The sequence below is a fragment of the Balaenoptera physalus genome (assembly GCF_965194825.1).
Source record: "Balaenoptera physalus genome assembly, chromosome: 7".
Taxonomy (NCBI): Eukaryota; Metazoa; Chordata; class Mammalia; order Artiodactyla; family Balaenopteridae; genus Balaenoptera; species Balaenoptera physalus.
The window spans coordinates 12,437,881-12,582,059 of NC_138886.1; the positions used below are offsets into that span (position 1 = coordinate 12,437,881).

At 43.3% G+C, this 144,179-nt stretch overlaps 5 protein-coding genes, 1 long non-coding RNA gene and 2 pseudogenes across 13 annotated transcripts; 4 read left to right on the top strand and 4 right to left on the bottom strand.

Moving 5' to 3' along the window:
* Positions 1-14,646: 14,646 nt before the first annotated feature.
* Positions 14,647-83,166, top strand: LOC309663656 (olfactory receptor 1L3-like; annotated as a pseudogene). The gene is made up of 4 exons (XR_014268425.1): positions 14,647-16,903; positions 73,443-73,524; positions 76,636-76,708; positions 78,422-83,166. The product of XR_014268425.1 is annotated as an olfactory receptor 1L3-like (transcript).
* OR1B1 (olfactory receptor family 1 subfamily B member 1) lies at positions 17,155-18,760 on the top strand (the record flags this gene model as incomplete). The annotated part of the gene is given in 3 exon segments (XM_082469517.1): positions 17,155-17,198; positions 17,282-17,753; positions 17,756-18,760. Coding segments are annotated over 3 exon segments (690 nt in total). The 3' UTR covers positions 17,930-18,760.
* LOC309663664 (large ribosomal subunit protein eL34 pseudogene) lies at positions 22,087-22,777 on the bottom strand (annotated as a pseudogene). The gene has a single exon. The product of its transcript is annotated as a large ribosomal subunit protein eL34 pseudogene (transcript).
* LOC309663655 (olfactory receptor 1J2-like) lies at positions 24,046-29,267 on the top strand. The gene is given in 2 exon segments (XM_082467888.1): positions 24,046-28,221; positions 28,223-29,267. Coding segments are annotated over 2 exon segments (936 nt in total). The 5' UTR covers positions 24,046-27,493; the 3' UTR covers positions 28,431-29,267.
* Positions 34,727-58,429, bottom strand: LOC309664339 (uncharacterized protein). The gene is given in 4 exon segments (XM_082469518.1): positions 34,727-38,821; positions 41,468-41,531; positions 51,788-52,489; positions 52,492-58,429. Coding segments are annotated over 4 exon segments (2,076 nt in total). The 5' UTR covers positions 52,805-58,429; the 3' UTR covers positions 34,727-37,824.
* LOC309663654 (olfactory receptor 1J4-like) lies at positions 58,434-71,310 on the bottom strand. Of its 2 annotated transcripts, none has more exons than XM_082467887.1 (3): positions 67,696-71,310; positions 67,255-67,380; positions 58,434-62,962 (listed from the first exon to the last, which is right to left on the bottom strand). In XM_082467887.1, the coding sequence occupies exon 3, from the start codon at positions 62,947-62,949 to the stop codon at positions 62,008-62,010; it is 942 nt and encodes a 313-aa protein (XP_082324013.1). In that variant the 5' UTR covers positions 62,950-62,962; positions 67,255-67,380; positions 67,696-71,310; the 3' UTR covers positions 58,434-62,007. The 2 variants fall into 2 exon arrangements, with proteins under 2 accessions (XP_082324013.1, XP_082324012.1); XM_082467886.1 differs by having other exon boundaries at positions 58,434-62,965.
* A 21,396-nt stretch (positions 83,167-104,562) lies between the features above and the next one.
* On the bottom strand, positions 104,563-125,847 carry PTGS1 (prostaglandin-endoperoxide synthase 1). 5 transcript variants are annotated; one of them, XM_082467866.1, is made up of 12 exons: positions 125,732-125,847; positions 125,550-125,639; positions 125,045-125,110; positions 118,992-119,108; positions 118,419-118,559; positions 117,947-118,090; positions 116,424-116,605; positions 116,229-116,312; positions 114,234-114,480; positions 111,927-112,213; positions 107,155-107,302; positions 104,563-105,692 (listed from the first exon to the last, which is right to left on the bottom strand). In XM_082467866.1, the coding sequence occupies exons 1-12, from the start codon at positions 125,736-125,738 to the stop codon at positions 105,337-105,339; spliced, it is 1,869 nt and encodes a 622-aa protein (XP_082323992.1). In that variant the 5' UTR covers positions 125,739-125,847; the 3' UTR covers positions 104,563-105,336. The 5 variants fall into 5 exon arrangements, with proteins under 5 accessions (XP_082323992.1, XP_082323993.1, XP_082323994.1 ...); XM_082467867.1 differs by lacking the exon at positions 125,045-125,110; XM_082467868.1 differs by lacking the exon at positions 118,419-118,559.
* LOC309663669 lies at positions 119,116-128,290 on the top strand. The gene is made up of 2 exons (XR_014265394.1): positions 119,116-120,227; positions 127,264-128,290. It is a non-coding gene; the product is annotated as an uncharacterized lncRNA (long non-coding RNA).
* Positions 128,291-144,179: the final 15,889 nt, after the last annotated feature.

The following is a 144,179-nucleotide window of genomic DNA, read 5'->3' on the forward strand; positions in this document are numbered from 1 at the left end:
AATAAAATCACACATGCAGAGTGCTCTGTACTGTGTTTGGCATATAGCAAGGGCTCCAAAAATGTTACTTATTACTACTACTATTGCTACAACTACCAACATTGTTACATACCATTGCATACGGTGAAGACTGTTCGTTGATAACCTTGGAAGCAAAACTTTGACAAGTCAAGACACTTGACCATGTAAAAGAGTTAGTAACTTGGAGCACAGAAATATAAACTATGTCAGCTTGGATCGATACTCTGTAGCAGACGTAAGTAGACAACCCAAAGACACATCACAGAGAATGGATAAATACATTGTGGTGTATCTACACAAAAGGCTATTATATAGCAATGAAAAATAAATGAATAACAGCTATCACCAATAATATCAGTGAATCTAAGTAATACAGTATTGAGGCACAAAGTCAGGTCACCACAAATTACTTAAAATTTGTTACCTTTTTATAAATTTCGTGTCATCTCTAACTTAATATTCTTCTTGGAATACCAATAGCAGATACATATCAAATATAAATATATATTAACAAAGGAAAGAGAATGATTACCCCGAGATTCAGAAGGTTCGTTACCTTAGGAAAGGAGTGATGGGAAGAGGTGATGGAGAATGTTCACAGAAGTAGATATGAATTATAATCAAAGTTCTAGTTTCTGTGTTGAACAGTAAGTTAATGGTTGTTTCTAATCATATTCAAAGCCAAGGGAGCAAGCAAGAAGGTGATGCTCAGACCAACGAAGAAAATGTAGCATAAGCCAAGGATTATGATTAATCCAGTCCTGGGCTCCTGAGGCTGGAGGAATACAGGCGATTATGAATCCTCCACCTTTGTCTTTTACAGTCTTGCTGAAGATTTCTCCCTCCTATTCCAGAATCCTGTCTAAAATATTTTTCTGGCTCTAGATCTCTAGAATCAGCCCCCAAAGAAAGAGCTTCCATCAGAAACTCACTATAGAACTTACTAGAGTGAGACAGAGAAATAGGAACGGTAATTGGAAACATGGGCTATACCTGAGATTAGGGAAAAACAATTTAGGGAAACTTCTTGGCTCATTGGTTTCTTGTAGGTCTGACAGTCATAGTGCACATGTATTGTGACATCTTTCTTTTTTTCCATAAGGTTTTGGAAAATTGTTTTTTTTTTAAACATCTTTATTGGAGTATAATTGCTTTACAATGGTGTGTTAGTTTCTGCTTTATAACAAAGTGAATCAGTTATACATATACATATGTTCCCATATCTCTTCCCTCTTGCATCTCCCTCCCTCCCACCATCCCTACGCCACCCCTCTAGGTGGTCACAAACCACCGAGCTGATCTCCCTGTGCTATGCGGTTGCTTCCCACTAGCTATCTATTTTACATTTGGTAGTGTATATATGTCCATGCCACTCTCTCACCCTGTCATATCTTACCCCTCCACCTCCCCATATCCTCAAGTCCATTCTCTAGTAGGTCTGTGTCTTTATTCCCGTCTTGCCACTAGGTTCTTCATGACCTTTTTTTTCCCCCTTAGATTCCATATATATGTGTTAGCATATGGTATTTGTTTTTCTCTTTCTGACTTACTTGAGTCTGTATGACAGACTCTAACTCCATCCATCTCACTACAAATACCTCCATTTCATTTCTTTTTATGGCTGAGTAATATTCCATTGTATATATGTGCCACATCTTCTTTATCCATTCATCCGATGATGGACACTTAGGTTGCTTCCATGTCCTGGCTATTGTAAATAGAGCTGCAATGAACATTTTGGTACATGACTCTTTTTGAATTATGGTTTTCTCAGGGTATATGCCCAGTAGTGCAATTGCTGGGTCGTATGATAGTTCTATTTTTAGTTTTTGAAGGAACCTCCATACTGTTCTCCATAGTGGCTGTATCAATTTACATTCCCACCAACAGTGCAAGAGGGTTCCCTTTTCTCCACACCCTCTCCAGCATTTATTGTTTCTAGATTTTTTGATGATGGCCATTCTGACCGGTGTGAGATGATATCTCATTGTAGTTTTGATGTGCATTTCTCTAATGATTAATGATGTTGAGCATTCTTTCATGTGTCTGTTGGAAATCTGTATATCTTCTTTGGAGAAATGTCTCTTTAGGTCTTCTGCCCATTTTTGGATTGGGTTGCTTGTTTTTTTGTTATTGAGCTGCATGAGCTGCTTGTAAATCTTGGAGATTAATCCTTTGTCAGTTGCTTCATTTGCAAATATTTTCTCCCATTCTGAGGGATGTCTTTTGGTCTTGTTTATGGTTTCCTTTGCTGTGCAAAAGCTTTTAAGTTTCATTAGGTCCCATTTGTTTATTTGTGTTTTTATTTCCATTTCTCTAGGAGCTGGGTCAAAAAGGATCTTGCTGTGATTTATGTCATAGAGTGTTCTGCCTATGTTTTCCTCTAAGAGTTTGATAGTGTCTGGCCTTACACGTAGGTCTTTAATCCATTTTGAGTTTATTTTTGTGTATGGTGTCAGGGAGTGTTCTAATTTCATACTTTTACATGTACCTGTCCAGTTTTCCCAGCACCACTTATTGAAGAGGCTGTCTTTTCTCCACTGTATATGCTCGCCTCCTTTATCAAAGATAAGGTGACCATATGTGCATGGGTTTATCTCTGGGCTTTCTATCCTGTTCCATTGATCTATGTTTCTGTTTTTGTGCCAGTACCAAACTGTCTTGATTACCGTAGCTTTGTAATATAGTCTGAAGTCAGGGAGCCTGATTCCTCCAGCTCCATTTTTCGTTCTCAAGATTGTTTTGGCTATTCGGGGTCTTTTGTGTTTCCATACAAATTGTGAAATTTTTTGTTCTAGTTCTGTGAAAAATGCCAGTGGTAGTTTGATAGGGATTGCATTGAATCTGTAGATTGCTTTGGGTAGTAGAGTCATTTTCACAATGTTGATTCTTCCAATCCAAGAACATGGTATATCTCTCCATCTATTTGTATCATCTTTAATTTCTTTCATCAGTGTCTTATAATTTTCTGCATACAGGTCTTTTGTCTCCTTAGGTAGGTTTATTCCTAGATATTTTATTCTTTTTGTTGCAATGGTAAATGGGAGTGTTTTCTTAATTTCACTTTCAGATTTTTCATCATTAGTGTATAGGAATGCAAGAGATTTCTGTGCATTAATTTTGTATCCTGTTACTTTACCAAATTCATTGATTAGCTCTAGTAGTTTTCTGGTAGCATCTTTAGGATTCTCTATGTATAGTATCATGTCACCTGCAAACAGTGACAGCTTTACTTCTTCTTTTCTGATTTGGATTCCTTTTATTTCTTTTTCTTCTCTGATTGCTGTGGCTGAAACTTCCAAAACTCTGTTGAATAATAGTGGTGAGAGTGTGCAACCTTGTCTTGTTCCTGATCTTAGTGGAAATGGTTTCAGTTTTTCACCATTGAGGACAATGTTGGCTGTGGGTTTGTCATATATGGCCTTTATTATGTTGAGGAAAGTTCCCTCTATGTCTACTTTCTGCAGGGCTTTTATCATAAATGGGTGTTGAATTTTGTTGAAAGCTTTCTCTGCATTTATTGAGATGATCATATGGTTTTTCTCCTTCAATTTGTTAATATGATGTATCACGTTGATTGATTTGCGTATATTGAAGAATCCTTGCATTCCTGGAATAAACCCCACTTGATCATGGTGTATGATCCTTTTAATGTGCTGTTGGATTCTGTTTGCTAGTATTTTGTTGAGGATTTTTGCATCTATGTTCCTCAGTGATATTGGCCTGTAGTTTTCTTTCTTTGTGACATCTTTGTCTGGTTTTGGTATCAGGGTGATGGTGGCCTCGTAGAATGAGTTGGGGAGTGTTCCTCCCTCTGCGATATTTTGGAAGAGTTTGAGAAGGATAGGTGTTAGCTCTTCTCTAAATGTTTGATAGAATTCGCCTGTGAAGCCATCTGGTCCTGGGCTTTTGTTTGTTGGAAGATTTTTAATCACAGTTTCAATTTCAGTGCTTGTGATTGGTCTGTTTATATTTTCTATTTCTTCCTGGTTCAGTCTCGGCAGGTTGTGCATTTCTAAGAATCTGTCCATTTCTTCCAGGTTGTCCATTTTATTGGCATAGAGTTGCTTGTAGTAATCTCTCATGATCGTTTGTATTTCTGCAGTGTCAGTGGTTACTTCTCCTTTTTCATTTCTAATTCTATTGATTTGAGTCTTCTCCCTTTTTCTCTTGATGAGTCTGGCTAATGGTTTATCAATTTTGTTTATCTTCTCAAAGAACCAACTTTTAGTTTTATTGATCCTTGCTATTGTCTCCTTCATTTCTTTTTCATTTATTTCAGATCTGATCTTTATGATTTCTTTCCTTCTGCTAACTTTGGGGGTTTTTTGTTCTTCTTTCTCTAATTGCTTTAGGTGAAAGGTTAGGTTGTTTATTTGAGATGTTTCCTGTTTCTTGATGTAGGCTTGTATTGCTATAAACTTTTGGATTTTGGATATCTTTACTATCATTATTCTGAATTCTTTTTCAGGTAGACTGCCTATTTCCTCTTCATTTGTTAGGTCTGTTGGGTTTTTGCCTTGCTCCTTCATCTGCTGTGTGTTTTTCTGTCTTCTCATTTTGCTTCACTTACTGTGTTTGGGGTCTCCTTTTCGCAGGCTGCAGGTTCGTAGTTCCCATTGTTTTTGGTGTCTGTCCCCAGTGGCTAAGGTTGGTTCAGTGGGTTGTGTAGGCTTCCTGGTAGAGGAGACTAGTGCCTGTGTTCTGGTGGATGAGGCTGTGTCTTGTCTCTCTGGTGGGCAGGACCACAGTCCTGTGGTGTGTTTATGGGTGTCTGTGACCTTAATATGATTTTAGGCAGCCTCTCTGCTAATGGGTGTGGTTGTATTCCTGTCTTTTTTTTTTTTTAATTTTATTTATTTATTTATTTATGGCTGTGTTGGGTCTTCGTTTCTGTGCGAGGGCTTTCTCTAGTTGTGGCAAGCAGGGGCCACTCTTCACCGTGGTGTGCGGGCCTCTCATTATCGTGGGCTCTCTTGTTGCAGAGCACAGGCTCCAGAAGCGCAGGCTCAGTAATTGTGGCTCACAGGCCTAGTTGCTCCGTGGCATGTGGGATCTTCCCAGACCAGGGCTTGAACCCGTGTCCCCTGCATTGGCAGGCAGATTCTCAACCACTGTGCCACCAGGGAAGCCCGTATTCCTGTCTTGCTAGTTGTTTGGCATAGGGTGTCCAGCACTGTAGCTTGCTGGTCGTTGAGTGAAGCTGGGTCTTGATGTTGAGATGGAGATCTCTGAGAGATTTTCGCTGTTTGGTATTACGTGGAACTGGGAGGTCTCTTGTGGACCAGTGTCCTGAAGTTGGCTCTCCCACCTCAGAGGCACAGCCCTGATGCCTGGCCGGAGCACCAAGCGCCTTTCATCCACACGGCTCAGAATAAAAGGGAGAAAAAATAGAAAGAAAGAAAGGAAGAGGATAAAATAAAATAAAATAAAGCTATTATAATAAAAAATAAGAAAAAAATTATTAAGAAAAAATTTATTAAGAAAAACACTTTTTAAAATTTTTTATAATAAATTTATTAATTTTTTATAAGAAAAAATAAGAAAAAATTATTAAGAAAAAATTTATTAAGAAAAAAATTTTAATTTTTTAAAATAAAAAATATTAAAAAACTTATTAAGAAAAAATATTTTGAATTTTTAAAAATAGACAATAAGGAAAAAATTATTAAGAAAACACTTATTAAGAAAAAAAATTTTTTTAAGTAAAACAAACAAACAAACAAAAAAAAAACGGACGGACCGAACCTTAGGTCAAATGGTGAAAGCAAAGCTATACAGACAAAATCTCACCCAGAAGCATACACATATACACTCACAAAAAAAGGAAAAGGGGAAAAATTAATATATCCTGCTCCCAAAGTCCACCTCCTGAATTTGGGATGATTTGTTGTCTATTCAGGTATTCAACAGATGCAGGTACATCAAGTTGTTTGTGGAGCTTTAATCCGCTGCTTCTGAGGCTGCTGGAAGAAATTTCCCTTTCTCTTCTTTGTTCACACAGCTCCCAGGGTTCAGCTTTGGATTTGGACCCGCCTCTGCTTGTAGGTCGCCTGAGGGCGTCTGTTCCCCGCCCAGACAGGACGGGGTTAAAGGAGCAGCTGCTTCGGGGGCTCTGGCTCACTCAGGCCGCGGGGAGGGTGGGGTACAGAGGAGGCGGGGCGAGCCTGTGGCGGCAGAGGCCGGCGTGACGTTGCACCAGCCCGAGGCGCGCCGTGCGTTCTCCCGGGGAAGTTGTCCCGGGATCGCGGGAGCCTGGCCGTGGCTGGCTGCACTGGCTCCCGGGAGGGGCGGTGTGGAGAGTGACCTGTGCTCGCACACAGGCTTCTTGGTGGAGGCCGCAGCAGTCTTAGCGTCTCATGCCCGTCTCTGGGGTCCGCGCTGTTAGCCGCGGCTCGTGCCCGTCTCTGGAGCTCGTTTAGGCGGCGCTTTGAATCCCCTCTCCTTGCGCGCCGTGAAACAAAGAGGCAAGAAAAAGTCTCTTGCCTCTTCGGCAGCTGCAGACTTTTTCCCGGACTCCCTCCTGGCTAGCTGTGGTGCGCTAACCCCTTCAGGCTATGTTCACGCCGCCAACCCCAGTCCTCTCCCTGCAATCCGACCGAAGCCCAAGCCTCAGCTCCCAGCTCCCGCCCGCCCCGGCGGGGGAGCAGACGAGCCTCTCGGGCTGGTGAGTGCTGCTCGGCGCCAAGCCTCTGTGCGGGAATCTCTCCGCTTTGCCCTCCGCACCCCTGTGGCTGCGCTCTCCGCGGCTCCGAAGCTTCCCAGCTCCGCCACCAGCAGTCTCCGCCCGCGAAGGGCCTTCCTAGTGTGTGGAAACCTTTCCTCCTTCACAGCTCCCTCCCACTGGTGCAGGTCCCGTCTCTATTCTTTTGTCTCTGTTATTTCTTTTTTCTTTTGCCCTACCCAAGTACGTGGGGAGTTTCTTGCCTTTTGGGAGGTCTGACGTCTTCTGCCAGCGTTCAGAGGGTGTTCTGTAGGAGCAGTTCCACGTGTAGATGTATTTCTAATGTATCTGTGGGAAGGAAGGTGATCTCCGCGTCTTACTCTTCCGCCATCTTGCTGAGACACCGCGGAAAATTATTTTGAAGCTAAATCTCTGGTTCTCCCCGTTCTAAGGTAAATGTGACCTAATTTTGGATTGTCCATGATATAATGACTTGAATGTCCTGATGCTGAGTGTGTTATTGATTTAACTGTGGTGGATGTTATTTTGAGCTAGAAAGGTGTGCTTAGCCTTATGAAAGAATAAAGAAAATATAAGAAAATGCTCTTATATTTCAGTAGTTATCCTTGCCTTTACTGTTTATGTTTTTTTTTTTTGAAGTAGAAAAGGATAGCTTTGTTGCTTTGCCAGGCAAAGGGGGACACAGTAGGCTCCTGCCCTCGAGAAAAAAAGTGTTTATGTTTCTAATAGGAAATTTTCATAATGTAGATATAGAGACCAAGACAACGAAACACATATACGTAATAGTCAACTTTAACAAAACTTAACATTTGCCCTTTTTGTTTCAATTCTTATTTTGGAAAAATAAACTGCTACTGATACAATTAAAATCCAAACTACTTCTCTATCCTATTCTTTATCCTTCCTCCTTCCCCAAAGAAGGTACCCACTGTCCTAAATAAAGTAGTCATAATATATATTATATCTGCTTTACAAAAATAATACAGTATTTTCATGTCTTAAAATTTCATATCTGTCATACTTTTCTAACATCCTGAACTGGCAGTCTTCAGTTAACATGATGTCTTAAAGACTTAAGCTTATTGATGCATGGGGTTCTGCTTTCAACTACTGTGTAATATGAGTATATCACAAGTTAAAATATGTGTATATAGTTATGGTACAATATTTAAGTGAATAATCCATCCTCATTCACCAAGAATGCCATCTCAATTCTAAAAATTGTGAGTTTGCTTTGGGGCTGTCATTTTCTGTATTCCACAGGTCCATTTAGCCACATGTTAGGCCACAATGTGAGTCTCAAAAAGCTTCAGAGAACTAATCTCATAGAGATTTAATTATTTGGCCACAATGTTATTACATTAGAAATCAATAATGAAAAGATAGTTTAAGAAAACAAGTTTGGAAACGAAAATGCATCTAAAAACATTATTTAAGGCCTTAATGAACATTTGAGGAGGGTCCAGGTGCAATTCCCGCGAGTGCATGGAGAACAGTTTGAGAAGGTTGTAGTTCCAGAATTTGTTGGAATAAGATGTATGGGTTTTTCCTTGGGCTAACTGGATCCAAGGAGGGTGCATGAGCTGTGTCATCTTGAAAGGCATCCCACCCAAGAAGGCTTCTTGTTAAGGTGAGGCAATCTTAGAAGATGAAGTCTAGAGGCGTACAGTCAGATGCCAGTCCTGAAGGAGGGATCTAAAGGATCAGCCAGTGTCTGAATTAGTCTTATCTGGGAATCTGGGGAGAATGCAGCAATCATTACCTGTGGGTGCATTCTAGTAGGCTCATGTGTTGCTCCGAGAGAAAGATTCTGTATTTGCAATCTGTACCAATGGCACCACTCAGTGAGACCTTACCTTTCCTTTCCCTTTTTCTTTGACACTGCAATAGCCAGAGACAACTTAGAGGTAGGATGAATAACATGCTGCAGTAATGAAGTCAGCCACATCCCTCCTTCCCTAATACAGGTTTCTGAATAAGAGTATTCGTCTTGGGAAAGGAAGAAAAGTTTAAATTACTTGAGATGTAAAGTTTTGATATTCATTTGAATTGGGGTTTTTAGTACTTAATACAGATTTTTCAAAAGCAGTGATATGAAAAAAGTTGTTTCCTGTTTTGCTTCCACAAGGTTCAGTTTCTTCCAAAATCACTGTTTTAGCAGGGGATTTTTCTCCTTAAATCTTCACTACCTTTTGAGGTAGATACCATTATATTACTATTTGACAGATGAGAAAAAACATAACTTGTCTAATATCACATAGCTAATAAGTGGCAGAAATGGAGTTACATTCCATGTAAGTCTGACTCCAAAAGCTTTGCTGTTAACTTAAAGGCCTATTGCCCTTTAATAGAAAACCTGTTTCATTTATTTAACAAATATTTAGTATCTACTCACTAACTGCCAGGCTCTATGCTAGGTATAAAGAAGTCAATGATTAATATATATATATATGTGTATATATGTACATACGTGTGTATGGATATATACATCTGTGTGTGTATACATGTAAACATACATATTCAAGTGTCCTAACAGTCTACTTTGGGAGACAGGTAAAAACAGCAGTTACAAAGTGAATTGAAGAGTGAAAAGTTGTCTAGTGATAAACTGTGCAGGGATTCAATGAAAATTTGAAACAGAAATGAAACTTGACTGAGCCCTCAAGATGAGTAGCCTTTCACCAATTAGCTTGTGGGGTTGAATTTGGGCCCTGAGGTGATGAGATGACATTCCATGGAAGAGAGAATTGCCTACGTCAAAACGTTTTTATTTTTGGATAATTTAAAGGGATATAAAATTTGGGTTCAGTATTTTCTCTCAGTGCTTAGAAGATATTTTCTTATTTTCTAGAGTCTTTTGTTGCTGAGAAATCGTCTGTCAGAGAGCCTAATTATCTTTCCTTTGTTGGTAATCTTTCCTTTCTCTCTGGTTGATTTTAATCTTTTCTCTGTATTTGCTGTTTGTCAGCTTCCCTAACATAGTGTCTATGTATGGATTTTTAAAAATTTGTCTTGTTTGGGAGTTAGTGTGATTCTTCAATCTAAGGATTCATTTCTTTCATTTAGTCTGGAAAATTCTCTAGTCTATCTCTCCAATATTGCCTTTCCTCTGTTTTCTCAATATTCTTCTTCTTGGACTTATTGGATGTGTACTGGATCTCCTCATTTTTTTCTTCCACAAGTCCTAACTATTCTTTGCACATCTTGGTCACTTTGTACTGTCTTCAGGGTATTTTTCTCAGAACTAGCTTCTCTCTTCAGCCACTGTCTAACCCATCCATTGAGTTTTTAATTTGAATGTCAATATTTTAATTTTCTAGTCATTATTTTTAGGTCTTTTCCAAATTTGTCATATTTTATTTTATTTTATTTTTTATTTATTTGTTTTTTGTTAGTGTCTTTTTTAAGTACTATGTACAATGTTTATCCTTTCTTTTTTTTGGAATTTTGAATTTTATTTTATTAATTTTTTTATACAGCAGGTTCTTATTAATCATCCATTTTATACACATCAGTGTATACATGTCAATCCCAATCGCCCAATTCATCACACCCCCACCCCCACCCCCTGGGTCTTTCCCCCCTTGGTGTCCATACGTTTGTTCTCTACATCTGTGTCTCAATTTCTGCCCTGCAAACCGGTTCATCTGTACCATTTTTCTAGGTTCCACATATATGCGTTAATATACGATATTTGTTTTTCTCTTTCTGACTTACTTCACTCTGTATGACAGTCTCTAGATCCATCCACGTCTCTACAAATGACCCAATTTCGTTCCCTTTTATGGCTGAGTAATATTCCATTGTATATATGTACCACATATTCTTGATCCATTCATCTGTCAATGGGCATTTAGGTTGCTACCATGACCTGGCTATTGTAAATAGTACTGCAATGAACATTGGGGTGCATGTGTCTTTTTGAATTATGGTTTTCTTTGGGTATATGCCCAGTAGTGGTATTGCTGGGTCATATGGTAATTCTATTTTTAGTTTTTTAAGGAACCTCCATACTGTTCTCCATAGTGGCTGTATCAATTTACATTCCCACCAACAGTGCAAGAGGGTTCCCTTTTCTCCACACCCTCTCCAGCATTTGTTGTTTGTAGATTTCCTGATGATGCCCATTCTAACTGGTGTGAGGTGATACCTCATTGTAGTTTTGATTTGCATTTCTCTAATAATTAGTGATGTTGAGCAGCTTTTCACGTGCTTCTGGCCATCTGTATGTCTTTGGAGAAATGTCTATTTAGGTCTCTGCCCATTTTTGGATTGGGTTTTTTTTTTTTAATATTGAGCTGCATGAGCTGTTTATATATTTTGGAGATTAATCCTTTGTCCGTTGATTCGTTTGCAAATATTTTCTCCCATTCTGAGGGTTGTCTTTTCGTCTTGTTTATGGTTTCCTTTGCTGTGCAAAAGCTTTTAAGTTTCATTAGGTCCCATTTGTTTATTTTTGTTTTTATTTCCATTACTCTAGGAGATGGGTCAAAAAGGATCTTGCTGTGATTTATGTCATAGAGTGTTCTGCCTATGTTTTCCTCTAAGAGTTTGATAGTGTCTGGCCTTACACTTAGGTCTTTAATCCATTTTGAGTTTATTTTTGTGTATGGTGTTTGGGAGTGTTCTAATTTCATTCTTTTACCTGTAGCTGTCCAGTTTTCCCAGCACCACTTATTGAAGAGGCTGTCTTTTCTCCACTGTATATTCTTGCCTCCTTTATGAAAGATAAGGTGACCATATGTGTGTGGGTTTATCTCTAGGCTTTCTATCCTGTTCCATTGATCTATACTTCTGTTTTTGTGCCAGTACCATACTGTCTTGATTACTGTAGCTTTGTAGTATAGTCTGAAGTTAGGGAGCCTGATTCCTCCAGCTCCATTTTTCGTTCTCAAGATTGCTTTGGCTATTCAGGGTCTTTTGTGTCTCCATACAAATTTTAAGATTTTTTGTTCTAGTTCCGTAAAAAATTCCATTGGTAATTTGATAGGGATTGTATTGAATCTGCAGATTGCTTTGGGTAGTAGAGTCATTTTCACAATATTGATTCTTCCAATCCAAGAACATGGTATATCTCTCCATCTGTTGGTATCATCTTTAATTTCTTTCATCAGCGTCTTATAGTTTTGTGCATATAGGTCTTTTGTCTCCCTAGGTAGGTTTATTCCTAGGTATTTTATTCTTTTTGTTGCAATGGTAAATGGGAGAGTTTCCTTAATTTCGCTTTCAGATTTTTGATCATTAGTGTATAGGAATGCAAGAGATTTCTGTGCATTAATTTTGTATCCTGCAACTTTACCAAATTCATTGATTAGCTCTAGTAGTTTTCTGGTGGCATGTTTAGGATACTCTATGTATAGTATCATACCATCTGCAAACAGTGACAGTTTTACTTCTTCTTTTCCAATTTGTATTCCTTTTATTTCTTTTTCTTCTCTGATTGCTGTGGCTAGGACTTCCAAAACTCTGTTGAATCATAGTGGTGAGAGTGGACATCCTTGTCTTGTTTCTGATCTTACAGGAAATGCTTTCAGTTGTTCACCATTGAGAATGATGTTTGCTGTGGATTTGTTGTATATGGCCTTTATTATGTTGAGGTAGGTTCCCTCTATGCCCACTCTCTGGAGAGTTTTTATCATAAATCGGTGTTCAATTTTGTCAAAAGCTTTCTCTGCATCTATTGAGATGATCATATGGTGTTTATTCTTCAATTTGTTAATATGGTGTATCACATTGATTGATTTGCATATATTGAAGAATCCTTGCATCCCTGGCATAACTCCCACTTGATCATGGTGTATGATCCTTTTAATGTGTTGTTGGATTCTGTTTGCTAGTATTTTGTTGAGGATTTTTGCATCTATGTTCATCAATCATATTGGTCTATAACTTTCTTTTTTTGTAGTACCTTTTTCTGGTTTTAGTATCAGGGTGATGGTTGTCTCATAGAACGAGTTTGGGAGTGTTCCTTCCTCTGCAGTTTTTTGGAAGAGTTTGAGAAGGATGGGTGTTAGCTCTTCCTTAAATGTTTGATATAATTCACCTGTGAATCCATCTGGTCCAGGGCTTTTGTTTGTTGGAAGATTTTTAATCACAGTTTCAATTTCATTACTTGTGATTGGTCTGTTCATATTTTCTATTTCTTCCTGGTTCAGTCTTGGAAGGTTATACCTTTCTAAGAATTTGTCCATTTCTTCCAGGTTGTCCATTTTATTGACATAGAGTTGCTTGTAGTAATCTCTCATGATCGTTTGTATTTCTGCGATGTCTGTTGTAACTTCTCCTTTTTCATTTCTAATTGTATTGATTTGAGTCCTCTCCCTCTTTTTTTGATGAGTCTGGCTAACGGTTTATCACTTTTGTTTATCTTCTCAAAGAACCAGCTTTTAGTTTTATTGATCTTTGGTATTGTTTTCTTTGTTTCTATTTCATTTATTTCTGCTCTGATCTTTATGATTTCTTTCCTTCTGCTAACTTTGGGTTTTGTTTGTTCTTCTTTCTCTAGTTCCTTTAGGTGTAAGGTTAGACTGTTTATTTGCGATTTTTCTTATTTCTTGAGGTAGGCTTGTATAGCTATAAAATTCCCTCTTAGAAATGCTTTTGCTGCATTCCATAGGTTTTGGATCATCATTTTTTCATTGTCCTTTGTCTCTAGGTATTTTTTGATTTCCTGTTTGATTTCTTCAGTGATCTCTTGGTTATTTAGTAACGTATTGTTTGCCTCCATGTGTTTGTGTGTTTTACGTTTTTTTCCCTGTAATTCATTTCTAATCTCATAGCATGGTGGTCAGAAAAGATGCTTGATATGATTTCAATTTTCTTAAATTTACTGAGGCTTTATTTGTGACCCAAGATGTGATCTATACTGGAGAATGTTCCATGCCCACTTGAGAAGAAAGTGTAATCTGCTGTTTTTGGATGGAATGTCCCAGAAATATCAATTAAATCTATCTGGTCTATTATGTGATTTAAAGCTTGTGTTTCCTTATTAATTTTCTGTTTGGATGATCTGTCCATTGGTGTAAGTGAGGTGTTAAAGTCCCCCACTTTTACTGTGTTACTGTCGATTTCCTCTTTCATAGGTGTTAGCAGTTGCCTTATGTATTGAGGTGCTCCTATGTTGGGTGCATATATATTTATAATTGTTATATCTTCTTCTTGGATTGATCCCTTGATCATTATGTAGTGTCCTTCCTTGTCTCTTGTAACATTCTTTATTTTAAAGTCTATTTTATCTGATATGAGTATTGCTACTCCAGCTTTCTTTTGATTTCCATTTGCTTGGAATATCTTTTTCCATCCTCTCACTTTCAGTCTGTATGTGTCCCTCGGTCTGAAGTGAGTCTCTTGTAGCAGCATATATATGGGTCTTGTTTTTGTATCCATTCAGCAAGCCTGTGTCTTTTGGTTGGAGCATTTAATCCATTCACGTTTAAGGTAATTATCGATATGTTTGTTCCTATTACCATTTTCTTAATTGTTTTGGATTTGTTTTTGTAGGTCCTTTTTTTGTGTTGTGTTTCCCACTTAGAGAAGTTCCTTTAGCATTTGTTGTAGAGCTGGTTTGGTGGTGCCGAATTCTCTTAGCTTTTGCTTGTCTGTAACGCTTTTGATTTCTCCATCGAATCTGAATGAGATCCTTGCCGGGTAGAGTAATCTTGGTTGTAGGTTCTTCCCTTTCATCACTTTAAGTATATCATGCCACTCCCTTCTGGCTTGTAGAGTTTCTGCTGAGAAATCAGCTGTTAACCTTATGGGAGTTCCCTTGTATATTATTTGTCATTTTTCCCTTGCTGCTTTCAATAATTTTTCTTTGTCTTTAATTTTTGCCAATTTGATTACTATGTGTCTTGGCGTGTTTCTCCTTGGGTTTATCCTGTATGAGACTCTCTATGCTATGTGGACTTGGGTGGCTATTTCCTTTCCCATGTTAGGGAAATTTTCGACTATAATCTCTTCAAATATTTTCTTGGGTCCTTTCTCTCTCTCTTCTCCTTCTGGGACCCCTATAATGTGAACTTTGTTGTGTTTAATGTTGTCCCAGAGGTCTCTTAGGCTGTCTTCATTTCTTTTCATTCTTTTTTCTTTTTTCTGTTCCACAGCAGTGAATTCCACCATTCTGTCTTCCAGGTCACTTATCCGTTCTTCTGCCTCAGTTATTCTGCTATTGATTCCTTCTAGTGTAGTTTTCATTTCAGTTATCATATTGTTCATCTCTGTTTGTTTGTTCTTTAATTCTTCTAGGTCGCTGTTAAACATTTCTTGCATCTTCTCGATCTTTGCCTCCATCCTTTTTCCGAGGTCCTGGATCATCTTCACTATCATTATTCTGAATTCTTTTTCTGGAAGGTTGCCTATCTGCACTTCATTTAGTTGTTTTTCTGGGGTTTTATCTTGTTCCTTCATCTGGTACATAGCCCTCTGCTTTCATCTTGTCTATCTTTCTGTGAATGTGTTTTTTGTTCCACAGGCTGCAGGAATGTAGTTCTTGCTTCTGCTATCTTCTTGCTTCTGTAGTTCTTCTTGCTTCTGCTGTCTTCCCTCTGGTGGATGAGGCTATCTCCATATTTTATTTTTATAATATCTTGTTTCTTATAGTCTTTATTTACTCTTTTAGATGCAAAGTATTTTAAACATAACATAATTCCTAACAGATTTGTTAATTTATGATGTTTAGAGGGAGATAATCCTATTATTTGTTTATTGCTGATTGTCTTCATAATGAATTTTTTGTGTGTTTTTTGTAATTTTGAATTGTGAGCTCATCTTTTTGGTTGGTTTTTATTTGTGGGATTCCTGTACAGTGTGACATCTGCAATTCCTTGAGGAGAAGTTTTGTGTTTGCTTCTATAATATACCCCAAAGCTTTTACCAGTCTGAGAATGGTTTTTATGTTAGTCTGTCAGTTTGCAGGTTTTAGGATCATTTGTGTTTTGTACATCAACTTTATCCATTTCATGTGCTGTACAGACCCATAATGCAGTCCCGTGGAAGACATTTTCACCTCCATGTATTGCAGGTTGAGAGATATGAGTTTTCTTTAAACCATAGCCAGTGGTGTGTATATTCAGTCACTGAAAGTTTAATCTTTTGAATGTTCTGAATTTAGGCCTAAGCACCCATGTCCTATTCCCCATGGGGGGTTAATACTTTAGCCTCTGGCCTCCAAAGACTGGTACTATGCCACCTTCCCCCTACCTGTTACCACCACCATCTACATCATCATAGATAGTTTAGATATTAGTTTTTCATAATTCCACCTTGATTATCAACCCTTGCATTTCCCTAACATTCTTTTTCCTAATTGAAGTATAGTTGATTTACAATGTTGTGTTTTACACAACAAAATATTGAGTATAGTTCCCTATGCTCTATGGTAGGTCCTCATTTGTTACCTATTTTATCCCTAACATTCTTGAAAGCTCAGTTATGCATTTAAAAGGAGGATTATTATATTTTTTCTAAATTCCTATCTGTGTTGAATGGGAAAGTGTTATTTAGACCTCCTATCTCAGGAAGCTGAGGTTCTCAAAGTAGCACGTGAAGAGTGACAGGAACGTGAGAGCTTAGCATTTTCAGAAAACTAAGAAAAAACTGGCTAGTTTAAAAAATACTGGATAGGTGACTCAGCATGAGACTGGTTAGGTAGGTTAAGTACTAACAACAAAAGTTGCTTTCAAGTCAGTTCAAGCTATTTGGATTTTATTCTGAAGGTGCTGAGTCTTTAAATGGGGAAATACATGTTGGAAATTTTATTCTGGCATAAGTATAGTAGATCTATCAGGTCAGATAAGTAAGGAAGCTAGTAATTAGGCTATGAAATGAGAACTGGTCAGAGATGCTGAAGCTTAAATAGTGTTAGAGGACTGAGAGCAAAGGATGGATATAAGGGAAAAGAAGTCAAGGAGTGATTGAATATGGGGAGATAAAGGAGAGATTCCCCAAGTTTTCGGTTTTGTCAATCAAACGGATGAAAATGATGGTGCTGTTAACCAACAAAAACAAACAAAGAGGGAAAACAAATTATTTCATGACAACCGGAAGCAGTTTCACTACAAAAACCAGCTACTTATAAAGAGCCATTTCTTTATATGTTAGTATTAAATGATACATTATGTTTCTTACAGGTTCAGATGGAATAACTCATGAGGACCACAGTGGGATGAAGTGTGAATAGAAGATGAGGAGCTAGAGACAGTGAGTATAGGAATTTTTTCATGACGTTTGCCACCGGAAGAAGATAAACAGTGGTTAGATGAAAACAAAATATTAAATGAAGGGTTTATATCTGTACGAGGGGCTTTATCAGGGTATATGGATTACATAAAAGAACCCATTAAGGTGGATGGAAAGGAAGAAATTCATCACCGAATGGTAGTGCAGAGGGTCACAGATGGCCATATAGAGATCCAGAGCCATGAAAGAAATAACAGAAAGGAGAAAACGCTATGACAAATTCAGGAAGTGAAGTCATAGACTTAGAGGAAGGGCCGTAGTGCTCAGTGGAATTTAAGTCTTTAAGGAGCTTGAAGAAAATAAATAAACTAACTAGAATTGTTATGAGTCCTAACCTAGGACCCATGACTTGCTTTTTGATTCAAACTCTCTTTCAGGAGGCTCATTGTCACTCAACAAGGGCTGTGCCCCTAATGCTTCACATTCTCTCATCTTGTTGCTTCTTGGGTTCTCAAGAGCTAGAGTGTCCCCCAGTGTCCTCTTTCTCCTGTTCCTGGTTATTTACCTGACCACGATGATGGGAAACGTTACTCTTGTGCTGCTCATCTCCCAGGACCCCAGGCTCCACTCACCTATGTACTATCTGCTCCATGGTCTCTCCGTGATAGACATGGGGCTGTCCACAGTCACTCTGCCCCAGTTGCTGGCCCATCTGGTCACTCATGACCCAGCCATTCCTGCTGCCCGCTGCCTGGCCCAGTTCTTCTTCTTCTATGCATTTGGAGTTACAGACACCCTTGTTATTTCTGTCATGGCTCTGGATCACTACGTGGCCATCTGTGACCCTCTGCACTACCATTTGGTGATGAATCGCCAACTCTGTACTTCCAGCCTCCTTCCCAGAACTCTTGGCATCAGGACATGGTGGCTGCTGTAATGTACACGGCCATTACACCTTTGGCCCACCCTTTTGTGTACAGCATCCACAACAAGGGTGTCAAGAGCGCACTCCATAGGCTGCTTAGAGGAGGGAGGGTGGGCTCCTGATTATCCTGTCTAAAAACCATGTTGGTTAGATGAAGAAAGAAGTGGGCAGATTTGAGCAGGCCTGGTTTTGGAGTTGAGGGGGAGGGATGGCCTGGACTGTTTATGGAACTCCAGTTTTAGCTCTTTTTGATGTGGTGCTCTTACAGCTGTGACAGCTTTCTACTTTCATGCCACACGTGCTCAGGGTTTCCTCATCAGAAAGCCCCTAGAATCTTCCCTCTGGCCATTAATCTTCAGAGGATAGAAATGAGTCACTAGGCCTGGGTTGTTTGATTCCAGTTGAAGAAATATGGGAATACAATTGTGAAATTCTGAACTAAAGTGGAGACAGTGAAATTAATTATAATCACATTTAACTTGGTGAGCTGGCTTGTGGGGAGTGTATTGGTGTATTTGAGAAAGTTAGTGGAAGAGAACTTTAGGTAAATAGAGATGGCAATTTCCTACCTTTTTCATTAAGTGAGCAAATATATGCCCGGAAGTGAGTGTGAAATGGGGGCCATGATTCTGCTATTCCACATGTGAGCCCCTTTTTCCATGGACCTCCCATAGTGTGAGCATATTATTCTGATGCATGTGAATTCTATTTTATATATTTTCAGTTAATTTTAATTTACATTTTTTCAAGTAAAACATATGCAGAAAATGCAAGCTAAATACTTTGCTGCATAAAACAAGGAACAGTGAACTATTTCAACAATAGAGAAAACAATTTGGTTGTGCTTAGTTTTTGGGAACCTGGACATTGGCCTCTATTTTGTTATCTCTTCAGAGATATACAAAAATAATTAAAACATTTTTAATTGACATATAATTGACATATAATATATAAGTTTAAGGTGTACAACGTGTTGATTTGATACATTTTTATATTGCAATTTGATTATCAGCATAGCATTAGCTAACCCCTCTATCACATCATATAATCATCATTTATTTTTGGGGTGGGAACAATTAAGATCTGGTCTCTTAGAAAATTTGAAATTTATAATACAGTATTGTTGTCTATAATTACTCTGCTGTGCATTATATCCAAGACTTATTTATCTATTAGTTGTAGGTTTGTACCCTTAAACAACATCTCCCCAATTCCACCCCTGCCCCCAGTCCCTGTTAACCACCATTTTACTTTCTGCTTTTTTGAGTTTACCTTCTTTAGAGTCCACATATAAGTGGTATCATACATATCTTTCTCTGTCTGATTTATCTCATGTAGCATAATGCCTTCAAGTTTCATCCATGTTGTCGCAAATGGCAGGATTTCCTTCTTTCACATGGCTGAATAATATTCCATTGTATATATGTACCACATTTTCTCTATCTATTCATGCATTGATTGACACTTAGGTTGTTTCCATATCTTAGCTATTGTGAATAACGCTGTAATAAACATGGGAGTGCAGATATCTTTTGGGCATCCTATTTCTATTTCCTTTGGCTATATACCCAGAAGTGGGATTGTGGGATTACAAGGTAGTTGTATTTTTAATTTTTTGTTTTCTGTAGTGGCTATACCAATTTACATTTCCACCATCAGTGCCCAAGTGTTCCCTTTTCTCCACATCTTTGCCAAAGCTTGTCTTTTTGATGATAGCCATTCAAACATGTGTGCAGTGCTATTTCATTGTGGTTTTGGTTTGTATTTACCTGATGACTAGTGATGTTGAGCACCTTTTCATGTACTTGTTGGCCATTTGGATGTCTTATTTAAAAAGCATCTACTCAAATCTTCTGCTCATTTTTTAATCAGATTTTTTGGGTTTTGTTGTTATTGAATTGTGCCAGTTCTTTATATATTTTGGATATTAACCCCTTTCAGATATATGGTTTGCAAATATTTTCTCCCATTCCGTAGGTTGCCTTTCCATTGTCTCTTTTGCTGTGCTGAAGTTTTTTAGTTCAATGCAGTCACACTTGATTTTTGCTTTTGTTGTTTGTGCTTTTGGTGTCATATACAGAAAATCATTGCCCAGATCGATATGAAGGACCATCTTCCCTGTTTTCTTCTAGGAGTTTTATGGCATCAGGTCTTATGTTTAAGTCTTTAATCCATTTCAAGCTAATTTTTGTGAATAGTGTAAGATAGGGGTGCAGTTTTATTGTTCTATAAGTGTTTATTCAGTTTCCCCAGCACCATTTGTTGAAGAGTTATACTTTCCCCACTGAGTGTTCTTCATTCCCTGTCAAAAATTGATTGACAAAGATAAATGGGTTTTTTCTGGCCTCTCAATTATATTCCATTGACTGATATGTCTATCCTTTTGTACGTACCATATTCTTTTATTTTTAAGGTATTTTTCACAATGTCTTTTTTTTTTTTTTGGCCACGCTACGTGTCTTGTTTGGATCTTAGTTCCCTGACCAGGGATCAAACCTGGGCCCTCAGCAGTAAAAGTGCCTAGTCCTAACCACTGGACCACCAGAGAATTCCCAAGTACCATATTCTTTTGATTGCTGTAGTTTTGTAATACGTTTTGAAATAGAGACATGTGAGTCTTCTGACTTTGTTCTTCTGTTTTTCAAGATTGTTTTGGGTACTCATGGTTCCTTGCAAGTCCATATGAATATTAGGTTTGCTTTTTTCCATTTCTACAAAATAGTCCATTGAGATTTTGATCATTGAATCTATAGGCCAGTTTGTGAAGACTTGAATAAAGGTACATAACTCAGTGAGGGGTAGGTCAGTTTGCAGTGAAGGACAAGCATTGCAAGCCAGGAGACTTTGAATGCCAACAGAGCCACTTGGAGCAAAAAAATGGAAGAGGAAGAATCTCCAGGGGCAGTTCCTCCTTTGAAACACCAAAAAACTGGCAAACACCATTGGAATCAACCTCATCAGAACTCTAAAAGATAGGTAAAGGTTTACATCAACAAGAACATATCGCCAGGAGAAAAATCACTGAAACAGGTTAGAAGATCTTTGTGGAATTTTACATTTCCCAGCCCAACCCCTCGTTGGTCTTGGTCACAGCAGTCTGCATTCCCAAGAATTTCTCCAATATTCGTATAATCTCAGATTTTTCAATGTGGTGCTCTACCTCCTGCTGTTTATTTTATACTCAAAGACTTGTTTAAATCAAGTATTCTGAGGATGAGAGTTCTAAAATAGAGAAGCAAAAAGGCTAAATGAAATCCATCAGAAGGTTGCAATTGGATGAGGGCAGGAAATGAGTCTTTGGTGAGCAGAATGGAAACATAACAGCAGTCAGAGCTGTCCCATTGCTATATCATAAAGCCTCACACCATGCAATTAATTCAGCTGAGTTTAGATGTTTGAATTAATAACAAACACTCAATAATTATAAAAAGGATAGTTTAGGAGAGATGGCTTCTTGACATGCTGAAATGGGAATTGAGTTCCCCTTAAGGTTTTTTTCTTGCCTGTTGACGTCATGCAAGGCTACCATGTGCCCCAAAGGGTAGATCTTCCCTACAGACACAGTTATTTTCAAATGCTTTATGGTTTTTGCCTCAGTGAGATTGAGATACAAGGAAAGGGAAGGAGCAGACTCCTGCACTACAATCCCAATTGATAAAAGAAGGTAGAAGGGTTCAGCCCATTCTAATTAATACTTCATCTGAACAAAATTGGAGCCTCCTGGGGTTGGTAGAATCCCAGAGTGATTACATGTAAGTGAGGCTGCCTCATTGGGATGAGCTCTTCTATAGAAAAGCTTTTATGAAAAATGACAAAAAGGGAATCCCTAATTTTGTGGGAATGTGGAGAAGAAGGAACACAGCTCTCCCCAGATTTTCTAACTTGAGTGTGTGAAGTTAGATACAGAGAAAAGGTGAGACTAAGGTTACCCTGTACCCTAATAGTAACTAGATAGGGAATAGAAAATAAGAAATTGTAATCCTCTTGTAGAAAATAGTGTGATACTGGTACCAAAAATACCAAAGAATAGAGTGAGGTACAAATATTATAGTCAAAGAAAGCAATGAGATGGAGTAAATGTCCATTATGACATGGAAAGTTATGTTTTTGAGTGAAAATTTGAAGGCTTAGATGGAGAATATGGTCATGCAATCAGAGAGGGTATGGAGAGACATTTCAGTACCCAGGTGCAAGAAATGTGAGACAGAGGACCTAATTTATTTTGTGAGAACGTTGAAGATATATTCTTGAGACAGAAAAAGGGGTTCAGATTTATACATCTCAGATTCAACCTTTGTGGTTCATCAACACGGGGAACAGACTAGAAATAGAATTTAGATCAAGAAGGCATTATCGAGAGCATATTGCTCAAAGAAGCTTCATTTTTTAAATTTAGCTTTCTGATTCTGTGCTTGTGTTTTCAACACTTTCACAACGATTTTCTTCTCCTCAATGAGGAAAGCGCGCTTGATCCTGTCACAGACACATTTAACACACATGGAACCACTATAGGCCCGGCTAACATGTTTTTTCGTTTTACACAACCTCATAAGAACTTCAGGTCTCACAGCATGAACTCCTCGAAGTCGACCTGGGCACACGCCACGTGCAGATTTTGGTGCTTTCCCAGCTTTCTTGGTGTAAAAGTAAACAATTCTATTGCCAGGGGTTCTGGACAGCCTGGTTTTGTTAGAAGCTGTACTGTAGGACAGCCTACGATGGTATGTCAAACGCTGAACCATCCTGATAGATACCGTCCCTGGCAGAGCATATATTCTCTCTTTTAAAAGCATTTTGTCTTTAAGATGTCACCTCATGCATTATCCTGTCTCACACTTAACAAATGAAACTTACTTTCATCCATCTTATATCTTACTAGATGTATTGGCTCAGGACATAAAAACTTCAAAGGAGTCAAATGAAGGGAGAATCAGATATATTAAGAAAATGAATGACTTTTCAGACCAGATAACAAATCCATTTTGAGATCAGGGAGTTTCCAGTTCTTTGCTCTCAAAAAAAAAAAAAAAGAAAGAAAGAAATTGAAGGAAACCAAATCTACTTGGTACACCATTAAAAATAATTTTTGTTAGTATGTGACACTAATTTCTGTCATATTACTTGGACAGCATTTAGTCCTCTGGACTCTCACAGGACAGACACAGAAAGTCCTTAAGAAATCTAAACATCAATTAACAAAGGAAGCACTGCGCAGTGGTTAAAAGCCCAGACACTGGGTTAGAACCCTGGCTCTTTCATTTAATAGTTGTATGACCTTGAGGAAGTCACTTACCCTCTATGAGCCTAGCTTTTCTTATCTGTAAAATGGGGGAATATTAATAGCACGTTACTCATAAAGTTGTTATAAGGATTAAATGGTATTTCCTGGTCCTTGGCAAGTGTTCAGTAAATGCTGGCAATTATTCTGATCAATTTTTCACACTTGCTCTGCACAGAGTCAATAGATTTTTCTAGGAGGACAGTGTTTCTGCCAACCAGGTCTCTCTACTGTAAACCTGCTCCACTTTGTCATTGTCTTTAAAACGTGGATTCCAGAACTAAGCAAAGCTCTATGAGTCTGGTCTTTCATCACAGGGTAATCATAATGATCTGGTCTGGTCATCATTCATAGCCTTCTGGGGGGATATCAGAGTTAGCAGTCCACAAGCCAGCTGTGTCCATGGCTAGCCCAAGAATGCTTAAACTTCAAAATTCAGTTGTTGGGAGAAAAAGTGCAAATAATTAAGAGCTGCCTCATGTAAGACACTTTCACGTGCTTTATCTCATATAACCTGTACAGCAATCCTGACATACTTTTAGCCGCATCAATCATTTATTATCCTCATTTCACAGATGAGTAAACCAAGGCTTAGGGTGGTGAATTGATTTGCTCAGCATAACTCAGTGTTAAGGGGTCCGGCTAGACTTCACACTTGTGTCTGGACACCTTGAGTATTCATACATGTCAGGCTACACACCACACCGCTCTTTCACTACTTAGCTTCTGCCCCATGGAAATGGATTTTTTCATCACTCCTGGTCTATCTGTTTTCATATCCCAAATTAAAAGATGTCACCATGGAAGCACTCAAGAGAGTAAACATTAGACTTTTCAATGACAAAAATGTGGAAATTCATAATACACTATTGAACTACCCTGAATTGATTTCAATATGATATGATGAATGAGAGCTGCAAGTTGTAGCCACATTTACTGAGCACTAACTATAAACCAGGAATTGTTCTGAGAGATTTATATGTGTTTTTCATTTGGTGATCACAGCAAGTCTATGATATAGGTATTATTATCTCCATTTTATAGATGAGAAAATTGAAGCTCAGAGGGGTTCTGTGACATGCTCAAAGACACAGAGTTAGTAAGCAATAGAACGGATAATTGAATTCAGTTCCATCTGCCCTCAACGTCCATGCACTTAACATTGGGCTGTGCCATCCCTTAAGCGTCCCCTGACCATTCCGGTTCCTGCTTTCCTCTTTGTTTCTTCCCTTTCTGCTGTGCTGTCTTGTGCACTTGACCAGTGATAAATGTCTATCATATTTTTTTCTAGTTTAATCCTCATTACTGAACTTGAGAGTAGATATTACTGTTTCCATTTTCAGATCATGAAATTAAGGTCTGGAAGGTGAATTAACTTTCCCAGGGACACAGGGCATAGAGTTGGAGTCAGGTTGATCATAGATCCGTCTCACTCAGAAGCAATACTCTCTCTACCCCATTTCACCCATTTACACCTGTGTTTCTTTCTCTTGCTGCACTTGGGTCCCCTTTGTTAGTCTGTCATTGTAATTGAACTCTCCAAATTGAATCAGGTGTTCTTGAGTTATGGTTTAGGAAAAATGGGAAAGCCTGGGAAGGGACTGAGCTGTACTTGACTGTCAGCAGGCTATGGCCGCTACCTGAGGCAATGTCCCTATAGCTCCTGTGACAGCTGCTCAGAAGCTAGAGGGAGCCCCAGAGGTGGGGGGAGGGTGGGCTTTCTGGAACCTTGGAGTCCTTGTCTTCCTCTAGCTGGCAGAGATCATCCTGCCTGACCCACAGTGCAGCATGTCAGCTCCTTATGGGCGGAGGAGAATAATGTGGTGTGGGGCAAGGGGCTGGGAAGCCAAGAATGGGGAACTGCTAGAGAAGAGTCTTGCTATATATAAAGATGTAGATAAAGAAAAAGCAGGTGGTGTGCAGGAATGGGTCTTGTGTCAGGAATTGGAAGATTTGGGCTTTGGCCCCAGGTCTGCCATGAACACTTCCTCTGAGATCTTGTGAAAATCACTTCACTCTTGGGGGCCTCAGTTTCTTCATCTGGGAAATGGGAAGAATAATAGTTGCTTTCCATCCAGAGGCTTTGTTAAAAAAACAAACAAACAGAGGAAACTATGGGCATAAGAGTCCTTTAACAAGTCTTATGAAACTGTGAGAAGTTTTTTGTTTTAAATTTCTGTTGGAACTTGGGTTTCTATGTAGAATAGGTCCCCATAATTTCTGACAGTCTGATCTATATACTTTCCTGATAATAGAGTTTCCTCTCATTCTAAAGAGACCTAGGCACTTGGATAACATGACTTAGTCTATTCTCTGAGTTTCTCTGTTTGAACATTAATTTCCAGACGTGGAAAAAAAAAGTCTGGGTCAATTGTTAAACAAGACAAAGTAGACAACCATGTCCAGGGGCTGATTTTTGGATCATTCAAACCTAATTACCCACAATACCTCCCTAACTGATTGAGCTCTCTGGAATTCCATTCTATAGTTTCTTTTTTGACTCAGGAAAATTTCCCTGAGAGGGAACACTTTTGACTATGCAAATCATTCATTCTTTTTTCATGGCTCCATTTTAATTAGAGGAGGGGAGAGAGTCCACAAAGACACAGAAAGTCTGAGGATGGCATAGGGAAGAGACACACTGAAGGGAAAGAAAAAGACAAAGATGACTCGGGGAGTCAAAGACAAACTTCACAAAACACACAATATTGTGCAAAGGATCAAATTTGAGAAAGATGGTCCTCCTTCCAGAAATTACGGGGTGCCTGTGTAGGAATTGTCTTCGGTGGGGCCCTGAGCAGATACTCACCTTACTGTGGATCCCCGCTGGGCTGGAATGGGCTGGATTTGGCAATTCCATTGTCCCTCAGGCAGCACGTGCCATCCTGTTCTGACAGCAGCTCAGAGCGGTCCACTCAGGGAAGACAGAGGAAGTTTCCCAGCACAGAAGGAAGGGAGGCATCAGGGAAGGGCTGGAGGGGTAGAGCAGCCAGACTCCTGAGGTGTTTCTGCTTGTCAGGGGCAGGAAGGCACATCTGGGAAAGACACTGGGAAGTTTTTTATTACACGCTTCTGCATGAATCTCATATTAAAGAAAGATGATTAGCAGCCTTAATTCCACCTGTACCTTAATTCCCCCCCTTGCCATGGACAACACCATATCCACAGATTCTGGGTATTAGGACATGGACCTCTTTGGGGGTTATTATTTCTACTTATCACAACTAACTAGCATACATTTTGGTTTTTGGGGATGGTGACAGATGAAACAACTAACTAGTTGTGTTAAATGGCAAGACCACCCAATAGAGAGATGGAAACGTGGGATACAGCTAAAAATCTCACTTATTTTGGCATCGTTTGATAATAGTCCTTATTTTTTGTTATGGGGTGTAATTGTGTTGCATAAGGAGGAAAGGAAATGTATTAAAATTATATACTTTGTATATATAATTTAAGATGTTGCATCCTCACTTAACCTTCTGTGTGTTGACAGTAGAAAATAAACCATAAATAAATTTGCATGAAATATTTGCTGGGAGTCAGATTGGTCTTTGTTTTCTCAACACCACATGGGATCACAGGGAACCCACAACCACCAAAGGGGAAGGAGCCTAAATGACATCTATTGGAAATGTGTCTTTCCAGGAAAGTTGGAACAGAGAAGTCAGTGAGGCTGAAGATGGTGAGGGTAAGGAAGAAGAAATTGGAAAAGTAGACACACAGATTTCTTAGGGTCTTTAAGCCATATTAAGGTTGTTACACTTCATCTTAAGATCAATGGGAATCCTTTGAGAGTTTTTAAACAAGGGAAGTCATTTAGGTTTTAAAAAATAAATCGGTTTTTTTTTTTTTTAATTCTCTCTTTGACTGAAGTAGGGAGAATGGATTAACATAATCCAGAGTTCCTTAAGGACCCTCTCTGAATTGAAAAAAACCCCAAATGCATGTATATTGATGAGTGTTCTTTAATAAATGCAACTCTATTTTTTGCACCCTTTTATTTGAAAAGTCTGCCTCTCATCCGAAATTTAACAGTGGTTGTTGAGGTCAAATCTTCTAGAGATTGCTGTGCAATTGTTGATGATCTGGAATACTCACCACAGAGCATTCATGGGGCAGTAACACAGGTGAGTCATCATTTTCCATGCACTCATCCCAGTGCCACAGGTACACAAATGCTATTTTGCCACTGAACCAGGAAAAGGTGGTTCTCTTTAACAACCCCTCATTGATAATTTTTCTACTTCCCTTATTTGTGAACTTATAAGGAATATGTGAAAAGCAGGTTAAGTTTCCCACTTTTCAAAATAAAACATATATATTTTTATATGACTGCTAAAATGGATTATTTCAGAGACTGTAATATTCTCAGCCATCCTTCATCTCCAGCAAAGGGAAGTGGAGCATGAGGCCTGAGAACCAGAGCAGCGTGTCCGAGTTCCTCCTCCTGGGGTTCCCCATCCGGCCAGAGCAGCAGGGCGTGTTCTTTGCCCTGTTCCTGGGCGTGTACCTGACCACGGTGCTGGGGAACCTGCTAATCTTTCTGCTCATCAGGCTGGACTCTCGTCTCCACACCCCCATGTACTTCTTCCTCAAACACTTGGCCCTCACTGACGTCTCCTTTTCATCTGTCAGCATCCCTAAGATGCTGATGGACGCGCACACTGAGTACGAATCCATCCCCTATGCAGGGTGCATAGCACAGATGTATTTTTTCATATTTTTTACTGACCTGGACAGCTTCCTTATTACATCAGTGGCATATGACCACTATGTTGCTGTATGTCACCCCCTTCACTACACCACCATCATGAGGGAGCAGCTGTGTGCCTTCCTACTGGCTGTGTCCTGGATCCTCTCTGGCGCTAGCTCTCTTTCCCACACCCTCCTCCTGACCCAGTTATCCTTCTGTGCTAACACCGTCCCCCATTTCTTCTGTGACCTTAGTGCTCTACTCAAGTTGTCCTGCTCAGACATCTTCCTCAATGAGTTGGTCATGTTCACAGTAGGGGTGGTGGTCATTACTCTGCCTTTCGTATGTATCCTAGTATCTTATGGGTACATTGGGGCCACCATCCTGAGGGTCCCTTCAACCAAGGGGATCTGCAAAGCATTGTCCACGTGTGGCTCCCATCTCTGTAGTGTCTCTGTATTGTGGGTCAGTATTTGGGCAGTACCTCTTCTCGACGTTAAGCAATTTCATTGACAGGGGCATCACTGTGGCTCTCATGTACACGGTGGTCACACCCATGTTGAACCCCTTTATCTACAGCCTTAGGAACAGGGACATAAAAGGGGCCCTTGGGAAACTCTTCAGTCGAGCAACATTTTTCTCACAATGACACTCAACTTTCATTTAAATCAGAACCTCTTTTTGGTTCGTCTCTTGTATTTGATTTTCCATTTGAATATATCTCAAGATTTTAATATCTCCAAGCCCTAAGACAAATGGTGGCATGTTGGATGTGCTTGGTAAATGTTTGTTGACCAGAATTTCATTCCCTTATTAACAGTGCTCTCCTGGTATGGAGAAAAGGGAACCCTCCTACACTGTTGCTGGGAAGGTAAGTTGGTAAGTCACTATGGAAAACAGGATGGAGGTTCCTCAGAAAACTAAAAATAGAATTCCCATATGATCCAGCAATCCACTCTTGGGCATATATCCAGACAAAACTATAATTCAAAAAGATATATGCCCCCCTGTGTTCTTAAGCAGCACCACTCACAATAGCCAAGACATGGAAACAACCTAAGTGTCCATCGACAGATGAATGGATAAAGAAGATGTGGTACATATATACAATGGAATAGTACTCAGCCATAAAAAAGAATGAAATAATGCCATTTGCATCCATCTGACATACTAAGTGAAGTACGTCAGAAAGAAAAAGACAAATACCATATGATATCACTATATATGGAATCTCAAATATGGCACAAATGAACTTATTTATGAAAGAGAAACAGACTCACGGACATAGAGAACACACTTGTGGTTGCCAAGGGGGAGGGGAATGGGAGAGGCATGCAGTGGGAAGTTGGGGTTAGCATTCGTAAGCTATTATATATAGAATGGATAAACAATAAGGTCCTACTGTATAGCACAGAGAACTATATTCAGTATCCTATGATAAACCATAATGGAAAAGAATATTTTAAAAAGAATGTATATATATGTATATATGTTCTCTGCTTTGTTGTAGAGCAGAAATTAACACAACATTGTAAATCAACTATACTTCAATAAAAAATTAAAGAAAAACAGTGCTCACCTTCATAAATAACTTTTTTTTTTTTTAAAAGAAGCCATCCGTGCTTGACTTTTTTTTTTTTTTTTTTAATTATTATTTATTTATTTATTTATTTTTGGCTGTGTTGGGTCTTCGTTTCTGTGCGAGGGCTCTCTCCAGTTGTGGCAAGCGGGGGCCACTCTTCATCGCGGTGCGCGGGCCTCCCACTATCGCGGCCTCCCCCGTTGCGGAGCACAGGCTCCAGACGCGCAGGCTCAGCAGCCGTGGCTCACAGGCCCAGCTGTTCCGCAGCATGCGGGATCCTCCCAGACCAGGGCTCGAACCCGCGTCCCCTGCATCGGCAGGCAGACCCTCAACCACTGCGCCACCAGGGAAGCCCCCATAAATAACTTTTTAAAAAATATTTTCTAGTTTAGAAAGCTTATTATTTTTGAAAAACCTCAGCTATGGTTTTTTTTTAACATCTTTATTGGAGTATAATTTCTTTACAATGGTGTGTTAGTTTCTACTTTATAACAAAGTGAATCAGTTATACATATACATATGTTCCCATATCTCTTCCCTCTTGGGTCTCCCTCCCTCCCACCCTCCCTATCCCACCCCTCTAGGTGGTCACAAAGCACCGAGCTGATCTCCCTGTGCTATGCGGCTGTTCCCACTAGCTATCTATTTTACGTTTGGTAGTGTATATATGTCCATGCCACTCTCTGACTTTGTCACAGCTTACCCTTCCCCCTCCCCATATCGTCAAGTCCATTCTCTAGTAGGTCTGTGTCTTTATTCCCATCCTGTTCCTAGGTTCTTCATGACCTTTTTTTTTTTTCTTTCCTAGATTCCATATATATGTGTTAGCATACGGTATTTGTTTTTCTCTTTCTGAATTACTTCACTCTGTATGACAGACTCTAGGTCCATCCACCTCACTACAAATACCTCAATTTCATTTCTTTTTATGGCTGAGTAATATTCCATTGTATATATGTGCCAGATCCATTCATCTGTTGATGGACACTTAGGTTGCCACCATGTCCTGGCTATTGTAAATAGAGCTGCAATGAACATTTTGGTACATGACTCTTTTTGAATAATGGTTTTCTCAGGGTATATGCCCAGTAGTGGGATTGCTGGGTCGTATGGTAGTTCTATTTTTAGTTTTTTAAGGAACCTCCATCCTGTTCTCCATAGTGGCTGTATCAATTTACATTCCCACCAACAGTGCAAGAGGGTTCCCTTTTCTCCACACCCTCTCCAGCATTTATTGTTTCTAGATTTTTTGATGATGGCCATTCTGACCAGTGTGAGATGATATCTCATTGTAGTTTTGATTTGCATTTCTCTAATGATTAATGATGTTGAGCATTTTTACATGTGTATGTTGGCAATCTGTATATCTTCTTTGGAGAAATGTCTGTTTAGGTCCTCTGCTCATTTTTGGATTGGGTTGTTTGTTTTTTTGTTATTGAGCTGCATGAGCTGCTTGTAAATTTTGGAGATTAACCCTTTGTCAGTTGCTTCATTTGCAAATATTTTCTCCCATTCTGAGGGTTGTCTTTTGGTCTTGTTTATGGTTTCCTTTGCTGTGCAAAAGCTTTTAAGTTTCATTAGGTCCCATTTGTTTATTTGTGTTTTTATTTCCATTTCTCTAGGAGCTGGGTCAAAAAGGATCTTGCTGTGATTTATGTCATAGAGTGTTCTGCCTATGTTTTCCTCTAAGAGTTTGATAGTGTCTGGCCTTACACGTAGGTCTTTAATCCATTTTGAGTTTATTTTTGTGTATGGTGTTAGGGAGTGTTCTAATTTCATTCTTTTACATGTAGCTGTCCAGTTTTCCCAGCACCACTTATTGAAGAGGCTGTCTTTTCTCCACTGTATTTGCTTGCCTCCTTTATCAAAGATAAGGTGACCATATGTGCATGGGTTTATCTCTGGGCTTTCTATCCTGTTCCATTGATCTATGTTTCTGTTTTTGTGCCAGTACCAAACTGTCTTGATTACTGTAGCTTTGTAGTATAGTCTGAAGTCAGGGAGCCTGATTCCTCCAGCTCCATTTTTCGTTCTCAAGATTGCTTTGGCTATTCGGGGTCTTTTGTATTTCCATACAAATTGTGAAATATTTTGTTCTAGTTCTGTGAAAAATGCCAGTGGTAGTTTAATAGGAATTGCATTGAATCTGTAGATTGCTTTGGGTAGTAGGGTCATTTTCACAATGTTGATTCTTCCAATCCAAGAACATGGTATATCTCTCCATCTATTTGTATCGTCTTTAATTTCTTTCATCAGTGTCTTATAATTTTCTGCATACAGGTCTTTTGTCTCCTTAGGTAGGTTTATTCCTAGATATTTTATTGTTTTTGTTGCAGTGGTAAACGGGAGTGTTTTCTTAATTTCACTTTCAGATTTTTCATCATTAGTGTACAGGAATGCAAGAGATTTCTGTGCATTAATTTTGTATCCTGCTACTTTACCAAATTCATTGATTAGCTATAGTAGTTTTCTGGTGACATCTTTAGGATTCTCCATGTATAGTATCATGTCATCTGCAAATAGTGACAGCTTTACTTCTTCTTTTCCGATTTGGATTCCTTTTATTTCTTTTTCTTCTCTGATTGCTGTGGCTAAAACTTCCAAAACTCTGTTGAATAATAGTGGTGAGAGTGTGCAACCTTGTCTTGTTCCTGATCTTAGTGGAAATGGTTTCAGTTTTTCACCATTGAGGACGATGTTGACTGTGTGTTTGTCATATATGGCCTTTATTATGTTGAGGAAAGTTCCCTCTATGCCTACTTTCTGCAGGGCTTTTATCATAAATGGGTGTTGAATTTTGTCAAAAGCTTTCTCTGCATCTATTGAGATGATCATATGGTTTTTATTCTTCAATTTGTTAATATGGTGTATCACGTTGATTGGTTTGGGTATATTGAAGAATCCTTGCGTTCCTGGAATAAACCCCACTTGATCATGGTGTATGATCCTTTTAATGTGCTGTTGGATTCTGTTTGCTAGTATTTTGTTGAGGCTTTTTGCATCTATGTTCATCAGTGATATTGACCTGTAGTTTTCTTTCTTTGTGACATCTTTGTCTGGTTTTGGTATCAGGGTGATGGTGGCCTCGTAGAATGAGTTGGGGAGTGTTCCTCCGTCTGCGATATTTTGGAAGAGTTTGAGAAGGATAGGCGTTAGCTCTTCTCTAAATGTTTGATAGAATTCGCCTGTGAAGCCATCTGGTCCTGGGCTTTTGTTTGTTGGAAGATTTTTAATCATAGTTTCAATTTCAGTGCTTGTGATTGGTCTGTTCATATTTTCTATTTCTTTCTGGTTCAGTCTCGGAAGGTTGTACATTTCTAAGAATTTGTCCATTTCTTCCAGGTTGTCCATTTTATTGGCATATAGTTGGTTGTAGTAAGCTCTCATGATCCTTTGTATTTCTGCAGTGTCAGTGGTTACTTCTCCTTTTGCACTTCTAATTCTATTGATTTGAGTCTTCTCCCTTTTTTTCTTGATGAGCCTGGCTAATGGTTTATCAAGTTTGTTTATCTTCTCAAAGAACCAGCTTTTAGTTTTATTGATCTTTGCTATTGTTTCCTTCATTTCTTTTTCATTTATTTCAGATATGATCTTTATGATTTCTTTCCTTCTGCTAATTTTGGGGTTATTTTGTTCTTCTTTCTCTAATTGCTTTAGGTGTAAGGTTAGGTTGTTTATTTGAGGTGTTTCTTGTTTCTAAAGGTAGGATTGTATTGCTATAAACTTTCCTCTTAGAACTGATTTTGCTGCATCCCATAGGTTTTGGGTCATCGTGTTTTCATTGTCATTTGTTTCTAGGTATTTTTTGATTTCCTCTTTGATTTCTTCAGTGATCTCTTGGTTATTAAGTAGTGTATTGTTTAGCTTCCATGTGTTTGTATTTTTTACAGACTTTTTCCAGTAATTGACATCTAGTCTCATAGCGCTGTGGTCGGAAAAGATACTTGATACGATTTCAATTTTCTTAAATTTACCAAGGCTTGATTTGTGACCCAAGATATGATCTATCCTGGAGAATGTTTCATGAGCACTTGAGAAAAATGTGTATTCTGTTGTTTTTGGGTCGAATGTCCTATAAATATCAATTAAGTCCATCTTGTTTAATGTATCATTTAACGCTTGTGTTTCCTTATTTATTTTCATTTTGGATGATCTGTCCATTGGTGAAAGTGGAGTGTTAAAGTCCCCTACTCTGATTGTGTTACTGTCGATTTCCCCTTTTATGGCTGTTAGTATTTGCCTTATGTATTGAGGTGCTCCTATGTTGGGTGCATAAATATTTACAATTGATATATCTTCTGCTTGAATCGATCCCTTGATCATTATATAGTGTCCTTCTTTGTCTCTTGTAATAGTCTTTATTTTAAAGTCTATTTTGTCTGATATGAGAATTGCTACTCCAGCTTTCTTTTGATTTCCATTTGCATGGAATATCTTTTTCCATCCCGTCACTTTCAGTCTGTGTCCCTAGGTCTGAAGTGGGTCTCTTGTAGACAGCATATATACGGGTCTTGCTTTTGTATCCATTCAGCCAGTCTATTTCTTTTGGTTGGAGCATTTAATCCATTTACATTTAAGGTAATTATCTATATGTATGTTCCTATTACCATTGGGTTATGTAGTTATTTGTAGTGAGGTGGATGGACCTAGAGCCTGTTATACAGAGTGAAGTAAATCGGAAAGAGAAAAATATCATATGCTAACACACATATATGGAATAAAAAAAAAATGGTTCTGAAGAACCTAGGGGCAGGACCAGAATAAAGATGCAGACATAGAGAATGGACTTAAGGACACGGGGAGGGGGAAGGGTAAGCTGGGACGAAGTGAGAGAGTGGCATTGACATATATACACTACCAAATGTTAAATAGATAGCTAGTGGGAAACCGCTGCATAACACATGGAGATCAGCTCGGTGCTTTGTGACCACCTAGAGGGGTGGGATAGGGAGTGTGGGAGGGAGACGCAAGAGGGAGAGGATATGGGGATGTATGTATACATATAGCTGATTCACTTTGTTATACAGCAGAAACTAGCACAACAATATAAAGCAATTATACTCCAATAAAGATGTTAAAACAAATAAACAAACAGACCAAAATAAAAAAGATAGCAAGACTGTCAAAACTGATATATATATTTAATATAATTCCTCCCCAAATCCCTGCTCAAACTGATCTGTATATTCAATATAATTCCTGCCAAAAGCCCAGTTCAAACTGATCTATATATTCAATATAATTCCTGCCAAAATCCCAGCTGGCTTCTTTGCAGAAACTGACGAATTGATCTTACTCTACATATGGAAATTCAAGGAATCCAGACTAACAAAAACAATCTTGAAAAAGTAGAACAGCCAGGATTCACATGTTCTGATTTCGAAACTTAGTACAGAACTACAGTAATCAAGATAGTAGGATACAGGCATAAGATAGACATATAGATCATTGGAACAGAGCTGAGAACCCAGAAGTAATCCCTACAGTTACATCCAATTGAATTTTGGTAAGGTGTCAAGACAATTCAATGTGGAAAAGAAACATCTTCTTAACAAATGGTACTGGGAAAAGTGAATCTCTATATGCAAAAGAATGAAGTTGAGCTCCTTTTTCCCACATTGTACACAAAATTAACTCAAAATGGACTATAGACCTAAATGTAAGAACTAAACTATAAAACTCTTACAAAAAACATAGGACTAAACCTCTATGACCTTGAGTTTGGCAAAACCTTCTTAGATCTTACACAAGCACCAAAAAAAAAAAAAAAAAAAAAATTAGATTCCATCAAAATTAAAGCCTTTGCGTTTAAAGTAGTACTGTCAAGAAATGAAAAGTCAACCCAGAGAAACAGCCACATAGCACAGGGAGAGCAGCTCGGTGTTTTGTCACCACCTAGAGGGGTGGGATAGGGAGGGTGGGAGGAAGATGCAAGAGGGAGGGGATATGGGGATGTATGTATATGTATAGCTGATTCGCTTTGTTATAAAGCAGAAGCTAATACACATTGTAAAGCAATTATACTCCAATAAAGATGTTAAAAAAATAAAATAAAATAAAATTGGAAATGAGCCTAAATGGAAAATAATAAAAAAGTCAACCCACAGAATGGGAAAATATTTGCAAATTACATATTTGATAAAGGACTTGCTTCTAAAGTATATAAATAACTCTTACAACTTGTTAGAAAAAAATCCAATTTAAAAGTGAGCAAAGGATCTGAATAGACATTTCTCTGAAGATATACAGATGGCCAATAAGCACATGTAAATATGCTCAGTATCTTTAGAGAACTAAGAGTCAAAACTACAATGAGATACCACTTCATACCTACTAGGATGATGAAAACCAAAAAGGAAAACAATTTCAAGTGTTGGTGAGGATGTGGAGAAGTTGAAACCCTCTTATATACATGGTGGGAATGTAAAATGGTGTGGCTACTTTGGAAAACAGTCTGGCAGTTCCTCAAAAGTTAAATATAGAGTTACCATATGACCCCTCAAAATCTAATCTTAGGTATATATCCAATAGAAGTGAAAACAGGCCTCACAAAAATTTGTACACAAATGTTCTGAGCAGCATTATTCAGAATAGCCAAAAAATTTTTTTAAATCCAATGTCTATCAGCTGAAAACTGGATAAATAAAACAGAGCCTATCCATACAATGAAATACTATTTGGCAATGAAAAGGAATATAATACTGATGTATGCTACAGTTTTTTTATTTTAAAGATGGCAGTCCTCCCTAAGCTGCTTTGTATGTTCAATGACATCCCAAACAAAATAACAACAGTTTTGTTTTTGTCAAGCAGAATCTAAAATTTAAATGGAATTACAAAAGGAAAAAATAGTCAAGATAACATATTCAGTCATTTGATTTATGACAAAAACATTATTGCAGTTTAGTGGGGAAAGAATGTAATTTTCAGTGAATTCTTGTGTATCTATTGGATATCCATATGGAAAAAAATTAATCTGAATCCATGTCTTAAAACATACATTAAAAAGTGAACCCAGATGGACTTTAAATACATATATTAAAAAATATTAAAGATGAACCAAGAAAATTCAAAGACAAAATCTTAGAGTAATAACTTTAAGAACTTTGGACAAAGATTTCTTAAACAGGACACAAATAGAATTAACCCCATTGGAAAAATATGCATTACATTAAGATAGAACTTCTGTTCAACAAAAGATATTAATATAGAGAACAAGCAAGCTACATAATGAAAGAAAAAATTCTTCATACACATATCCAAAAAAGGACTCATAACTAGAATATTTAAAGAACTCCTGGAAATTAATTTATAAAAGCAGACTACCCAGTAAAACAGCAGCAAAGGACTGGGAACAGGTCCTTTGTAAGAGAGGATACCCAAATGATCAACAAGCATAGGCAAAGGTGATAAACTACAGGGCTTATCAGACAAATGCAAATTCAAACCATAACACAGTTCTTCTACAAACACGTAAGAATGTATACAGTGGAAAATATGGGTGGTATAAGTGTCGGCGAGGAAGTGGACCATGCTTTTTCATATATTACAGGGATGATTGGTACAAACACTTTAACTTTTTTGTATTATCTATTAAGGCTGAAAATATGCATTCATTGTGAACCCCAAACTCCATTCTTAGGTGTATAGACAAGTCCCAAACTGGAAACAATCCAAATGTCAATCAAAACTAGAATGGATGAATACATTAAGGCATATAGACCCATTTGAAAACGATAAAGCCTTGAGACAGAGTTAACCGTAATGATACTGAACAAAAAAAGTGGAACACAAAAAGAGTACTTACTGTATGCTTTATATAAGGACAAAAACATCCAAACTGGTAAATAGTGTTAAAGATCAGGATAATGGCAATAAAGTAATCTGGTTAAACACACTGTTTTAAAGTCATACATATCTGAGATTAAGTCTTAGGGCGGCTACTTACCTGACCTCTCTGGGCTTTACTTTGCTTCTCTGCAAATTTGGAAAATGTTAGCACCCTTATAAGAGGCTTGTGCTGAGGATTAAATAAATTGTACATTAAAATGCATAATTAATGCCAGCTGTGCTCGATACCATTGCATAGGTAAAGCAGTTTGGTAACTTCTTCTGAATTCCTCACACATGAAATAAATGAAGGTTGGTGGTGTTAAGAAAATTCATATGACTATGTGTTGATATCAGTACCAGACAGAGAAGTCTATTGAGGAAAAAGATGGAGATAGAAAACTAAAAGCTCAGGGAAGTAGGTTCAAAAGTCTCACGGGCTTGTGAACATCATAGGAGGGTGTGGAATTCCACTGCAGAAACATTAATACACGGAATTCAGAGAGCAGGTGGGGAAAAAAAAAAACATCAGGTGAAGAAAAAGATGAGAGGAAATGTAAAATGAGACTGAGAGAAAAATGGTGTCAGTGATAAGACTTGTCCAAGTTACAACTTTTAAAGGAGACATATTTCACAGCTCCATGAGTGTCCGTGAGAAGGAATGAATTATTGACACCAAGGTGGTGTCCTTGGTCCTGAAGATTTTCTGAAGAGCACATTTCATATCCTTATTCCTCAGGCTGTAGATGAAGGGGTTCAGCATGGGGGTGACCACCATGTACATCAAAGAAGCAATTATGTCCTTGTCTTTGGAGTTGCCTGATGAGGGGATATAGTAAACACCTGCAATTGTCCCATAATATAAAAACACTACAAACAGGTGAGAACCACATGTAGACAAGGCTTTGAAGATTCTCTTGAAGGAGGGGACCTTCAGGATGATGGCTGCCATGCTGATATAGGAGCCCAAAATACCACCCAATGGCAGGGTGAAGATAAATCCCCCTTCAGTGAGGATGAGCAACTCATTGAGGGAGGTATCAGAGCAGGAGGACTTGAGCACAGCAGCAAGATCACAAAAGAAGTGGGGGATGACAGTCCCTGCACAGAAGGACAACCGGTCCACGAGGAGGGTGTGCAACAGAGCTTGGGCACAAGAGGCGAACCAGCACCCAGCCACTAGGATGACACAAAGCTCATCCCTCATGATGGTGGTGTAGTGGAGGGGGTGGCACACGGCCACATACCTGTCATAGGACATCATTGCGAGAAGAAAGCTGTCAAGGCAACCAAAGAATATAAAGAAATACACCTGTGAAATGCACCCTGCGTATGTGATAGATTGGCATTGAGTCTGCATGTTCATCAACATCTTTGGGATGGTGACCGATGAAAAGGAGAGGTCAGAGAAGGCCAAGTGGCTGAGGAAGAAGTACATGGGGGTGTGGAGGCGAGAGTCCAGCCTGATGAGCAGGAGGATTAGCAGGTTCCCCAGCACCGTGGTCAGGTACACGCCCAGGAACAGGGCGAAGAACACGCCCTGCTGCTCGGGCCGGATGGGGAGCCCCAGGAGGAGGAACTCCAGGAGGAGGAACTCGGACACGCTGCTCTGGTTCTCAGGCCTCATGCTGTGCTTTTATATGCTGGGGATAAAGGAGGGTTAGGAATATCAGAAAGAACAGTACAGATACAGTTCATACTGCAAATTTTTAACTACCTTCCTATTAATTTCTCACACCTGTGGATGCACGCTTCTTTGCTCTATCCCAGTCTGGATCCAGGGAAACATCACATCCAAAAGTAGCCAACAAGACTTCATTGCACAGAGGCAAGAGGATGTTTACCCTTTCATTCAACCATTATTTATTGAACATTGACTCTGAACCCAGCCCTCTACTCAGGACTGAGAATGCAGCTGTGAATAAGAAAGGCAAGGTCCCTCTCTTCTATGGCTATATATATATATTTAAATATGAGTGCTTCTTTCTACTTATTTATTTATTTATTTTTGGTTGTGTTGGGTCTTCGTTTCTGTGCAAGGGCTTTCTCTAGTTGTGGCAAGCGGGGGCCACTCTTCATCGCGGTGCGCGGGCCTCTCACTATTGCGGCCTCTCTTGTTGCGGAGCACAGGCTCCAGACGCGCAGGCTCAGTAGTTGTGGCTCACGGGCCAAGCTGCTCTGCGGCATGTGGGATCTTCCCAGACCAGGGCTCGAACCCGTGTCCCCTGCATTAGCAGGCAGATTCTCAACCACTGCGCCACCAGGGAAGCCCAATGGCTATATTTTTTATAAGCATGCTGGGATAGTTCATGACAATGAAACGGAGCCAAACCATAATACTTCACTGTGGCAGAAATAGTAGATGAACCTCTGCAAACTGGTCTCAGTTGTTTCCAGTGCTGAGGTGGTGTTGTTGGAACCTTGTCACACTCCTCCTGGGAACCTGGCCGGGTGCCATTGACCTACAGCTGTGAACTCATCAGTACTCTAGAAATGGGTGGTCACTTAAAACCACTTGGTGCCAGAATAGTCCACAGACTATCTTTTATAATAATGATGAACATCTGAGGGACTATACTATGTGACCAGAACTATGCTGAGGGTTTTACATACATTTACTAATTAAATCCACACATTAGCCTTACATAACCAGATAAAATCTTCGTTGTTGTAGTAAGAATTAGTGTTCTTTTCCCATTTAAGCTGTTGGGAAATGGAAATATACATGATATAAATTTCACAGGCATACAGCAAGCTGTCAGAGAGGATACATAGATATTCACATATATACAAGGTGATATATGTATATATACACATACATAGATGGAATATATATAAACATACATGGAACATGGGATATATATGTGTGTGTGTGTGTATATCCCATATATGTATATAAGGTGATTGAACAATAGCCATATAGATATACATATACACATATACATGTATGTATTGCATGTGCATATAGAAATATATAAAAAGGAATATACATAGGAATATATATATATTATGTATATAAAATTGCCATTTTCTGTAGGTTAAAAATGATCAAACGTTGGTTACTTCATGGAGTTCAATATAATACTACTGTATGATCAGAAACCATGCCTTTAACATGGAACTCTCCCCTTTCATTGGTTATGAGTGCCAGACACTGTTATTTTAGGGCTGCAAGGAAACTGAAGTTGTCCAGAATTTTCTTAGTGCTCTGTCTAGATAATTCCTTTCATTCATATTTATATATTTTCCAATTGAGAAAACGTTCTCACATACATTAACTTCTATTCAAGCCAAAGATATTTATTGAGGGCCTGTAAGCTTCCATTTTATAGATATATAAACTGAGGCCAAAGAATTAAGTGACTTCCCAAGGTCTTACTGCCGTTTGGTGGGGCTTCTGCACTCTAACTTCACTCAGCTGGGTGCCTAGTGTTTTTTGCTGGGACATTAAGTGAAAGCAAAGGAGGACAAAACTCTGAGCAACTCAGTCACACTCAGGTATATGAAAATGATAGCAGATCCTTTATAGGAAACAGTCACTTGGGGCATTGTTTATCTCAGTTGATGTTACCCCAGAAGGAGGTCACATAAGGAAATATTTGAGGTCATGGGTGCAAATCAGAAGCATCAAACACACATACAAATCTCTTTCTCTCTCTCTCTCACACAAACACACACACACACTGCTGATCTGAGGATTCCTGTCACCTGTGGCGAGTCCCATTCTAGAAGGATAACCAGTATGTGGTTCAGTTCATAAATACTCATATATATCCAAGTCATAAATAACACACAAGGTAAGACATATACAATGCACAATAATGTATCACCCACCAATACACTCACAATGCACCACTGACACACAAGTATGACATACCTGGTAAAACGCACAACTCACATACCACATATACATAACTCATCACAATACATACACATCACCAAAAACACACAAGGCCATATACAATTCAAAAATCTCACAAGACACACACCAACAACACACATGCACACCTAGCCGCACACTCACTGCAACAAGCAGCACACACACTCCCTTAACTGAGCGGCGTGCTTGGGCCCCAAACCCTTCCAGGGTGAAGGCAGTCAGCGTGGGGCAGCTAAACCTATTCACCACCACCAGCCCGTACACGTGGTAACATACACACAGACAAAAGCAAACAGCACACATTCCTGCTCTCACACATGAGTGTGTCACCCACAAACACAGCTCGCACACATACTAGCGCACACTGCTGAGGGGAGGTTGAGCCCTGTCTGACCTTGGTTCTTTGGTGAGGTCCCAGTCCTGATGCTGACCACTCATCCTCTCAGCTGTGGCACCCGCTGGACAGGGGAAATGCCCCCATCGTAACAGCAGGAGGCGAATATTAAGATCACGGGCACAGGGCTTCCCTGGTGGCGCAGTGGTTGAGAATCTGCCTGCCAATGCAGGGGACACGGGTTCGAGCCCTGGTCTGGGAAGATCCCACATGCCGCGGAGCAACTGGGCCCGTGAGCCACAACTACTGAGCCTGCGCGTCTGGAGCCTGTGCTCCTCAACAAGAGAGGCTGCGACAGTGAGAGGCCCGCACACCGCGATGAAGAGTGGCCCCCGCTCGCCACAACTAGAGAAAGCCCTCACACAGAAACGAAGACCCAGCACAGCCATAAATAAATAAATAAAGTTTAGAAAAAAAAAAAAGATCACGGGCACAACTCAGGAGTCCCTAATCGCATGTTAGGAAGCTGATAACTTGATTTACATGTGCTAAAACAGGACCTGGATTGGGTCTAACTCAGGAAAAGAATCAGGCTCTGAGTCAGGTACATAGTACACAAACACACACAACTACCAAACAGCACGTACACAAGCATACACAATACACACAGACACACACACACTCATAACACAGAGATACTCATACACAGACCCACAAGCACACAAGCAGATCCATCGTCAAGTGCAGGTTTCTAGCTCTTTCTGACCTATGCTTGCTGTTGGTGAGTTCAGACACCTCTTCCAGACTGTCGCTCAAGTCCTCAGCTTCTCTTCGTAGTAAAGGAGGAGCCACCATGGATTAATTGGCCAATTTCTTACTGTCATTTTGGGAACAGTGTGTCCAGGAGCCAGAGGGGACTGGAGTCACAGGGGACAGTGTCTCTAATGCCAGGAATGACTTGGACTCCTTCCTTCTTGGGCATGGTTCCAAGCTCAAACTTACCTTGGGCATGGTTCCAGCTGGGACTCAGAATTGTTTTTTAATTTAATTTTTAAGTGATCTCAGACTTAGAAAAAAGTTGTAAATATGATAGAATGAATTCCTGTATGCCCTTCACCCGCATCCCAGAAAGGCTAACATTTTACCATGTTTTGCTTTATTGTGTGTGTGTGCGTGTGTGTTTATCGAAGATTCCGGCTGTACACAGTGCATATTACCAGAAGACACATGATTTGGTTCAAATGTCAGAGGCTGATGGCACTTCACAGGAAGAGAATTTAAGAGAAAGTTTATTATTCACACAAGAGACTCCTGGGGAGAGCTGGGTGGGTACAAGCAGATTTGCTTGGGCAAAGCAGAGGAAATGGGTTTGGGAATCTGCAGTGGTTAAGGAGTGGGACTGGGGAAAAGTTTCTACTGGAGAAACAGACCATATGCTGTGCTATCTGAGCAACTTTGTGTTGTTTATTCACATATGGCAATAAGTACCCTTCAGGGAACAAATGCCCCCTTGGCTGACCAGCAGATAATCTAAGGCTTAGCGGCTGTCAGCAACCATAGCTGCCAGGGAGCACTGCCTCTCACTCAGGGCTTCGAGGGCTGTGGCAGGCAAATAATATATTCGGATATTATTTTGGATATTTCCTGATAGGAAATATCAATTATTTTGTTGTATAATATTGTGGCTTCCAAGGCAACACTGATGACCCCCTATGTGGTCAGCAGAATAAAGGCAGTTGGCAAGAACATAACATACTTGGTGGTGAGAATAAAGTTGGTGTGCTTTGTTTATGGGCAGGAACCCAAAATGCAGATAGTGCAAGTCAAATCATAAGGAGAAGCCTGAGTTAGAGGCATAAATCAGTGCAGGAGTGAGGGATACTTGGGGAAATAAAAGAACCTTCATGGGCTAAAATCTTAGACTTAGCATTCAGCCTGGGCAACCAAGAACTAATATATTTCCAGTAAGCCTTTTGATCGGGAGATAATATGGGGTTATTCTGGATGGTTGGAGTTAGTATTTTTTTTTTTTTTTAGATTTGAATTTTGTTCTTCCATTCATTAACTATATAAAGTCAGGAAACTATCATTTTGAGAAGAATAATAAATAAGTATATTTGAAATGTCCAGTGTTTAATTTAAAAACTTATCTTAGTTGATTTTATTTTATTTTATTTTTTTAACATCTTTATTGGAGTATAATTGCTCTACAATATTGTGTTAGTTTCTGTATAACAAAGTGACTCAGCTATATGCATACGTATATCCCCATATCCCCTCCCTCTTGTACCTCCCTCCCAACCTCCCTATCCCACCCTTTTAGGTGGTCACAAAACACTGAGCTGATCTCCATGTGCTATGCGGCTGCTTCCCACTAGCTATTTATTTTACATTTGGTAGCGTATGTATGTCAATGCTACTTTCTCACTTCGTCGCAGCTTCCCCTCCCCCGACCCCCGGGTCCTCAAGTCCATTCTCTCCGTCTGCGTCTTCATTCCTGTGCTGCCACTAGGTTCATCAAAACCTTTTTTTTCTTTTTTTAAAAACGCTTATAGAAGATATTCTAGTTTATTTCATGGTATCATGACTAACTTCTCCCATTCATTATGCCCTCAAGCAGAACATTCCATGACAATTTTGAGCTTACATTTTGCTCTCTGTTTCCTTAATGCATCTCTTCAACTCTCCTTTCAATCATGATCCCTCATGTTCACACACAGAAATGTAGAAAATAGAGTTCTAGAATAATAACCCTCAAAGGGGTATTAGAGATCATTTATTTCAACTGTCATCTAAATCATCAGGTATATAGATATATATTTTAAATCTTTACTGGAGTATAGTTGACTTACAATGTTGTGTTAGTTTCAGGTTACAGCAAAGTGAATCTGTTATACATACTCATATAGCTGATTTACAATTTTGTGTTAATTTCTGCTGTACAGCAAAGTGATTCAGTTATACATACATATACATTCTTTTTCATATTCTTTTCCATAATGGTTTTTCAAGAGATATTGAATATAGTTCCCTGTGCTATACAGTAGGACCTTGTTGTTTATCCATTCTGTATATAATAGTTTGCATCTGCTAATCCCAAACTCCCATGGATTTAGTATTTTAAAGGGAAGACCAGGAGAACAACCAAGGTTTAGGTTCAGAGATGTGGCCCATCAGGTATATAAATAGGCAATGGTTTGTGTTATATTGTGAAGGTTTCTTTAAGAGCCGTGGAGAGGCTAAAACATGACCAGGCAGTTGAGAGGGTGCCTTTTGGCTCCCCAACCACCCATATGCTTTAAAACACGGCTGTTCACTCAGTAAGCCTTCCACAAAAATTATTTTGTGATGCATCTGTGGGTGACAGTGGTCTATCAGAGTGAAGCTGTAGGTGCAGAGATGTGGGGAAGGAGCAGGAAGTGCAAGGATGGAAGGAGAGGGAAGAGTAGCTTGTGAAGGTTGGGGTTGGATTGGGAAAGAAGGGATAGGAAGAGCAGGAGGGGGTTTAGAGGGTGAAGGGACCACTGGATAAGAGATACAGAGAGGATTCAAAATTGTGGAAACTTCCACCTGGATGAGTCCAATGGGTGGAGCAAGGTCACCATCACAGATGAGCCCAGCTCTGGGTCTGATGTCATCATCAGGGGTGGGTCCAGCTGTGGGTCTGGTGTCATCTGGTGACCCACCCGGCCATCATGGTGTTGGTCAAGCATGAGCTTATGAACCCAGCTGGATTTATAACAATCTTGGGATGATTTTCAGACTTTGAGGCATAAAGCTTTGTTGGCCAGGGAGCGTCAGAAAAGTACAAATGTAGTTAGAAAATGAGGAACTCAATGATTCAGAAAAGATGCTGCTATAAGAGCATCACGTTGAAGATAAAATAACTCCAAAGGAACTCATTGCATGCCTCTCCACATTAGGCTTCCCACTGACCTTTCAATAGTAGTCTAATATGTACTTTCAGAGGCAAGATCTGGGCATCTATGGGCATTAATTCAAGAGGCTTAACAGTGGGGCATGCAGCAAGCATATGTGCTACCTCCTGTGTGATGTGACCCCCTTGTGGGTTTAGAATGGTCAACAGGGACTGATTTAAACACTATAGAAAAATTTGCCAGCAAAGTGGGACTGCGTTTATGACATCGTCTAATGATTGGCTATGGCAGTGATGTTGAAGAGCCCAGATAAGTATGGGCTGCAGCAGGCTGAAATATAGCCTAGAGGCTGTCATGTTGCCGGGTGGGGTCTACCCATCAGCCTGCAGTGTGCTGGGCCAAAGTTATTATCCAAAGTAGTAATATACAGGCTATGAAAATCCAGAAGGCTAAGCAATAGCCTTTGTACCATGTGGGTACTATGACCTGAGGCACTGGGGCTGGGGACACTGATTAATATGGACATAGTTTTTTTAAACTTTTTATTTTATATTGGAGTATAGTTGATTAACAATGTTGTGTTAGTTTCAGGGGTACAGCAAAGTGATTCAGTTATACATAATACATGTATCTATTCTTTTTCAAATTCTTTTCCCATTTAGGATGTTACATAATACTGAACAGAGTTCCCTGTGCTTTACAGTAGGTCCTTGTTGGTTATATAGCAGTGTGTACATGTAAATCCCAAACTCCCTAACTATCCCTCCCCGCCACCCTTCCCTCCGGTAACCATAAGTTCATTCTCTAAGTCTGTGAGTCTGTTTCTGTTTTGTAAATAAGTTCATTTGTATCATTTTTTTTAAGATTCTGCATATAAGTGATATCATACTATATTTCTCCTTCTCTGTCTGACTTACTTCACTCAGTATGACAATCTCTAGATCCATCCATGTTGTTGCAAATGGCATTATTTCATTCCTTTTAACGGCTGAGTAATATTCCATTGTATATATGTACCACATCTTCTTGTTCCCCAATTACAACCGTCTTGTATTAGGTATTATGATTATCTCATTTTACAGATGGGGAAACGATCACTAGTAAGCCAGAAAGCGAAGGTTGAAATGTATTTTTTGTCTGACTCTGGAGTTCATAGCCTTACCAACTTTAGTATCCTGCTTCTCAGTGCTAATGTTTGTACCAAGAGATGGATTCATATTAAGCTAATATGTTTATGCTGATGCCTACCATGTACCAGGCATTGTGCTATGCACTATTGGCAGAATGTAAAAATGAGTAAGATACTGTCCGTGTCAAAACATGGTGGAGACAGACACATGTTCAGTTTGGTGTTAATCAAGTCAGATGGTGATAGTTGCCATAACAAGTGTTAGAGGACAGAAGGAAGAAAAATAATCTACCTGAAGGTGGCCAGGTACAGTTTTACTCACACGGTGACATTTTATTGAGCCTTAAAATGTGAGCTCATTTGAACTCTTGAAGAAAAAAAGGTGACAATTCATAGCGACAGGTTATTTACTGTAGAGGTCATGCTAGTTCTTTGAGCCATTCCAACCCAACCTTGGAAATGTTTTGTAGTGGTTTTGTCCCTGAACATGGGTCTTGCTTTTTTTTTTCCCAGTCTCATTTCTGTAAAGTCTCTTGGCCAATTCTGTTCTTGGTGACTCTCTCTCCCTATTTTTTTGTTGTTAATGTCTTTGAATTCTGGCTGCAGATTAGTATTTCCTGGAGGTCCAGAACTCTCTAGAGAAGAGACACTTGTATTTTTCATAAAAACAAAACAGGTAATTCTAGCACAGCCAGGTTCATGAATACCATTGTGGGATTTCCTGCCTGGCAGCAAAAGGACAGAAGAAATAAGGTATGAAAAATATCTAGTTCATTCTTTACCCTATTAAGGTAAACATTGATGGGTGTAGAATGGGTTAACAGCACCCAGAAGTTCCTGAATACTTAATCCTTGTTTAATCCATTTATCCCTAATTCAATTTTTAATTCTTTGTCTGCTGTAATTCTCTGCCTTTCCAAAAAGGTCCTTTGGGACCTGCTACACACCATGTATGGTTCTATCTCTGAATAATGTTTATTTCACTTTTATGTATTTTTAAAATTATACTGACCATATTATCAGAGTGAGGCATTCCTCACTTCCAAAGAGTCTATTTATATCCTTATCTTTGTGCTTCTATTCCCATTCAAAAAAGATAAGCAAGAGGACTGCTTAACGCTCTGCCCATTGGAGGATTTCTGCTTTCCATGGTTCTTCAGAGTCCTTCCTGAGTGGAGTTGTATATGGCAGCATACATCTTGGCAGTATATATACATCCATTTGTAGCTCATCACAAGGCATCGTGACGGTATCTATGAACCAGGTCCAAGTGTTTTAGTCCCAGTGGTGTGAGTTGAGTGAAAGGAAACTGAAGCTCAGGTAGAAGACATGGGGCTCCAGACTGACCGTCCCTATTGCTTGTGCTCTCTGGATCTGCTTGAGCCTAATCCCAAATAGAGCATTTCCATTGTATGATGGCTTGCTGCTATGCCCTTTACCCTGGCTCAAGTCTTACAGCTGGGTGAAAGATTATGCTTTTTTATTGCAAAAGCATCATCAACTTTCTATGTACTATTTTTGATGTCTTGGTTATAATAATTTCAGCAATACCATTGTTGGCTTCCCATCTGTCTCAGCCCTCAAAACACCATCGTGTATTAGCCATTTCAACAGATCCCTGGGAGATCTAGCCTTGCTGCACATTTTAGTATTTGATATTTTCATTCACGTTACTTGTGATGATTAAGTGCTTCTACCTGGGCCTCTGATACCCCAGAATAACTTTATTCCTGTTTACACCAGGGACCAAACTCCCTGCTAGCATTTCCTATCAGTTCTGTCCTAGGGAGGAGAGCACCCAGGCAAATTTTGGGTGATTCTGTTGTCTTCCTCACCAGTATATCCTTTGTTCCTTTAATGAAGGGAGTGTCTTCTGACCTTTCTTGGGGAATGTAGTTAGCTGGTGAGTTCTCTGGTCTCATATAATAAATCCATTTTAACATGGTCAGTTCCCTGACATTCTGACCTCTTTCTCAATACTTTGCCAAGGTGTTCTGGCATGTGCATCCCATTTACTGTAGGTGACCATCATTTCCAAGCCTATCAATGGTCCCAGCAGTAAATGAGAATTCATTTTAGGTGCTCTTGTCTCCTAACCCACCCTTATGTCCCATAACTTCCTTGTCCAGCACCCTGAGGATTCACTTCCATTTGTGTTCCTCCAGTTACTAGTGGTATGTATTAACCAACTCCTGCTCCCGTTTCGATGAATTAGGTAAATATCCACGTAGCTGGGGCTATGCTGAAATCTGTTCCAAGTTATTAGTCTATGGAAAATGAGGGAGGCAGGCATTTTGAAGGCAAACATCATCCTGTGAGTCATTTCACCCACCTCAGAGGAGCTCTGTATCAGTTATCAAATACTGCGTAACAAACCATCCTCAAACTTAGGGTTTAGAAAACAAGAGCAACCATTTATTTAGTTTACATGTCTGCTGTTAGCAGTTTAGACTCGCTCAGCAGGGTAATTCTTTTAGTAGTTTTGGGTGGGCTCACTAACATATCTGCCATCTTGCCTCTTGGCCATCAGTATGTCTTCTTTGGAGAAATGTCTATTTAGATCTTCTGCCCATTTTTTGATTGGGTTGTTTGTTTTTTTAATATTGAGCTGCATGGGCTGTTTGTAGATTTTGGAGATTAATCCCTTGTCGGTGGCATCGTCTGCAAATATTTTCTCCCATTCTGTGGGTTGTCTTTTCATTTTGTTTATGGTTTCCTTCGCTGTGCAAAAGCTTTTGAGTGTAATTAGGTCCAATTTTTAATTTTTGTTTTAATTTCCATTACCTTAGGAGACGGATCAAAAAAGATATTGCTGCGAGTTATGTCAAAGAGTGTTCTTCTTATGTTTTCCTCTGAGAGTTTTATAGTATCAGGTCTTACATTTAGGTCTTTAATCCCTCTTGAGTTTATCTTTGTGTACGGTGTTAAAGAATATTCTAGTTTCATTCTTTTACATGTAGCTGTCCAGTTTTCCCAGCACCATTTATTGAAGAAACTGTCTTTTCTCCATGTATAGTCTTGCTTCTTTTGTTGTAGATTAAATGACCACAGGTGTGTGGGTTTATTTCTGGGCTTTCTATTTTGTTTCATTGATCTATATTTGTTTTTGTGCCAGTACCGTACTGTTTTGATGACTTGATCTACCGTAATTCTTGGTATAGTCAAGGTAGAGGAACAGCGGTGCTAAGATATTTAGTACAGTCTGGATTTTTCAGGGCATATGTTTTGATGCTAAAGATCATAAAGTGCCAAGAGCACTCAAGGAAAATATATGGAAAAGAAGTTACCAGAAAGAGGATAAAGTTTCCAATGGCAAAGATAATGGCCATGCTCTGAGTCAGCTGATAATAAGTACGTGAAAAGATGCTCAACATCCGTTAGTCATTAGGGAAATGCAAATCAAATCCACAATGAGATACCACTCCACATCCACTAAGATGGCTAAAATAAAAAGGACAGACAATAACAATGGTTGGTGAGAATGTGGAGAAATTGAAACCTACGTTGCCAGTGGGAACATGAAATGTGCAGGCACATTTTTTTCAATAAAAATACATTAGATATTTTATAATTTTTCTGTGTACATGGAAGAGGAACTTGAGGTTCAGAGGAGATTAAGTAAATTGCCTGAGGCCACCCACCACAGCAGATAGAGCTTGCAACTGAGATCTGTCTTTCCCAAATACTCTTCCCTTACACCTACATGGTTCTGAGTCTCACAGGCAGTTTTTTGTTTGTTTGTTTGTTTTGTTTTATTTTTGGTTGCGTTGGGTCTTCATTGCTGCACGCAGGCTTTCTCTAGTTGCAGCGAGCGGGGGCTGTTCTTTGTTGCGGTGTGCAGGCTTCTCACTGCAGTGTCTTCTCTTGCTGCGAGCATGGGCTCTAGGCATGCAGGCTTCAGTAGTTGTGGCTTGTGGGCTTCAGTAGTTGTGGCTCGCAGGCTCTAGAGCACAGGCTCAGTAGTTGTGGTGCAAGGGCTTAGTTGCTCCGTGGCATGTGGGATCTTCCCAGACCAGGGCTCGGACACGTGTCCCCTGCATTGGCAGGCAGATTCTTAACCACTGCACTACCAGGGAAGTCCTCACAGGCAGTTTTGATCCTGTTTATCCTTAACTAAGTGCAGCCAGAAGAAAGAGAACTGTATGGTCCTTCACTGATGCCAAAGAAGATAAATTACTTAGGCTCATAACACAAACCTGTGGTCACTAAGCTGAGTAGAAATAATTTCGGGGAGACAGATACTGAAGAGATTGAAAGAGACAGGTGCCAAATTCAGTGGGGGAAACAGAAGACTCCAGACCATGGTTGCTTTCTTTGTTTTTCTCACTCCGAATCTGGACTGAGCAGGTGTCTTCTTGAAACTCACATATTCAGAAAGAAAACTTCATAGACAACTGGTCTGAGAGTGAACATCTGAGTGAAGGGCATTGTTGTCTATAAGAGGGATCAGCTTTCCTAAAATCAAGAAGAAGCCTCAAGTCCTTCTCTGTTAAGTGAGGCAGCTGAACTCAGTAACAGTGCAGAGTTTCCTGGAGCTATAAAGGCTACCATACAGTTTCTTCTCTGGACCTACCTTTGTTAGTAATGACAACAAAAAAAATAGGAGAAGAGAACTGAATGGGAAGTGGGGAACGGAAAAGAGACACTTTACAAATTCCCATTCTGCAAACTTTCTATGCCAAGGGAGCCTTGTTAGCCAAGATCTTCCAACGATTCATAAGAACAAATAAATTCCCAACATCATCCCATTTCCCCCTCCCACCAGCCCCTGGCAACCACCATCCTATTCTCTGCTTCTGTGATTTGACCATTTTAGATTCCACATGTAAGTGGGATCATGCAATATTTGTCTTTCTGAGTCTGACATTTCACCTAGCGTAATGTACAAAGTTTCAGTTATGCAAGATGAATGAGTTTTGAGATCTAATGTACAGCAAGATGGCTATAGTTAACCATACTGTATTGTGTATTTGGTATTTGCTACAAAGGTGGATCTTGAATTAAGTCTTCTCACCAAACACACAAAAATAAAGTGGTAACTATGTGGAGGTGATGAATACATTCATTAACTTGATTGTGCTGATCATTTCACAACGTATACTTATCAAAATATCAAACTGTACACTTTAAATATATGCAATGTTTATATGCCAACTATACCTCCATAAAGCTATTTTAAAAAGAACTAATAGATTCCCAGGAAATAAGACAGGAGGCATAAGTTCTACTAATGATGTAATTTCTCAATTTAATAGACAAGAGCAATAATCAATAATATCAACTCAGAGTTCACAATTTATACTAAGGAAATGGAAGGAAATGAGAGAATAACTGTAACAGAATGCAATTCAGGTTATCAAATATCTATTGGGCACTTATTCCATGCTGGATTCAAGATTGGGGTGTAGGATCTGAGGTTATGTGAATACATGTGTCTGTTATAACGATGAGCAACGTCATTGAGAGAAGATTTTGCCTTGTGGAAGAGTTTCTCCAGGGCCCCCTTCATCTCCCTGTTTCTTAGGCTATGAATGAAATGGTTCAGCAATGGTGTGACCGCTGTGTACATTGCAGAGGCAATTATGTTCTTGTCACTGGAGGTGCTGGATGAGGGGAAAAAATATCGTGCAATAATTGTTCCATAATACAGAGATACCACAGAGAGATGGGAGCCACATGTGGACAAGACTTTGCAAATCCCCTTGGTGGATGGAACCTTCAGCATGGTGGCCCCGATGCAGCCATAAGAGATCAAGATGCCTATTAGTGGGAGGATAATGACAGCCACTCCTGCCATGAAAACGGCTAGCTCATTGAGGGATGTGTCTGAGCAGGAGAGCTTGAGCAGGACAGCAAGGTCACAGAAAAAATGGGGGATGGTGTTGTCAGCACAAAAGGACAGCTGGGACAGGAGAAGTGTGTGACACAGGTCATTGGAACAGGAGAGAATCCAAGATACAGTTACCAGTAAGGTACACAGTCCCTGTCTCATGATGGTGATGTAGTGGAGAGGGTGACAGATGGCCACGTACTGATCATAGGTCATTGAGGTGAGCAGGAAATCCTCCAGATCAGTAAAAAAAAATACATCTGTGCTATGCACCCTGCATAGGGGATGGATTTGTACTCAGTGTGCGCGTCCATCAGCATCTTAGGGATGCTGACAGATGAAAAGGAGACGTCAGTGAGGGCCAAGTGTTTGAGGAAGAAGTACATGGGGGTGTGGAGGCGAGAGTCCAGCCTGTTGAGCAGGAAGATTAGCAGGTTCCCCAGCACCGTGGTCAGGTACACGCCCAGGAACAGGGCAAAGAACACGCCCTGCTGCTCTGGCCGGATGGGGAGCCCCAGGAGGAGGAACTCGGACACGCTGCTCTGGTTCTCCCTCCTCATGCTCCTCTCCTGTCTGCTGAGGATGAAGGGGAGGGGGAAGTGTCAGAGGCTTTGAAACCGTGATTATGGCCACCACACTAGGGTCTCTTACTTTCTCGTGGAGAAAGAGAATAACTGCCCAAATTTCTTTCATCACCTAGAGCTGCCGAAGCAAGTGACACCCTTAATGCTCAACATGATTCCTTTCAATGGGAACTAGAGCAAATTCATTCTCCTGTTTTCTTTTTAATTAACCATGTTTCTGGCACTAAACTACTGATTGGAGACACAAGAATAAATAGGACAGGTACTTCCCTGGTAGCGCAGTGATTAAGAATCCACCTGCCAATGCAGGGGACACGGGTTAGAGCCCTGGTCCAGGAAGATCCCACATGCTGTGGAGCAACTGAGCCTGTGCGCCACAACTACTGAGCCTGTGCTCTAGAGCCCGTGAGCCACAACTACTGAGCCTGTGTGCCACAGCTACTGAAGTCCGTGCGCCTAGAGCCTGTGCTCCTCAACAAGAGAAGCCACCGCAATGAGAAGCCTGCACAGTGCAAGGAAGACCCAACACAGCCAAAAATAAATAAATAAATTTATTTATTTATATTAAAAGTAAAGAATAAATAGGACATACAGGACCTCTTTCCTCTGGATACTGACCCTCTAGGGAACACTGGACAAAGGACCAACTAAAGGTGTGGACCTGAAGCCAGATTCCTCATGTTACGATTCAGGCCCCACAGCTTTCTAGCTGTATGACTTGGGATGTTAAATCTCTCTTGGCCTCGTGTTGTGCCTCTGTAATGTGAAGAGACCAATATCACACATTCATAGAGTTAATAAGAGGATTCTAATTCGATGCACATTAATATCTAAGAACAGTGTCCTGCATAAAATACACACAAAATTTTATCAATTATTTTTATAACAGGATAAGTATCCAAAAAAAATCCAGTATCAAATTCAGGAATTTAATAAAACAGTATTATGAGATGCTCAGCACAGAAGACCAAGAAACTGATCTAAAATTTGTGTCTATCTGAGCTCTCACATTCTTAAGGTGAGCTTCTGAGCTCAGATCCTATCACTGGGGTAAATTCCCTGGTGGAACTTGTCTTAATGCATGTTTATCTTCTTGCCAAGAAATAAACCTTAATTCTGTGCATGATCTCCATCTATCTCCATCCTTATCTGGTGTTTCATGCCTCAGATCTGGATATTCACAGATAGGAAGACACCTGAGATCTGAGATCTGGGGTCTGAGAGCTGGGAGATACTGAAGGATTGGAGGTGTCTATTTGAATTCAGTTACCTGATTGACCATCACTATTTCCCAATATTGATCGTCACACTGATAATAACTGACATTTAATGAACACTATGTCAGACTAATATATTTTTGGATTATAGCCTCACTACATTTTTCAACAGTCCTAGGAGGTAGGTGTTATTAAAACTTCATTGTCACCATACTCAGAAGGAGTAGGAAACTAGCATGATCATACAGTTAGTAACTTCTATAGTCACAATTCTTTCCTGTGTTTTTTAAAAAATGTATTGGAATCTCTGCTCCTATGACTCCACTGTTTCTCCCTCTCTTTAACTAGATAAAATAGGCAGGACATTAAGAAATATTATTTCAGGATTTGAAGGGGTCTTCCTGCTCAGATAAATATCGACCTTCTTATTCCTGCGACCCTTTAGTTTGCAAATGGTTTTCATATGCCTTCGATTTCATTCAATCCATCAGTGTTTGTGTGTGAGAAGTAGAGATGACAGTGATTTTTTTTCCTTCATTTTACTAGCAGGAGTAGTGAAATCACTTAAACAATCTCACAGAGATACTGTATAGTGGAACCTGGCCTCAAAGGTTGATTTTCTGATAATCTTTTCGCTAGAGAGAGAATCCACCCATTTCTTTTTATGGGGGGTAGAGAGGCTAAAGTTAAATAAGAAACATGAAAAGTTAAAGTTAAAATATGCTTGGGAGAGGAACTTGACATTAACATTGTGTAAGACCCTGTCAGTAGATGCTTGTTCCAGACCAGAGCGTTGCTCAGGGTCATTAATTGACAGCTCATGGGACACAAGGAGGGACCAGGTACTTGACCCTTCTGCCAGGACTTGCTTCTCCCTGAAAGTTGCTAGGTCAGACTTAAGCTAGGGTCTCAAAGATCTCCTACAGGAGAACCAGAGCACGTAATGACACCAAGGAGCTGCAGTTCGAAGGGAAGGGAACAATATACAAATGGCGCTTGGATTCCATCAGCACCATGTATGAAAGAGGTGGTGAAATTGCTCAGTAATGAAGAAAAGAAGTTGTGACCTGGGGGGTGGGAGAGGAGGGCTTGCTAGAGAGCCTATGGATGGGCCTAATTTTCCTGTCTTTATACCAAATTTTGTCTCCTGAGCAGTTGGGAAATGGCGAGTCAGGTGTCTTGGCCTCCATGAGGCTACAATTTACTAAGTGCTCAGGATGTGCCTAGAACTTGTGAAGCACCTTACAGACAAGATCTTGCAGCAATGATCATGATCCCATTAACAGTAGAGGACGCTGAGCATTACCAAGGCCAAACCCAAGGCCACAAAGCTATTAAGTGGGAAAAAGGCAAAGATTTGAGTGTCGATGTATGTGACACCAGAAGTGAGCATTTCATTTCTGAACTATGTTACCAAAATCGAAGAAGCATGTCAAAAATATTGAGCTTCCAGGGGTCCTGCTGGCGTATTCAAATCAATGAAAAATGGATGCCAATAGTGCTTCAAAGTGGGCTTCCTTTGGAGCTGCCTGTGTGGATTCTGGTCTCAGGCAAGTGGAGAGTCAAAATGTGATAATGTTACACACACACACAAATATTTGTATCTTCTGTGTGAAGGAAGTCAAAGTGTGGATTTGTCTTACAAAAGCACTCACACACTATCACAGACACACACTTGCCAAATGGGGATTTATAGATTTCTCTAGCTTATACTCAAAGTAGGTGAATACAGTCAGGGTGTGAGTCAGCTTCACACAAATCTATGCAAAACTCACAAACAAAATACACGTGTACAACACAGCTACACACAGAGAACTCTCAAGCATCCTCTGCCACAGGCATTGTAGTCACAAGAAATCATACATATTCCAGTCACAAGCAACGCACAAGGTCTTACATACAGTACACAAGCAACAAATGCAAGTAAAATAAGCACACACTGAGAGGAAATTTCCAGCTTCTCTGACCGATATATATCTTAGTATGTTTGTCATTCAGTGTGTTTGTCAGTTACACATACATGCATAAAGCCATACAACACAATACACCTGCAAAAATACACATAACATTTCTGATGGTCACACATACACACATTTACACACAGACATACATGCACGACTATGGAGATGTCTGGGCTCCTTCCGAGTTATACCAGTGCTATGAGTTCTGATACCTTCTGCTTCGTTCTGTTACCTGAATCCTCACTTTCTGTCCAGAAGACCCAGGATCCAAAGAAAAAGAGCAAACCTCAGTGGCCTGAGGACCTTTACAAACTCTCATGTCTGTTCACAAGCTTCAAAACAGTGGGCAAAAAGATCTTCTTTTGCTCATCAGAAAGAGACCCCAGAGGGAAAGAGCCCCAAGTCCCTGACTAGAGGAACAGTCGACTGGGGCTAATTGCCCAAATTCCTCCCAGCCCCTCGGAAAGGAGTATGTTTAGGGTCCAAAGGGACTGAGTTGTAGCTGGAGTCACAGGAGAAAGTGTCCCTAACGTCAGTGGTACCTTGGGCTCTGGTTAAGTCTCCAGATGGGAAGTAGAAGTTACCCTACTGCCCGGGACCTCTACATCATGGTTCAGCTTCTCTGTACAGCAATGTATGGTACAGGCAGTGTAAGGGCCTCAGCAAGCTTCTGCAAGCTCCCCAACACCTACACAGGCTTCCATTAAAGCACAAAGCCCCTTAAAATGTACAGGTCTCTCTCACTTCGTCCCAGCTTACCCTTCCCCCTAGCACTGACATATATACACACTACCAAATGTAAAATAGATAGCTAGTGGGAAGCAGCCACATAGCACAGGGAGATCAGCTCAGTGCTCTGTGACCACCTAGAGGGGTGGGATAGGGAGGGTGGGAGGGAGATGCAAGAGGGAGGGGATATGGGGATGTATGTATACGTATAGCTGATTCACTTTGTTATACAGCAGAAACTAACACAACATCGTAAAAACTTATACTCCAATAAAGATATTAAAAAAAAAATGTACATGTCTCCCCAGTCTTCTGTGAGGTACGGTCTGTGCTTTGTTCAGGAATAGGGGGATTGACTCTATCACTCTGGAAAAAAGACTCTGGGCTATCCCCCTACTAAGAGAGCATACCTGAGCAATTTATCAAAGATCTCTGAGATTCAGTTTCTTCATAGTGGAAGTAATAATAATAACTCTTTGTGTGAGTTTGAAGGATGGTTAAGTGAGCACATAATGAAAGCTTAATAAATGTTAAGGTTTATTGTCAATGTCTTTGTATCACTAGGGATCAGCTATGGCTTACAACAGACAATTGTGATTGGTAATTGTTGAATGAATTCATCTGTTCATTCATTCACTCATTCACTTAAATAATTATTAAGGCTCTCATAAAGGTAAACACTGATATGTACTCTGGAGACATAACAGGGAATAATATAAACAGAAATCCCTCTTGTGGAACACACACGCAAATTGGGGAGGGGGGGCAGAAAAAAATTGTTAATGCAAAACAAATGGCAGGTAAATGGTGAAAAGTGCTCGGGTATGATAAAAACCAGGCACTGGAGCTAGGGAGAATCAGGAAGTTCAAAAAATACCCAGTGTTACAGGATTCTTTTTCACAGAAACCCAGACCCCCCTCCAATCAAGTGGCTCCAGGTCTGTAAACTGGTTTACACCACTACACTCCTATTAGAATGGCTAAAATTGAAAGGACCACTGCTATTGAGTGTTGTTGAGCTATGACAGAACTGGAACTCTCATACACTGCTAGTGGGAATATAAAACAGTTTGAAAATTTCTTTAAAAGTTGAACATATACCAAAATAGATAACTAATAGGAACCTACTGTATAGCACATGGAACTCTACTTAATACTCTGTAATGACCTATATAGGAAAAGAATCTTAAAAAAGAGTGGATATATGTATATGTATAACTGATTCACTTTGCTGTACAGCAGAAACTAACACCACATTGTAAATCAACTATACTCCAATAAAAATTAAAAAAAATAAAAGTAGTGAAATGGGAAAAAAAGTTAAACATATACCTAGCATGTGACTAGAGAAAAAGAATGTATATATGTATACATTGACTTATACAAGAATGTTCATAGGGCTTCCCTGGTGGCGCAGTGGTTGAGAGTCTGCCTGCTAATGCGGGGGACACAGGTTCGAGCCCTGGTCTGGGAAGATCCCACATGCCACGAAGCAACTGGGCCCGTGAGCCACAACTACTGAGCCTGCGCGTCTGGAGCCTGTGCTCCGCAACAAGAGAGGCCGCAATAGTGAGAGGCCCGCGCACCGCGATGAAGAGTGGCCCCCGCTTGCCACAACTAGAGAAAGCCCACGCACAGAAATGAAGACCCAACACAGCCAAAAATAAATAAATAAATAATTAAAAAAAAAAAAAAAGAATGTTCATAACAGCTTTATTTAATAGACAGAAACTGGAAACAGCCCATATATCCATCAAAAAGCTGTGGTATATCTACTCACCAATTTTAAAAAAAGAATTGATAAACAGCACAACATGAATGAATCTCAAAATGTTTACACTGAATGAAAGAAGGCAGCAAGAAAAGAATACACACTGTATGATTCCACTTAAACTTCTAGAAGATGCAAACTAATCCATGTGACAGAAACAGATTAGTGGTTCCCCTGAGGCCAGATGGGAGGAGTAAAGAGAGAGCAGTAGGGTAGGCATCAGGGAAATTCATGATCTTGATGGCTTGTGGTGATAGTTTCATGGGTGTATTCAAATGTCAAAACTAGTCAAATTGTGTACTTTAGATATACAAAGTTTATTGTATGTCACTTACACCTCAAAAAATCTGGGTGTTTTTAAAGAAACAATAAAAAAATCAAGTATGGTCATGTTATTCCTCTATTGAATCTCTTCCAATAGGTTCCGAAATCACTCAGACTGAAAACCAAAAATTCTACTATAATGGTTAATTTTTTTAAAAATTTTATTTATTTATTTATTTATGGCTGTGTTGGGTCTTCGTTTCTGTGTGAGGGCTTTCTCTAGTTGCGGCAAGCGGGGGCCACTCTTCATCGCGGTGCGTGGGCCTCTCACTATCGCGGCCTCTCTTGTTGTGGAGCACAGGCTCCAGACGCGCAGGCTCAGTAGTTGTGGCACACGGGCCTAGTTGCTCCGCAGCACATGGGATCTTCCCAGACCTGGGCTTGAACCCGCGTCCCCTGCATTGGCAGGCAGACTCCCAACCACTGTGCCACCAGGGAAGCCCAATGGTTAATTTTATGTGTCAACTTGGCTAGGCTGCAGGACCCAGATATTTGGTCAAACACAATTCTAGATGTTTCCACGAAGGTATTTTTTTGGATGAGATTAACATTGCAATCAACAGATGCTGAATAAAGCAGATTGTCCTCCATAATGTAGATGGGTCTCATCCAATCAGTTGAGGGCCTTAAGAGAAAGACTGACCTCCCCCAAAGAAGAGGCAATTCTGATAATTCAAAAAGATACATGCACCCCAGTGTTCATTGCAGCACTATTTACATGGAAATGTAAATGCCAGGACATGGAAGCAACCTAAATGTCCATCAACAGAGGAATGGATAAAGAAGATGTGGTAAATATATACAATGAAATATTACTCAGCCATAAAAAAGAACAAAATAATGCCATTTGCAACAAAATGGATGGACCTAGAGATTGTCATACTGAGCGAAGTAAGTCAGACACAGAAAGACAAATACCATATATCACTTATATATGGAATCTAAAAAAAAAAAAGAGTACAAATGAACTTATTTACAAAACAGAAGCAAAGTCATGGATGTAGAAAACAAGCTTATGCTTACCAGGGGATAAGGGAGGGAGGGATAAATTGGGAGATTGGGACTGACATATGCACACTACTATATATAAAATAGATAAGTAATAAGAAACTGCTGTATAGCACAGGGAACTCTACTCAATACTCTGTAATGGCCTATATGGGAAAGGGCTTTTAAAAGAAACAAAGAGTGGATTTATATATATGTATAACTGATTCACTTTGCTGTACACCTGAAACCAACACAACATTGTAAATCAACTATACTCCAAAAAAATTTTGAAAAAAAAAAAGAAGAGACAATTTTGTCAGCAGGCTGCCTCAGACTCAAACCAACTTTTCCCTGGGTTTCCAGCCTGCCGGCCTACCCTGCAAATTTTGGACTTGCTAGCCTCCATAATGACATGGGCCAATTCCAATAAATGTCTCTCTCTCTCTCTCCACACAAACACACCCCCTATTGGTTCTATTTCTCTGGATAACCTAGACTAACACACCTACTATGACCTTAAGTGTCCTACAAATCTGGTCCTCTGATACCTCTAAACTTATCGCCTACCATCCTCCCCTACTTGGCCCTGTCCAACTACAGAGGCCCCTCAATGTCCCTGAAATAGGCCAGGCACCATCTCACCCCAGAGTATTTCCAGGTGCTGATGCCCATGCTTGGAATGCTTTTGCCCATATCCGCCCATGGCTCACTTACCTGTCCTCACTGACATCTTTGTTTGATTGTTATCTTTCCAATGAGCTCTACCTGGACCACACAATGTTAAACTATGTACCTCACCCCCAGCACCCTTGCTCCCCTTTTTTATGCCTCCTTTATTCATAGAAGTTTTTACCTACCAACAAAACTTACAACTTACTTACTTCAGCCAAAAACCCATCTTCCATAGAGCTCACATTCCAGTAAAGAAACAATGAAAATTTTAAAAATAAGTAAAGCTTATGGTGTGTTAGAAGGTTCAAAACTGCCGTGGAAAAAAAGGAACACAATGAGCAGGAACAGGAGTGTGGAATGTAAACTCTACAAGGGGGTTAATTTTTTTAACTAGTATTCCCAGAATGGAGAAAACTACATGGCACATAATAGTCAGCAGTAAATATTTTAGTTTTTTCCTGTTAGAAATGAGATCTCTGGGAAAAAGACAACACTCATTTTCCCAGACTAAAATTAATCAGACAGCTGTAGGCTGTTCTCCACACAAAAATCCATTTTAGAGGGAAAAACAATAGCCTTCCTAGAATGGGGAAATATGGTAGTTGGATTGACTACTCTGTGGTTCCCTACTGTCACAGGCATAATCAAATTAAAGTTTATTTCGGTTTTAGCAAACAATCAAAAGTACTTTATTAACTAGATACTGCATTGAGAGGGTAAGCATTCTGGACTTTACCAAAACTAAACATTAGAAACTTAACTGAATATTCGTAGCTCTGGAAAACACTAGACAAGATAGAGGAAATAAGGAGCTGGTTTATATCTCATTTATTTCAACAGATAGAAACTGTGAGTTATAATGAAAAGTTATATTACCTATTACTAAGGAGGGTTCTTTAACCTATCAAAAGAATATTCCACAAAACTTAAACTGGCTCTACTTGAGATTCCAAATGTTCATTTCATTACAGAAAAGTGAAGTGCCATAACACGTTTGAGAATCTTGACTGTCTACCACCTGGGGATCAGAAACTCAGGATATGAGAAGGTATAGCTTGGTCCAAAATATAATCGTATTTCATACCTCTAATCTTAGCTTAAAACAAACCGGATTTCTTCATTAAAAAGGAAGCATAAAATGTCAGTGTCATGTTTTCCTTTTGAGAGAGGCGGTTCGTGTGTGTGTTGTTATCTTAGCAAGTCTTTCTCTCTTCAGGAAGATAAAACAGTAGTGCAACGTATTCAGAATGATCAATCACATATCTGACTAATAAGGAGTTTGGTGCTTTGAAGACCACAAGTCATATGTATGTTGTGGGCAATGCCATATTTAGGATTATGGAAGAATAAATGGGCAACAGATAAAACGAAAGTGAAAGAGATTGGTCCAATAACGTAGTGACTGTAGAGGACAGATGGGAAGGTGCTAGAGACATGGGTGGTCGACACGCAACTTTTTAAGAGGACATTTCTGACAAGGTCAGTGGGTGAAATAAGAACATGGCTAGCTGATCCTCACTTGGCGAAAAGTTGATTGTTTCTGAAAAGAATCCCCAGAGCCAATTTAATGTCTCTGTTCCTTAGGCTATAGATGAAGGGGTTCAGCATGGGAGTCACAACTGTGTACATCAGTGAGACAATCATGTCTTTGTCGTTGGAGTTGCCCGATGAGGAGGAAAAGTACAGTGCCATAATGGTTCCATAGAACAGAGACACCACAGAGAGATGGGAGCCACAGGTGGACAGGGCCCTGCAGATCCCTTTGGTAGAAGGGACCCTCAGGATGGAGACCCCAATGCGGCCATAAGAGACCAGGATGCCAGTCAATGGAAGAATGACAACCGCAGCCCCTGCAGTGAATATAACCAACTCATTAAGAGAGGTGTCTGAGCAGGACAGCTTGAGTAGGATGGGGAGGCTGCAGAAGAAGTGGGGAATAATGTTGTCATCACAGAAGGGCACCTGGGCCAGCAGGAGGGTGTGCAGAAGGGCACTGCCACAGGAGAGAATCCAGGAGCCAGCCACCAGGAGCACACACGCCCTCTCCATCATGATAGTGGTGTAGTGGAGAGGGTGACAGATGGCCACATACCTGTCATAGGACATCACCGCGAGGAGGAGGTTATCAACACAACCGAAAAGTATGTAAAAATACACCTGTGAAATGCACCCTGCGTATGTGATAGATTGGCACTGAACCTGCATGTTCATCAACATCTTTGGGACAGTGACAGATGAAAAGGAGAGGTCAGAGAAGGCCAAGTGGCTGAGGAAGAAGTACATGGGGGTGTGGAGACGAGAGTCCAGCCTGATGAGCAGGAGGATTAGCAGGTTCCCCAGCACCGTGGTCAGGTACACACCCAGGAACAGGGCAAAGAACACGCCCTGCTGCTCTGGCCGGATGGGGAGCCCCAGGAGGAGGAACTCGGACACGCTGCTCTGGTTCTCCCTCCTCATGCTGTTCTTATCTCTGCTGGGAATGAATAGAAACTGGAAACGTCAGGAACTTAGACATACTGAGCAGAGCGACTACCATACGGTCACATACGTTCCTCCACGTGGCTGTGTCACTGTACAGACAAATCTCACTGCATTGCGCTCACACGTTGGTGCCTCATCCAGTCTGGTGAGAACAGTGGAATGTGATTTGTCTGAACACTGACACAGTCACTTGGAGACATCATTCAAACATCGATCAAACTCTTCAACTGAAATCAGGAATACCTCATTCTTTTTTTAACATAATGAAGACACTACGATAGACATTAGGGGAAGAGTAATAAATAAGATACAGTCCCTTCCATGGCTTTATAGCCAGACAGCTTATGTGCGTGTGTCTGTCTTGCACACACACACACACACACACACACCACTTAAAGCATTATTGGGAAAGTAATGTACCATGTACAGAATAAGTGCTGAACACATAAACTTAGAATGACAAGAAAGAAGGAAGGAAGGAAGGAAGGAAGGAAGCAAGGAAGGAAGGAAGGAAGGAAAGAAGCAAAAAAGGAAGGAAGGAAAAAAGGGAACATAATGGCAGTTCCTCAAAAACTTAAACATAGAATTACCATATGATCCAGAAATTTCACTTCTGATAATATATCCAGAAGAACTGAAAGCAGGGGCCAAAGAGATATTTGTATACCCATGTTTAAAGCAGCATTATTCACAATAGCCGAACGATGGAAACAATCTGTGTCCACTGACAAACAAATGGATAAACAAAATGTGGTCTATACTTACAATGGAATATTATTCAGCCTTAAAAAGGAAAGAAATCCTGACACATGCTACAAGATGGATGAACCTTGAAGACATTACGCTAAGTAAAGTCAGACAGTCACAAAAGTGTAAATACTGTATAATTCCACTTATATGAGATTCTTAGAATAGTCAAATTCATAGAGACAAAAAAATAGAATGGTGGTTGCCAGGGGCTTGGTGCGGGGGAGAGAAATGAGGCGTTATTGTTCAGTGGGTACAGAGTTTCCATCTGGGAAGATAAACAATTTCTGGAGGTGGATGGTGCTGATGTTTGTACAACAATGTGAATGTGTTTAATGCCACGGAACTGTACACTTAAAAATCTTTGAAATGGTAAATTTTATCTTATATGTATTTTAGCACAATAAAAAATTGTTAATTTAGAAAATATGTCACAAGGGTTAATAAAGGATTGACTGAAAAGAAGCAATGAAAAGGAGAGTGACCAGGGCTTCCCTGGTGGCACAGTGGTTGAGAATCCGCCTGACAATGCAGGGGACACGGGTTCGAGCCCTGGTCTGGGAGGATCCCACATGCCGCAGAGCAACTGGGCCCATGAGCCACAACTGCTGAGCCTGCATGTCTGGAGCCTGTGCTCCGCAACAAGAGAGGCCGCGACAGTGAGAGGCCCGTGCACCGCGATGAAGAGTGGCCCCCGCTTGCTGCAACTGGAGAAAGCCCTCGCACAGCAACGAAGACCCAACACAGCCATAAATAAATAAATTAATTAATTAATTTAAAAAAATTTAAAAAGAAAAAAAAAAGAAATAGTAGTTTTAAAAAAGGAGAGCGACCGAAAAGGTAAATAAATAAATAGATTATTTAGGCAGGATGAGTGTGACCAAGATCACACATCAGGAACTGAAGGTAACAAAGATAGGAGGAGGCCATCAAGCAAGATCAAATACCTTCCTGAAAATGTGTGTTGGCTTCTGGGGTTTCACTCTCACATCCAGGGAAACAGTAAACACCCAGACAACACAGCCCCAAGATTCTGGTTAGAGAAGAAGCCAGCTGAGCTAACTGCCCAATTTCTTGCCTTCCTCTTGAGATGGATCTTGTGCAGGGGACAAAGGGGCTGAACCACTGGAGTCCCAGGAGAAGGTGTCCCTAATGTCAGTGACATGTTGGCCACCCCTCTGCTTGGTCATGAGGAGGAGGAGAGGCTGTGAACACCCTTGACTTTTGAAGAAGCCAGCAGTGGAAACTGCCTCTCCATACACTGCAGTAAGGTCCAGACAGAGCAGTACTAACCCTTGAGATTCCCACACCACTGACCCCAAAATGTATTAGAACACACGTTCCACTGCCACCACTTATTCCATCCACATAGAACCACAAAAGACCAACAAAGCAATCTTGATAAAAATGAACAAAGCTGTAGGCATCACCTAATTTCAAGCTATTCTACAAAACTTCAGTAATCAACACAAAATGTTAATGGTGTGAAAACAGGCATATAGATAATGGAACAGAAAACAGAGCCTAGAAATAAACCCACACATATACCATCACCTAATCTTTGACAAGGGAGCCAAGAACACACAATGGGGAAAGGATAGTCTCTTCAATAAACAGTGTTGGCAAACTGGATACCCACATGCAAAAGAATGAAAGTGGACTCCCAATAGTGAAAACTATCTGTGACATCCCACCCTGGGGGCTAAACATGTTTGCCACCTTCATTGGCAACAGTGTGGCCATCCAGGAGCTGTTCAAGTGCATCTCGAAGCAGTTCACAGCCGTGTTCCAAGGACATGGATGGATCTAGAGGGCACTATGCTATGTGAAATAAGTCGAACAGAGAACAATAAATACCATATTATCTCACTCATATGTGGAGTCTAAAAAACAAAACAAACAAACAAAATAAAATGAAAACAGACTCACAGATACAGAGAAGAAACCAGTAGTTGACAGAGGGGAGGGCATTAGGGGGAGGGGGGCTGAAATAGGTGAAGTGGATGAAGAGGTATAAATCTCCAGTTATCAAATAAACAAACCATGAGGATGTAATATACAGCATAGGAATATGGTCAATGATATTATAATAACTTTGGGGACAGATAGTTACTAGACTCATTTGCAGTGATCATTTTGTAATATATGCAAATGTCAAATCACCACGTAATACACCTGAAACTAACATAATATTGTATGTGAACTATATTTCAGTAAAAAAATAAAGCTGCTTGATGCCAGAATAGCTCCCAAACCAGAATAGTCCATAAACTATTGTTCATAATAAGGGTGAACATTTTGGTGAACATTTGGGTACTAGGCTAAGCGCTTTACCCATGTTTCCTAATTAATACCACACATCAACCTTACATTCCCAGATTTTTAAAAAATTGCACAGCTTCAACAAGAATCTGTGTTCTTTCACCCATTTTAGCTTTTAAAAAATAGAAACATAGAGATACAAATTCCATAGGTACAAAACAGTACAGTAGAGGACAGAGATGGCACACACACGTATGTGTGTATATATGTATCTATAATATACATGATATATAATATATAATATACATAATATATGATATACATTACTTTATATATATGTATCACCATTTTCTGTAATTTAAAATTTATCAAGTAGTAGCTACTTAATGTGATTCAGTCTAATATGACTGTGTCATCAGAGCCCATGCTCTTAATCATTACACATGAAAACTTCCCCTTTTATCTGTTAGGGGAGCCAAGCACTCTATAATATTTTAGAGATGCAGGGAAGCCACAGTTGCCCCAAATTTTCTTAGTTCCCTAAGTAATTTCATTCATTCATATTCATATACTTCACAACTGCCAAAAATTCTCACATACGTTAACTTCTATTTAAACAATAAATATTTACTGAAGGCCTTTAAGTTTCACAAGAAGTCTAATTCTTTCCATTTTATAGATGTGGAAACTAAGGCCAAGGAGTTAAGTAATTTTCCCAAGATCTCACCACTATTTGATTGATGGTGATTCTGCACTGTAGCTTCACACAGCATGATGCCTGGAATTTCTCTGTGTGGTATGTTTCATGAAAAAAGTAAAGGGTTACAAAATCTGAGTGACTCAGTTACACTCAGGTATATTAAAGTGATAGCAGATCCTTTTTAGGAAACAGGGACTCGCTTGGAGCTTGGTTATTTTAGCCAATGGTGTCCCAGAAGGAGATCACTTAAGGAAATATTTGAGGTCATGAATGTTAATCAGATGCCCACAAACGCACATGCACACCTAGCCACACACTCACTACAAGCAGCACACACAGTCCCATTCCTGGGAGGCGTGCTTCAACCCCTTCTGACCCAAACCCTTCTGGGGTGAAGGCAGTCAGCGTGTGGCAGTTAAGCCTATTCAGCCAATGGCACAGACGTTAAACCACCAACAACAACCCATGCACATGGTAACATACAAACAGACAAAAGCAAACAACACAGGTTCCTGCTCTCACACACAACTGTGTCACCCACAAACACAGCTCGCACACATGCTAGCACTTACTGCTGAGCAGCGGTTGAGCCCTCTCTGACCTCGGTTCCTTGGTGAGGTCGGGCATCTGCTCCAGCAGCCCCGATGTGGAGAGTTCATCCTCTCAGCTGTGATGCCCAGCCGGTGGGGAACATCCTCCTGTCATAACAACAGGAGGCAAATATTAAGATCACGGGCATGACTCAGGAGTCCCTAATCGCATGTTAGGAAGCTGATAACTTGATCTACATGTGCTAAAACAGGGCCTGGGTTGGGTCTAACTCAGGAAAAGGATCAGGCTCTGAGTCAGGTACATAGTACACACACACATACACACACACACAACTACCAAACAACACGTACACAAGCATACACAATACACACAGACGCACACACTTATGAACAGAGATACTCATACACAAACCCACAAGCACATAGGCAGATCCACTGCCAAGTGCAGGTTTCCACTCTGACCTCTGCTCAGCACTGGGACCTCAGACACTTCTTCGAGACTGTTGCCGAAATCCTCAGCTTCTCCGCAGGAGACTTGGTATCCAGACAAATGGAAGAAATATCTGTGGCCTCAGGGTTTCTACAGACTTTCATGTTCCTTAACCAGCTCCAGATAAATGAATCAAAAGATAACGTTTTAATTACCAATGAGAGAGCTGAAACAAAGTCCCCAAGTTTCTGGCTAATTTCTTGCTGTCCTTTGAGGAGCTAGAGGGACTGGAGTCCCAGAAGATGGTATCCCAGATGCCAGGGGTGCCCTAGACTCCCCTCCTCTGGGACATTGTTACAGCTGAGACAAAGGATTTGTTAACTTTCTATTTTGAAATGATTTCAGACATACAGAAAAGTTGTAAGAATGATACAAGGAATTCCTGTACCACTTCATCCAGATTGCCCAATGGTTAATATTTTACTATGTTTATTTTATGTATGTATATATGCATGTATGTATATTTCAAGCTTAGATTTTCAGCCGGTATGCCGCAGTACGTGTCATCAGAAGACTCATGATATCAATTTTCCCAATTACTAGTGATTTTAACCTTGATCAATTGGTTAAGGTGTTGTCTGCCAGCTTGTCTACAGTACGCTACTATTTTAGCCTTTGTAGTTAAATAAGTATCATTTGGGTAGATATTTTGAGATTTTATAATCACAATGCTTCTCTTATTACAATTTCACCCACTATATTTAAAATCCATTGGTGACTCTTATACGAGAAAACTATTGCAAATGTGGTGGCCAAATGGTGATTTTCTAATTCTGTCATTTCCTCCTATGTTAGTTGTATTCTCCTACAAGAAGAAACTTCCCCTTGTTCCCCATTAATTTGTTTTTTCATTGATTTCATTATGGACTCGTGAATTCTTACTTATTCTCTGAGTTGTAATCTATTACCAATGTTATTCATTTTGAAGCTCAAATTATTCCAGATTTGGCCAATGGGAGCCCCTTCAAGCTGGCTCCTGTGTTCCTGTGATTCACCGAACACGTTTTACTTTCCGGCTCAGCAAAATTTCTCTGGTCTGGCCTTGATTCATAGCCCCAGCCCTAGAATCAGCCATTTTTCTAAGTAACTTTGGCTCTTTTTAGAGGAGACTGATATTCAAAGAACAAATTTGGTGTTAGGTGTGTTTGTTGCTTACAAGGCATCTAAGTGATCTTAGAGGATGCAGCTAGGAAATATATATGAAAGAAACACAGGACATAGAAACTAGGAATGGTTACCCATAGGAGATGGGTCAGGAGTGGGACAGAAAGAATATGGGATGGGAACCAATATTGATATATAATATATAAGTTTCAATCTGTTTATACATATTAAAACCCATGAGTTCAAGTTGATATATATCCAATTCTAGTTTGACACCATAGAGTTCTTTCCAGCCTCTCCTTTTCCATGTACATGCCACCTTTCCCCAAGTGAGGAGTCATTCCCTTTTCCAGAATAAGTTTATTATTTCCTAAATCTTTGAATACAAGTAATTTCAGAATCTTGAACTCAAACCACTGTTAATGACAAACTAACTTCAGCTCAAACACTTTGCTTAGTTTTTCCATTACTGTGAGAGTAGTTTATAGACAAAACTCTGTGTTTGATAATTACTTAATTATTCTATTTTACCCTTTAGTCTGATTATGATATTAATTTGAAGTATAGTTAGGCTCATTTTTTTGTTTTATTCTACTTTGCTTTATTCTCCATCATCTTCTGTTTATTTTTTTTAGTAGGTAAAAGATAACATAGTCAAAACTATACAAATAAATATACTCATCCCCCCATCTTTTCTATCCCATTCCCACCCACCTCCTGCAGGTAAAGTCTCATTTGTTTCTGATTTATTCTTTGTGTGCTTCTTCTTGCTCAGTGGGAAGTTACATATATATACTATTTTCCCTTCATTTTTACACAAGAAGTAGCATGCTATAGATGCTCTTCTACACATTTCTTTCTTCTATTTAATAATATAGCTTGGAAATCCCTCCACCTTGATTCATAGATACCTTTGTCATTATTTTTTCATAGCTGTGAAGTACTCAATTGCATTGATGCTCCACAGAGTTTCCTTTTAAAGTCCTAGAATAAGATAGCAGTGATGGATGTACCAAATGCCATCTAACTGTATATCTCAAATGGTTAAAATGGTAAATGTCATGTTGTATACATTATACTTCAATAAAAGTTTTTTTAAAGAAAAAGCAAGACAATCTCTACATGAAGCACAGAAAAAGAATTATAAAATAATAATAATATATGATTAATAGGTTAATAGAAGGGGGAATGGAATAGCAAAATATATATTTAATTAATCAAAAGGGAGAAAGAGAAGAGACAAGTATGAAATCAGATGTCTCCATTAGAAAACATTTAGAAATATGGAAAATATAAATTCAAATACATTCTGATTATGTTAGATGTAAAGAGATAAAGTCTCCAGAAATATAATGATTGTCAATCTCCATAAAAAGAGCAAAACCCAACTTTACACTGTTAACAACTAATACTTTACAGATATAAGGATATAAAAAATTTAAAGTAAAGTGATGGAAAAAAAGTAACGTGTAAACACTAACCAAAACAAAGCTGATATATCTATACTAACATCAAAAGAAGTAAATGAGGACTTCCCTGGTGGTGCAGTGGTTAAGAATCCACCTGTCAATGCAGGGGACATGGGTTTGAGCCCCGGTCCGGGAAGATCCCATGTGCCACGGAGCAACTAAGCCCGTCCACCACAACTACTGAGCCTGCGCTCTAGAGCCCACAAGCCACAGCTACTGAAGCCTGCATGCCACAACTAATGAAGCCCACGCACCTAGAGCCTGTGCTCTGCAACAAGAGAAGCCACCGCAATGAGAAGCCCGCGCACTGTAATGAAGAGTAGCCCCCGCTCGCCACAACTAGAAAAAGCCCACGGGCAGCAACAAAGACCCAACGCAGCCAAAAATAAATAAAAATAAATAAATTTATTTTTAAAAAAGAGTTTATTATGATTCAGTAATTGGCTCAAGATCTACCAAAATCATGACTTCCAGTTTTCATATATCTGCCTCTCTCTTCCCATCTTCCTCTTCTCCAGGAAACCACATCGTTTTTATTCTAAGTGCTATTGAAACCTTTGTTTTCCCACAAAATTTCCTGGAACTAATTTATATTTGACTGGTGACTTTCGATTCCCTTAATATCCTTCTGATTTCAATGAAATTTCTGTGATGAACTGGCTTTTTGAAAGTCACTGCAATGATTTAGAAAAAGAGAGAAGCAGAGAGACAGAGACAGTGACAAGATGAGACTCTTATAAAACTGAAACTTCCACCAAACAAGGAATGTGTCTGGTCCAACAGTTATGCGAGGATCATGCCTCTTCCTTCTTCCATATCTTTGACAGCAGAATGTTCCGGGCTCTGTAGTGAATAAAAGCCCAAGGCTTAGCCCTGCTTAGCCAAGTCACCTAGTAGCTCAGCACACAGCTGCCCCGATGATCAGGCCAGTGTGCACGGGACTGAGTTGCCTCTGGGTCTCTACCCTGGTCATCTGGTATGTGTGCCTCACAGGCACTGGCTCCTCTTGTCTCCTCTCTTAGCTTCAATTCCCCTTAGGGATTCCCCGGTTGTCACCATCACTACCATTCATATCTGTCTGCTTCCCAGGGAAAGATTTATTGTATGTACTTAGAATTATTCTCAGTAGCTTTTGAGGAGAGAATTAAAACTCATATGTGAACATTGAAGGCATATATAACTAGGAGCTTCCAGAACTGGACAGAGACATACTGGGCTGCTCCGGGAAGCAAAGAGTCATCCTGTGCTCCAGACAAGGACTTTATTCTGTTACTTTTGTTTCATCCTTTATTCTCTATTATTCACTCCGTGATTTTAAACTTTATTTTATATATTAATATTTTATCGTTTACTATTCTCCTACATTATCTCTGGAGGTGTTATTCAGTAGGTCTTATGTGAGGCCTGTGAATCTGCATTTTAACAAGCACCCCCTAGAGAAAACCAACCTGGTCTTTTTTTATTTTATTTTATTTTATTTATTTATTTATTTATTTATTTATTTATTTTTGGCTGTGTTGGGTCTTCGTTTCTGCGCGAGGGCTTTCTCTAGTTGTGGCAAGCGGGGCCCACTCTTCATCGCGGTGCGCGGGCCTCTCTTGTTGCGGAGCACAGACTCCAGACGCGCAGGCTCAGTAGTTGTGGCTCACGGGCCCAGTCGTTCCACGGCATGGTCTGGTATCTTCCCAGACCAGGGCTCGAACCAGTGTCCCCCGCATTGGAAGGCAGACTCTCAACCACTGTGCCACCAGGGAAGCCCCCAACCTGGTCTTTATGTGAGAAGCTGCATGACTGAAAATTTCTGATCACTCCTTATGTCCCATTGTTTGTATTTCTTGGATTCATGCCTATAGTAATACTATATGAGCTGTATAAAGCTACCTGTATACAGACACTCACTGATTGCAGCATTGTTTGTAATAGTAAAAAATTAGAAACAATCTAAATGTCCATCAATAGGGAATTAGATAAATAATGGTGCAATTTTTCCATAGAAAGAAATAACATGTAATAGTTACAAATAATGAGGTATAGGGTACAAATAATGAGGTATAGGGTACAAATAATGAGGTATAGTTACAAATAGTGAGGTAAGAGTAAGGTAAACATATATATATATATGAATGTGTATATATACAAGTATATATGTTTGTGAATCTGGTGAGATTACCTACCCAGAAAGAAAACCTCCCATTTAAAATAGTTAATTCTAGGAAAGAACAATGGACTGGAGAAGGAAATAATGTATGCCTTTCAGTTTGTGCATATTTGTAATATCTGAATTTTTAAAAAAGGGACATACATTTTTGTATTATTAAAACACTAATCACTAAGAAAAGTGTAATAAAATCTATTGCTCTGGTGTTCATCAAAACTCACCATCACTGAGTTTTGTTTAAACAGCAATAATATCATGTCATGATAAGAAAGAGGTGATATAAAGGAGGTCAGATCAGCAAAGGGACCCTCCATTGAATGTCCTCATTCTCATTTTGGAGAGAAACTAGATAAAGAGGAAACACTCCCCGCATGAAGCAATCTCACCTCTACATAACGTAGAGTTGTCCTTTATCACTATCAACACTTTGGCTTGTTAGCCCACTTTATGGGTGGAGAAACTGTGTCCCCAGAGAGGTTAAGTAACTTGGCCTCGACCACTTCCCTGGTGAGGACAGGACCCCGTACCTAGAAAGTGGTCCAGAGACCATGTTCTCAGCCTCCGCAACAGGCAAGGCATAACCTCGCTTCAGGGAGGAGCCAAGATGCCTGGGTTCCAGTCTTGGCTCTAACAATAAAAATGTCATGCTAAGGTCCTTCCACCCACCAGGCCTCAATTTCCCCCTTCTTTAAGATGAGGGAATTCGACTACACGATCTCCAAGAGTTTCTCCAGCTCAGAGCCCCTCTATGTCTGTTTGAAAGTTGAAGCAATGAGAAATCAAAAAGCACCTTCCAGGAGAGAAGGCTCGTGCTATTCCTGCGTGGGCTCTGCCCCACCCACACGCGGTGAATGAAGTGGAATGCTGCTCTTAAGACAGTGACTTGATGTCCACTGCAATTCTTCCTTACATCTGTTCAAAATCCTAAATGACCATCCAGGCATTCTTTCCTTTTTCAAATATTTATCAGGGGACTTTTATGTTCCAGGCACCGCGCCAGGTTGGGTGGTGTAGCAAAGATCCAGATGCAGTCCACGTCCTTGCACAGCTCAAGTGGGGAAGACAGCCTTGTAAGTACTGAGATTCAGTTCTGTGTTATGTGTGCCGAAGGGGTGTCTGATCCAGAACTGGTGGAGGAAGGACAGGCCAGGATTCTGAAAGGATGGCGTGTCTATTCTGAGTGACCGCCAACCACCAGAGCTAACAAACAGGGAGAATGAGCGTTTCAAACAGATGAAACAGTAAGTTCCCAAGGCAAGAAGAAGGAAAGAATGCTGGCATGAAAGAGAACAGGGAGGGAGGCAAGAGATGAGATGCACAGCCCAGCAGGAGCCAAGCCATAGGATGATCAGTAAGCTCAGGAAGGAGTTGCCCTTTAGTTTGTGGGTAACGGGGAGGCTTATGCAGCAGAAAGTGACTGTTATGGGTTGAACTGTGTCCCCCCCAAAAAAGATATATTGGAGCCCTAGTCCCCAGGCCTCAGAATGTGACCTTATTCGGAGATAGGGTCTTTACAGAGGTAATCAAGTTAAAATGAGGTCGTCAGGGTGGGTCCTAATCCAACATGACTGGCATCCTCATTAAAAGGGGAAATTTGGACACAGAAACACACATGCAAAATGGAAGAGGATGGGAAGGGACACAGGGAGAAGACCACCATCTACAAGCCAAGTAGAGAGGCATGGAGCAGACCCTTCCCTCACAGCCCTCAGAAGGAACTAACCCTGCTGACACTTTGACTGCTGACTTCTAGCCTCCAGAACTGTGAGAAAATAAATTTCCATTGTTTATGCCACTCAAGGCGTGGTACTTTGTTACAGTAGTCCCAGCAAACTAATATAGCGACTTATCCAAATTTGCATTTTAGAATAATTGATCTGCTTACAGTGTTGAGAAGAAATTGAAAGGGGACAAGAATGGCTGCAAGGAGGCTATTTTGGAGGCAGGAGATGATAAAGGTCTCCGTTTGGGCAGTGATGGCAGAGACCCAGAGACGCTGACAGGCAACATCTCCAGGATGTGATCATAGGTTAGGTGTGGGAAATGAGAGGAAGTGAGGAATCAAGGGCAGTGTCTGGTCCAGGTTTGTAGCTCAGGTAAACATGTGGCCAGAGCCAAGTCTAGTCAACCACCCCATCAAGAATCACAGGCACAAGTTCTACACAGACAGGCAACTTGGGGATACATGTCATTGTCACCTCCATCATCTTAACACCCAATTCTGACTTTTATCTTGAGGTACCCCCAGCCTCATCAATGCCAGGAATGACTTCATTTCCTCCACAAACATTTCTTTTTTTATTTTTTTGGCTGCGTTGGGTCTTCATTGCTGCGCCTGGGCTTTCTCTAGTTGCGGCGAGTAGGGACTACTCTTTGTTGCGGTGCGCGGGCTTCTCATTGCGGTGGTTTCTCTTGTTGTGGAGCACAGGCTCTAGGCGCATGGGCCTCAGTAGGTGTGGCACACAGCTTCAGTAGTTGTGGCTCGCGGGCTCTAGAGCGCAGGCTCAGTAGTTGTGGCACACGGGCTTAGTTGCTCCACAGCATGTGAGATTTTCCCAGACCAGGGCTTGAACCCTTGTTTCCTGTATTGGCAGGCGGATTCTTAACCACTGCGCCACCACGGAAGTCCCCACAAACATTTCTTGACCACTCACAATGTGCTAGACACTGCACTAAGCTCTGGGGATAGAATGGTGAGGGAAAGGAAACAGATTCCTGTGTATTAGGTGAAGAAGAAGACAAACATCAATCATATTAATAAATGAATAATTACAGACTGTGATAAATGCCATAAAGGAAGGGAAAGGAATGCCATGGGAGCATAGAACAGGGTGACTTGACCCAGAAAAAGTATTGGCTGAGCTGATATCCAAAGGAAGATAGAGAGGAAAAGCGTGCTGGGCAAGGACCATAAAAGGCCAATGTCGGAAGGATCTTAACACACTTGAGGAATAGGATGCAGCCCTTGGGGAAAAGAGTCATGAGATGAGGCTGGAGGGGAATAGGAACTCAATACATATTAAATGAAGGGAGGCTTCGTGCTGGATTGAGTAGCCTCTCCGCAAAATTTATATTCACCCAAAACTTCAGAATATGACCTAATTTGACAGTAGGATCTTTGTAGAGGTAATCAAGTTAAGATGAGGTTATACTGGAGTCAGGCACCCAAAGGCTGGTATCTTTCTAAAAAGAGAGAAATCTGGACACAGACACAGAGAGGAGAAGGCTGTGTGAAGACACGGAGGAAAGATGGCCATACGAAGACAGAGGCAGAGATTGACGTGATGCATCTTCAAGCCAAGGAGCACCAAGGATTGCCCACAACCACCAGAAGCTAGGCAAGAGATCTGGAGCAAAATCTCCCTCAGAGTCTCCAGAAGGAACCAACCCTGCCAACAACTCAATTTTGAATTTCTAGCCTCCAGAACTGTGAGAAAATGCATTTTTATTGTTTTAAGCCACCGGTTTGTGGTACTTTGTTACATCAGCCCTAGGAGACAAACACAGACTTTAACCTAAAAAGTTAGGTGATCAAATTTTTATTGTTAAAAGATCATTGTGGCTACAGGGCAGAGAATGATGGGGGGGGGGGTGCATCAAGAGGAGACATAGGAACAACGTATATCATTTTGATGACACGGCAATAATCTAGGTAGGAAATGATGGCTTTCAACAGAGTGCTGGCGGGGGAGAGGAAAAGAATTGCAAGATTCAAGAGATATTTAGGAGGCAAACCCATGGAGATCCCTGAAGAAACAAAGCCCACATGATGGGTACTATATAGAATGGATAAAAATGGGAAAATCATTGATTCCAGCAACACCTACCCACCATGCTTCTAGCTTTAGTCTCCTCTGTTTTCATAGCCAAAGTCCTTTCCCTTCTCTGCATTTAGTCTAGCTCCGCCTCTCCTTCCCCTGCTGCTAGTTTCTTCTTTATCAAACATTTCCCAGTCATCCTGTTGACATATCGTGTTTGTGGTTTACAAACTGGTTTCACACCCATGTTCCTTGCTTTTCTCTTGAGAGCCGGTTTTATTTTGTCTTATGGATGTGGAAAGTGAAACTCAGAGCTGTGAAGGGATTCTGCCAAAGACACATTGTGAGTAGATAGTGGAGCCAAGATTTGAACCCACATCTTCTGTCTCTATATCCTGAATATTTCCCTCTGCCCTGCCACAGATACACAGCTCCACAGATACACATCTTCCAGCCCACACAAGGCTTGAGAGAGTTCCTGTGTCTAGCAATTATGGTAAGAGACTACATGTAACATTGATTTTGCAAGCCTGTCATCACTGGAATAAAGATGTTACAGTGGAAAATTTCACAGTGAAAAACAACACCCCTGCACATTTGTTTCTGGCATAAACTTTTGAAGCTTTGTGAAAGCATTTTGTGTTTCAAACCATCCTGATTGGGATCCAGGCTCTGGCCTTTCTGGGCTGCGTGATCTTGAGGAAAGCACTTAACACATCTAACCTCAATTTTCTTTTTTTTTTTTTTTAACTGGGAATACTGTTTTATTAAGTTAGTTAGTGAAGGCCTATCCAATAACAGCATTTAATCAAATTATAAACAAAAGAAAGCTAATGTTGCAATAGTCATTTCACTCAAGATATTATATATGGCAACATAATAGGAGTGAAGAATAATTACACAAAAAGGTAAAAGGAACAATCTAAAAATAAGATACAACAACCATGAACTATCCACAGAGATCCTGTTATGGAAGTTGCATGATTAAGAACATGAAATTCCGTAATTAACCTCAATTTTCTTATCTGTTAAAAGGGAATGTTGTTGAGAACCAGATCAGAGAGTTTTTTTGTGTAATATACATATAGTATTTAGCTCACTGCCTAATACATAGTAAGGCTTAATAGGTCTTAGGCATAACTATTATTTCTCTTAATTGCATACTCATTTTCAAATCATACAAAGCACAAATAAATATTTCTCCTACAAAATCTCATAAACTCAGGTGAATGGTGGTCAAACAATGAAAAAATATGAAGGCTATGAGATTTTTGCAAAGAAATACAGAATAATTGTTTTCAAGAGCATCCAAGCACACCTGACAGAAGAGAGGATTTGAGCAGGAAGTAAAGGAAGAAGTGAAGTGGGTGGTGGAGCAGGAGAAGGGGAGGCGGAGAAGGGAGGTATTTACTATCCCAGATTACAGAAAAGGACACCAAGAATCAGAGATGTTAGGTAATCAGCCCGAGACCACACAGCCAGAAAGTGAAGGAGCTGATTTCAAAATGCATGCTCTTAGCAAAGCCACCACACGATGCTTGTTGCTTTCCAGTGCCTCTGTCACTACACCTGTAGCATTTTATTACACTTATTTGTTTAAAAGTTTGTCTTTCCTACCAGACTCTAAGCACCTTAAGAATAAGAACTGAGAATTACTCATCTTTATGATCTCAGTGTTGGGTTCCCAGTGAGTGTTTAATACAATGATGCTGAATAATTGTGAGAGCATTAAATCCTCAACATCTAAGAATGTTTTAATACATAGGTTCATATATAATATAGCTTTTTGACCAGGTTTGAATTAAAATATTGGCTCTGAAATGGTGACTATAAACAGTGTTCCTATGTCAGCATTCATCTTATTTATGATTCACTGAGTTGTTTGGTTTTTTATTTATTTGTTTTGTTTTGTTTGCAAGGATGGTAGAAAGATGAGCTTCAACCTGACATATCTAATAAGTATTTGTGGGGAACTAGAGAAATATGCATCCCTGAAGTACACCTGGGATTCTTTCTGAAAGGAAATCCACTCTCTAACGTCCTTGCATTTAACACAGGTTAAACTTTATTGTTCAAGTTATTTTTGTGGACTGTGGAAAGGAAGACAGAATCATGGACCCTTTATAGGAATCCTAGGAGAGATAGGAATAAACTGAAACTTGTTGAATTGAAAAATCTAAGATATTTCTATATTCATTTGCATATGCAGGACCATGGAGAGAGCTAACTAAACCTGCAGTGTCTCTGAGTTCACCCTCCTGGGACTCTCCTCCCAGCCCGAGAACCAGAAGCCACTCTTTGCCCTATTCTTCATCATGTGCATGGTCACCATGGTGGGAAATTTTCTTATCATCCTGGCCATCCACTCTGACACTCAGCTCCAGACACCCATGTATTTTTTCCTTAGCATTTTATCTTTTTTGATGTTTGCTACACAACAACCATCGTTCCCAAGATGCTGGTGAACTTTCTGTCAAAGAAGAAGTCCATCTCCTATGCTGAGTGTATGACCCAGATGTATTTCTTCTTGGCTTTTGCCAACACAGAAATTTACCTCCTGGCAGCCATGGCCATTGACCGCTGTGTGGCCATCTGTGACCCCTTCCACTATGTCACTACCATGAGCTACTGCCCTTGTGTCCTACTGGTGGCCTTCTCCTGTTCCATGTCTCACCTCCATTCCTCTTACTGGTTCTCCTGATAAATAGTCTTCTCTTTCGTGACTCCAGTATTATCCACCACATCTTCTGTGACATCAACCCTCTGCTGAAATTGTCCTGCTCCTCTACATTTTTCAATGAAATTGTAATTAACACAGAAGGACTGATAACCTTGGTGACCCCCTTTATGTGCGTTATCATCTCTTACCTATGAATCTTCATTGCTGTTCTTAAGATCCCCTCAGCTGCTGGGAAACATAAAGATTTCTCTACCTGTGGCTCCTACCTCGCCATGGTGACTCTCTTTTATGGAAGCATTATTTATGTTTATTTCCGACCCCTGTCCTCCTATACCATCAAGGACCAAGTGGCAATAGTCATCTACACAGTTCTGTTCTCCATGCTGAACCCTTTTTTCTACAGCCTGAAGAACAAAGACATGAAGAGGGGACTGAGGAAGCTGATGAGCAGGAGGGTGTCCTAGGCAGCACCCCCATGGGCATGCTCAGGGCACCCCTGCGGGACCTCATTTCTGATGATTCCCGGTGTGTACATCAAGCTACTGGAGGTTAGCATACCTAAGCCAAGAGTCCATAAGAAATGGTGTAAATGGCAAGACTAGAATATTACACACAGTCTTATTTATTTATAGTAGAATTATATAAGTATATGATATATATTAATATATATCTTATATATATATACCCACCAATCAAAGCCACCTTATTAGGGCCCCCTGATTGGCCCAGAGTCTTTGCACACATTCCTCTTTCCCCCCTCCCATTCTCTTTTCTCACTCACTCCTTCCAAGTGCAGCTGAAAACTAATGTTTTTCTTTAATTTCTCTTGACTGAGTATCTCCTTATTCAATCAATCATGGGCACAGAATGGCAGATTACATGGGGATATATGAAACCTAGAGATAGGTAAGGGGAAAACTTTCTCCTTCCAGAGCTCTTGAGAGGCAACTGGGCTCTGACCATAAGCACGAAAAGGCCTCCATATTTAAGAACATGAAATGTCTTGGTCCACGTGGAGACAGGCTAGCAGCTGGCCTGATGAGTAGGAAAAGTTAGGGCCTGTGCTATATTTGGAAGTTAGTTTCTATGGTATAATTCTTCAATAAAATATTATTAACAGGTGTAGCCTTTTCTTTACTGTACTCTGGCCACCTGGGGAAGATTCTATGCCCATTCATGACACAAAATGGAATAGGGTGCAGCAGTGTTTCCTTCCTTCTGGCCAGACTGGGAGGTCTGCAAAAGCTTCTGGCCACACCAGAGTCTAGCAGCAAAACTGCAAGGATCAGCTCATGATTCTCTGAGGCCAGGACTGGGGAAACACTCAGAAAAATCTGGAAAACAGGGAGATGCATCCTTCTAGGTCCCATCCTAGACTAGGTGAGTCAGAATCTCCAGAGGAGAGGCTCAGGGATTTTTAACAAGCTTCTCAGATGATCTGAGGCAACTGGCTCTATACCATGTTGTGGAACTGCATTTAGGAATGACCACTCTACACCAGGATGTCTACAGCTACATGGACAAGGAGAGGGGCTCTGCAAGGCAGAGAAGACAGAAAGTATCAGAACTCAGTAGCTTGAACTCCACTTTAATTGCCCCTAACTGTCCCTTAATTGCTGTTACAGTATAAAAGTAGACCTGCCAGCACCCTAGTGGACATCTCTACTGTCCTTCTCCCATTTGCCTTCCCAACCCTGCTGCCTCCATCATGATTCCTTAGATCCACTTTTTATTTCTCTGCCCAACCTCTACTGGGCCACTCGTTTTAAGTGCAAACTGCCCAAAGACCACACACTCTATTATGCCCCGAAGAAAGATGAGCATTTATAAAAACCATGACTCATCATAAAAGTCAAATTACATGCAATATATACTCTTTCAGAAGGAAGAAAAACTTATAATTCATTTAGAAAGATTGTTTACAAAAAGATGGTTTATGTTTATCCTCAGGAGTAATTAGGAAAATACAACTCAGAACCACGGTGAAATATTATTTCACACACAACAGATGGACAAGAAAAACAATATTTCTGGCAATTCTGAGTGTTGGTGAGTGTAGGGAACAATGAAAGACTCTTGACAGTGTACAAAGGAGTATACAAAGGAGTATAACTTGATTTAGTCACTTTGGAGAGCAATTGCCCTTATTTTTCATACTAAAATTGAATATGTACATTCCTAGTGAGATGACAGTTTGAGCTGTAGGTATAACAAGATAGTTTCACTGCTCTAAAAATGCCCTGTATTTCACCTATTCATCTCCTCCCACCAAAAAAAAAAGCCAAACAACAAAAACAAAACCCCTCTGGCAACCACTGATATTTTTAACTGTCTCTACAAGTTTTGCCTTTTCCAGAATGTCATATAGTTGTAATCATAGAATATGTAGCCTTTTCAGACTGACTTCTTTTACCTAGCAATATGCACTTAATGTTCTTCTATCTCTTTTTGTGACTTGATAGCTAATTTCTTTTTATTGCTCAATAATATTTCATTGTATAGATGTACCACAGTTTGATTATCCTTTCACCTATTGGTTGTTTCCAGTTTGGGGCAATATTATGAATAAAGATGCTGTAAACATTCATGTGTAAGAATATTTGGTTTTTAATAGTGAAAAACTGGAAATAGCCCAACTGTCCATCAGCAGGCAGATGGACAAAAAATTGTAGTATAGCCATTTATATGAAATATACAGGATCTCACCTTATTGTGATTGTGAATGGGATCATTTCTTTAAATCCACACCCACTGTACAATGTGAAGCACCTTTCAAGTCCTTATAGAGCAAGTATCTTGAATTATATAGAAACCAAGATGGCTTTGCTTTATAGAGCTAGAAGTGAGCCATCAAGATATTATCTGAGGGGCTTCCCTGGTGGCGCAGTGGTTGAGAATCTGCCTGCCAATGCAGGGGACACGGGTTTGAGCCCTGGTCTGGGAAGATCCCACATGCCGCAGAGCAACTAGGCCCGTGAGCCACAACTACTGAGCCTGCGCGTCTGGAGCCTGTGCTCCACAACGGGAGAAGCCGCGATGGTGAGAGGCCCATGCACCGCGATGAAGAGTGGCCCCCACTTGCCACAACTAGAGAAAGCCCTCGCACAGAAACGAAGACCCAACACAGCCAAAAATAAATAAATAAATAAATAAATAAATAAATAAATAAATAAATAAATAAAAAGATATTATCTGAGATCTGGGCCTCTATAAATTCTTGTACCAAGTTCATGCCTCAAATAATGCAATGGACTGAATGCTTATGTTCCCCCCAAATTCATATGTTGGAATCCTAACCCCCCATGTGATGGTATTTGGAGGTGGGACCTTTGGGAGATAATTAGGTTATGAGGGTGAAGCCCTCATAAATGAGTTTAGTGCCCTTATAAAAGAGAGCCCAGAGATCTTCCTTCCTCCTTTTACCATATAAGAACACAACAAGAAGACAGCCACCTATGAACCAGGAAGACAGCCTTCACCAGACATCAATCCTGCTGGCACTTTCATCTTGGACTTTCCAGCCTCCAGAACTATGAGAAATAAATATTTGTTGTTAAAGCAATCCAGTCTATGGTATTTTTGCTATAGAAGCCCAAATAGACTAAGAAACGTAAGTATCTCTAGAATCTGTCCATATCCATGTTTCTGTCTAGGATGAAAAGAGGCTGAAAAGCTAAGGGAGAACCCACCACACACATTGCCCACTTCAACAGGCATAGGTGCACTGGGTCTGCTTGAAGGCTTAGGGAAGAGCAAAAGAGCTAAAGTAAACCCCACATTTAGTCATATCCTAAGCTGTTCTTGAGGGAGTTGTATTCATGCCCTCATATCATTTTAAGCCAATAGTAAACTGGATCTAACTAAAACCACAACAAAGCCCAGACCTTGTTCAACTGTAGATTAGATTAACTCCATTTCCCACAAAAAACAGGTTGTCTTTTTTGAGACAGAAATATTATGTATTTATTCTCTACAGTCATTTTGCACATGTGAGAAAGTAAGGTGTGACCCATATTTCAGGAGAGAAAATAGTCAATGTAACAAGACCCATATGTTAAAGGGCCCTTATGTGAGAATTATCAGAGAGGGACTTTAATATGACTATAATAAAAATGTTAAATGATATAATGGAAAAGATAGGCAATATGCATGAACAGATGGAGTGTTTCAGAAGAGAAAATGAAATTTTTTACAGTTTTTTTTAATAAAAGAGACATGTAAATGTTACAAGTAAAAAATACAATATTGGATATGAAGAATTCTTTTGATGTGCTTATCAGCAGACTGAAAACAGTTGAAAAAACCCAGTGAATTTGCAGACATGTCAATAGAAATTACACAAGCTGAAGATATTCTGTAGGGAAAAACAGAGCATCTGAGGTAAGTGGGACAATAGAAGAAGGTCTAACATATCAAAAATTGAAGTTCGAGGGACTTACCTGGCAGTCCAGTGGTTAAGACTTCACCTTCCAATTCAAGGGGTGCAGGTTCAATCCCTGGTTGGGGAGCTAAGATCTCACATGCTTCAAGGCCAAAAAACATAAAACAGAAGCAATATTGTAGCAAATTCAATAAAGACTTTGAAAATGGTCCACATTTTTTTAAATCTTAAAAAAAAAAAAAAAACAAGTTCGAGGCAAGGAGAGAGAAAATGTGGGAGAAGAAATATTTGAAGAGATAATGGTTAAGAATTTTCCCACAGATCCAAAAAGTTCAATGAAATCCAAGTAGAATAACCACAAAGAAAACCATATGTAGGCCTACTGTAGTCAAACTGCTGAAAACCAAATCTAAGGAGATAATCTCGAAATGACCAGAGGAAACAAGACATATTCCACGAAAGGAAAAAAAAGATAAGAAGATAAAAATAATCTCTGAGTTTTTATTAGAAACACAGAAAGTCAGAAGACAATGGAACATCAACTTTAAAGAAGCGAAAACAAAACAAAACAAACAAACAAAAAAACCTTGTCAGCCTAGAATTCTATATCCAGCAAAAATAGCCTTCATATCTGAAGACAAATGAAGATATTTTTATATAGACAAAAACAAAGATAATGTGTTTACACCAGACCCAAGCAAGATAAACTAAAAGAAGTTATTAGGCTGAAAGTGTAAATAACATCAGATAGAAATCTGGAAATACAGGAAGGAAAGAAAAGCACTAGAGAGAACAAAAATGTAGGTAAATATAACAGAACTTTTAAATATATATAATTATATATTTACAATTATACAGAGATAAATTATAAATATGTTAATAATTATAAAGTCTTTAAATCTCTTTAGACAGCTGTTGACTCTTTTCTAGGCACAAGTCCTTGTTAAGTCCTTCAGCTTTATAAAGGAATAATATACTAATAATAACATCATTTATTGAGTATTTACTATGCACTAGTATTTACTATGTGTCAAATACTTTACGTTTATTATCTTATTTAATTTCCACAAGAACCCTACAAGATAGGTACAAATATTATTCCTATTTTACATATAAGACCCCTGAGACTTGGTGAAATTTCATAACTTACTTATGTCCACACAGTTAGTAGAGTTATGGGGTTAGGATTTAAAACATCCATTTGGCCCAAAACCCTGCTCTCAATACTACAATGTGTTACTTGACTGTTACTCTAAATAAGACTCATCTATATTCAACTAACAATAAAAACCAGTCATAGCTGAAGCACCAACCAGGGAATAATATTTAGAGCTCACTGACACTTAGTGTTTATCAAAAGTTTAACTAAAGGAAAAATTATTTAGAGAAGATTGCCCAAAGGACATGTATACCATCCATACTTTCTCACAAATCTAAAATCCAATATAGGGACTTCTCTGGTGGACCAGCAGTTAAGACTCCGTGCTTCCACTGCAAGGGGTGTGGGTTCGACCCCTGGTGGGGAACTAAGATCCCACATGTTGCGTGGTGCGGCCAAAAAAATATATAAAAAACTTAAAAGTAAATAAAATAGGGACTTTCCTGGTGGTGCAGTGGTTAAGAATCTGCCGGCCAATGCAGGGAACACGGGTTTGAACCCTGGTCCGGGAACATCCCACATGCCACAGAGCAACTAAGCCCGTGAGCCACAACTACTGAGCCCGTGTGCTGCAACTACTGAAGCCTGCACTCCTAGACCCCGTGCTCCACAACAAGAGAAGCCACTGCAATGAGAAGCCCATGCACTGCACTGAAGAGTAGCCCCCGCTTGCCGCAACTAGAGAAAGCCTGCACAGAAACGAAGACCCGACGCAGCCAAATAAGTAAATAAATAAATCTTTAAAAAAAAAAAAAATCCAATGTATCGTCAACCCAGATCACTGGAGACCTGAAGATCTAGACGACATTATTTTTGCCTCCAAACTATTGTTTATGTGAATTTTTATGCGCCAATGTGATTTCCAAAAGCCTATATTGAAGCTGATTAAAAGAAAGCCCATGGATTGTGTCTGTTCTTAGAACACAGATATTAGTATTTCATCTAAGCAACTGGGTTTTTTTAATTAATTTATTTATTTATTTATTTATTTATTTATGGCTGTGTTGGGTCTTCGTTTCTGTGCAAAGGCTTTCTCTAGTTGTGGCAAGCGGGGGCCACTCTTCATCACGGTGCGCGGGCCTCTCACTATCGTGGCCTCTCTTGTTGCGGAGCACAGGCTCCAGACGCGCAGGCTCAGTAGTTGTGGCACACGGGCCTAGTCGCTCCGTGGCATGTGGGATCTTCCCAGGCCAGGGCTCGAACCCGTGTCCCCTGCATTGGCAGGCAGACTCTCAACCACTGTGCCACCAGGGAAGCCCTAAGCAACTGGTTTATTTTTATCTTTGGTCACTCTGAACTCTGTGACTGACCAGAAAGATTGGAGTCAAATCTAAGTCTCGCCCGTAACAAGGGTCATTACCATCTGCATTTTCAGAGTCATTCCTGGCTCAATTTTATGTTCCCACCCTTGTTTATTCCTTCTTTTGCTCTTGTCTAATATTATTTTCAGTTTACCTTATCTCGTGTTTTATATGTCCTTCCAAGCTGCCTTAAACTCTTCAGAAATAAGATCTACTATAAACATAAATAATTTTAAGTCAGAGAAGAAAACACACCAAAATGGAAAAACAATCATTATCTCTGGGTAGTGGAAGTATAGATTTTTAAAATTTGGTTCTTCATAAAGGATACCAAACTCTGACCATAAACATCATTTCTTTTATAAATATAAAAACATTTTTAAATTACAGACAAACTGTAAAATTCCATTTAGTTTTTTAAATTTCACATATTGGTAAAAGTGTGGTCCACTAGTGGTGGTTAAAAGTGAAGATGGAGACATTTGGGGTGGGGGGTGGGGGGGAGAATGTGATAGTTAATTTTATGTGTCAACTAGGCTGAGTCACAGTATTTGGTCAAACATTGTTCTGGATGTTTCTGTGAAGGTATTTGGGGGATGAGATTAACATTTAATCATTAAATCAGTGCACTGAGTAAAGCACATTATCCTCTATAATGTGGGTGGGCATCATCCAATCAGTTGAGATCTTAATAGAACAAAGCAAAGACCAACCTCCCCATAGCAAGAAGAAATTGTCAACCGACTCCTTTGACTAGAATTGCAACTGTTCCCTCAGTCTCCAGCCTGCCTGCCTACCCTAAAGATTTTGGATTTACCAAGCCTCCACAATAAATAAAATAATAAGTCCCTCTTAAATCACTGGATAGATAGGTAGATATAGAGATATATCTTGTTGGTTCTGTTTCTCTAGAGAATTCTGACTAATACAGAGATATACCATGTTCATGGATCAGAAGACTCAATAGAGTTAATATTTCAATTATCCTCTAGTTTATCCATGGCAGGAGTCAGTAATTTTTTTTCTGTAAATAGCTATATAGTAAACACTTTAGGCTTTATAGGTCATATGGTTTCTGTTACAACTACTCATGTCTTCCACTGTAGCGCAAAAGCAGCCATAGACAATACAAAAACAAATGAGCATGACAGTGTCCTAATAAAATTTTATAGGCACTGAAATTTGAATTTCATATAATTTTCATGTATTACAAAATGTTAATCTCCTTTTTATTTTTTTCAACCTTTTAAAAACGCAAAAACCATTCTTAGCTGGCAGACTGTACAAAAATCAAAATGGGCCAGATTTAGGACATGAGTCATAGTTTGCCAACTTCTGATCTATTGGCTCAATGCAATCTCAATCAAAATTCTAGCATGCTTTACACCTTAAATATATACCATTTTTATTTGTCAAAAGTAAATAAATAAAAAATATTAAAGGCCAAAAGTTATTTTAATTCTACCAGTCTTTTTTTGTAGAAATTGAAAAACTTATTCTAAAATGTATATGGAAATGCCAAAGAAACTAGAAAAACCAAAATAAATTTGAGAAAAAATAAGGAGGAGGGGGGACTCACACAACCTACCTCACACTTCAAGACTTACTAAGCTACAATAACGAACACAGTGTGTTTTTGGTTTTATAGATCAATGAAACAGAAGAGTTAAGAAATAAATCCACACATATATGGGCAACTGATTTTTGGCAAAAGTGTCACAGCAATTCAATAGAGAAAGTGTGGGGTTTTTTTTTTTTTAAACAATTGGTGCTGGAACAATTGGATACCCATATGCCAAAAAAAAAAAAAAAAGCTAAAATCCTTACACCATATACAAAAATTAATTCAACATGGCTTAAATTTAAGAGCTAAGTATATAAAACTTCTAGAAGAAAACATAGAGAAGAACTTTGTAACCTTGGATTAGGCAAAGCTTTTTTTCAATAAGTAACAAAGAGCACAAAACATAATAGAAAAAATTGATAAAATCAGTTTCATTAAATTTTAAAACATCTGCTATTTGAAGGATACTCTTTAGAGAATGTGAAGACAGCCACAGGCTGTGAGAAAATGTTTGTAAAAACACATATCTGATAAAAACGTGTATCCAGAATAGATAAGGAGCTCTCAAAATTAAGACAACCTGATTAAACAATGGACAAGATATCTAGACAGTTAACCAAAGAAGACCTATAGATGGCAGATAAGCAAATGAAAAGATGTTCAACCTCATTAGTCATTAGGGAAATGCAAATTAGAACCACAATGAGATATCACTACACATCCACTATGGCTAAAATTTTAAAGACTGACAATACCAAGTCCTGAGCATCTGGAAATCTCATTCATTACAAAATGGAATCGTTGCTTAAAATGGTTTGACAGTTTCTTAAAATGTTTAACATACCCCTACCATACAACCCAGAAATCCCACTCCTAGGTATTTAACCAAAAGAAATGAAAAATGTGCTTACACAAAGAAATGTATGCCAATGTTTTATAGCATCTTTATTTATAGTAGCCAAAAATTGAAGACAGTCTAGGAACTGATGAATGGATCAACAAATTATGGTATATCTATACAGGGAATAATACTCAGCAGTAAACAGGAATGAACTATGATCATGCAACAACTTGGATGAATCTCAAAAGCAGTATACAGAGTGAAAGAAGCTAAACAAACAAACAAACAAAGCTATATACTGTATGATCCTATTTATATGACATTCGGGGGAAAAAAAACAGGAAATCATATTAGTGTTTGTCTGGAGCTGGGAGTGAGAGAAGAAAAATGACTACAAAGGGGTAAGAAAGAGGGCTTCCCTGGTGGCGCAGTGGTTGAGAATCTGCCTGCCAATGCAGGGGACACGGGTTCGAGACCTGGTCTGGGAAGATCCCACATGCCGCGGAGCAACTAGGCCCATGAGCCACAACCACTGAGCCTGAGCGTCTGGAGCCTGTGCTCCGCAGCAGGAGAGGCCGCGATAGTGAGAGGCCCGCGCATCGCGATGAAGAGTGGTCCCCACTCGCTGCAACTAGAGGAAGCCCTCGCACAGAAACGAAGACCCAAAACAGCCAAAAATAAATAATAAATAAATAATAAATAAATTCAAAAAAAAAAAAAGGGGTAAGAAAGAAATGTCCAAGGTGATGAAAATGTTCTATATCTTGATTGTGATTATTACATAACAGCATACATTTGTCAAAACTCATCAATAAAATACTTAACATGGATAAATTTTATGGTGCATAAATTATACTTTATGTACAATAAAACCTCACCTTAAAAAATAAAACACTGTAGAATATAAAGATAGTCATATTTTAGACCTTGGGTTAGAGAAATGTTTCTTAAGTAAGATCAAAATGCACTGACAAAACATTGATAAAGCCAGCTCACCACTAAAGCCAAAAGCTTTGCAATGGTCTACAAGGTCCTACACGAACTGGTCCTCTGACCACTCTGGTCTCATCTCCTGCCTCTTTCTGCTCATTCAGTCCAGTCCATTTGTCCTTTTATTATTCCTCAAACACATCAGGCACACTTCTGCCTCAGGGCTTTCACCAATCCCATCTTATAATTGCAGGTCTCCATCAACACAAAGGAAATTAGAAGGGATGACTACAGCCATGCAAGACCCACCCTCCAACTTGGTGCCTCAATTCCAGATATAATTCCAGACCAGACCCAGATAGGCCCGACTTGTCCGATCTGGAAATGGGACAGATGAACCTGAGAAAGGATCTCTGTCCCTGCAGTACTTTGAGTTGGTGATGACCAAAGACTATGTTTCCACTGAGACACCATGCTTAATTCTTAATCACCCACTCATTTAGGAGAAGCCAAACTTTTAACTACAGATGTCACTTAATTAAACCACAAAGAATTTCCCTGAGTGGCTAATTAGTACAGAAGCAAGGTAGCCAGGGGATTTTCAAATGGAGTTTCTCTGGGGCCTTGTTAACAACGTCATAGGATAGACCAGGCCCCACAGAGGTAGTCCCAAGAGCACTGAAACTCTTCTGATATTTCACGTTCAAATCCTCTAGTCTTCCTCGAGAGATTATAATCACCAATGCCATCATCAAAAGCAACTTCCCAGCCTGGCTCCTGACTAACTCCCCAGCATCATTATTCTTCATGACTTATAATTCTCCCATTCTCAGAATAACAAATAGGTTTCATCTCTTATGTCACCACTATTTAATTAAGAGTAGTTGCCTAGTATGTTAATTTGTGAAAGGTTCAAAGCCTCTGCTCAATCCCAGTGAGATATAACACTCTGTGATAGATTAGCTATGTCTGCTATGGATATGGGATGGGGGAGACTGCGATACGTGAGCTATGTATCCCCATCCATGCCCTATATCAAATTCTGAACAATGCTGCATTCCCCAAATGCTTAACACTTTTTTATACCTCCACGTTTTCATATGGGACTATAATATCTTTGTCTCTTTTTCCATTTAGTTAATGCCTATTTGCCGTCCTTCAAGGCCTGATTTCTCCTCTATAGCTTTCTCTGAGCATTCTTCCTTATCCTTGGGTCCAAGTGGGATTAATAACTCTCTCCACCATGCTTTTAATATTGGATTATCATTGCAAGTATCGCACTGATCTGGGTAATTGTGATGCTGTGCAAGAATAACTTCTAGAGAGAAGTTCTTGGTGGATGGGCTGAGAAGACAGAACACAAAAGAGACCGGTAGTGACACTCCGGTGGGAAAAGGAAAACAAAAAAAGAAGAGATGTTTGTGAGGGGAATAGGAGACAAAAAATAGAACATATAAGAATAGCTAAAACAAAAATTTGAGAGACCTTCCCCCTTATAGATACCAGTGAGGGTTTAGTTACAGAATATTCAGAGCAGAGTGAGTAATTAGTGAAAAGAAAAGCATAATCATGTATTGCTAGAAGTCCCACACTAAAAGGAAATACTGAAAGGTGAAGGAAAATGATCCCAGAGGGAAGCACAAAATGCAGGAAGAAATAAGACGCCACGTAAAGAGTGAAAATATACGTAAATTGAAAGGGATATTGCCTGTTAAACTCAATAGTAAGGATGTCTTATGAAGTTTAAAATACATGTTGTATTAAAATACCTTACAACTAGAGCTTAAAAGGCAAGAGGAAAGGAAATGGAGTTCAAATATTCTAGGGTTCTTGCATTTACCAGGATATGGTAAAAAAAAAATTTATATATGGGACTTTAATAAGTAAAGGATGTACATTTTAATGTCTAAGGTAAGCACTAAGGGAATAGTTTAAAATATAGAACTCATAAGCTAATAGACGGGCAAAATTAAATATTAAAAATAATTGAAATGAAGACAAGGAGAGAGAGAAAAAGGAACAAAGAACGGGCAGGACCACTAGAACATATATAGCAAAATGTCAGCATTCTTATCCCAGTAATGGCAAAGCAGCTTGTCTCAGACTGACCCTCCCATATTAATAATAATGTCATTATTATTAAAATACAATTATATATTATATTACTAATAGTTATAAATTACTCAGAAGGAAGCTCTGGGGAAAAAATCTTTGTTTGAAGGCTTTGGAATGTAAACAAAAGCAGGTAGAAAATGGAGAGAAATTAATCTTGCAAACAAGGACACACTGGATGAGTTTCATTTTTTTATTTGAATTTTATTTATTTTTTTGTACAGCAGGTTCTTATTAGTTATCTGTTTTATACATGTTAGTGTCTATATGTCAATCCCAATCTCCCAATTCACCCCCCCACCTCCCCACCCACCTCTGGGTGAGATTCATATTTAATTAGCTCTTCTCTTAAGAACACCCTCCACATTACACAAGGCAAGGCAGCTAAAACTCAAGCAAAAACCCAATATGTCAACATCCAGAATAACAGAGGGGGACATCACTACATATCCCACAGATATTAAAAGTATAATAAAGGAATATTATGAACAACTTTATGCTGATGAATTCAACCTACATATGGACAAATCCCTTGAAAGACACAAATTACGAAAACAAACTCAAGAAAAAAGTGGAAAATCTAAATAACTTTGTATTTCTTTTAAATGTACATCATGTAAAATTTCCCCAAAGCAAAACTTCCAAGCTTAGATGGCTTCTTTGGTAAACTCTATGAAACACTTAAAGAATAAATAATGCCTACTTTACATAAAATTTTTCAGAAAATAAAGATGTGACCACTTCCCAATCCATTTTTGTGAGACCAGTATTATTACCCTGATTTTAAAAACCAAAAATATTACAAGAAAAGAAATCTGCAGACCAATATCTATTATGAATATAGACACAAAATCCATTTAAAATATTATCAGATGGAATCCAACACTATATAAAAAGAATATGACCTCATGACCAAGGGTGGTTTACCCTAGGAATGCAAAGTTGATTTAGCATTCAAAAAATCAACCAATGTAATTCACCATATCAACAGAGTAAACAAAAAAACAAACAAAAACACAATCATCTCAATAGATGCAGAAAAAGCATTTGACAAAAAAACAAAAAACAATAAAAACGAATTCTCAGTGAGCACAGAATAGAAGGGAAATTCCTCAAACTGATGACAGTCATTCCACAAAATACTTACTGCTAACATCACACTAAATGGTAAAAGACTAAATGCCATCACTCTAAGATGGGAACAAGGGAAGGATGCCATCATTTGCCAACTCTATTAAATATTGTACTAGAAGTTCTAGTAATGCAACATGGCAAGAAAAAGAAGTAAAAGGCAAATATATTGAAAAGGAAGAAGTAAAATTGTTTTTATGTGAGGATAACACTATTAGCTACATGGAAAGGACTAAGGAATCTGCAAAAATATCTCCTAAAACCAATATGTGAATTTAGCAAGATTATAGGATCCAAAAATCAATTGTATTGTTATATACTAGAAAAAAAAATCAAGCCATACCTTTTCATTCTCTTAATGGTGTCATTTGACAGACAGAAATTCTGAATTTTAATGCAGTCCAATTCATCAATCCTTGTTTTGTGTTAATGTTTTTTTAAAATCTTTATTTATTTATTTATTATACAGCAGTTCTTATTAGTTATCTATTTTATACATATTAGTGTGTACATGTCAATCCCAATCTCCCAATTCATCTCACCACCATCACCCCTACCACCTCGCTTTCCCCCTTTGGTGTCCATACGTCTGTCCTCTACATCTGTGTCTCTATTTCTGCCATGCAAACTGGCTCATCTGTACCATTTTTCTAGATTCCCCATATATGCGTTAACATATGATATTTGTTTTTCTCTTTCTGACTTACTTCACTCTGTATGACAGTCTCTAGGTCCATCCACGTCTCTACAAATGACTCAATTTCATTCCTTTTTATGGCTGAGTAATATTCCATTGTGGTTAATGTTTTTGATATTATATTTAAGACAGCTTTTCTAATTCAAAGCTGTATTGATTTACCTGTCCTGGTTAGATCTGTAATCTACCTGGGTTTATTGTTTGTATGTGGTGTAAGATAGGGGAAAAGTTTCATTTTTTCCATATGAATATACAATCGTATATTTGCCCCAGTATCACTTATAAAAAATACCGTCTTCTTACCACTACTCTGTAGTATCACCTTTGTCATGAATAAAACATATATGCATAGGAAAAAAATCCAAGCCAAATTAAATTTAAAAAACAATTCTATTTACTATAACATCCAAAACCTTTAAATACTTCTGAATGAATTTAACAAAATCATGCAAGACCTGTACACTGAAAACTACAAAACAGTATGAGAGAAATTAAAGAAGATCAAAATAAATGAAGAGCTCCAGCAAGATCCTAAATTGCAAGGCTCAATATTAAGATGTAAGTTCTTCCCAACTTGATCTGTAGATTCAACACTGTCCCTGTCAAAAGCCTAGCAGGTGTTTTTATAGACATGGACAAGGTGATTCTAAGATTCAGATGGAAATGGAAAGGACCTAGAAAAAACAAAAAATAATCTTAAAAAGAAAAACAAAGTTGGAGAACTTGCACTAAACAATTTCAAGACTTACTAAAAACTACAAGCCAGTGTGGTCTTGTCATAAGGATAAATAAATCAGTGAAATATAACAGAGTCCAGAAATAGACCCACACACATGCAGTGGCTTAACTATTTACAAAGGTGCCAGTGCAATTCAGTAGGGGAAAGAATAGTTTATTCAACAAATGTTGCTGGAGCAACCATATGTCTAAATGCAAAAAATAAACCTTGACCCTCACATGATACACAAAAATTAGTTAAAATGGAATTTCGACAAAATCTATAATGCTTCTAGAAAAAAAAATTGGAGAATATCTTTGTGACTTTGCAGTAAACAAAATTTCTCGGCTAGGAAAAAAATAAACACTAACCATAAGGGGAAAAAAATGGTAAGTTGGATTTTATCCGAATGTTTTAAAATATGTGCTTCAAAATTATATTAAGAAAATGAAAAGGCAAACCACAGATGAGGGGAAAATATTTGCAACACCTATAACTTGTCATTAGAAGACAAACAACCTAACAAAAAGTGGGTAAAAGATTTGACCAGACGCATCGTAAAAGAAGATATGCAAATGACCAACCATCCTCAACATCATTAGTCATCAGGAAAATGAACATTAAAACCACAGTTTTAATTAATACCCACCAGGAGAATGGCTAGAATTTATTTTATTTATTTATTTATTTATAGTTTTGGCTGCACTGGGTGTTCATTGTTGCGCACGGGCGTTCTCTAGTTGTGGCGAGTGGGAGCTACTCTTCGTTGAGGTGTGCAGGCTTCTCATTGCGGTGACTTCTCTTATTGTGGAGCACAGGCTCTAGAGCGCACAGGCTTCAGCAGTTGTGGCTAGTGGGCTCAGTAGTTGTGGCACACGGGCTTAGTTGCTCTGTGGCATGTGGGATCTTCCCGGACCAGGGATCGAACCCGTGTCCCCTGCATTGGCAGGTGGATTCCTAACAACTGTGTCACCAGTGAAGTCCCCAGAATGGTTAGAATTAAGATGGCTTATAATAACCAAGTGTTGCCAGAAATGTACAACCACGAGAACTCTCATACTTTGCTGATGGCAGTGCAACAAAGTACAACCACTTTGGAAAACTATTTAGCAGTTTCTTATAAAGGTGAACATGTATTTATTATATGATTCAGAAATTCTATTCCAAATATTTATCCAAAAGGAATGAAGCCATATATCCACAAATGACTTGTATCAAATGTTCATAATAGTTGTGTTCATAATAGCCAAAGCTAAAAACAATCTGAATGTTCATCAACAAATAAAAGGATAAACAAACTGCTGTGTATTTACATACTGGAATGCTACCCAGGATTTTAAAAGAACAAACTACTGATAAACACAACAACATGGGTAATCTTACAAGACATTACACTGAGCAAAGAAAACAAGAAACAAAAAAGTACATATAATATGATGCCATTCATATGAAGTTCAGAAAAATGGGCAGAAGACATGAATAGACATTTTTCCAAAGGAGGCATACAGATGGCCAACAGGCATATGAAAAGATTGCTCAACATCACTAATCAGCAGGGAAATGCAAATCAAAACCACAATGAGATATCACCTCATGCCTGTCAGAATGCCTATGATCAAAAAGACAAGAAACAAGAGTCATCAACGATATGGAGAAAAGGGAACCCTCTGCCTGGCTGAATGATAAGGATGGTCAGATTCAGACCAGTGAGAAGAAGGTTACCCAACAATGTTGATGCAGGATTATCCAGAGAGACCCACAAACCAGGGTAGTCAGTAAACCTGTGGGCACAGTGCCTGACTTGAAGGGCTTATGGAATTTTAGTTGCGACTTAGAAAAAATAATGTATTGTCCAAAATGCTAAAATAAAATGGTAAAATTGAAATTATAAATGTTTAAATGTCTATAAAATGTAATATGTTAACCAGTCATTAAAACCCATATATGAAAACTATACTTATGTAAATTATATTAGATGTGGTATATAGATGCATTTTAATATGTTTGGTAGGATATAGGTATAAGTATCCAAAAAGTATCTGCCTTAACAGCACAGAGGCCAGGAAAATGTTGATTACGTGTCAGTTATAACTTTTTTGTTAAATCTAATAAAGTCCCCCATTGTTTTTGTGCACAAGGAGATTGCAATTTCTTCTTCCATTTCCGGAAACACAGGAGAAGTCAATCTACGTGGTCCTGGGAACGAGGAGCCCAAGCTCTTGAAGAGAGATTCCTAAATGACCAACAGACAAAAACTAGGCATCAGACACTTGTTAGAGCCTTTTCCTTCATGGAACCCCTCAGCCTGGAGCACATTTGGAGTCCCTCCATTTCTTCTTATTCTGCTGCCTTGTGTGCCATCCCAAGATTTGCAAAGGCAACCGACAATGTCTTGGGTCATGTTATCTGGGATCCTGCCACCGAGCTACTTCCCTTAAGCGAGCAAACCAGATCCTGGAAAATTCCTAAAGCATAAGTCATTTATTTGAACATGTGCTTACTGCATTTTTTGTGACCGCTGACCTTCAGAATGCAAAGAATATGGGTTTAGGCGTCACTCAGACCTATGCCACATTCGTCAGAGGAAAGGCCTCAGATCTTGGTCATCAGTTAGCAGGGGTTGGACACAGCACTTGGCTGTGGGTTCTGGTCCTGGTTCTGCCATTCACAGGCTTTATGACCTCACAGAAATCTCTTCTTTCTGAGCCTCAATCATTTCATCTGGAGACACAAGGAAGAACCCCAATTTCACAGAGCTGCTTTCATGATAATTAATAAGATATTGTGTATGATGGGATTAGCACAATGCCAGGCATGTAGTGAGTGCTCAAAACAGGGAGCAGATCTGCAAGGCAGAAATAGAGACACAGATGTAGAGAACAAACGTATGGACACCAAGGGGGGAAAGCAGAGGGGGTGGTGGTGAGATGAATTGGGAGATTGGGATTGACATATATACACTAATATGTATAAAATAGATAACTAATAAAAATCTGCTGTATTAAAAAAAACAAAACAAAACAGGGAGCTGATTAACAGTTGTCAGGGCGGGGTGGGGCGGAAGAGTAGGGAATGGAGAGTGACTACTTAATGCGTACAGGGTTTCCTTTGGAATGATGAAAGTGTTCTGGAGGTAAATATTGCACAACGTTGTGAATGCACTAAATGCCACTCAGTAGTACACTCTGAAATGGTTAAAGTGGTCAGCTTTATGTTTAAAAAAAAACAAACACTGCCCGACACCCCCCCACCACCACCCTTTTCCACCTCATAGAGTGAGTGGGGAGGAAGTAGAAACCAGGATCTGTCCTGAGTCCCTCCTACAGAGGCAAGAACTGAGAACCAAGACAAGCAGGCACTTGAGTATCCCTGTAGTAGGGGGAGGGAGGAGCTTGGAGTTGGAGCTTCACCAAACGTGGCCAGAGGCGGGGAGGAGGGAAGTCAGCAGCAGACGGGAGATACGTGGGCACAGCTTTTCAGACCTCAGGGAACCAGTTTTCAGTGAATATTATCATGGTGTGCAGAGGGCAAGTTACAGATCAGAAAGGAGATAGCAATCCTGGGGAGAGTGAGTCACGGGGAGAAGAAAGAAAACGTCACTCATCTAAAGAGGAAATGAATGACCAAGAGGCAGCCCGATAGGGTGCAGAGGTCTCCATCCGAGGCTTATTAACAGAATCATCTGGAAGTATATTACCATCACCAACGCCCACCACATCACCACACCCTCCACCCTCCATCCCCTGCCCCATCCCTGCTGGGATCCTGGTTATGGAGATCTTGAGCCTTGGGACATGTGATGGAAATGGACCACACATTGGAATTTCACTGTTGCCTCCCATGACTTTCTAGCTGTACCACTCTGGACAAGTAACCTGATTTTTCTGCATCTTAGTTTCCTCATTTATGAAACAGGAAAATCTACTCATAGGCTGTTGGTAAGAGTTCATGAAATACGTAAAGTACATGCCACAGAGTCGGCTCTTAATAAATATTTATTTATTCCCTTTCCCCTTCTCTAATGGTGCAAGCCACACTCATGAATCCATTCTCTCTTTCCATCAGGCCATAAAGCAAAAGAAGGAACAGCAGGGCATTTTAAATAGAGAACAGGAACCATTTCCTGTAATATATGTGTTTAAAAAATGACATTTTTAAAAGAGAACCCTTGTGTAAGGGTTAAAATCAGCACTAGAGGCAGCTTTATTCACAGTAGTCAAAAAAAAAGAAGAAGAAAAAAGAAAAGAAACAACCCAAATGTCCACGGACTATTGACTACATAAGTCAAGTGAGGTATACATTAAATATTTACACAACAATAAAGAATATAAAACAGCTGATACACACAGCAACATGGATGTCAACAGACATGGTGAACAAAGAAGCCAGACACAAAAAAGTACATTCTGTATCATAGCAGTATTCTGTATACTGTGTGCCATATCTCTGCTCTTCTGTACTTCCATAATTTCACTTGTTAAGTTCTTTGCTTGCAGTTATATTGAGATGCTTCCAGGTCAACAGTTGTGCCATTGTGATGTTCTTTGCAGTGTTCTAGGGCTAGGGCCCTCAGGGGCAAAACAGAACTAAAAACTCAGATCCACCAAGGTGGACCGTCCCTGCTTCCCAGCCCTTTTGAACACCCTTCCCGTGTATGGAGAATATCCCACACATTATGGGTCCCTCCTCCCCAAGGTACAAGCCAGAAAGCTCACTTACCCACCTTCTCTTGGAGCTGGAGTGCAGGCATGTGAGCTAGGCTCTACGCATCAGACGTGAAATAAAAATGACTTCAGGGCTTCCCTGGTGGCGCAGTGGTTGAGAGTCCGCCTGCCAATGCAGGGGACACGGGTTCGAGCCCTGGTCCGGGAAGATCCCACATGCCGCGGAGCAACTAAGCCCGTGTACCACAACTACTGAAGCCTGCGCACCTAGAGCCCGTGCTCCACAACAAGAGAAGCCACCGCAATAAGAAGCCTGCGCACCACAAAGAAGAGTAGCCTCCACTCGCCGCAACTAGAGAAAGCCCGCGTGCAGCAATGAAGACCCAATGCAGCCAAAAATAAATTAAAAAAAAAAAGTGACTTCAATTCTAAGTAGAGAAAACTGGGCAAGCAGGCACTATGCAGAATGAATCCATTTTCTGGCAAGCGTGGCTGTAGAAGCTGCCAGCTTTCAGGGGCAGCAGTGGTGGGGTTTTGTCAGCCGAGGTGCAATCTGAGACGCCTGTGTCCGATGGCTGCAGCAGAGACACCTCACTGGAGCAATAGCTGCTGTTCCCAGACGTGAAGCCTCTGAGCCCGATTCTCTGGTCCAGCCAGTGTTTCCATGAGCTACACAATGTCCTTTAATAAATTCCTTCCTGCTGAAATGGGCTAGAGGAACCTATTAGTTCTGTTTCTCTGGAGAACCCTGACTGATACAGTGGGTGATCCACTCAGGGCTCTTAGCACAATAGGACATGTGTTTATGTATGTACATATGTATATGGGGGAGATAGATATAGATGAAGATATAAATAGCTTTAGTTTTAGTTGTTCGCTCCCACGATTGTCAGGGTTGGAAAGTCTAAAATTCATAGGGCAGGCCAGCAGGCTGGAAACTCAGGTAGGCGTTGATACTGTAGTCTTGAAGCAGAATTTAGGAGTTTGGGATTAACTGATACACACTACTATATATAAAATAGATAAACAACTAGGACCTACTGTATAGCACAGGGAACTATATTCTATATCTCGTAATAACCTATAATGGAAAAGAATCTGAAAAAGAATAAATATATGTATGTATATATATAACTGAATCACTTTGCTGTACACCTGAAACTAACATAACATTGCAAATCAACTATACTACAATTTTTAAGATTAAAAAAAAAAAGAATTTCTTCTTCTCTCGGAAACCTCAGTCTTTGTTCTTAAGGCGTTTCAACTGATTAGATGAGGCCCAGCCACATTATCAAGGGTCATCTCCTTTTCTAAAAGTCAACTGACTGTAGTGTTAACCATGTTTGCAAAATGCCTTCACAGCCACACCCAGATTAGTGTTTGATTAAATAACTGTACCCAGCCAAGCTGACCCAGAAAACGAACCATCACACCCACCAAATTCCAGAAATGAGCATTCATATGATGAGCATTAAGATGCTTCACTCTGAAGAAGCCTTCATGGCACATTTGACATAGTTTCTATGTACAAAAGTTTCACACACAGTTGTCCATACAAAACAAAGTCCACCTAATCTAGGAACCTGCATTCAAGAGGAGACTATCTCTAGAATCCATCCCATCCCCCCATCCCCACAGCCCTTCACCTGGCACCCAGCTGCTATCCTCTCTCACCTGGACCACAGCCACAGCCTCATCACTGTTCTGCCTCCCTCCAGATCTTCCTGCTCTACTCAGTCATCCAGCCTACCCGAGGGTACTCTTTCTAAATCTCTAGACTGATTGTGTCTCTGCTGATTCAAATTCCTTCCAGAGCCATCCTACTGCGTCTGTCATCCCAGGTCAGCAGCTGTTAAGGTTTGGTGGCAAGCAGCAGACCCCCAAATCTGACCAATTTAAGTGACAGGGGAATTCATGGAACATCCGTCCAGGATGGAAGTAAGAGTTAAAGTCTTGATTAAGAAGGTCAGGAATCCAGGTTTCCCTGGTGATCTTGGAAGCTAGAACTAATGGACAGTGTTTTCAGAGCCCAACTGTGGGGATAAATCAGAGTCAGTCATCTCAACCTCCATGCAACTCTACTCGGGGGTCAGTGTTTAAGAAGAGGGTGTTTAACCATATTAACAAATTGAAGGAGAAAAACCATATGATCATCTCAATCGATGCAAAGAAAGCTTTTGACAAAATTCAACACCTATTTACGATAAAAACCCTCCAGAAAGTAGGCATAGAGGAACTTTCCTCAACATAATAAAGGCCATATATGACAAACCCACAGCCAACATCGTCCTCAATGGTGAAAAACTGAAACCATTTCCACTAAGATCAGGAACAAGACAAGGTTGCCCACTCTCACCACTATTATTCAACATAGTTTTGGAAGTTTTAGTCACAGCAATCAGAGAAGAAAAAGAAATAAAAGAAATCCAAATCAGAAAAGAAGAAGTAAAGCTGTCACTGTTTGCAGATGACATGATACTATACATAGAGAATCCTAAAGATGCCACCAGAAAACTAGTAGAGCTAATCAATGAATTTGGTAAAGTAGCAGGATACAAAATTAATGCCCAGAAATCTCTTGCATTCCTATTCACTAATGATGAAAAGTCTGAAAGTGAAATTAAGAAAACACTCCTATTTACCATTGCAACAAAAAGAATAAAATACCTAGGAATAAACCTACCTAAGGAGACAAAAGACCTGTATGCAGAAAATTATAAGACACTGATGAAAGAAATTAAAGATGATACAAATAGATGGAGAGACATACCATGTTCTTGGATTGGAAGAATCAACATTGTGAAAATGACTCTACTACCCAAAGCAATCTACAGATTCAATGCAATCCCTATCAAACTACCACTGGCATTTTTCACAGAACCAGAACAAAAAATTTCACAATTTGTATGGAAATGCAAAAGACCCCGAATAGCCAAAGCAATCTTGAGAAAGAAAAACGGAGCTGGAGGAATCAGGCTCCCTGACTTCAGACTATACTACAAAGCTACAGTAATCAAGACAGTTTGGTACTGGCACAAAAACAGAAATATAGATCAATGGAACAGGATAGAAAGCCCAGAGATAAACCCACGCACATATGGTCACCTTATCTTTGATAAAGGAGGCAAGAATATACAATGGAGAAAAGACAGCCTCTTCAATAAGTGGTGCTGGGAAAACTGGACAGCTACATGTAAAAGAATGAAATTAGAACAGTCCCTAACACCATACACAAAAATAAACTCAAAATGGATTAAAGACCTAAATGTAAGGTCAGACACTATCAAACTCTTAGAGGAAAATATAGGCAGAACACTCTATGACATAAATCACAGCAAGATCCTTTTTGACCTACCTCCTAGAGAAATGGAAATAAACAAATGGGACCTAATGAAACTTTAAAGCTTTTGCACAGCAAAGGAAACCATAAGACGAAAAGACAACCCTCAGAATGGGAGAAAATATTAGCAAGTGAAGCAACTGACAAAGGGTTAATCTCCAAAATTTACAAGCAGCCCATGCAGCTCAATATCAAAAAAACAAGCAACCCAATCCAAAAATGGGCAGAAGACCTAAATAGACATTTCTCCAAAGAAGATATACAGATTGCCAACATACACATGAAAGAATGATCAACATCATTAATCATTAGAGAAATGCACATCAAAACTACAATGAGATATCATCTCACACCGGTCAGAATGGCCATCATCAAAAAATCTAGAAACAAATGCTGGAGAGGGTGTGGAGAAAATGGAACCCTCTTGCACTTTTGGTGGGAATGTAAATTGATACAGCCACTATGGAGAACAGTATGGAGGTTCCTTAAAAAACTAAAAATAAAACTACCATACAACCCAGCAATCCCACTACTGGGCATATACCCTGAGAATACCATAATTCAAAAAGAGTCATGTACCACAATGTTCATTGCAGCTCTGTTTACAATAGCCAGGACATGGAAGCAACCTAAGTGTCCATCGACAGATGAATGGATAAAGAAGATGTGGCACATATATACAATGGAATATTATTCAGCCATAAAAAGAAATGAAATTGAGTTATTTGTAGCGAGGTGGATGGATCTAGAGTCTGTCATACAGAGTGAAGTAAGTCAGAAAGAGAAAAACAAGTACCGTATGCTAACACATATATATGGAATCTAAAAAAAAAAAAAAAAAATGGTCATGAAGAACCTAGGGGCAAGACGGGAATAAAGATGCAGACCACTAGAGAATGGACTTGAGGACATGGGGAGGGGGAAGGGTAAGCTGGGACAAAGTGAGAGAGTGGCATGGACATATATACACTACCAAACGTGAAACAGATAGCTAGTGGGAAGCAGCTGCATAGCACAGGGATCAGCTCGGTGCTTGGTGACCATCTAGAGGGGTGGGATAGGGAGGGTGGGAGGGAGGGAGATGCAAGAGGGAAGAGATGTGGGGACATGTATATGTATAACTGATTCACTTTGTTAGACAGCAGAAACTAACACACCATTGTAAAGCAATTATACTCCAATAAAGATGTTAAAAAAAAGAAAAAGAAGAGGGTGTTTAATTGGCCAGGATTGATTCACAGGCCCACCTCTTGGCCAGGAAAGGGCCGCTGATGGAACCACCAAGACTAAAATTAACAAGAGAGGGAAGGATTCTCAGTAAAGTCGGGGTATTAGCAGAAGAGAGGAAATAGAGACCGGTCCAGCAAGGACAAGACACAGCCACGCTACACCCACTTCTGGCACCAGAAGGATCCCTCCACATCAGCACAGCTAGGGGAGCAAGAAAGGATTGCATTCTCTGAATTCAACAGGGCCAGGAAGGAATGATGGAAGTAGTCCCCAGCCAACTAAGGAGAAACAAGGGCTTTCTGGACCATAAGACAGCAGACACAGCCAGGGACCCTCAGCCTGGACCCCAATTTCCCCCACTGTTTCTGTGCCATTGTTCTTCACAAGGAACTCTAAGCCCAAAATGGGAGCATGAAGAACCTTTCCCAATCTCTTACCTTATCCCTCTGTCCTCTCCTCTCTCGTAGCTGGCTAGTGGGATCTGTGTGGCTGGGCAAAGTGTCTCAGGGCTCCGGAGTCAAGCAGGGGAGGGCAGAGCAGCATGAGTTAGAAGGGAGATCACACTTACCTGAGTTTCTCTCCTTTCACTGTTTTCTTCTTTATAGTCTGCTCTACCCCCACCGGAATGTGAGCTCCATGTGGGCAGAAGCCCATCTGTCTTTTTTGAGTTTGAACTCTACTGAAGATTTTTTTTTAATTGAGGTATAGTTGATTTACAATATTCATTTCAGGTGTACAACATAGTGATTCATTATTTTTATAGATTATACTATATTTGAAGTTATTATAAAATATTGGCTACATTCCCCATGCTGTACAATGTATGAAATAAACTACAACGATCTGTTGTGCAGCCTCATAGGTCTTGATCACTCCCTGCTGTAGCCCCAAGCATATGACAGTAACCGGCATGTAGTAGGCAGTTAGGAATATAAATATTTGTGACTGAACTAATAGCCTGCAAGTAAGGCGGAGGCTACAGCCCACCTCCGCCTTTGACCCTGAGCCAGACAAGCAAGATTAGGCCTGGAAGTGAGTCAAACCAGGAAGCAAGAAGAAGCTGGATGGAGGAAAGAGCACAGCTCTAGATTCAGCCAGACCTGGGTCCTAACCTGGCTCTGGCACATGTGGAGCACGTCACTTAACCGCCCCGAGTCTCGGTATCCTTGGTTTTGAAACGTGGATTATACCACCTATTTCACACTGTTGGGTTGAAAATAAATGAGAATGAAATGTGTAAAATTGGCACAGAGTAAATGCTCTCCTCCCCAGATGCCTTTCGTCTCTGTTGTATGCTCAGTAAGGGAGGAAGTTGTTTTAATCAGATGGTGGGAACTGAACGCTACATTTCCTGGGGCTGGGGAGTTGGGCATTTTAGGAGAGCAGCCTGGAGAAAGCAATTCCTAACCCACAGGATGGGGGGGTGGGGTGGGGGGGATGAAACATTAGCAGTGAAAGATCTAGACCATGACAGGCCCAGGGATCCCAGTGGAAAGTCTCCTGCTGCAAACCTCCAGCACATTTAGCCTGTGGCTAGGAGAAAGGTCACTTCCGTGTTACCTCTGCTTCTGGGGATGGTATCAAAAGCGTAGCAGGCAATTTGGAAAAAGAACTTTATTAACTTCATGAAAAACAGCTGCCGTGAGTCAAGATCTGGGCAACAACAGAGCTCTGGTGGCTTCCAATCAATGGCCTGGAAAAAGCCACCTGTTCCCTCTATATCCTCAGACCAGGGTCTCAGTTGGGGTCCCAAGAAGAACACCCCACCTCCTTGCCTCCTCTGTGCAGGCACAGATTCAGGCAATGAATTCTCATTAGACATTAGATTCCCCTGCTCTGTGGATGTCTCACTGAACAGGAAAATGGACCATCAATGCTCCAGACATTCAGGACAGGACAGATCTAGCACACCAGCTACTGCTCTGGATCAGCAACCAGGAACACCACATTCTGAATAACCAATCAGAAAGTCAACACTCTGGAGGACCACCCAGAATTCTAGGATGCAAAATAAGAACCCCTTAACTTTCTAGATGATTCCATCAGGAGTCCCATATTTTAGAATGCCTGTATTCCAGATCAACCAGAAATCTGACATTCTAGGTGATCAACCAGGAAACCAGTGTTCTGGCATTCCGAAGGAGAACCACTCCTAACATTCTAGATGGTTCACCAGGAATTCAGCATTCTAGATCGACAAACAAGACCACAGTATTCCAGATCGTGGTGAGAGACCCAGAGTTCTAAATGTCCACCCTGATGCTCTCAACACCAAATCAGAAACCCAACATTGAAGACTATCAACCCTGGCCTCAGCGTTCTGGAATGATGAGCAGTAAGCTCTACCCTCCAGAATGCTGCTGCCCTGTCCCCTCAGAGCTCTGTGGATGGCCGCTCCCCTCCAGGCCCGTCCTCCTGGCGGGGGTCCGGCACGTGGAAGGAGACATAGGGACAAGTCTTGGTGTTGAGGCAAACCAGCTTCCTCAGCGTGGCCGTCTTGACAAGGTTGAAACCCATCTCACCGCCAAATGTGCTCGACTTCCAGTACTCCGGAGAACAGATAGGATTCCCTAAGAGGCCCTTAAGGGAAAAAGGAGCCCCAATTTCTATCATACTCTCCCCAAAGATGGAGTTTGGAGGGCACTTCTCAAGAAGCAGCCCTGGGTAGAACTCCAAGGCATCGATGTCTCCATACAGCTCCTCCAACTCAGCTGCCATCTCCTTCTCTCCTACAAGGGGGAGAAGCCAAAGTCAGAATCATGATGCCATCCATTACGGTTCATCTGGGGAGGGAATCTTCTAGGTCCACCTTTTTCTGGGGAGGAGAATGGACTTCAGAAGAGCACCTTGAGCAAATGAGCACATGCCCTAAAATCTGGCCCGGCTGACTGACCCTGCTCCGGGGCTGCATCTAGGGAAGGAATTTGCTACTGCAGATGGAGTCAAGGGCCTGGATCTGCCACCAAACAGCGTGTGACCTTGAGCAACTCACCCCACTTCTCTGTGCCCTAATTACCTGATCATTACAACAGGTAGAAGCTACCCATCTTGTTTCCTTCACAGGCAGGTTTCAAGGCCTTATCCTGGTCCAAGACCCTGCGTTCTACCGGAGCTCAGAGATGCAACGCCACTTGTCCAAGATCACATAGAAACTTAGCGACAATGTTCTTTCTGTCTCTCTGGACTGTCATCGGAGACAGACATGGAGTGTCCCTACCTGTCTCCTCAAGTCCACCCTCCACAGGGTACCAGTACACAGTCAGGGGTCATGTCACACCCTGGTCAAAACCTTTCAGTGGCACCCCCATTGTCTGGGACAGGGGTCCCCAAACTTGGCTGCCCAACAACTGGGGATCTTGAACAACAACAAATATATATATATATATATATGACATATAGACATATATGTTACATATATTTATTATACATATATTATACAATTTGTGTTTTATATATATACACTTACATATACATACATGTGTATATACATACACATACATATATGTATGGAGAGATATATATAGTCACACATACAGATTCTTGGGTACCACCTAGGTCTACTGAATCAGAATCTCTGGAAGAGACATCTCAGATTTGGTATTTTTAATTAGTTTTCTAAGTGATTCTCAGGTAGCTGGTCCGTAAATGGGACTTAGGAACCACTAGACAGAATAAAACCCAAAATCTTAGCGTAGAATCCAAGATTCCACACAGTCTGAGGCAGCCTCCTATCACTAACCTCTACCCAGCCACACCTAGGACTGTTCTCCTGAATAGGCTCACTTTTTTTTTTAGGCTCATTCTTTTTAACCCCTGTGCCTTTGTACTTTCTGCTCCTCCACCTAGAATGTTCTTCCCTCTATCCTTCACCTGGAAAATCCCTTTTTTTTTTCTTTTTTGGCTGTGCCGTGTCTGCGCCCCCTGCAGTGGAAGTGCAGAGTCTTAACCACTGGACCGCGAGGGAAGTCCCGGAAAATCCCTTTTTATCCTTCAAACCCAGCTGAGAAGCCACCTTCCCTCCCCAAGCAGTCATCTGCCACCCCTCGCCACCCCTGGCACCGTGCTCCCACACCCCTCAGATCCCATATGTGCTGGCCACATGGATCACCCCGTTCTGTTTCCTCAATGTCTCCTTCACTTCAGCTCAAACCCCTCGAGGACAGGAGCCATGGCCGGGAAACAGCTGCTCACCTGTGAGCTCCTGGAAAGATGTGTAGGGCTTCATGCCAAACCTCTTGCGGTACTCATTGAAGGGCTGCAGCCGCAACTCTCTCGATTCCTTGATGACTTCCACAGCCACGTATAGGACACGGTGGTCCGTGTTCCTACCCCCGCCGATCTGCCAAGAGATAAACACAGCTGTGGTCTGAGAGCCAGGCCACATCGTCCTGGAGAAGAAATTCAGGTCAGGAGTCCCTTCTGAGCAGAAAGGATGGCTCAGCCTAGCAGCCAGCAAGCTGGGAACCTGGCCCTAGGTCTGCACTGCCATGCTTTCTCAGGGACCCCCTGTGAGGCTCAGCTTCCTCATCTTTAGAGTGTGGAGTGGGCCAGGAGGACTTCTCTAGTCACTCACCAGACACACTGTTCCCCAGCCCTTTGAATTTAGGTGAGAACCCCTAACATTCTGTTAAGGAAGTTTCTGGCACTATTAGGTTCAGCAACTAGGACTCTGCAGAGGAGATGGCCAGCACGGCCACAGTCCAGAGCTCAAGCAGAGGGGACTGGCATTTCAGATCTGGAAATAAAAGGCAGAAAGGTTTCTGAGCTTTCAAGTGATGGAAACAGACGGATGGACAAATGTTAGTTTGAGGGGCCAAAACCTTATGCCTTTCCTAGGATATTTTTTAAACTCTACCTGGCAGAACTGACATGTGTCTGTCACTCTCCAAATCAGTTTTTATCATAGAACAAAGATGTTTAATCTTTTAATGGATTCTGCTAAGGAACCTATTTCTATTGCTTTCCATTCTCTATATCACAGAATTGAGATTAAATAAAATTTACTGAGCATCTAGTATTAAAAAGTGAACCCCGGGGACTTCCCTGGTGGTGCAGTGTTTAAGAATCCGCCTGCCAATGCAGGGGACATGGGTTTGAGCCCTGGTCTGGGAAGATCCCACATGCCGCAAAGCAACTAAACCCTTGCGCCACAACTACTGAGCCTGCGCTATAGAGCCCGCGAGCCACAACTACTGAGCCCACGTGCCACAGCTACTGAAGCCCATGTGCCTAGAGCCCGTGCTGCACAACAAGAGAAGCCACTGCAAAAAGAAGCCCGCGCGCCGCAACGAAGAGTAGCCCCCGCTCGCCGCAACTAGAGAAAGCCCACGCGCAGCAACAAGGACCCAACACAGCCAAAAATAAGTAAATAAGCAAATTAAAAAAAAAAAAAGTGAACCCCTAGTAACCGGCCACCACTAGAAAAGAGAAACTGAGCTAGAGGGTAGGAACACAGAGTATCAAGTCACTCCATTCAGACCAGATAAAGCTACACACAGGGACAGGTGATTACATCTGTTTCTCCTTCTTTCTGCCAAGCCTCCTGGGAGTGGAATTGTGGTGAGCTAGCAGGGAGGGAACTAAAATCTTGCCATGAAAAGTGTAATATATAAACACATTTAGTTTAACTAAACTTGTAGTTTTACTTCAAGACCAAGGGGGTGGTGTAATATATCCTGTGAAGGGAGGGAAATAGGGTTCAAAACCCAAGTAACCTGGTGAGATAAAGGCTCCAAAGGGAATTCCCTGGTAGCCCAGTGGTTAGGACTCTGAGCTTTCACTGCCAAGGGCCAGGGTTCAATCCCTGGTTGGGGAACTAAGATCTCACAAGCCACACAGCACAGCCAAAAAAAAAAAAAAGAAGGCTCCAGAAAAAAAAATCTGATTCATAACTGTTAAGGAGCATAGGTCTACTACTGTATAGCACAGGGAACTCTGCTCAATATTATGTAACAACCTCAATGGGAAAAGCATTTGAAAAAGAATAGATACATGTATATGTATAACTGAATCACTGTGCTGTACCCCTGAAACTATCACAACATTGTTAATCTACTCTACTCCAATATAAAATAAAAAGTTTAAAAAGATATTCTTAATGCAAAAGAATTGTCAAAAAAAAAAAAAAAGGAGCATACATCTAAAGAAAGATCTATTGCTCAGGGTGAATTGATAATCATAATGCTAAAGAAAGAGTTCTGTTTGGGTAGAACAAGGACAATTGGGTGAGAAAGAGGAAAAGCATAGTTGGGTGAAGTTATACACCCTGGGGCAAAGCCAGCGGAGGCTGGTGCCAATCTCAGCTGAACCATTTACAAGCTGTGGGGCCCGTTGTGGATTGACTTGCCTGTGTCCCAGAAGGACGTGTTGGAGTCCTAACCCCCAGCACCTGTGAATGTGTGACCTTATTTGCAAATAAATGTAATCAAGGTCATACTCCACTAGGGTGGCCCCAGATCCAATGACTGGCGTCCTGATTAAAAGAGGAAACAGAGACACAGGGAGAACACCACATTGGAGTGATGCTTCTACAAGCCAAGGAACCCCAAGGATTGTCAGCCACCACCAGAAGCTGAGGGAAAGGGAGGGAACAGATTCTCCCCTGGAGCCTTCAGCAAGAGTACGGCCCTGCCGACACCTTGATTTTGGACTTCTAGCCTCCAGAACTGTGCAACAATAAATTTCTGATTGGTATTAATACCATCTGGGGGAGTTAACTACAAGGGCTTTCTAGAGAAATGTTTGAGGGTTGATCTTTTTCATGGCCTAGATGTTAGTAACGTGTAGTAAAGGTTTAATGCATGATTGGATGGATCAATGAATAAATGAATAAAAGGTGATACTTCTCAGGTGTAAGGTGGGAATATTTCTTTCCTTTTCCGGATGTTTCTTTGTCTATGGAGGAAACCCCAGTAGCCTGACAGTCAGCATCTTTTTCCAACCTCTCCCCCTCACTCCTTATTAGAAGAGGAGTAACTGAGTATCATTGGTGAGTTTGAGCACAGCAACTAGGCGTGCGTCGTTCAAGCTGCCCCCTCTGCCGCTCTTGAATTCAGTTGACACCAGGTAGTATGTTTTCTCTCACACTCCTTGTTCTGGGGAGACAGGAGGATGTTGGGAGAGGCTTTCCTTGTTTCCATGCTTCCACGTCTTGGTAGCCAAGTTTGTCTATTTGGGGGTTTATTATTAAAAAGCCTGCTTTAGGTTTTCTAGAATCAGCTTTATCAGTAATAAAGGTGATATTTTGAACTTCCGAAAAAAGAAAAAGAATAAATGTCTGCTGCTTAAAGCCCCCTGGTTTGTGTTCCTTTTGCAGCCCTAGGAAACAAATACAGGGACTGTAGGCAAATTACTTATGCTAAGCCTCTCTTTCTTCATATGCAACAATGAGGAAGGTAGAAGCATGAGTCTGATATGCTTGTGGTAAAATAATCGAGATAAAGAATACAAAGCAGTTATCACAGCGTTGGTCACACGGTAACCCCGAGATGGAACCACGGGTGGGGATTATCAGGGGAGGCCCTGTTTTATCACTTCTCACACTCGCTTTGATATCCTGAGAATCCACACACTTCTGTGACCCTTCTGCCTGGTACCAGGAAATACCAGGGCTTTTGACACATGTCACCATGGACATTGCTTGAAAATTCTTTGGAAACCATGAAGCCCCGCACACGAGTTATTGTCTCTGTTAATGTCTGTGTCCCCACAAAGAACAGAGGCCGTAAACCAGCCAGCAGCTGCCCACTGGCGGCAGCATATGCTAATTACAGTCAAATTACCAGGGGGAAACCTAAATCCATGTGGTACCACAACTTCATGGTAGGGCTGAGGGATAAGTATGAGAGAGAAGCAGGGGCTGAGGGGAGCTAGGGAAGGAGATGGGAGCTTCCAAACATAGGGAAGGGAAGATCTAGGAGGAAGTTAGTTAGAAATTCCAGAGGGAAAGGCTATATATTTTGCTAGGGCAGCCATACCAAAGTGCCTAGGTGGCTTAAACAGCAGAAATTTATTTCCTCACAGTTCTGAAGGCTACAAGTCCAAGATCAAGGTGTGAGCAGGGTTGGTTTCATTCTGAGGCCTCTCTCCTTGGCTTAGAGATGGCCATCTTTCCCCTATGTTTTCCCTCTATGCACATCTATATCCTAATCTCTTCTTCTTAAAAGGACGCCGGTCATAGTAGGGCTCACCCAATGACCGCATTTACCTTAATTAACTCTTTAAAGACCCTAGCTCCAAATACAGTCACATTCTGAGGTATTGGAGGTTAGGACTTCAACATGGGAATTTGGGGCAGGGGGCAATTCAGCCCATACAGAGGCCTCTGATGTAATAAAGACCTACTATGTGCAGGCACTTTTGCATATATTGCCATACCCTGAATGTCTACCTGCTCCTCAAATTGCCATGCCCTCTGACCTCTGGGCCTTTGCCATGCTGTCCCCTCCATCTGGAACACAGAGACCCCGGGCCACGAACGCTACCTCTTGCCCTGGGAGACCCCTATCCATTGTTTGGATCTCTGCTCAAACATCACTTCCTTATCCACAATCCCCAACTCTGGGCCAGAAGCCCCTCTCTGAGTTCCCAGAGCATGGTGGGCTTTCTATACTGTGGTTCTTAACATGCTCTTATAATTCTGAAAACATCAGAAAAGCCCTTGGTACAGTGCCTAACATGTAGTAAGTGCTCAAACGATGTTAGCTGTCACATGACTGTTGTTCCTTCCTAGGGTGTACGCACCAAAAATACAAGGACCCAAGAACCACATTGACCCGGTTCACCACTGCATCCCCGGCACCTGGAGTAACGCCTGGTATCATTGAATGAATGAAAGAACGAGAGAATGAATGAAGGAATGATCACGACCTCCCAGTAGGGGTGACACTCTCCCCCTTTCACAGAAAACTAGGGTTTGGATCCCAGAGCCCAGCGGCCCTCCCCAGCGCTCCTCTGGGGCTCACCCGGCCCGCGGGCTGGCGAGAAAAGGCGTCCACCAGGGCCTCGACCCCGTAGTCCACCAGCATGGAGGTGTTGAACAGGAACTGCTTGTAGCTGTAGTTCTGGGGGCCCACCCGGAAGGAGTCGGGCATGAGCGGGTGCCAGTGGTAGAGCTGGTTGAACTCCATGGCAATTCGGTTACGGTACTGGAACTGGGTGCCTAACAGCAGCTCCGGGTCAAACTTGAGCTTCAGGAAGTAGCCACTCAGCTGCTGCACGTACTCCTCGATCACAATCTTGATGGTCTCCCCTGGGACGAAGGATGGGGAATGGGGTCAACAGAGCACAGGGACTCAGCCACTAGGCTTGGGAAGTGGGCCAGTTCATGCAAAGGGCTTGGTTTGGCCTCTTTACCATTGTAATGGTTGTTTGATTTTATTTGGCCACTTTCACTTTGCCTTTTTGTCACGGGGCGTGAAAATGGAACTTTCTGTCTCAGGCTGCACTGATGTCCCAAGACAGGAGCCATCTGCTAGTCCCATGTTCCTTGGGGACGTCACAGGCCGGGCTGAGCAGGACATGCAAAGGAAGTATCTGAGGATGGGTTTTGTGACCCTCGGGTGGCCACCTTCCCACAGCCCATTAAAAGAGGCTGGAGACACCACAAAAGATGGGCTTGTAGAGATTAACTTAGTGAGGGAATCTCAGCGTGCCTAAGATGATGGGGGTGAGGGGAGCTCCCAAGAGACCATTCTAAGAGCTGCAGCAGCAAACAAGGGACACTGGAGACATAAGTGAACCTCGTCCCAAATATAATCCTCCTATCTTCCTATGTATCAAATTCCTCTGTCCCCTCAGGAACCAGCTACAGAGCAAAGAGCCAGGGAAGACACAAAAGGAACATTCCATAACACAATGAAAACTGGTCAGCTAGATATTAGAAGAAGCTGATATTTTGGCCAACTAACCACTAGACAAATTGACTTTTAGCAAATTGATCTGGAGCCACCGGAACTGCAATCAGCAGACCTGGGTTTAAATCTTGGCTTCACCATTTCTAGCCACCCGAGCTGGGGCTGTGCTACTTACTCTCTCTGAAGCTCACTCCCCTTATCTGTAAAATGTGTACTAGAATCATACCAGTATAACAATATTCACAGGGTCGCTGAGAGGAGTAGACAATGAATGCACCTGAACTGCTTGGTACAGGGCCTGGCATAATATGGAGGGTCAATACGTGTAGAAGTGGGAACGCTACGTGGAGGTGTGAGGGGAGAATCCCCTCCCCATACGCACAAGTCACAAAAGATTAGACTAAGGCTCACACCTCCTCCCCACTCAGGAAAGCACTCCCCTCAAGATGTGGTGGAAGCAGCATAAACTCTGGTGGCAGCCAGACCTGGTTCAAGTCTCTCTGCACCGAATGGCCTTGGAGAATTCACTTACCCTCTCTGCATCTTAATCTTCACAACAAAGGGTAATCCTATCTGGGTCCTAAGGCTGTCGGGGAGGGTTGAATGAATCACCGGAGGTGCAGGGCCCTAGGAGTCCCGCCTCTGGCCACAGCTTCATCACCAGTCAGTATGCTGGGCAGCCTGCAGACACAGACTTGCCCTCTCTGATCAAAGTCTCTATAATACTGGCACTTCTGAACCAGCCCCTTCTCGTTCTTTAGGCCGTTCCTAACCCCAGTGCATGGCTCTTCCAGGCACCAGTGAATCAGCCACTATAATTGGGAACAGTCACGCCCAGTGATGCTCAGAGGCGGGGGCAGAGGCTCAGTGGTGACTCAGAGCGAATACGGTCTGGACAGGGGTGTCGGGGGGGGCCAAGCTCCCAGGCCAAAAACCATCTGACATTTTAGGCTGCAGGCTCACCCCTGTAGGGGACACAAAAATATCTTGTCCCTGAGGCACCCAGAAGCTACCAACCTCCAGGACGGCAGATGCATGCAGGGCAGGAAACAAGGATTCCCGAAGCCCAGGCAAGCTAGGGTATTTGCTGAGGATGTCCCTGAGTGCTCCTGGGATGATGGGGAAACTGAGATTTGGGGTGGCTAATCAGATTTGCTGCTAGTCACCCAGCTAATAATCAGCTACCGCAGCCCTCCATTTTCTGAAGGCCTACTATGTGCTAAGTACTTTCCCATTCATCATCTCAACAAATCCTTACAACCATCATTATTCCCAATGTGTAGATTTGGAAAGTGAGGCTCACACAGGGGAAGGACCCTGTTCAGAATTGTAATGTCTCTGTCCCCAGACCCTCCACTCCGCTCCTCAGGACAGAGGGCGTGACCTTCCAGGACGAGGCTGGCTTGGAGTCCTCACCCATGAGGATGAGGCGGGCTGTCTGGAAGAGCTGCTCGTCGCCCCAGGTGGGGTGCTCAGCCTTCAGCAGGTCACACACTCGGTTGTGCTCACGCAACCAGAGTGTGGCGTAGAGCATGAGCCCCGGAAGCAGCCCGAACACCTCCTGGCCCACTGCCATCTGGCTCTGGGGCGGGATGCCCGGGGGGTAGCGCATCAGCACGGGCGCCTCTTCCACCGATGGCGGGTACATCTCTCCGTCCAGCACCTGCAGGATGGGGGCACCTGGTAACCTGGGGAGGGGCCGGGTGCATGCACCTGCGCAGCGGACACCCTTCCACTCCTACTGACAGCTGCCCGTGACACGCAGGGTGGCTGCCCGGCCTCCCTGACCAAGGCCTGTGGATTCTCCCTCCTAAAGTGAGTCCCTTTCTCTCTCCCCTCTGCCGCCACCCTCTTCCAAGCTACCCTCATCTTCCACCCTGACTCCCCCCGTAAGTGGCTCCATCCCCCCAGACAGTCCGTTCTCGGCTCTGCAGCCAGAGCAATCCTTTAAAACACCCAAATCTAGCATCACACCCTGGCTTAACACCCTTCCAAGTCCTCTCTCTGCTCTTGGCAGAAATCAGAAATCCTTAACACGACCCTCGCTCATCGGGAATCACTCAGGTGTCCAGCAGCATCTCCCTCGTTTTACTCCCTTGAATTCACTCAAGCTGACTTCCCCTCTCCAGCCTCGATGCCTGAGAACCTGGCCTGTCCTGTGCCCTTCTTGGCCTCCCTAACTCCTCCTCATCCTTCACGCAACTCTTGGTTTATTCGTACTTCCTAAGGAAGCCTTCCCCATCCTCTGCACACTCTCGTGGCTTCTCCCTGGTGGCAGCCATCGCAAGTGTAATTAATTATATGGCAGTGTCATCATTCACTCAACAAATACACACCGAGGACCTACCATATGCCAAGTACTGTTCTTAGCCCAAAAGATTCAGCAATGAACTTTGTGTCTTGGTTTTTGTTTGTTTAGATTTGCATGGTCCAGTATGGTAGCCACTAGCTATGTGCAGCTACTAAGCACTAGAAATGTGGTCGGTGTGAATGAGGAACTGGATTTTTAATTTTATTTTCTTTAGATTTAAATTTTAAAACAGATACCTCAGCTGTTGGGAAGTCTTTATGCCTACAACAACTTGGACATGTGAATCTACTTTCTCAACTGTAAATTTTATGAAATCTAAATGCAGATCAGAATCTCCAACGAAAATCCGGCACCCAAATTGAGATGTGCTATAAGTGTAAGATACAGGTCAGATTTTGAAGATTTAGCACAAATAGTGAGATATTTTATTGACAATTTTTATGTTGATTGCATGTTGAAATGATAAGATTCTGGATATATTGGGTTAAATTAAAAATATATTATTAAAATCAATTTTGCCTGTTGCTTTTTACCTTTTTTAATGTGGCCACTAGAAAAATTCCAATAACTTAGATGTGGCTCACAGCAATGAAATAGGGCAAATGATACCTATTTTATGCAGTGGATTTGAGAAGTGCATGAGCTAATTACCTATGTGGCTCTACCACCATCGAACAGTGCGAGTTCAGACGAAAAGTCCTCATGGAACTAGCACCCTACTGTTTGCGTCTGTGGTCCCTGAGGAGCTTGAGGGTAGGGCCCATAACTATCACAGCCACTGCTCCCCTGTGCCAGGCACATCATAGTGCCCAATTAATATTGTAGAATAATTAAATGAATAAATGCAGGCTGGAAATGTTCATCTCCTATGGAGCCCCAAAATCCACCTCCCAGGAGAACATGAGAGGCCACGTCTGCTCCTCGTCTGCTTCTCTTGCCTGGCACCCTCTCCCAGGGTTTGCTGTCTCTCCTCCGACCACACACCTCCAGCTTCCGCAGCTGGCCATCTCAGGACACCCTGGAGGCCCCCACCAACAGCCTCTGCCAGGGAAGACCGTGGAAGGTTCTTCCCAACGCCCCATCCCAAGACCCAGTGCTACCTGGTACTTGAGTTTCCCATCCTTAAAGAGCCGCAGGTGATACTGACGTTCCAGATTGTCTCCATAAATGTGGCCAAGGTCGACCTGAAGACAGAGAGAGGGTCCACTCAGACCTCTGGGTCCTGCCCCACCTGTAACAACCTCCACGTGCCAAGTGCAGCCCAGAGAAGTCCCGAGCCCCTCCCAGGTACTCACCCCATGGCCCAAAGCCTTGGTGAAGCCAGGACCCATCTTGCCAGAAGTTTTGAAGAACTGATGTGTGAAGTGTTGCGCAAAGAAGGCAAACATGAGGTTGCTGCCTTGGGGGTCAGGGATGAACTTCCTCCTGAGCAGGAAGCGACGGCTCAGGAGCTCGGCATCTGGCAACTGCTTCTTCCCTGGTTGGGCAGGTGGGAAAGAGCAGTAGCTGCTTCCTGTCTGGATCTTCCTGCCTCAGGGCCTTCCAGGCTCGCCAGACCGAACTGGTCCACGCAGGAAGCCCAGAGTGGCCTCCGCAGGACCACCTCCCTCCCACCTGATGGCCCCTTGCACCTTCTCTACCAAAAGACTCTAGAAGTATTTATGGGTGAAATGGCATGATATCTGGAATCTGTTTTTAAAAACTCCATAAAAAGTAAGGTGAGAGGGGATAGAAGAAATAACATTGGCAAATTGTGGACAAATCTTGAAACCCAGAGAAGGATACATAGGACTTCATTATACTTTTCTCTCAACTTTTGTGTATGTTTGCTACTTTGTACAAGTTAACCCCCCTCCCCCTAAAAAAGAAAGAAAAAACAAACGAACAGAAGAACTTGGACTCCCCAGCCATGGAGCAAGGTAGCCTGTGTCTGAAATGGGTTATGCCATTTACTAACTGTGTGAACATGGAGAAGTCATTCCATCTTTCTGAGCCTCAATTTCTTCTTCTATAATATAGGGCAAATGATATCTATTTTATGCAGTGGATTTGAGGAGTGCCAATGTAACTGGCAGAAAACTGGTGAGATGGGATCTTTTAAACCAAGGGTCAGCAAACTTTTTCTGTACAAGTCCAGATAGTCACTATCTTAGGCTCTGCCAACATGTGGTCTCTGTCGCATCTGCTCAGCTTGGCTGATGCAGCAGGAAAGCAGCCACAGGTGATACCTAAGGAATGTGACTGTATTCTCCTTTGTGTACTTGAAACTGAATTGATGGCTCTAAACTGAGTAAACCCCCCTGTCTGAGGACAATCAGGAGCGGATAAGGAAGAAGGTCTTGGGAAGAAGACCCCTGCCAATGAGACCAAGTGGGGGTCTTGAACAACTAAAGAAAAAATTTGACTTTATGTGTAAACTGCACCGATGAAGCACATAAGACTGTTTACATTAGTAAAGACCCAAACTCAGAGTTAGCACCCAATAAATAGCTCACTATTCTTTCCTTCCCCCATTTCAACTTTAAAGTCACCCCCATCCCAGCAGGATCCCACCCATTTAGTAGACAAGGTTCAGGCAGAGAGGCAACCTGGAAATATGGAAGCACTAGTCTGACTCTGCCACTGACCTCAGGCAAGACCCCTCCACAACCTCTTCCTGTCCTCATCCCTGGTTCTGGATATGCGTGTCTTGCCTTGGTCCACCTATCTGTGAAATGGGTCAGTAACTGCTCTTCTGCTTGTTTTTTCCCTAAGAGAAGAACTAAGCATCTCCTGTGACACACCCCCAGGCCCAGCCCCCTCACCCCATCGCCATTACCTTTGGTCCCCATGGGCGTGGGACAGTCTCGGGGCACAGAGGGCAGAACACGCGTATAGTAGCTCACATTGGAGAAGGACTCCCAGCTGATGTAGTCATGCGCTACATTGTAGGTGGGGGGGCTGGGGATGAGGTTGGAACGCGCTGCAGAGGGCGAAAATAATGGTGACAAGGGGTTCCTGCCCCCAGTTACACGCCCCCTTCCCCACCTCTTCTTGGGTTGTTCTATTGTTTGTCCCCCCATGCGGCCAAGATCTTACTTCCCCGACCAGGGATTGAACCCGCGCCTCGGCAGTGAAAGCACGGAGTTCTACCCACTGGACGGCCAGGGAATTCCCTGGGTTGTTCTTTTTTTATTTGGCACCCTAGAACCCCCCCGCCCCCAACCCCTGCCCTTATCAGGTGCCAAGAATTCCAGGAAGTGGCAGGATTTCTTGCTCCCCTAGATTAGGAGGGCCCTGCCCCCACCCACCTGTGAGTACCAGACGCATGAGCATGTCCCGGATGTAGGTGGCATTGACTAACTCCCAGAACCAGCGGCCATGCGTCAGCAGGAAGTGGAGGAAAGAGGGGCTGGGCCGCAAAGTAGTCCGGAGCCAGGTCCATAGCTCAGCTGTGAGGGCAGTGGGAGCCATTCAGTCAGGCCCTCCTGGCAGGACCGGAAGCAGCCAGAGTGGAAGATGGGAACGGGGGATGAGGGACAGGATGGAACAGGGTAGAACCTCTGGGGCAGGGGTAAGGATGGAACCTTGGGAGTGATGGCACATGACAGAGCCAGAACCAGACATGAGGACAGGAGACAGGACCAGGGACTGAGGTCAGTAAGGCCGGAGCTGGGCAGTGAAAACTCACTACAGAGCCCAGAATCAGGGAGTGGGGTGTGCCAGGAGTGAGGGCTTGCACTGGAGCCAGGTCAGGGGCAGTGTCAGAGGTCAAAGGCAGGCAAGAAAAGAGAACAGGGCCACGGCCGGAAGTGAGGGTAGGAAGTGGGGGTCTTGGAGGACGAGCCCAGGGGAGAAGGATTGGGGCTGGAGGCCCAGCTCACGGATGGTGCAGTTGGGGCCGGAATAGCCCGTGCGGGTGCAGTCACATTGGTAGCGGTCAAGGCCGAAGCGGACACAGATACCCTGGTGCTGGCATGGATAGTAACAACAGGGGTTCACTGTGGGGAGAAACAGAGATCAGAGACCACTCCAGGGTGACCTCTCGTTGGGGCCAGAGGCATGGAGTCCAGTCACAGCTCTCTCCTAACTTACTGGACTCCTGTGTTCCCCAAGGGTCCTCTCTGTCCCCACAGCTATGAACAGAAAGCCCCTGGCCCTTCCGTTTCCAGACCTTGCTCTGGGTTTCCAGTCTTCCCCACATCAGGCCACCAGGGGAAGTCCCCTCCTCCCTCCCTGCTGCCACCAAAGTGGGGCAGGAGAAGAGTCCAGGCCCCAGGCTGTGACATCAAAGACTAGGAAACAGCTGATAAGACACTGCAGCCACAGGCTTTTCTAGAGCATTCACCTTCTGCCAAGTCACAGCTCAGCACCAAGGGCAGAGTTTGTGGGGTTCAGTAAAGGGAAAAGGATAGGGATTCTCAGACCAACCCCCAACCTCTGGGCACCAGGACCTACCATCCCTTTATTTTTGCAGAAGGGAAGGAAGAGCAGGTATCACAACGCCCAGTTATAGGCAGAAGGGGTGGGGTGACTGAGGCCAAATAAGGGGAAACCCAGATGGGTCACCCAGCAAGTGGCACCAGACCAACTGCCCATCCCTTCACTTCCACCCCACCCCCAGACACTCAGCCATCAAGTCCAAGGAAAGATGTTTCCCAGAACCCGGAAGACAGAGAATGGGTTTGAGGGGAGTCTCAGCTCCCGTCCTGATAGACCCAGCCCCGGCTCACATCAGGGTGGAGTTTGGGCTCTAGGATCTTGAGGGAGGTCAGGCACCACGAGAACAGGAGAGATGTGGCCGGAAAACTCTCTCCAGAGGGTGAGTGGAGCTCTAACATCACCCCCACCAACCCCCTGGAGAAACCCCCCCCCCAGGAAGTCCCTCCTTGTGTCTTAACCCAGATCTCCCCAACCACAGCTTCAATGATTCTCCAACAGCAAGGTCAGAGACTCCTTGGAGCTCCCTCAGTGCTCGTTCACAGCTCAGCGAGGGACACCGAGGCTCGGGAAGAGGTGGCGACTCGGCCAAGACCAAGGAACAGAGCCAGGCCTCCTGCAGACCCAGGGCGCCTGTCCTGGCAGCAGCTCCTTCCCTGGCCTTCCACAGAAAACACCAGGTCCCTCCTGCAAACACAATTCCTTAACTGGGCTCAGAGCCAACGTTACAGGGAACTCTGATTCTTTGTGCATCTGATTATAGGGGGTCAAGAGGATAGCAACGGGCGGGAGGAGCCTGAGAAGTCACCTCAGGATGCTGTGATCAGAGGGCAGGAACCTCTGGTTTAGGGCTCCTCACATCACAGGATCATGCAAATAGTTTTGCTTAAGTCCTGGCAACTCCCCACAGCCCCACAATAGCACCTCTGTGACCCTTGCAGGGCATAAAAAGAAGGAACCCACGGGAAGAAGTCTGAACAAAAAGGCCTTATCAGACCATCGCAGGCGGACCGGCAGGTGGGGCCCAGGGCAGGGGCCTGCCAGGACCCCCCTCCCCTCCTACAGCCACAGGCCCAGAAATGCCAGGGAGCTCAGGCTCAGCCGTGCAGCGGGCTCAGGGACCTGGGATCTCATCGATCCCTCCTGCTCAGGACACTCTGCTGTTCTGCCCAGGAGCTCCCGTGGCGCCACACTGCCCAGCTCCCGACCCTGGCGCACCAGGCCCTCTGTCACCAACGGGTCACCCTACCACTCATCGGGCACAGGGGCTGAGGTGCAGCCCTTCTCCGGGCTGTTTCCCCATCTCTCCCCCAGTAGGGATCCCAAAAGGAACTCAGTTTGTTCTGTGGCAGCCCATCCCGCAGCCCCAAAGCCGAAAGCTCTGCTCCCTCCTTGACCCAGGCTGCGGCTCCTCCCTAGTAAATTCCCTCCAGATCTACCTGCCCCTGCCCACTGCACATGCACCAGAAAGCCGCCCCCTAAATGTCCACACTCCGCTCTCTCTCGCCCCTGCTCCACGTTCCAGCTCGACCTGCTCTGCTCTACCACAAGCCTCCAAGGAAAAGGGCTTTCCCTGACTTTCTCCTCCCTCACAGAGGCTGTGCACACAGCTGGGGCTCAACCCATGTCCTGGAGAGATCCAGCCACCCAGGGAATCCAGATGCGGTGGCCAGAGCTTAACAAATGTTTGTGGAATTTAAACTGCAGCGAGGAGACCAGCCAGCCCAAGCTTGGCCAAAGGGTCTCCCTGATTTCCCCAGCACCCCCGCAGCTGGCCCTGAAGTCTGGCTTGAGGGCTTCAGCAGGCAGCAGAGCTGTGTCCCCAGATGCAGAAGTTCCTGCCCGAATCCCTCTACTGTCAGGAGAGTGTGTGTGCCAGGCGTGGGCAGAGGTCCCTCCCTCCCAGACCTGCTGCCCAACTTTCCCTCCCTCCTCTTCCCGATCTTTCCATAAACACCGGCGGCCCCAGGGCAGGGAAAGTTCTCCCCAGCAAGGATAGCAGCTGCCGCTGGCGGCCCCATGACGTCAGGGTGGGCAGAGAGGAGACTAGGTGCTGCTTCCCCCCCTTCAGCTGCACGGTCACGATGGGCCGGGAAGCCAGGGCTCTGGCTGACCGTCCAACCTTGCATATCTACCTCGTTTATCTGCTCGGCACTCCCTGGTGGGTGGGTGAGACTCCCCCTAGCCCTGCCACCCCCCCCAACCCTGCCACCCATGAGGAGACTCGCCCAGGCCCCACTGCTTCAAAGTTGCAGAGCCAAGATGAACTCCCTTCTCTTCCCTGCCCTTCCTCCTCCTGGAGGGGCCCATGCCTGGACTTGGGGAAGGGATGCAGAGGGAGAGTCACTTTGTTCCACAGGCTGGGGATGACCCCAGGTGAGATAGGTTTGTCACCTTTCCTTCAAGGTGGACCTGAAAATCCAGAACGAATGAAACCAGGACCCCAGAGGGAGCGCCATCCCCTACTGCAACCAGAGCTCTGGGAACTATTCACAAAGCAAGGCCTTCCTTCAGTCTAACTTAAATCCCGCATGCTTTCACGTGCCCAGCGGAGGACACCCTGTATGATAAAACATCAAGAAAGAGAACTAGGGAGATGCAGACACAGAGTCTAAAGTGCCTTGAGTTCCCACACCCAGCACAGGGCGAGGCGCCAAGTAGGTGCTGTGGGCGAAGGTCTGTGGGAGAGTGACTGCTCTTCACTGGCTGTGTGTCCTTGGGCAAGTACCCTGTACCCTCTGGGCCTGATTTTTCAGTGTTTTCCAGGAAGGGGAGGGAACAGACAGGCTCTAAGGAAAAACCTCCCTCTCTGCCTCCCCTTCTCTTCTCAACTCTGGGCGAAGCCAATCTATCTCCAAATATCTGGGTTATTTGCATCAATATGTTTCCCTAGCCCCATCAGCAGAGAACCTTGCAGCTTGCTCTCACTGCGTCTTCAAGCCAGCCCAGAGGTGGGGTTGATCAGCAAGCCCACACTGCAAACATTCCCACCGATGAGGAACTGTTTAGGACGTCCCGGCTCCAGAACTTTCTGAGGATCCGGCAAGGAAATGTCCCCCAGCCCAGGAGTCAGGGCTCCAGGCACAGTGAGGGAACACCAAGTCGTCAGGACTTGGAGGCACCAGGCAGCAAGAGGGCCCGTTAAAGAAAGAGGCTGGACTGAAATTCCCTAAGAATAATATTTAGAGAAGCTCCAGGAGCTTGGCAGCCAAAGAGAAAAAAAAAAGGGGGCCCTGACCAGCCAGACCTGGGCCCCAGGCCCTACACCCCACCAGGTCAGTGGCCAGCCGACAGGCACCACCGCAGCAGGCCCCGATGGCTGGAAGAGGAAGTCCTCTCCCAGCCCACAGACCTTGCTGGTGCTGCAGATAGGAGGCTGCAGGCAGCAGGAGGGTTTGGCACAGGCGGGGTTCCTGCCCCACGTGCCAGGGTTAGCTGGCCTCAGGCCCCTCTGCCTGGCATGGAGCTCTGGTTGCCAGGTCATGCCCTATCCCTAGCCAAAGAGAGAGCACTAAGCCAAGTCCAGGAACTGGAGGGGATGAACTTGAGCATTAAGGAAGCCCTGGCACACCCCTGTCCTCCAAGCCGGACTCCACCTCGTCCATCGCAAGAGACGCAGAAGCAACATTCTCTCCCGCCACCTGCCCCCACGTAAGCTTGCAGCCCTCGTCTCCTGGGTGAATCAGCCTTTGCTGCCGCTCTGGGGACAAAACACAGGCTTTGGCTTTCCAGGGCAGATGCTTCCCCTGAATGTCCAAGCATCTTGGACCTCAGTTCACCCAGAGACTTGGAAACAGGAAGGCAGCCCAAACCTTCTGCCCCAACACCCAACGGGTCCTCCGTTCTTTCCTTGACCCTTGCAGCAGCCTCCTTAACGGTTCCCCAGCCTCCAGTCTCACCTCCAAGTCATCCGCCCAATCTCACTCTCCTGCTCCCAGTTACCCTGAGGCCCAAGTCCATCTCCTCATTCTGCATCCAAAGGCCCATGTCCACCAGCAGCTGCCTCTGTCCTACTGTTCCCTGGGCGCCCTTCCACTCCCACAGTTCAGACCTTTAGGCTTCAGCTCATGCCCTTGCTTCTGCCAGGAAGACCCATTCCAGAGTTTCATAGTAAAACCTCACAGGATTTCCACCAACTCACCACCTCCTTCGGGGTCCAGGTCAAACGTCACCACCTCCAAGAAGCCTCCCGAAATTCCTCACATGTAAGGGATGAGAGATAACTGCCCCCCACCCCCGAGCCCCGCACACCCCTGTGCTTCCCTCAGTCATGGCCCTGACCCCCTTGGATGACAGTCTGTGGGCATTTCTATCTCCTCCACCAGACTGCGAGCTCCTCCCAGCTCTGTCTCCAGGCTGCAGCCAAAGACTGGCATGAAGCAATCCCCTGGGAATGTTTGTGGAGTGAAGAAAACAATTCTGTTTAAACACAATATAAAGATAAGTAGAAAAGGCTAAAAGCAAAATGGCACAGACCATGGCTCACTAAGTACTGGTGAACAGACACAGGAGGACAGGCAGGGTGAGCCCTGGGTGCCCTGGGGGCCTGGATGGGGCTGAATGGGGCTTCAGAGGAAGTGCTGGGCTGATCCAGGGGCTAACAAAAAGGGCCACTGGGTCAGCCTAGTCAGCCCCGGCTCTGCTCCTGGGGTCTCAGACAAATGGGCTCACCCCTCTGGGCCTCAGAGTTCCCTTCTGTAGAATGGGACTGACATCTCCCTGGCAGGGCTGTTGTGAGCACCAACACCAGAGATGCCCACAGCCTGGCTTTGTAAACTGTAAAGTGCTGGCCACAAGGGTCTTCCTCCTCTTCTTCCCACAAACTAGACCTTTGCTCGTGCCCAGCATCCTCCATCCTTTCCTTGACTTCTCCAAATGCCACCCTCTCAAACCCTCTCCTCCAGGAAACCTGGTCTGATTCCCAGTTCACATAGGTACCCTTTCTCTCTCCTCTGAGCATCACAACAGAAGGCTCAGATCCCCCCCCCACCATCCTCTGTTGAGCCCATTTTGCAGATGGGAAATGGAGACCCAGAGCTCACACAGCTAGGTGATGAAGGAAGCTCTGTCCAGACCCTGCACAGACACACACACACACACACACACACACACACACACAAGCAGTAAGCTGGGGCAGGGAGGCTGTCCGAAGGAGGAGCTGCAGTCCTTCACCTGGAACCTGGTACATGCATGGTGGAGGGGGAGGAAGGTGGGAATTTTACAGGATCTGACTTTCCCCGTCTTCTTTGGGGTGATGAAACCAGGGTCCATTGGCAGCGGGTGAGGAGGGCAGGCAGGACTCTGAGGAAAGACCCTGCAAATTGCCTAGAGTCAGGTAGATCCAGCTTCCAACCCTGAGCCCACCAGGCCCAGTGTGAGCTTGAGAGGGTTATAGCCCCTACCTGAGCCTCAGTTAACTCGTCTGCCCAGCGGGGACCTCACAGGTGAGGATTTAAACCTCAGGGGGAGCAACCCAGCCCCGTAAGCGTATTTTCACCTCCACTGTCTCTGGAGTGGCTGGTGTACCCGGGGTCCTCACCGAGGGAGATCTTCTCCACTGGGGCTGGGAATCCGGAAGGGTACCAGCAAGTTAGAAGCTGGAGAAAGAGAACTCGCCAGCACGCCTTCCCCTGGCGCCTGTTGCTTCCTTCGAAAGTGGCCCGCAGGGGAAACAGCGGGATTGTTGGGGATGAGCTTGGACTGCTGGGGGCCCAGAACAGGTGAGGGCCTGGAGAGAAGCTGTCCCTTTTCCCAAAGCCGGCCCGAGATCCCAGTCTGCCCTTTTCCCCCGAAAAGAACCCAGTGGCGTCCTAGCCAAAGCCACACCCCCCGGGGGTCTGCAGAGAGCCCCCATCCCACCGACAGCCTCAGCCCCCTCCCCCCTCCCAGGCACCACGAGCCGAAAGGGGAAGCTGGGCCGGCCGGAGGGGAGAGGCGGGTGGGGGCCAGGCCAGGGACGCAGGGACCTGGGGCTCTTCGGGGGCAGGAAAGGGGCCGCCTACCCGGCGCGGGTGCCCCGGGGTCCGCTGGCAGGACAGGGGATGGCGGCAGCAGCAGCAGAAGCAGCGGGAACCGGAGCGAGACACTCCGCCCTGCAGAGGGAGAGAGATGAAGGGCTGAGCCTGGCATTCAAGGCTCCACCAGGAGGCAAAGGGGAGTCTGGGGCCACCGGGGCCGGACTTACGGCTCATGGTGCAGGGCGGCTGATGGATGCGGGATGCGGACTGCCTGCTCCTTGGGTGCGTCTCTAACTCTGCCCCGGAGCGCTGGCCCGCCTGGCCCGCCCCTCCCCACCCATTCCCTGGCTCCACCTCTCCAGCCAGCTGTCACCTCGGCCCCCGCCCACTTACTTCCTCCGCTCCTGCTCCAGCCAAGACATTTTATTAATTATTCTATGACGGCCACTAAGGTGGTTTTTCACCCGAGATCCGTGAGACACTTGAGCCTTTAAAACCCAGTAGCACCAGAAGTGTGTCCATTTGGTTGATAAGAAACTGAGGCCCGGAGATGATGTGCAATGCCGAGGACACCCAGGGCTTCAGGGCTGGTATCTCAGCCTAGAAACGTCCGCTCAGAACCACATACCCTACCCCCACCCCCACCGCCACCCCCAAGCGGAAGGAGGACGGAAAAGGAGCAGTCCAGGCGGGCCTGCACACAGTCTCCGGGATGGGAAACCCACTACCCTCAGATCCAACAGGGAGGACGGACTCCCCCCAAGGGCTGGGCTCTGCCCTCTAAGGTCACGTGTCTCTGCCTGAGCCTCTACTGCCAGAATGAAGAGCAGACTCCAAGTCCAGGAGACCTAATTCAAATCCAGCCTCTACAGCTTACTAGCTGTGCCTCCTTGGACCTGGTACTTAACCTCTCTGGTCCTCAGTATTCTCTTCTATGAGACGTGGATGCTAATAAGACCCATCCCAGAGAACTGTTGTAAGATTCCATAAGGTAATGCACACAAACTTCCTGATGCAGTCAGTGCCTAGCACAGAGTAGGTGATCCGTTATCAGGAGGCATTCTTTCCAAAGATCTCCTGACTCAGATTCCAGGGTGGCCAGGGTGCATGCTCCAGCTGGACTCACATCTATCTGCCTACTTTACAGAATCCCAGCACCCAGCTCCTCTTTTTTTGTAGCTGGGGAAACTGATCTTCGAAGGGGGATGCGCCCTGGGTCACACAGAGTCTCCTGGTCCCCACGTCCACAGATTTTCTCCCTCAGTTTCCCCCCCAACACCCAGCCATCCTGTGGGCCCCAGAGAGTGGAAGGGCAGGCGGGAGGGCTCAGAGGTCTGTATGTGGGCTCCCAGACATCCTTGGGTACAGAATGGGAACCATGTGAGATGGGAGAAGTGAGGCCTACTGGGGAGCCCCTCCTACAGCCCCACCCTAGCTGCTCCTATGATCCACTGGGACAAAAGCCAGCTGCCCCAAGGAGACAGAGCAAGCCAGGGCAGATGCGGGAGGGAGTGGAGCAAATGGAGGGCCTGGGGCCCTGGGGTGCTGGGGAAGTCTGACCCACCACCCAGATCCAGAGCCTCCGGTGACTACCCAGGCAGGGCGAGGAGACATAAGGCATGGATTATCAGCCGGAGGGATGGGGTCAGGGTGAGATTCGGGGGTCCAGTTACCCAAACTAAAGAGGGATTCCTGGTGATGAAAAATGAAGGGTTTGGATGAGGCCCCATCTTCACTCCCAGGTCCTCCCTCCCTTCAGACCCTGAGCCCAGCCATTTCCAAGGCCTGTACCTCCTGCTGACTGCTCACACCCAAGCCACCCTCCTGAACTCAAAGGAACAGCACCTGTGTGGCCCTGGCACTGAGAAAAAGAGCCTGCAAGCCAGAAGAACCAAGTTCAGGTCTCTCCCGCGGTTTGACCTCAGACAAGTGTCTGCACCTCTCTGGACTTCTGCTTTCCCGTTTGAACAATGTAAAGATCAAATCGGATGGTTTCTGAGAACAGGCATGGAGGGATTGAGCCCTCACTGTGGCCAGGCTCTGGGACCAGTGCTGGAGACCTCGCAAAGGATGCAGTGCAGGAGAGGCCAGAGGCAAGATGGTAGAGAGGGTGCCTGTGCAGCCCCCCAGGGACAGGACCGCACCAAGAGGGGGCATGGGGGAGGGGAAGACAAGAGAAATGGTGGCAAGAGCCTGGTGACCGATTGGCACTAGAGCTTCAGGGAAAAAGAGGTGTTCAGGAGGACACCTAGGTTCCTGGCTTGATGCTGGCGATAATACGCAGGGAAGGAACGAGGGATGGGGAGCAGGATGGGGTAGGTGGCATTCAAATTTGGACTCACTGTGTTTGGTCTATCTCAGTGGCAGGCTCTGCATGCAGCTAGATACACAGAGAGGGGTCCGGGCCAGCCCGTGCCCCAGCCCTGGGAAAGGCCATAGCATAGGGTCACTTTTCCCTGTCCCTTTACTCCAAAGCCTATAGCCTCCATATCTAGGGAGTTTTCCTAATCCTCAGAATGGTGAACGTCCATTCATTGCTCAAGGCCCGGCTCTGTGTCCCCAGGGAAGCATCCTCTGACACACCTCTTCCTCTTTCTGTCCTCTGAGGAAGCGCCTATGCCACCCTGGTCACAGCAGGCAGCTTGCTGGATCGTGTGGTCCCTCTCTCTCCCTTATTAGGCTGCGAGCATCCTGGTCATTCACATAGCCCCAGGGCAGAGCGCAAGATCTGGCATATAGAAGGCACCCAGCAAATGTTGGTTCATTGAATAAAGAAATGAATGAGTGCCTGTATGAGTGATTGAATTTGTGAAAAAATATAGACCTTCTATGAGTGAGTAAGGGTCCAGGGCCAGCCTCATCAAGGTGACTGCCAGCCCATCCATCTGCTGTGACAACTACGAAAAGTGTCAGTACTCTGCCTCAGTTTCCCTGACCTTCCCAGCTGGGCCCTTGGCCAGCACCCTCAACACCCTCACAGGCCCAGCTCCACCCCAGGCCCTGAGCCCCTCCCAGCTAAGGTGGCCAGGACCCCCTTCCCTACACCCTGCTCCCCCCACCCAATCCCCCTGACATGGGGTGGGGTTTCCCTCTGCATACCCCCCCCCACTCTGGGCTCCACCCCAATCACATGCTTTCCTGGCAACTCTACTGGGGAGTTGGATTTTAAAGCTCCTGGAGCGCTCTCACCCCTGCTGTGTCCCACCCACTATTTGGAAATCCGTAGATGACTCTTACCTGAATCACTCAGGGGCCCAGCCCCACCCAGCCCCACCTCTGGAGGCAGCTTCACAGCCAGACAGGAAAGCTCTGGAATCAGCCCAACATCTCTTCAAATTCCCCTCCCCATTTCTGACCAGTTTTCAGTGTGACCTTAGGTAGCCAACTGCCCTTCTTGGGCCTCAGTTTCCCCATCTGTAAAATGGAGTTCATAATTCCATTCTCGTAAGAGTTATTGTGAGGACAAAATAAGATTAAGTGCATGATTCTGAGCAAGATTATAGGCATGACCAACTTCCAGTAGGAACTCAATGTTAATTCTTTATCTGTTCTCCCTAACATTCCCTATCTGAGCAGGAGGGTTTCATACAAAGTTCACTTCCTCCTCTTTACCTCCTCAGTGCCAGGCTGAGGTTGAGCATTGGTGGTAATAATAATGATTGTTAATATTTCGAGTACCTACTGCGGGCCAGGCAGCGTGCTGTGTATTTCACATGCACTATCACATGTACTTTTCTCAACAGCCCTACACAGTATTATCACCTCCATTTTACAGAGAAAGAAACTGAGGCCCAGAGAGCTGACATGACTTATCCAAGGTTGCACAACTAGTAAGGGATAGGTTTCAAGGCCCAGTCCCTTTATTCTGAAATACCAGGTACCACATAACCTAAGCCCCAGCAGGGCTAGCCAGTGTTTGGCGTTAGTTAAGAAGAAACAGGACTTCCCCGGTGGTGCAGTGGTTAAGAATCCGCCTGCTAATGCAGGGCACACGGGTTCGAGCCCTGGTCCGGGAAGATCCCACATGCCGCGGAGAAACTAAGCCCGTGCACCACAACTACTGAGCCTGCGCTCTAGAGCCCGCGAGCCACAACTACCGAGCCCGCACGCCTAGAGCCTGTGCTCCACAACAAGAGAAGCCACCGCAATGAGAAGCCTGCGCACCGCAACGAAGAGTAGCCACTGCTCGCCGCAACTAGAGAAAGCCCATGGACAGCAACGAAGACCCAATGCAGCCAAAATAAATAAATTTTTAAATTTTTTTTAAAAAAGGAGGAAACAGAAATGCACTGTTGGGGGTGGCGGGGTGGGGGGTTGGATGGGACAGAGTTGGGGGAGGCTAGGGGGTCCAATTTAAGCAGCATAATTCAGCTGAGAAGCTAAGCACCTAGAATCACGAAATGTTTTCACATTCCTCACATTGAAATCCTCACAACAGCTCCAAAAGGAAAGTATTAAGCATTATCCCCATTACGCAAAAGAGGAAACTGAGACACAAAGATTTCCCTAGACTGTGCGGTGAAGAGCACATGCTAAGGGGTTTTGGTGCAATGTCTCCTTTATAACTTATAACAGCTCCATGAGATAGATTTTCTTCTTGTCCCCGTTTTTGTAAACAGGAAAACTGACCGCTAAAGGCCACGGGCTAGTAGATGGCAGAGCTGGAATCAGAGCTCTGGTCTGTTTGATGTCAAGTCTACAACGTAACTCCCTGCCTCACTCCATCCTTGGCTCTCTTGAGTCCCGAGCCATCTGAGTAATCTTTGAGGGTCAGACATCAGCTCCTGGGATCTGGGGGCCCAGCCGCCTGTGAATGAACAGCTGGAGGAGCTGGGAAAGAACCACTGTCTTGTGAAGGGACAATAAATGCTCTGGAGGTTGCTGGGGCAAGAAAATATCAGTCCCTGCATCCCCCTCCTCCTCCATCACAGTTGAAGAGGAGCCGCTTCCATGGTCCTCCTTTGGTGGTGACATACGCTCCTAACTCTGCTGAGAACCTTCAATAGCTCCCACTGCCCCCAGCCCTTAGCCTGGCTAAGTCTCATCTTTCCCTGAGCAGCAGGACGTCATAGAAAGAGCCCTGGAATGGAGGCCCCGAAGGTGTGGTCCTTGGGCAAGTCACTCTTCTCCTTCCTGGACCTCAGTTTCCCAACTTACTAAATAAGCCTGTTGAATTAGATGTGCTGAAGGAGAGGAACAGGGGTCTCGGAGTCAGGAGGCACTGGATTTGGAGCCCAGCTTCCATATTCAATGTTGCGGCCAGTCATATGTCATCTCTGAGGCTCAGTTTCCTCATCTGGAAATGAGGACCATAATAATATCTATTACCTGGGACCATTGTGAAGATAAAACCACTCAACTCTGGCACTCGGGAGATACTTGGTAAATGATCGTTACTGGTGGAATTAGTAGTAGTAGTAGTATTAAATAATTAATATTAATTAATAATTAATTCGATTCAGTCAGTGTGGTCCTAGATGTGAAAAAAACTTGTTCTGGACACCAAAAAGTAGTTAAGAGAGAATGGTTGCAGGCAGGTGCTAGCTTAGCGTACTACGAATGCATTTGCCTACCCATAGCAAAGTCCCAAATATGGAAGCTTAAACAAAAAAAAAAAAAAAAGAAAGGAAGAGGATTCTTGCTCTGGAATGACAGGCCCAGAGGTAAACTGCCCAGGCCCCTTGGCTGCTGGAGAATGCCATCAGGAGGCCGGGCTCTTTCCATCTTTCTGTGCCGTCACTCTCAGAATGCGTTGTGTCCACCAGCCTGTGTTCCCGGCAGGAAAGGATAGAAAGGGAAGAGGCAGCCCCAGCTGAGTTCCACCCGCGTCTCTTTCACCAGGACTGCGTCATGTGACCTCGCTTGCCCGCAAAGGAGATTGGGAAATTGAGTTTTGGGGATTAAGCAGGGAGGGATAGGGAGTTGGAAATGGAGATGGGGCCAGCTGTGTCTGCCAGACTCAGAAGAGTCTCTTTCTGGTGTGGGCTGTGGCTTCTGACGTGTGGCTTCTCCAGAGAACCCAAGAACAGGTATGTGCTGCCGACTCCAGAGGTGAGCAGGCCTTGCTTGGCCCAGGAGAGGGTCTGAGAATTGCAGAACCACAGCAGGTCAGAGACAGGCACTCCCTGAGACAAGGTCCAACCCAGCGCCACTCAGTGTCAGACTCGGAGGGTCAGAACAAGGCAGGGGCTTGCCCAGACCGGCCAGTCTCTTTCCTCTGTGTCCTATGGCCTCTCATAAAATGACCAACGTTGGAACAAGTCACCCATGAAACAGTGGTGCCCCAATGCAAGGGCATCTCATCCTCTGAAGCTCTGCACCCGATGAACTGAAAACGTAGGGGGCAAGAATTCACACTTCCAACCAGCTCTTCAGTTCTCAGGCAAGAGCCTTAGAAGTCCATTTTCTGGAGCCTTTCAGATAGAACTGGACAGACTCATCACTCGCGTGGAATGTGTGCTCCTGCTTTAGCACCTCAGTAATAACTTACCGTCATTCAGACATACACAGTTTAGAAAAGCATTTTCAGTTACATCATCTTCTCTTTTGATCCACACAGAAACCTTCTGACGTAGGTGTTTTAGCCCCTGAATAAGCCAGGGTTGTCTCTATGACAACCGACACACACTCAATTCCAACTGATTTTGGCGAAAGAAGGAGAAGAGTTGGCTCCCAAGCTGAAAAACTGGGGACAGGTGTGGCTGCATCAAGGTGTCAGGCTTCCCCTCTCTCTGTCTCTGTCTGTCTCTGTCTGTGTGACTCTCTGTCTCTCTCTCTTTGATCTTTTTTTTCCTTCTTGTTGGCTTCACTCTCAGGCAGGTGCTCCCCAAGCACTCGGGCAGCTCCAAACTTACACGGTCCTAACACTCCAATCCCATATGAAAAGAGAATCTCTTTCCTGGACACTTCTGATTGCTCCGGCTTAGCTCACGTGCCCATCCCTGAACCGAATGCTGTGAGCAGGAGGATGGAATGTCCTGATTCTAACTGGCCAGTCCTAGACCATGTGCCCACATGAACTGAGAATGAGAGAGGGATGTTCCCCCAAAAGAAAACTGGGTACAAAAGAAGGAAGGGATGAAGGCCAGGCAGAGGCAACTGACATCCAGCAGCATTCCGCTTCCCCATCTGACAAACGAGGAAGCCAAGGCTCAGAGAGGTAAGCGGCTTTCGCCTGAAACCTCAGGGCTGGTAGGAAGGGAGGCTCTCTTGCCTTTGGCCGTGAGCCTGGATGGAGAGAAGAGGGGAGGGCTATGGGGGTGAGAGGTCCCCTGCCTTTCCGGAGCCTGGCAGGCTTCAGAGCTGCCCGGAGAGGGAGGGAGAAGGGTTTGGAGGGATGCTGGAATCCAAAGCTGCTTCTCCTCTGTACTTCCTGGTGTTTGCTTGAGCAGGAAAGGATGTTCATGTTTGTTGAACAACCAAGGCTTGCCAGCTACTTCTGGGCACTTCACAGACCACATTTTTCAGAGTTGAGGCTCGCAGAGGTGAAGCGACTTGTCCAAGTCACGAAATCTTGGAATGGCAGGGCTGGGACTCAATCCAGGTCTGGAATGACTCCAAAGCCAGTACTGTTTTCTTGAGTGTTTCTCAACAGGGCACTATTGACATTTTGTGTAAGATTTCCCCACACAGGGCAGGAAGTTTAGCCGGCTAATGGTAAGCTCAGTCACGGCAACAACCAAAAGTTGCTCCATGCATTTCTAACCTCCTGCGCTCCCTCTAGGAGGCTACATCTGCCTCTGGATGAGAACCAGAACACCACGCTGACCGAGCCTGGTGCTTTTCTGTGGACTCAGGGCCTGACACAGAGAAAGCACTTAATAAGTGTTTGATGAATGAACAAATGAAACATTCTGGAGTCAAAGAGGACTAGGTGCGAATCCCAGCTCTACCACTTACTAGCTGTATGGTATCGAGCAAGTTACTTAACCCTTCTGTGCCTCAGTTTCCACATCTGTAAGACGGGGAGAACACCAGCACCATCTTCATAGGGTTGTTATAAGGATTCAACAAGTTAATTCTTATAAAATGCTTAGGACATTGCCTGAGGCTTAATGAGCTCTGTATCAGTATTTCTTAAATAAATGAGCTAATAAATGAATGAATGAATGACTATCGCTTATACACATACACACACACAATCAGGAGTATACAGTCTACAAATACTTTCATATTTGTTATCTCATTTGATTGTCTCCCTTACTCTATAAAGGAAGGTTATGCACACTTTACAGATGAGGAAACTCACTTAAGAGGTGAGGCAACTTGGCTAGGGTCTTCCAGTTGTTCAGCTGTAGCTCCAGAGTTTCAAACTCTGGCTTCTCTGTATTTTCCACCCCTTGCAAATACACACTTTTAAGCCATGAATGAAAGCGTGAAGGCTTTCAGAGGGCCTGGACAGGCAGGGGCCGACCTGCCCCCGAAGCTGTGAAGAACCAATTTCTCATCTATCCAACCTGGGGCTCTCTCATGGGGCTGCCCATGCTCTGTGGCGGGGTGTGTGTGTGTATGTGACTCACCAAGGGGTTGGGGAGCGAGGAGGCCCAGCCACGCGGCCAGGACTGAAGGACCACAAGAAAGAACTTGGTGGTGAGTGAGGACTGGCCAACTGCCTGCCCACAGCCTCCCACTCTCTGAGGAGAGGAGCACTGGCTCTGAGGACACCCCAGCGCCCCCAAATCTAAACCCTCAGGACAGGAACTGGGTGTCTCCCAGGGTATCAAGCACCCAGCACACAGGAGTGACCTCACTGCTCTGTGATTCCTTTCACATTTACTCCATCCATCCTGCAGACACTCATGAGATGGCATCTTGGCCAACCTCCAGATGGGCTGCTGGAGAGTTGTGCTCTCAAGGAGATCTCAGATAATGGGGTGAGCCTCAGAGGAACAGAAGACAGAGAATGGGGTACTGCTGGGGACATACACACACATTTGGGCACATACATATATGCAATGAGATTCCGTTCTTTCCATGCCAAGATTCAAGTCACAGCTTTAGTGAGCCTCCATAGCGGTGGAAGTGTAGAGCGGTAGAAAGCTGGAGAAACACTGGGATGGACCACACCTCAGCTACTTCCCTTCACCAGGTCTCTCCTTGTTGGTGTCTCACTTCGCCTTTCTTCACCAGCAGCAGAACTTCCATTATGCTGGAGTCCTCCTCGCCCCCGTCCACTTGGAATCCTTAACGTTCTTATCCGGACCAACCCAACCTAATTCAGCTCCACCCACCTCGATTCTCCTAAATTGAATTCCAGTCAACCCAGCTCAACTTATTTCCACCCAACCCACCCAAATCCAACCCAACCCAATTCAACCAAACTCCGCTCCACTCCACTCAGCCCAAACTAACCCATCTCAACACAACCCAACTCGGTTTAACTCTACGAAATTCAATTCAAGGAACATCAGCTCAGCTCAGGTCCACTCAGCCAAACCCAAATCCAGCTCTATTCAATCCAACCAAACTAAATTTTATTCAACCCAACCCACCCCAGCGTGACATAACACAACTCTAATCCACCCAAACCAAACTCAACCCACTCAACCCAACTCAACACAACTCAACTCAACTAAACCCTTCCCTACCCAGCTCGATTCTTCTCCTTTTGCATCTCCTTTCTGTCTGACACTAAATACTTGCTTCCCAATCTTGCCCCATTGGCAGATTCCCTATCCTTCCCTAAATAGTGAGACACTGAATTAATACCTGATCTACAAGAAGATGGGAAAAGTTTCCTTTGGACTATCTACCTCCTTGCTTTTCTCCCTGTGCTAACCACATCCCCCTACAGAGAATAACCTTCATCTCTGACTCCCCACCACTCACCCCTCCCCTTTCATGAAACCCCGAGGCCATGAAGCCTCAGAGACCTCAAGCCTGTGTGGGCTCTCAGCGCTGCACACCCTGCCCCCATGGAGGTGAGGTCTGGCGGACATTTAGACTGGGCAGCAGGGAGGGTCCTGGCCCCAGAAGAAATTTGATGGGCAGAAGAGGGGCCACCAGACCTGGGCACCTTGCAGGCAAAAGTAGGATCTGGCTTGACCCCCAGGGAGCAGAGGCTCTGTCGCTGGCTTTTCTGCCCCATCCACCGAGCTCTCTTTCCACTCCTTTATGGCCCTGCCTTCCTTTTCCTGCCTTATCGCTCAGTCTTCATCTCTGTATCTCTGTCTCTCTCTGTCATTATCTCTCTGTGTGGCTGGCCCTGTTTCATCATCTCTATCTTGGACGCTCTCTTCCTCTTTTACCACCTCGTGTTGCTAGCCTTCCTCTTGCTGACTCTCCTCCTGTCTCTGTTTCTATTTCTGGTTCAATCTGCTTCATGTACTAAGCTCTAGCTGGGGAGTTATTTCTCCCTCCATCCCCTCTGCCTCTTCCCGACGGAGAGAACCATAGTCACCCCGGGCTGCTTGGGAACCACTCATGCATGAGCTAAAACTGCTTCCCTCAGAAGGAAAGAAATCAGAACCATACACCCTAGAGTTGGAAGGGAATTTAGGCCAATCTTCCCATTTTATGGATGGGGAAACTGAGCCCCGGAGGCTGCAGGGGGCTTGCCCAAGATCATTCAGAGTTAGCGGAGTGAGAATGAGGTCCTCCTGAGCTGGAGACCCCAGACTCTGAACCTAGAGGAGGAAGGTGGGGGACCAGACTGGCTGGGAGGTGGGTGGGAGGACAGTAGCACCCACCGCAGAAGCCATCTCCAAGACCAAGAGAATTATGTGCCTTCCCACAGCATCTCAGAGCAGTGCCTCCCTGTCTGTCAGTCTGTCTGTCTCTCTCTTAGGAAAGTGTATTCCCTGGGGGGGAGGGGTAGAAAGGAGACAAGAGACAACCGGGTTGCCCCTCTGGTGAGGGTCATTCACCACTGACCCCGACCTTTCCCACCTCTTGAGGTCGGGACCCAACATGGCACAAAAGCACAATTCTGAGAGCACAATGGGGAAGACTTCATGGGCCCAGGGGAGAGGAGGAAGCCAGGCTTTGGCCTCCTGCAAGAGAGCCACAGCCTGTGAGGGTCAGGGCTGGGGTTTTAGCCAGACTGAATCCAGAATCCAGCCATTGGGCCCTTGGCCACAGGCTCCCCGCCCAGCCAGGCACAGCCCCCCAAGACCGTCCTGGTCTCGGTCAGGGTGAGCCTACAGGCCCAGCGCCAGGACCGCATTCCTCTCTGGCCGCACCCCCATCAGCCTCCTGGTCAGTCCGGGCTCCAGCAGGAAGCAAACGAGGCCCAGCCAGGGAGACGGCCCTGCTCCAGGCCAGAAGTGAGGCCCCAGCTCTCTCCTCCTCAGCCATGACTGGCTGTACCTCTAACTGCTCTGAGATGCCCCCTCGGCAGCTCAGAGTTCCTGGGCAGGCACTGGCCAGCCTTCCTCAGAATTCTAGGATGTCTGAAAATAGAAAGGAGAAGAGAAGTCTGCGGTCTGTGTGGTGGGCAGAGAGAAGCTGGGAAGGGGAGGAGTGGGGAGGAATGAGTTTCTAGGCACATGGACAGACGCCACCAGGACTGGCTCTGACCTGACCTCCAGTACCCTCCACCCTCCTCCTCGAAGCCCCTGCTTCCTGCCTCTCTGTAGAAAGGGCCCAACCCTCCACCAAACAGATCAGGAGACTGCGGCCCAGAGGGGGAAGCAGTTTGCCCGAAGACACATAGCAGAGAAGCAGCCAGAAGCTGGGGCTCCTGACCCTTAGACCCGGCTCCTTCCCCAGCAGGCTCTCAGGGTGGAGTTTCTTATGGGCTCCTAGCTCACCCCATCCGCACAAGAGGCCAGATTCAGGCAGGTCACTCCCCACATGAATTGTCCCAACCCCAGGAGTACGCTGGTCCTCAGAACCCCCAGCTCGGCCTGGTCCAGCTCCCTCCCAGAGGCCTTGGGAAAGCAGGGCCCTCCTCCTCCTCTGCTGACCTCCGCCTGGGCTGGCTCTTCCTTCCCCTTTCCCCAGCACCCCTCTCCCCACCCCAACCCTGGGCCCAGCAGAGCTGGTGGGAGACAGAGGGGGAATCTGAGCCCCTGCTGGATCTCAAGGCAGGCCACGTCCCCGGCCCAGGCACTGGGCTCAAAGGGCTGGAGCTCATGCACTCCCACCCACCAGGCAGTCTGCATCTTGGAAGGTCCTCGGGCATGTGAAGCTGAAGTCTGCTTCCCCGGCTTCCCCGCTGGCCCTGCTGCTGCCTCTGGATCTCACGGCACAGGTCTGCCTGATGGCTCCTCGGAGGTGGACCAGCTGCCATCACCTTCCCTGGCAGTAAGTTTGTTTCAAGAGGCTACGAGTGCCAGTTCCTCCATGAGGTGTGAGTCCTGCCTCAGCCCCTGCTGGCTGGGGGACCTGCGAGGCTGCCCTGTGTACCTAGTCGAAAGACTGGTCTTCATCTGTATCCTTTCGTCTTTGTAGTGAATTATCAAACTCCAGGGCACCTCCTGAACTTGCTGTTGGTGTCAGAAGCGAGGCAGGTTTGTGTGCAGACTGTGACCTCTGACCTTGTAGTTGGCCCCAACTTACTGCAGCTTCACTCACTGACTCCTCACGATAACCCTCTGAAGTAGGGACAGTCACCATCAAGGCTGTTTTCCAGATTGGGAAACTGAGTTAAGTCACCTGACCAAGGTTGCACAGTTGGCAGATGAGATTTGAGAGCAGGCAGCCAGGCCCAACTGGGAGAGCCAGAGGGGGATCAGAAGGGGGGCTGCCAGGAGACAGTTCCCTGAGAGGGTTCCCCAGTAAAGAGGCTGAACTTTGTCCTGGGGTCAATGGGGAACCATTGATGGCTTTAAGCAGGGAGCAATGTGTGTAGCTGTGGGTTTTAGCAGGGTCCCTCTGGATGCAGCATGGAGAGTGGATTGCAGACAGGTCCGAGTGAGAGAAGAAAACATACGTGAGGCCACTGAAGCAGACCAGGTGAGGAAGATGGTGTCTGGACCTGAGCCGTGGGCCTGGGAATGGAGAGCGATGGACACGTTCCAGGTCTGCCTAAAAGGTAGACTTGACAGGACTTGGGGACAGACTGAATTTAGGGCGTAATAGAGCAGGAAGAGCCGAGGGTAACTCCCAGGCTTCTGGATTAGACAATTAGTGTGCTAAGTCCCCGAGTCAGGGGAGAACAGAGGAAGAACAGATTTGGGGTGGGCCATACCACTACTAATGGTCCTAGAGTCCTGAAGGGGTTGATGACCCAGAACAGGGCCGTCCCTTCCCCATGACACAGGGTCCCTTGTCTGGACCAGGACTGCGGCTAGCGCCAGAGCCAAAGTGACACCCGCCCCTACCCCAGAGTTGCCACCAGGTGGTAGCAGAGGCCGCCTTTTTCCAGGAAGGCTGGAGGAAAAAGGGAACTTCTCTGCTGGGGATGCAGACCCACTGGCAAGACCTGGGAAAATGGGCCAGGGGCCTCATCCAGGGGGTTCTGAACCCGAATTCCTGCATGTACAGCATCAATAGAGCCCTGATCTAGGAGGCAGGAATCCTGGGTTCTAATACTGCCTGTGACCCACACCTGCCCCTCTCTAAGGCTCAGGTTTCTTGCCTGTAAAGAGTGCAAGCCCTTCAAGGGATCCAGAAGCTGGCAGGGACTTCTAACTCCTTCTCTGGCTTCTAACCCTAATAGCTATGGCTTCCAAACGTATCTGTAGAGGCAACATCTTTTTTTTACAAACAAAATCCTAAGCGCTCCTCATCCACCCCATGTACAAAACAGAACAGATTAGATTTTTACTGATCTACTCTAGTTGGAGTAGAGGTTAGGGACCCTCCCAAGCCACACAGAGGATAGTCCAGGCCCCTCAACCTGGCATTCGAGCCCCTTCACTCCCTCTCTCTCCAGTGCCTTCTTTCACTCCCCTCCCCTCCCCCATTCTGTGTGGTCCTACTGTGCGGAGGATCAGGACTGGCTAGGTAATTTGCAGGGCCCGGTGCAAAATGAAATAGTGGGCCCTTCGTTCAAAAATTGTCTAAAATTTCACAACAGTTACAGTAGAGCATTAAACCAAGCACAGGTCACACATCCATGGAGCCACTTGTGAAGTTTGTGCATGATGCGAGATGTCTGAAATCCAGCCAGCCTTTGCCCAAATGCGGGGCTTTGTCTGCCAAGAAGATAGTCACCTTCTTCTTCACTCAAGGGCACTTTCTGTTGTCAAGCTGGGGTCCAGCAAGGCTGCATGCGCCCAGAAGGGAGTGTCTTTTCCAAGGTCACATGAAGGTATCGTATTGGTCAGCAGCCACCCTGCCCAAATCCTTTAAGATTTCACGGCCCTGGCACGTGAAATGTGCTCCCAGACTGCTTGTTGAATGAGGGAAGGGGACCAGAAGTTGGACACAAGACACTGGAGAGCAGAGATGAGTACAAATCCTGGCAACAACTGTGGCCCATTCATGTTTGATGAATGGATAAATAAATGACTAAGTGAATGCTGAAGACCGGACAGACATCTAAGTAACGGCATTGTGGAATTATGAAGCTAAAAGAGACTGAGAAATTATCGACTCTGGGGTTTTCAAGCTACAGGGTTCTTCAAAGCTGTAGGGAACTGCAAAGTTGTGTTGGGGACAACAGGAGGGCACATGGCAAAAGTCAGGCACACAGGGATCAGGTCCCCTTCCTGCCTTTCACCCTTTTATGTCTCACATTCTGGGCTCCTATGTAAGCTTTTGTTTGAAGAAGAATCCTGCTGGCTCAGGAAAGGCAAGAGACTTGCCCAATGTCACACAGCAGAGGCTGGGGAGGGGAGAGCAAAGAAGAGGGATCAGAGATGTGAGGTCAGAGGTCAGCTGGGAGCTCCCAGATGGGAGGTAGAGGCAATCAATGCAGGCAGGAGAGTGAGCTTCAGAAGCTGGAGCTTGTACCAGAGAAGTGAGATTAAGACACAGACAAACCAGCTCAGAGCAGAGATTCAAGGTCAAGTTCCAAGCTCAGAGGCCAACGGCAGGGGTTCAATTCATTGCTTTTATTTACTGAGCGCCTGCTGTGTCCCAGGCAGAGTTACCGGCCCCAGGATGCCACAGTGAACCAGAGAAAGTCCCTGCCTTCACAGGGCTCACATTCTGGTGGTGGCGGGGGGGGAGAGGGGGGAAGGAAATAAACATTATTATAAGAAAACATATGACCCTACCAGCTAGAGATAAGTGACATGAAGAAAATTCAACGGAGTGACAGGGGGAGACTTCCGGTAAGTGGGCTAGTTCATATAGGGTGGTCAGGGAGGGCCTCCTTGAGGAGGTGACATTTGAGCTGAGCTCTGAATGAGATGGGGCCTGTCGGTGCCCCTGCTTGGGGTGAGGGGGGTGGAGTTGTGGAGTTGCTGGCCTGGAGAGCCTGCAGATCCACACTTGCAAGTTGGGCCGGCTGGGCAGGAAGTCTGGCCCCCTGTAACCGTATCCCCAGGAAGGAGGAAGCCAGGAAGGCGCTTTCAGCAGTCGTATTCATCAAGGCCGGCTGCACTAACCCCCAGGCAGCACCAGAGGCTCCTCGGGGCCTCTATCCACCTTCAGCCGCCTGGGGAGGAGGCAGTGAGGGAGGGAGGGAGGGAGGGCGGCCTAGAGTGGGTCCTGGACTCTCTTCCAGACAATAAATGCTTCCAGGTTCCTGGGGAGCATTCTGTGGGTCACAGCCGCATCTGATCTCAATTACCCCCGGTGTAGGATTCCGGGGCTGGGCGGGGGCAGGGGTGGAGGGAAGGCCGTTTCTCCATAATCAGAATCTCCTGGCCCAGAGGGTGAAGGCACCCCAGGACAGGTTTCCAAAATTTCAGGACTCCCTCTCCCAGGGAGAGGGTTCTCCCCAGAAAGAGAGGTCTGGCTGTGAGTGAAAGGCCTCTGCATCATAGCCATTTTGCTCTGTGACCCGGTGCAAGTCACTTAACCTCTCTGGGCCCTTGTTGAAATGAAGATTTCACCTTTTCCTTCAGAGGCAAGAGGACTATGCAGGCCTGGAGGGTAAAACTCAGTGCTGTGGGCTGCGGTGGCCTGGGCTGGAACTGGGTGGGGTTGCTAATCCCTTACTTTTTCTGCCTTGATTAGATCTTAGCCCTTCCGCAAATACATCCCCACCCAAGAGTATGGTGCCAGAGTTGTAGGGATTAACATCTCCTGAAACAGACCAGGGACAAGCCCCTCTCCCCCTCCCTCAACCTGCTTGTGCAAGACACTTCACCTCCCTGCGCTGCGGTTTACTTCTGCCCACCTCCAGAGGGGATGGGAGGATCAAATGAGTAGCAAGTGGAAAGCCGCTTTGCAAAGATACACACCAGTAACTGTTCATTTCATCAATCTTACAATCAACGACAATCACAAAAACGGCCGTACTGGTAAGCACTAGGAGAAAGACCCTTTATTTGTAAAAAGGCTGCTGGATACTGTCTCTGTAATGATCTTGAGCGAGTCTTTCCCCTTCAGGCCTCAGTTTCCCCATCAGTAACAGAGCCTGCAACCCAAGTTCCATCCTGAAGAGGGTCTTTTCGGGCCTTTGTCATGGGCAGCGCCTTTTGCACAAATGGGTGTTGCTCAAGCTACAGTGGTGGGCGTTCTTTAGTAGGTAAAACATTCCCCGTGCAGCCCGGATTTCACCGCGTACCTTTTCTTCTCGAGGGACTGCGGCACAGGGCTAGGTTTTTAGTGGGACAAGCAAACTGGAGGGGTAGCGGGCGGGATGCAGGGAGCGCCTGGGGTGTTCACGGAGGTGGGCTTCCAGGGGCTTGTTTTCATTCACACGGGAGGAAACGCAGGCTCGGGAGGCGGCGGCGAGCCGGGATTCGAACCCGGGGCTGGAGGGCCGCAGGGGCGGGGCGCGTTCCCCGGAGCGGATGCCGGGGTCAGCGGAGCTCGGGGCCGCGCTTCCTCCGGGCGCCCGGACCGCTGGCCGGCCGGCTGCTCGGCGGGCGCTGCTTTCTCCTTTTATGTCCGCGCGGGGCCGGGAACTCCCTGCCCCGGGCCGCGGCCCGCGAACAATGCGCCGCTTCCTGCCGCCCGGCCCGCCGCGGCCCCGCGCCCGCTCCCCGCCCCGCGACCGCCGGGAAGTGGGCCGGAGCCCCGCCGGCCGCGCCGGTACGGCGGGTCGCGCCCCGGGATACGGCGGGGGCCGGGGAGGGGCCGCGGGCAGGGGCGGAGGCGGCCCGGCGCTGGCCCGGCGGCAGCTGGTGGGCGTCTGCCCCTTCCACGCGCGCAGAGCACGAGGCTCCCGTGGGTCCGCAAAGGTGCCCGGCCGTGCTGTGCACTCCATCCTGCACAGGCCCCCACGGAGCTGCGCCGCGGGTCTCCAACGCCCGCGGGTCTCCAGCCCGCCTGGCCCTGTGCTAGGCACCGGGATTCAGCAGTGAGCAAAACCCAGAGAAGCCCTCGGCCTCCTGCAGCTAAGGCTTCAGCGAGGGAAGAAGCAGTGAACATCACACATCACTGAATCATATTGTGTATTCAAAAGTGAGACTTTTTTGGAGAAAATATAGAAGGGACTGGCATGGGAAATAGGGTCTGTTTTAAATAGGATGGTTATAGATATTTCACCAAGGAGACGACATTTGAGCAAAGATGCACAGAACATGAATCACAAACAGATGTATACATCTCAAAAGGATATGCAGTATACCCCCAAGTCTGTGCATTACACACACACGCACTGTTTACATCGATGGGCCTATATATACCCCATGTGTAAGCACTTCACATACATGTGCACGTACAAGATCACATTGCGTCTATATGTATGTCTACTACATGCATATCTGTATCTATATGTATCACCTCTCTGCACACACAAATGTGCTGTGCTGTGTGCACATGTACACATCCACCACCATGCCTGGACCCAAATAACCATCATTACACCATTCTACACATATTCTTCAACCCCCAAATAGAGGGTCCGGTGTACATGTACAGGCTCATATATATCACACACCTCAAGTATGTAATTTTTCTAATTTCATAAGCCACTTGTCAATATCATAAGCCATAACACATTTATTTACATCTTGTGTTCATTATGTAAAATATATCACATAAGCATATACCCGAGTACATGTATCATAAACCTTGCGTAAATGGATGCCTATACTATCCCCTCTCACAAACACATCTACACAAGTCTCTCCCACAACGTCTCTCCCACACAAATATACTGTATGCACATTTCCCATATATTGCCTTGTACCTGTTTATACATCCAATACACATGTATCATGTGCAAATAATAGTAATAATATTTACAGGATACTTACTATGTGCCAGATACAGTGCTAGGTGCTTTACTTGGATTATTTTAGGACAACCTTATGAAATAGGTACTACCTGTTTAACCCGGCAGTTAAAAGCTCACACTGCAGTCAGATTGCCTGGGTTTGAATCCTGGCTTCACCATTATTTAACCTCTGAGAGCTTCAGTTTCCCCATCTGTAAAATGGGGGCACTAGTTGTACTTACTTTTAGGGTTATTGTGAAACGTCAGTAAGATAATAATGCATGAAAATAATAGTACCATACCAGGCACATAGTAAGTGCTCAGTGAAAGTTTGCTGTGTTTATTGTTATTTTCCACTTTACAGATGAGAAAAGTCAGGCTCAGAGAGGTTCAACGAATTGACTGAGATCACACAACCTGTAAGTGGAGGAGGCAGGCCTGGAGCACAGGTCTGTGCGGCCACACAGTTCAAGTTCAGGCCCTCGAAGCATTCCACCACTCCTGCCCCC

Coding starts and splice junctions, on each gene's coding strand:
- LOC309663654 (XM_082467887.1), bottom strand. CDS start 62,949: ATGAGGAGGGAGAACCAGAGCAGCGTGTCCGAGTTCCTCCTCCTGGGG.
- PTGS1 (XM_082467866.1), bottom strand. Junction 119,109..125,044: donor CCACTCCAGAGACAGTGGAG/GTGAAAATACGC, acceptor TTCTCCCCACAG/TGAACCCCTGTTGTTACTAT. Junction 118,091..118,418: donor CATGCGTCTGGTACTCACAG/GTGGGTGGGGGC, acceptor CGCCCTCTGCAG/CGCGTTCCAACCTCATCCCC.